At 37.4% G+C, this 144,179-nt stretch overlaps 3 protein-coding genes across 6 annotated transcripts; all 3 read right to left on the bottom strand.

Annotated features, from left to right (window-relative positions):
* Positions 1 to 15,640: 15,640 nt before the first annotated feature.
* DTWD1 (DTW domain containing 1) lies at positions 15,641 to 25,022 on the bottom strand. Its single transcript, XM_030955617.1, has 6 exons — positions 24,896 to 25,022; positions 22,488 to 22,766; positions 21,277 to 21,420; positions 20,156 to 20,429; positions 16,090 to 16,315; positions 15,641 to 15,862 (listed from the first exon to the last, which is right to left on the bottom strand). The coding sequence occupies exons 2-6, from the start codon at positions 22,758 to 22,760 to the stop codon at positions 15,775 to 15,777; spliced, it is 1,005 nt and encodes a 334-aa protein (XP_030811477.1). The 5' UTR covers positions 22,761 to 22,766; positions 24,896 to 25,022; the 3' UTR covers positions 15,641 to 15,774.
* A 10,922-nt stretch (positions 25,023 to 35,944) lies between these two features.
* Positions 35,945 to 65,254, bottom strand: FGF7 (fibroblast growth factor 7). 4 transcript variants are annotated; one of them, XM_030955223.1, is made up of 4 exons: positions 64,772 to 65,254; positions 63,674 to 63,868; positions 40,055 to 40,158; positions 35,945 to 39,664 (listed from the first exon to the last, which is right to left on the bottom strand). In XM_030955223.1, exons 1-4 carry the CDS (start codon positions 64,809 to 64,811, stop codon positions 39,470 to 39,472), a joined length of 534 nt encoding a protein of 177 aa, XP_030811083.1. In that variant the 5' UTR covers positions 64,812 to 65,254; the 3' UTR covers positions 35,945 to 39,469. The 4 variants fall into 4 exon arrangements, with proteins under 4 accessions (XP_030811083.1, XP_030811079.1, XP_030811080.1 ...); XM_030955219.1 differs by having other exon boundaries at positions 63,674 to 64,258; positions 64,772 to 65,253; XM_030955220.1 differs by having other exon boundaries at positions 63,674 to 64,243; positions 64,772 to 65,253.
* Positions 65,255 to 97,938: 32,684 nt separating this feature from the next.
* On the bottom strand, positions 97,939 to 143,151 carry GALK2 (galactokinase 2). Its single transcript, XM_030955122.1, has 10 exons — positions 143,019 to 143,151; positions 140,424 to 140,512; positions 139,169 to 139,292; positions 134,385 to 134,475; positions 131,362 to 131,508; positions 118,747 to 118,845; positions 115,906 to 116,058; positions 110,891 to 111,101; positions 103,544 to 103,745; positions 97,939 to 98,417 (listed from the first exon to the last, which is right to left on the bottom strand). Exons 1-10 carry the CDS (start codon positions 143,069 to 143,071, stop codon positions 98,210 to 98,212), a joined length of 1,377 nt encoding a protein of 458 aa, XP_030810982.1. The 5' UTR covers positions 143,072 to 143,151; the 3' UTR covers positions 97,939 to 98,209.
* Positions 143,152 to 144,179: the final 1,028 nt, after the last annotated feature.

The raw sequence follows: 144,179 nt of genomic DNA, 5'->3' as shown, positions 1-144,179 counted from the left end.
TCTTTCTCCCAATCCTTTTAAAAATCAAATAATGAGCAGATTTATTCTCGCTTGGAATAGTGGTTATCACACTACCCAGGGAGTCACACCAGGCCTTCCTTTGCCTGTCATACCAGAAATTGTATTTATTATTCCCAAGTGTATTGTCTGCTGCTTTCTTCTCTCATATGCTTCACTATGACAGAATTGAGTTCAATTTCATTAAAAGAGACTTATGGGAAATCAAAACTAGGTTAATGACTTCTCCAAAATGAATTACCAATGAGATCACAATTTTAGTTCCTGCCTGAAAACTTTTACTCCTGGCACTTATTGATTTTTTTCATATTTAATTTAAATTCATGATGCATATTCATGCACAAAAATCTACTGGCAGCCAAAGGATTGTATAATCATCATATAGGAATGCCAACATAAGCATCAACTTCATGTTTATACCCATTGTCTCTACAGTAAATATATATAATTTTGTGAGTGATGACGAAAGAAGAGAAAGTTTAACAGGATTAATGGAATAGTGAGAAGTGATGATAAATTTTGATGCAACCTCAGGTATGTCTGCCTGTATCCTTTGCTTTTCCCTCTGCATAGGACCAGCTCCTTTCTGCCTGATTAGTCCAAAAAAGAATACATCTCCCAAATAAGGGAGAGTGTTTCATCAGTTGATGAAGCTACTAGGTTAAATCTGACATCTGGGAATGGGTTTGTCATGATGATTAGCACTTCACACTTATCTGTCTGTTACTTGAGCAGATGTAAGGGATTTTTATAAGCTATCTAACTGGTTTCCAAGTCATACTTTGTCGTGAAAAAAGAGACCCTGAATCACAAATTAATATTTTCAGTGATTAAAGTTAAGAAACTTTATTTTAGCATTTCTCTAAAATACTCCCCCAAACTGCATGTAGAGACAAAGTCTGCAACCACAGAAAAGTAAGGGTTGGGAAACCTATGGAATAGATAGAGCTTACAGCAGCAGGATGGGTTCTGTTTATTGGACTATGGAAGACTATTGACACATTAAAGAGATTATGGGGTAGTTTTCAAAACACAGGACTGGGAAAAGCAGATAAATTAGATAACATAATCTAGCATGAAGTTCTGTAGCTCTCAAAGTAAAACAAAGGTAGAATTTGTTCAATAGCTAAGTAACCCAAAGCTGGGAGGGTGGTCTTGGCTAGCAAAATGAGTAATATGAGCAAGTAAAGAGCTGGATCCTGAGTGAAATATTAGTGCTACAAGCAGTGAGGAACAAGGCATGTGGGCAGAATCAGGCCCTCTTGAAAAACAGCCCTCTAGGAAATCCATTCACTTATATGGGCAAATATTTGTCATCCTTCTTCATTAGACCATGGAATCTGGTATACCTAGGGCCAGGGAAACAATTTTATAGCCTTTTTGTTTTCTGCTGTCCTTATTTGAGCATGTTCCTTTGACTGCGCTGTTTCATTCAAGAGAAAAGAGCTTTGCCTTTCCAATTCTATAATGTTCAGTCAGTTACAAAAGCAGCAGTACTCATCAAACAAATTAATTCATTTGCTCAGGTACCAATGTCTAGCTACTTTAGAGTTTATCAGGAGACCATATTTACCTTTATTTACTATTTTTAAATCCATCCCCTAATGCATTTATTTTCTATTTTTTAATCCATATCCAGATGCATGTGTTCAAAACTTATTAAAACTGAGATATTTCTTATTAGAAGTAGAACATAACTGGCATCCATCTTTACTGAATACAGAGAAAGGAAGTATTTTGGGAAGACAACAATCTGATAGTGATCAGACCTGAACTGTTTTTTACCTGCCCTTAAGGCTTCCAACATCCTAGAAAATTGTTGAGCACTTACTCTGGAAGAAATGAGGTGTTGAATTTCATTAATTCTTTAAAGTTTTTCAAGCGGTACCATCACTGGAAAAACCTAATGGTTGTCCTGGGACTTGTTAGAAGGTTACATAAGGTGTAAAATCACTGAAGCTAACTTTTTTCAGTTGTCTTACAAATGATACTTGAGAGGTGCTCTGGGAAATTTGTGTTGCTCCTTGTGTTGCATCCCTTCCAAAAGCCACAGTGATACAGTCATACAGCTGCTCTGTTTAACCCCAGATTTCCTCAGGGTACAATATCTATAAACCTGCTCCATCTCAGGATTGTTTCTATCCTTATGTGACAGTTTCCCTTCTCTCAGCTTGAAGCTTTTGGGCTTAGACTCCTGAAAAGCCCATAAATATTTCTTGCAGATACCAACACATGGTCTTTGGCCTTTGCAAATGTTCCAAGAATGTTGTTGAATGGTTATGATTTGAGCATCATGGATTTTTCTGACTATATTGTTTTGGATCATACTTTCAAATCCTTCAGTGATGTAGGTTAAAAGACAGTTTATTATTTAAAATTTTCACCATGTGCTCTTCAAATATCAAAAGGATGACTGCATGTTTACTAAATGAGGTCATGTAGGAATTTTAGAGAATTTTTATATCAAAATGTCTAAAATCAAAATGTGAGAGAATCAGAACTTCATATTTACCTTGATAAACTATAAAAATTCTACCCATGAAGAATATAGTGGCCAAAACATTTTTAAATGCACAAAGTGCAGGGCAGGGCTAATCTAGCAAAGGCATTTTTTTCATCTTTCAACTTGAACTAATGTGCTAAGGATTTTTCTATAAGGGCACAGTATTAAGAAATAAGCCTGAAAACCAGAAAGACTAAGGCAGCTGTTGAGGCATTTTAAACTAATATTAGAAAACAATACATCAGTGTTGATGATAATTGAAAACATGTACTCAAATATATGTCAATGGATCCTGGAGCTGAATTGCTGGGATGCTAATTAGTTTCATAGTTGCTCGCTGAATTAGTGTCATAAAAAATACAGAAACCAGAAAACGTTGAGAGGAGTGTGCAGAAGTCTAATAATCAAAACCGGATATTCACTCACAATAACAAACAAAGAAGAAATCTTCCATCTTTAAAGACAAAATATTTGTTCTCAGTCCTCCTGGCAATTATAAAATAGTTTAAAGTATGTCAATTCTACATAGTTGAATTTTTTTCCTTTGATTTTTTTCACCTAATGTATTTGAGCTCAATTGTGTGCTGGGCAGGAGGGATGGCAGGGCTGTCTACTCAGAACACTTCTGGATCTGGGAATACCCCAGATCCTGGTACCACTGATGTGTCAAAACTTCAGCAGCAAGCAGCAGTAGAAGCCCTGAAATCTTCAGCAGAAGTTCTGGGCATGGCTCTGGGTGGCACAATGGGCATGTGCACTTCTTGTAAGGTACATGTGCTCAATCCACAGCATCCTTGTTATTGATTAATTTACTGTTCTTTGAGAAGATAGGAAAATATATAGTATGAAGACATGATTTCCTAAAGGTGGCACTTGTATCTAAGGGGCAAGAGATCATAATTGCTGATAAAAAGTTTGTTTTGTTCAAATCAAAGATTGTTAGTTGTTCACCAATGAGAAATTGGTGTTTAAAAAAGCACTGATCTAGTTAGATGTTTTTGGAGCTTCCCATTTGTTTTCTTACATGAAACAGTTTTCTTGTTATGAATTTACCGGCTGCCTCAGTTGATCTAAATTAAAATAAATTTATGGGAAAAGAAACATTTGAAAATTTTAAGTTAGTTTTAATGCGGATTTGTTAAGGAGGATTTTGTATCCAATACTGTGGAGGCCAATAGAAATTCTCAAAAGTTGAGCCTGAAACTTGGTAAGAGAGAAGAGGGGAAGGCACAACTCTACCAGTTTGTCACTTAGATTGTGGCAGTCTTCTAAAGCATCCAGAGCTGTTTTGCCTGCCTTGATTCTCTGTAGGCAAAATGTGTTTGGAAACTCTGGCGGGTACATCCACACAACTCTCTCCCATCCATGAGAAACAGTGGCTTCAAAGGAGCTGTTCTGGCTCTGTTTCTTACAAGCTGTCATCCCAAAATGTTCTAGCAATGTATTTTTGGAAAAGACTTAAATTAGGTTAAAATTTCCTATAACTATTATATTTCTAATTCATTGTATGAAGAGGAAAACAACATAAGTAAACAGTCCTTTCTTGCTCAATGGTCTGTTTATGTTTTGAGTATGAAACACAATGTAATATTTTATTTTGGATCTAAATAATTTAATTTTGCAGGTCTTACCATTGCAAAATGAATTGAAATCTCTGACCTTCCTCAGCCTGTAGCTGCATTTCACAGTCTGGTTGGTTTGGCAGCAGCAACTCTTACATGAATTGCCAAATGTGGAATTGAATATCCACACCTTGACGTTCACCCTTCTGCCAGTGTTCTCAAGATTGTGGCATATCTGGGCACTGTATTGGGGTGTAGTTTCAGTGCTTCTTTAGTGACTTTTGTAAAATTGCTGGGTACTCTACTGTAGTCTGTCATATGAAATTTAGAATGCAGTTCACTAGAAGCCCTTTTCTGTTTTCTTCAAAATCCAGTTGGCTTCTAGGAGGAGCCAGGGCATAATATCTTAGGCCCTTTACAAGGGAAGTGGTCTTACACAATTTAGCTTAACAAATTTGGTAGGACTGGAATACGAGGAAAAAGAGGTTTGTGTTGATTAGAGATGCTGATGTTGGTCTCAAGGATTTTTTTTCTAGATTTGCTAAAAGTGTTTGTTTAACTGAGAATCTTTCTTAGGAATAAAGCTCTATGGAATCTAAGAGAATATGAACAATTTTTGGCTAGAGGAATTGTAGAAAGAGATCTTTTAGGTTCCTAACTAGCAATTATTTCCTATTGTGGAGTTATACAGCAATACAAACTTCATGTTCTCTGTAGCTGATGTCCTGTTTGATATTACAAAGTGATCATATCAAACTGCTTTTGTTTTCTCATAATTAACAAGGTTGATAGAAGGAGTCACAGACTGTGACAGGAAAAGGAGCTGGAGCACTTCCATTTCTGAGAATTCCTTCAAAAAAAATTCCCAACTCTTTGTCTTCCATCTGAAACTGGTGGATCTTTCCTTCAGCTTAACTAATCACCAAGAATACCAGTATCTGTGGTATTTTTGTTCTGTACTGTACCTTGTCTTAATTTCCAGTGTTTTAGCATTGAAAATATTTTAGTACTAAAGGCAATACAGCATTAGAGCAGCCACACTCACTTCCAGAGGTGCTGAACTCAGCACCATTTCTTCCGTGGGCACCACTAGCTGGCTTGCAATCCAGCTAGTGCAATCCAGGGGTGCAGCTTGGACCCAATGCAAACCCATTTTTGCATTGGGTCCAAGCTGCACCCCTGGATTAGTACCCACTCTTGGTGTTAATTACAGTATTCTTCTCAATTCTGGTCTCCAGCGAGCAATACTTGAACCATTTAATTGCAAATGTACGTTTTTTGCATGCACATCCAGCACTTGCTGAGTACTCTTCACAAGGGAGTCTTGCATGTCAACGGAAAAAATTGGCATAGACTCTGAGGAATCAACAAAGCACTCTGCAGAATGTTTATCTAGCCCTATAGAAATTCCTTAACAAGTCTGCAAGACCTTGTAGAATCCCGCAAACCACGCTGCAGAGATCCAAAACTTTCTAGCCAGCAGCAATGCTGTAAAATAAGCTGTGGATGTTTATCTAGTCAGATGTATATGTAATCCTAGCCATTGCTGTAACTCTGAGTTGGTTTTGGAAAGAAATAAGTAAGGGTCTTGTCCTGCAAAGTAACAAATTATTTCAGCTTCTATTATGCCTGTAAAATCTTTGAGCAAAAATTCTAAAGGCATATTTGCTTACATGACCAAACCCAATAGAGGTCATAGGTAACAATCTTCTGCTAACTGGGTGATAAAATGAACTTTTATTTGCTTTTATTTCACTTAGTAAATATTTTAGGAATGATATCATTTCTTGAAATATTAGTTCAATTTTTATTTCCCTTATGTGGTGCATGCTAGATTGCAGGGGCTGACAGCTGTAGGTGGAGCAGCTATGCCTGTTACTCAAATATCAAACAGTCACTCTGGCTGAGCCTTGTGTGCTTCTTGACACCAGTCTTGACAACTGTGGATGTCTTGATTGGCTCCTCTGGATGGAGCTATCCTGTTGTGCTTTGTGAGTGTGGTAATGAAATTCCACTAGTTTGTCCTCTTTTCTGTGTGAAAAAAGACAAAGGCATCTACTTAGGAAACTTTTACAAATAAGATGTTGCAGGAGATTGGATGACTGGACTGGCTCTGTGACAGAATTTTGCTCATATTGGTAGTATAAATAATGAAGTTATGACAACTGGATATATGTGTCTGGTGGGTTTTCTAGAATTAAAATCTGGCAAAAAAACCTCCTAAAACGCCAATGGCAGCAAAGAAATCAAAATATGTCTGGGTTGAATGATGTAGGGATATCCAGCCAGTAGAAGGATTGCAAGCAGTATATTTGTGCTAGGAGAGCTCTTCCTCATTTTTACCCTGCTTTTTAGTAGCTCCTTTACCCAGAGCTCAAGCACTTCCATGTGGCACTTCACTGAACAGTGTGAATGTGCCATCAGTTCATTTCTGGCTGCTCACACCCTGGGTCATGACTGGCACTCACATGTTGGTACAGAGACAAACCAGTGGCCTTGAGAGAGTAGATTCCTTCTGACTGAAGTGGTGATCTTATGCCATAAGAGAACTTGCACATTTTTGCACGAGTTCTAGCCCTGCTGTATGTAAACAGTTCCTAGTACACTAAATCTGGCAACTGAACTTTACAAACAACTAGAAAAAACAATAACAGCAATGTGGTTTACTTGTGAAACCAGCCATGTAAGTTAATATTTTATAAAACACTGAATGGCCTTCACTGAAAGATTTCACCCAGTAACTGGCTTTGAGGAAGTGCAAAATGTGCTGTTTCATAACATGCAAGATGGGAAATGTTATTTAAACAAAGAACATCTTTGTTTCACTAGGGAAAATGTTAAGGTAGTTTAAGGAGGAGAAGAGAAATAATTTAAAAATGTCTGAAAAACAAAGTTTTCTCCAAAGCATATCTGAAAATCTGTTTGAAATGTAATTGTTGTGCCAAGTGGGATCCCGAAGCTTAAAAAAAAAAAAAAGGCAATGTAATATTAAACTGTTGAACTATTTCTGTATCAGCTTCACAGCTTGTTAAAGTAAACTTTAATGAGCTGAAAAATAATGCAGTCTGACTTCCCAAATAAACTACATGGGAACTTACAGCAAATGAACAAATGAACTATTTATTTTGGGATTCTTTTAATGGACTTGGAACTGTTGTTTTGACCAATATACTCATTTAATATATTCTCATTTGGGCTTGATCTTTGCCAAATGTCACTTTTGGGTGGATATGGCACAGCATCTACAACAGGAAGGAAACCTGTGGAAATTGTTGGAACTTGCATTGAAGCTGGCTTAGACCAAGTTATTGAAGAGATAAAGGAGTCTGATTCCATCATTACCCTGGGTGAGAGTTCAGATATTTGCTGTTCAAATTACTCAACAGCAGGCTTTCCAAGCTACCTCACATCTTGAGTAACATTGAATATTTCACTGTTCACTTCACATTAATCACGTCAAAGTCTTGACCCGCTTCCTTTGCATCTATCCAATTCACACTTGTAATCCAAATATTAAAATTGTTAAATACCTCTTCTCTCCTTATATGCTATCTCTATCTCATCTGATGTTAGCAGTCATTCCTTTCTTGGTTTTGCCCATAAATACAGACCTTTACAATTGTTAGTCAGCTTCAGAGCATACATCTTGACAGTACTACAGTGCTCATTCTTCTGTAATGATACAGCATAAGGCAAAAGAGTTCATTAAGGCCCTAAGACCAATTTCATCAAGTTTGCACAATTTGTCATATCGTGAAATTTTGAGGTTTTGCAGTCGATGTGTATTCCACCCCCCATGTAAGTCAGTCCTGTTAGTTATGATTAGACCTTAATGAATAATGATTCACTCGATGTCTGTGAACTCTTCCGGGAGTTTTCCTCATCTTAAACAATAATGAAGGCCTTCAGTGCAGGACTGGGGATAGTGGAAATACAAAGAACTGGACACAAACCTAGATGGTTTTGGTTTTCTATCCTTTGAATAGTAGTGGTTTATAGCAAAGAAATGTGAGATGAAGTCACTGACGTTACTTTACTGGGCCTCCCTCATTGTGTTAATTCTCATCAAAAAACACTCCCAAACTTGCTTTTCCTAAAAAGGGGTAACCCAGTACTGCCAAGATTTAGGCAGGGTAATCAGCTACTCAGTCTGAGATTTCTTTAAGAATGGCAAGCTTTGGCCAACATCCATTTTCAATTGCAACGATAACAGAAAAGCTTGTGTCATGGCATTTCAGGACAGTTTAATTTCTGTAGCATAAATATACATGGAAAATATTAATGGAAATCAGGAAACATTGTGTTTTCATGCATCCCATCTACAGCACAGTATAAGCTGCTAAGTTGAAATGTGCCAGCTAATAATTCCTCTTTCATTATAAAAAATTGCAAATGCCTATGAAGGCATGTGAACAAAAGACAATGGTTCCAAATATGTAGCAGAAAATCCTTAAATATAATAGTTTTTGTAGACTGAATTGCTTGAAGCAATTGAGCAGCTGCTATGTAGCCAGCTGAAATGTTCTGCACCTCTGCTGAAGCCTGAGGGGAAGCCTGGGTCTTCTGTGCCCCAAGTCCCAGGCGTTGGAGGTGCTGTACATCCCTGCAGCTGGAATGAAGCTGACTTCTCCAGCTGACCCAAGAATACAGTTGGCTTCTTTCAGAGGCAGCTGCATGCAGCATGTAGCCAAATGAATGGGTCATCACGATGAGGGGCCTCTGAGAGGAGAGGGATATGGAAAAAAAGGAAGAGAATTGCCAAAGTGCCTCCCCCAGCAAAGCAGGCTGCTGTAGAAAGTAATGTTAAGTGCAGTTCATTTGGGATAGTCACATTAAAAAAATCCAGCAGAAAACACTCAAAGTCTTAAAAATTTTGATAAAAATAGAAATGTTTAGAAATGTTGATACACTCTTCCCCTGAAGATTAAAGAAATTATTTTTAAAAGGGTCAGGGGCTTTACTTGTAATAAAATTGTGAATTCCAAGTTGAATGCTGCATTGTTAAAAATATGCACATAAAATTTTCAATGTTTAGGGTGTTAATGATTTGTGGGTTTAATTTTCACTCACTTAATGGTCTCTTTTGGATTTTTGTTTTGGTATAAGTCCTAAGTTTGTAAGGATGGCAAATATTTCCTAAATATTCAACACTGCATAAGCAAGGAAGGCTGTAAGAGCTGTGATAGTGTCTCTGGAGATGCATATGAGCTGCAGCATTAGGAGGGAAGGAAAAGATGGCTCTATAGTACCTCTGCCTTTCACTTCCTTCTGAGGCTTAGAAGGCAGAAAAATGGCACAGCCCAACATTCTTCTCCCATTCTTCTCAGGTTGCCACGCTCTTGGGAAGCACAGCCAGCCCTGTAGTTAGAAAGGTCAAGAGGAATGGAAGCTCTAACATGGTGCTGATTTTAATACAGACTCTAGAAGACTGAACAAATGTACAGACAGCTAAGCTTGACTTTACTGGGCAAACTGTGAACAACTTTGGAAAAAAACCTAAACTTGGTAAGCACATGGGTAAGTATGTTGGGCCAAGGGAGTAGTGCTGCTTTTGCAGATATTTCACAGGCCTATTAAGAGGTCCTTGAAGGATTCAATAAGCATGAGGACAAGGGAAATCTATTTGATACTGCTGGTGCTAAAGCTCTAAATGAAACCCTATATTTTTATCAATAGTGTTACTCTAGAAATATGCCTTTCATGAGCAGCATGGCTAGAGGTTTTAGGAATTATAAAGAATTTTTAGAGCTGTGTTCTACTATCTTAAGTGGTGGCATCTTTTGAATAACTAAAATGTTAATTCCTGGTGCTCCAATGGATTCGGTGTAAATTCCACCTTCTTGCATGCAGAGCCATGGAACTGAGGAACTGATCAGAACAGATACTGGAGGTTTGGCCTGTGAGTGAGCAGTGTTGAAATACTCTATGTGGTATAACATAATGCACGTCATCTTCAGATCCCACACATGGGCTCTGTTTAGTGACCTCACCCCAGCCTTGCGTAACACTGCCTCTTAAGTCCTAGGAGTATTTATTTTTATGATATCTTGCATAGAGAATGCATGAAATTTTTTCAATAGTTTTCATTAGCACATGGAACTGCCAAGATTGGATTCTAGGTTTGAGCACCAACAGATGGATTTAATTTTTTCATTCAGATGAAACAACAAACTGTCATCATTTATTGTATGCTTGATTAATGTGCTTTGGTGTTGTCTTGATAACTTGAAGCAGTGGCTTTTCCTTTTATAATAACACATTTTGTAATATATTTCCTTTTTGTCTGAGATACAGACTTGGCTCTGGTCACTGGTGCAAATGACACAGTAAACTCAGCAGCACAGGAAGATCCCAATTCTGTTATCAGTAGCATGCCAACACTGGAACTTTGGAAAACAAAACGAGGTACTGAAAGACAGTGACAGAATTTAGTACAGAGTTAGTTATGATATATTAATTTCTTACAAGAAAAGTGCCAACATATAGAAATATAAACTAGAAATGTATTTTCTAAATCAATGCCTCAAAGATGAATATACAAAGGCACATGTTTAGCTGAAAATCACCACTGTCTATAAAGAAAGGGCAGAACTTTGCAGAGGCCTAGAAAACCAAATCCTGGCCATTGCCATCAGACCATGCATATGTTGGAACAGCTCAAGTATTGCATGTTACCTTGATTGTTTGAATCTACTGTGTTAGTTTTCATGGGCTTCATTCTTTTTTCAATGAATTCTTTTAAAATGAGCAAAATCAGCTCAGCCATGCCCACCTTAGAGAGCATTCTGCAGTCAAGAGTTTGACACTAATTTTGTTAGTTTTGCCAATTCCCTGGCAGCTTCCTCAGGCACTGGTTTCAAACCAGTTTTCTGGAAAAAGTAAGCCATATTCAGAGAAAAGAGGAAGATTTTGGTGATGTAAAGCTTCCTATGTTATATTTTTTTGCCAACACAGTCACAATAGAATAGAATGCAAGCACTTTTGTATTCTTAACCAACACAGGTATGCAGAGTAAAGCCAATACTGTCACTACACTCAGACATATGTGAGGTTAAGAAGAAGTAATGTGATCCAACTGCCTCAAATAGACTGAGGTGTGTTATGTGATGCTTCTGACAATGGAAGCTGTATCAAGTTGCTTCCTTGTCTGCTGTAAACATGAAAAAAGAAAAAGACTGTAGCATTGATTCTGCCCAAAGGAAACCTGCAAACAGAAAAACTATACTGCATGTTTCAGCAGTACTATCACTAGAAAATGCAGTTTCAGGTCAGCTGAAATTCACGCTGCATTTGGGAAACTATTTAGTCATGAAACTAAAACCTCAAAAATATTTTTTGAAAGAAATAAAACATTATGAAGTTCTTGAAATACACAATTTTTATTTAACTTTAGGAAATTAAATGAAGGCTGAGTAGCAGCTTGAACAAACTTCTTTTGCTGGAACCCCAAGTATTGTTCTTCTGTAGAAAAGACAAAAGGATTCTTTTTTAAATCTAAAGGAGTTTGATTCTCTTCAGTTCATTAGTGTCCATCTCCAAAGCAAATAATTTCAGGAATTGTACTAAAGCTTTTAGATTTCATGCCAGTTAAACTGGCTTATGGGCCCAGTTTCATAGATGGACACTTTATTCAGAGGCAGAAATTACTTTTACAAGTCAGGGAAGCTCAGTGCACAGGATCAGAGAAGGAGTAGGACTCAGTCCGGGGTATGTTGGTGGAGCACATTCTCTTCTGTTCACTCTTCTGTGGTATGTTTCTAAACATCCTATTGCAACACCAGTGGTCTGAGAAGTCAGCAGTAAAATTATGTGGCAACCGCACCAGTATTGCTAAAGTTAGACAAAAATTTCCACTTTCCATGAGGTGAAAATACAGTCTGCTGTCTGTTTTGCATTAGAGAACTAGTTCCCACCTCTTACTCTGGAACTTCAGAATTATTTGAATTTATTTCTGGCAGATAGGGGTGAAGAAAGTTTTATGTGATAAACTACTTTCTAAATTCCACAGCATCTCATCTCTCTTCTGAATCCATAAAATGGCAGCTACATGTTATCTTTCCCAACAAGCAAACAGGAAGAATCTGGTATGATCTTTCATACAAACACTTCCTTTAAATGTTGGTATTACTAAGTTTGATCAGTCACAATTAACATTCTTAATGACAGCATTAGAATTTTACTAAAGTGGCGTCCCTCAAGACAAGGAATAACAGCTTAGGAACTATGCTGGGTCCTTCAGTACCTTAGTAGGTGGCCTCATATTCTGGTATCAGTAGATCAGGAGTTTAACTGCCACATATTTTGATCTTAGTGAGAAAGCTTTCCTGTTGGAAATGTGCTGCAATCACCATTAACTTTTGGCTCCCAGAATATTCTGAGACACAAGTTAATGGTACCTGGGAGTGTATTAACTGCATTATAGAAGAATTTGGGAAATTAATAGGAAGTTTGCCTCCCTACCTTTTTCTTTTGGCACTCTTAAAGGTAGGGGTAGGTAGTATGAATTTTCAAATCACATTACATTTTGTACAAGTATGCTATAACTATCATTTATGTAGACTGATTTTTAGATACAGATACTTGTATTACTCTGCAGTTGGGCCTGAAGAACACTATGTGGAAAACCAGATGGACTCAAAAATTGCGAGAAGCAGTAGCAAAGGATTTAAATCAGGTAAGATTACAAGTGCTTTGGGAGGTTGTGCTGTAGATTCCAAGTTGGCATCTCTTTTCAATCTCAATGTATCTTTACCCCATGCACTGTCATGACCCTTTATTCAACCTCGGCTTGGATGACATTTCTGCTACCTTCCAGGAAAGGAATTGTTTTTTGCAGCAGCTCCCTCTCTTCTTCATTTTGAGAAAAGGATTAAATACTCCCTCTGACCAAGCTTACAGGCATGCTAAAGTGAAGCCACTTCATGCTCCTGGCCAAACAAAGAACAAAAATACCCACAATAAGCAAAAGCAGATGGCTTCAGTGGCAGGAAATGAATGAGCCAGACTGCAGGTAAAATGGTTCTCTGAACACATCGTGGAAGTTTGCACTGACAGGTTCTTTGTTATCTGGGGCCTCCCCACAGGAGGCCAGATGTCTCCTGTTGTGAGAGGAGATAGAGATGCTCTTCCTTTTCCTCCCCCTTTAACTTATGGCTGTTTAAGTTACTGCTAATGGAAGCAGAAGCCTGTTTTTCTCTCTTGGTCTCTGATGTTTTTGGAAACAGAAGAGATAGTGAAGGGGTATTCTGATATGAAAGAAAAGGCCCAGAACTGGCCTTTACCTCCCCCTGACCCTCAATTTAAAGAACAGGGAGGTCAGTGCTGCTAATTGCACTTGAAAGGATTAACCACTTGATTGCTTTCATTTAGTGGAACAAAATTTTTCTTTAGTCTCAAAGCTGGGGAAATGTATCAGTTGTACTAAAATGCTTTCAGTGTGAGATGGATGACTTGGTTTGGCTTCTTACACCAACATCAAAATTAAACAGAGAATGTAAATATTTTTATATATATGAGAGAAAGGGCAACTACATCTGCTGCTCAGACAGGACAGATTTGCAGCAGAAGTGACAAAAACCTCCTTCCTGCCCCCATAAAAGGTTATCAGAGGAACAGCAACAGACTGTAAAGAATTACAGATATTAGGTGTGCCTCTGTCCTTTGGTGTAACAAATGACTCTTGCATTACACTGAGGTTGCACTGGAAGAAAAATAATCTGAACCCAGTTCCTGGACACAGTATGCCAGATCTAAAATCCTTTCTGTACATTAATTTCATCTGAGAATTAAAACTGATTTTCTTTTGGAAAAGGTTCTTAATTCCCATTGTTCAAATAAAGTGAGATACACAAAACTTAAATTTGGAAACAATTTTTCACTTTATGAAACTATTTTCCAAAAGTAACGAAGAATAGCTTATACAAGCTTTTATCTGACCTCTGCTTCTTAAATAAAAAACATGTTTCAGGGAAATGTGTCTTGGAAGTAACTCCCCACCTCCCCTCAGATTTTTCTCTCTGGTTCTTGTAAAACATTAGGTCAGTGGGTTAATTTTATTTTTGTTTGTTTAAAGTGGGTGAAAGTTTCCTTCTCAAGCTATTATACTTGTGTGATTAAAAAAAAAAAGTACAACAATCTTTGTTTAAGAAATACAAGAATGGATGGAAATGTCAAAAGACTATCAAAATTCATACCAAAGGAAATAACATTAATCATTTTAAAAAGCCAAAATAACCTCTCAATAGCAATAAGAACCAAATGAGTAGGCAGTGTTGTTTCAATAGCGCTGAGACACGACTGCTGATTTTTCTCATTGATTGGCACATGAACTCAATATACAGGTAGATGTAAAAATTATCTTTCCCATTCTGACTTCAAGCCTGTGTTTCCTGTGGTGCTGTTACAGTTCATGCACATTTCATAATTTCATAACATAACCAGCATTTTGTTCTGCAAATGGGGATATGTTTTTGTTCTCCACTGAAATACATTTTTATATGTGCTTGTACAGATAAGCACACCAATATGAGGTATGATGTAAGAGAGTGTACTTGTATCTTGTGTTTGAAGCAATATTAAGATTTCACCATCTTGAAATGCAGGGTTTTTTTCACTATTAAAAATGCAGGGTTTTTTTTACAAACCAGCTATTTGAGCCTGTATGGACTGCTGTGTAAGTATAAAAACATTTTCTTGAAGTATTTTCCAAGACACTATTTCTGTGTTCACCAGGGTGTGTGAGTGCCCTCCTAGAGATAACGCTACAAGTGATAACAAAAACTTGGATGTTTTGTTTAAAAAATAATCTATTGTAATTCTTCAGTCTGTCACTTTGACAAGATATATTTTGTCTTAAGTAACACATTTCTAAGAATATTCAGAAATATTTATCCATCTTATATTGTACCTCTAATGAAACATTTTTTCTACCTTAGGAATATAACTTTTATCAATGTATGATCTCAAATACATTCATATAACTCTGCATGTACTCTTATATACTGAGCTACTCTTCATATAAAGCTCAGGTCTGTTACCTCTGCCAGCACTGGCTGTGCTGGTGTAGCTTGGCAAATCTGCATTCACACCTGACTCTGACAGCAGCACTCCAGCTATGACAAAACTCCCATCAGCACAAAGTCTTACTTAGACTGTTGTAATCTGCCCCTTCGCTGCAAAAGGAAAAACAGAGCAGATTCACAGCCTGCCTAGTTTAAGGAAGCCTTATCAGAAATATTGTGGTCAGAACTAATATTTGTGGTGCCTACAATATGCCATAGTGACATTTGTTAGGTTAGTGCTCCCCCAACTAATGATAATATATAACAGTAATAAACACTTAACTAAATTTGTTTGAAGAAGTCTAAAATTACCCAAGAAGTTGAGAATATAAGAGTACATGAATGGTAGTACAGAAATCATACATTGTATAACAGTGTTTAGAGACCACTTTTTTATTACTAGAAGAATTTTCCAGAATTAATCTTGAAAGTATATAATTCAAATTCAATTAATGTGCTCTTTCATTCTCTATTGCTGCCACTCACCCCAGCAACTAAACACCATCTGCTCATTCACTAAGTCTTTGATGCCACAAGGGCAAAATCAGTATTGCTGTGCAAACCACAAAGAAAACATCTGACAGAAGTATTAGTAACAATGGAAAGCCAGCATGCTGATTCCTTCTTACAGTTAAAGGAGATCACTCCTTACGGCAACAGAGGTCAAGTCCTCCACTCCCATCTCAGGAAATGTGCTCATCACAGTGAGCACATCAGGCCTGTAGGTTGAAGTACAGCAATATTTAGGAAAATGTAAATGTTTTCAAATAAGTAACTCTAATAAGACTGCTCATGTGAGGTTGTTCAACCTCAAGCATGCAGGAGGAGGTCTGCAGCTCATTCTGGACATAACTTAGAGTACAGTCTACTTCCAAAAAAAATCCTAGTTATGTTTGTGCAGTTTATTAGAAATAAAAGTAGTGTCATGCACCGACAGACAGCTTACTCTTTTCCTGCACAACACTTGGCATCTTTAATCAATGTATACATAAATGAAAAGAAAAAAAGCAGATTATCATATTGTCCTTTGTAGCTCTCTTTCAAAATCTCCTGATGATAGTCCACAAGGAAATAATAAATTGCTTCTATTGTGGAAAGGTATGTATCTGGTTTTCCCTTCTGATGACGCCAAAAGCAAGTTTTCCTTGTCTTCAACTCAATTTGCAGTAACCCTGTCAAGGAAAAAAGATGACCTAGATTAGACAATGTGGATTGGTGGCCGGAATGTCAAACAAGACTTTAGCACCAAGACTTTAATTTTGTTTTCTGACTTTGCTGCTAGCCTGCTCAGTGCCTGCATGAAAATAATTTCTCTTCCTGTACCTACACTTTTGATCTGTAAAACGGGGGCAATAATTTTATCTCCCTTTTTGGATCACTTTGGAATTTGATGAAGTGCTGTAATTCCTAGGTTGCAATCTTCAAATCTGCAGTTAATTACAAGTTATCCTTTCATTCAAACAGCCACACAGCCCTCAGTAAACTGCAGCGTCGCTTCACATGGCAAATCCACACCTACCAAGACTCATCAACGTTCAGAAAATTATTATTTCATCTTTTGCAAAGTTAATACTTTTCAAGTGTAAAACAGAATCCCTTAGACTGTTAGTGTTGCTGAAGTGAGGACTACTTACAAGAGCCAGGAACTTTTAATTTATGCTTGTTAAGTAACTGGAATGTCACTGAAATTACTCAGGAGTAAGTATGACAGCATCTTGTAATTAACTTTATTAGATACTAAAAGCATTCCCACTTAAGATGCAAGAAGGAATTTGGTGTCTGTATGGCACCAAAAAAAATCTTTACTTTAGTCTCTGTAACTATTCTGTTATTCAGATGAATTTTAAACAAGTATCTTAGTTTTTATGTTTCCTAAGATGCACAAACTATTCAAAACTGAAACTACCTTAATGTGTTATCACTTTGTAAACAGGATGGGCACTTGGATCATGAAGAACAGGGTACACACCTGTCAACAATATCAGAAGCAAATTGTAAAGTTATCTTTTTCTATCACAATCTGATACTGTCTCTCATGGGACAGTTTAATACAGGTAACAGTACAAAAAACAGTATGGTCTAAGGATTGCTTGGAAGTTATGGGAAGTTTCAGAAAGGTCCAAATTCAGGCTAGAGCCCAGCACTTGTAATTGTACACTTTTAGCCTACAAACTGTGTTTAATTATTTTCAGTGTAATTGCAAGAGGGATTTAGTTGTTTGCTTTGCAGTTAGTAAAGTATGGGACCCTGGATTGTAGAAGAAATCTCAATTACAGCATTTAAAAAAAAAAAAACCCAAACCTGAAGAGGAGAGTCTGTCCCTGAATTTAAATGTTATTATTGGCATTTCAGAATCAAAACCTCAAAATAGCATACACAGTCTAATTATTACCTCTACTAATCCTACACATGTGAAACTTAAAATAGCAGGAGGAAACTGCATCAAGCTTGTTGCCCTCAAGAGTCTTCATCACTTGAATTCTCAGGCCTAACCAAAATGAAAACTTCCATCAAGTCCACAGTGCTTTCACCCTAAGAGCAGTGAAGTAAATCTCAGGGATGATTCCTCCAGCATCAACTCCCATGTAGTTGTGGTTTGAACACAAACAAAAGTTCACTGAAGGCAAGACCATGGACACTACTGAGCTTACCACAAGTGCAGTATCAGTTACTTTCAAACAAAAGACTTTAGGACCCTTCATGAAAAAAAAAAACAACAAAACCAGAGGAGGTTAAGGATAAAAGTTTACTGAGCATGTTTCCTCTGTACTGGATCTGTATGCAGCCAAAGGCAATGTTTGCTTACAAATATTCACCGTTCACATGAAACCCCACAATGCTAATGAATAAGCTAACAAAATATTTGGCTGATACAAAGCAGTTCCAACTTACAGGGAAAAAAACCCAAAGCAATCAGTTTCTTTAACAATCATGATGATGTTGCCATAAGCTCCATCACTCACGTGAGACAGTCACCATTAACATTAAATTCAACTATTTGTTTTCTGATCTAGAGATCACTTTTAATGAAGTAATCAATCCTAGACATTACCAACTCTCATGTATTTGTCTTTAACTGATTTAGTTTTGTTTTCTAAAGATATATGAACACTTTTCCAAGATATAGAACTATTTTTTGTCCAAGTTCTCTCAGCTTATTTTAAGATCGATGTACTCATTTGCTTTCTCTTGCAGCACAATTTACTAGATTTACTGTCTATATAAATATAGGCTTACAAAACACAAGGCTTTTCTTTATGTTTTCTTGGCTTCATTAATGTTTTCCTTCAATATATCTTGTAACTTAATCCTAATAAGTATGGCAATTACTTTTTATTTGGAATTACGAACACTCCTTTTCGAACTTTAACATATGATGGATATTTTGCTGGATGATGACTTCATTTGCAATTGAACTGAAAAATGAAAACAGTTCTCTATTTTTCATGTATGTACAACATAAAAATGTCATCAGTTTATGCCTAAGGAAACTCTGCCCCATTCATCTTGGAAGTGAAAACTGCAATCTCTAAAAGGGGTATTAATGCAATTTATGTTCTTTATGACAAGCACTAAGGAAAGCAATACATGCACAGGCTGTGCACACTGTTACACCCAACGTGTGGATGGGTAAAATTCTCTCATACTGGAAACTGACTTGCATGACACTTATTAAACCTCACAGCAATCCTGAAAGGTACTCAGGTACCCAGGGAGCTGCAAGACAGCTGGAAAACAGCTGGAACCGAGATATTCCAGAAAGGAGAGAGTAGTACATCAAATCAGCACTCTCATGGGGAAACTGGAAACCATTCAAGAGCTCCAAAGTAACACCAATTAAGACTTTTTGACTAATATATGCATAGGCTTCCATGGAAATTTTCAGTTCCCCTGGCTGCCTGTTATTTTCCTTGAATTTGTCCTCTTAAAATAAGTTTCAAATGCCATACATTAATGTGCAACATGCAATTCCTCTAATCTTTACAGTAATACTTCAATGTAGCTGATAGAGTATGTTTTGTGTTAAACTAAATACTTATAACAGGATTTTAATTGGCCAATACAGCATACTAACTTGTGGGATTCTTTAATAAGCTGACTAGACAAGGCAACACCCATCTTCTATGCAAGAAGGTCTGTGAAATTCCTTGCAGGATCCAGTGTGAAGCAGTAGTAGTGTATATGTGTATATATATATATATATATATATATATGTATATTGCATATAAACTCGACAACCTGCCTCCCAGCTAAGTGCACTTTTTGCACTAATGAAAGTATTTTCAAACTCCTATCCATCTCAAAGGAAATGGAATGCTATTGCTAAATTGTTTTGTCTTTTGTGGTTTTAATTAGAATGCTTAAATGTAAACTTCTTGTAAAGAACCTAAGACAAAAACTTTTTGCAGAATTACCAATTTCTGCTCTCAGAGTTGGAAGGGTGTGGAGGGCAAGCAGCCATTTCTTTTTTGTCTGGAGTAGTGAGATCATGGAAATGTCCATTAACAACTTGAGGAGAAAGAGAACCCAAGGCATGACAAACCTGTGCTGAACCTCCTAAATCCCTTATTGACTTTCTTGGGGCCTCTGTGCCACAAACATGTACACAAATGGTCCCGTGGGTCTCTGGAAAGCAGGCAGCCACCTGCAAGAAAAATCTTCCTGGCTTCCTTCAGAGGCCTTTCTAACTACTGTTCTACTGTCTAACATGACAGCTCCCACTCTCTGAGACTGAGGAAATTTGCTCCAATAGAGAAGTGAGACAAATAAATGTAAATGCTTTCTTAGTACTAGTAATATCTTTTTGCAAAATAAATTATATTACATGAAAAGTAATGGAGTGTTTGGGTCAGGAAGTATTTTACAGCCCTGGAACAGGCTGCTGAATCCTTCATACACACTCAGCGATAGGGGTATATACAAGCTTACATTGTGCTCAGGTCTGTTATAAACATGTCCCTTGATCATTTCTGCAGCAATAATGTCTCAGAATCAATTTGTATTTTTTTTACCTTGAAGTCGTTCGTCAGTTATTATCTTGTTAGTTTGATTCCAGGTACTGTCAATAAATATTATTTTCTTCAGTCTAGTGCCTTCATTCCTGCTGCTTGAGATGCACTCATTTGGATTTTTTTCTTCTTCAGGTTCTATTTTTGCTTGTTTAAGAAGTGGCTCTCTGGAACAGTCATCGTCACTAGAACAGACACTTTTCTTGGTGTACTTTTGGAGATGGAAAGCAATATCTTTTACTGAAACTGAATTGGGGCCAGGAAATATAAGTGCTATCTAAATGAAGAAAACAAAGAGATCTGAGTGTCAATAAAATCTAATAGAACAACAGGAATTGTTACATTAAACAGACATTTTCTACCCTGTCTATAAACATTTAAATCAGGACAAGATGAAATAGTATCTCTTAAAAATATTCTATTGTCCAATACAGTGTTAAATCCATGTTAAAAACATGTTAATGAATTGAGATCCTTAACAGAGATTTTTAATTAATGTTACTTCCATGCCTCTACTACCAACTCTAACACTTCTGTATAAAAAGATTTTTCAGCCAAGACAATGGTGTCAGCCCTGAGGAAGTTCAAATGTCACTTGTCACTGCAGTAAATGGGGCAGGAGGGCCAAAAAAGATAGCTTACCATTTAAATGAACATATACATCCAAGTTCATAACTCACTTTTTTTGTGCTCTATGCTGTGATAGACAAGACTTGAATTTTAGTTGTTTTCCTCTGTCATAGTGAATGTTAAAAATTTTAAGGAGGTTTAAATATTGCAGCTGCTAAATATGAGCACAACATTCAACTGCTGTTTAACTTGCTTCAAGCTGAATACTTTAAATATAGGCAAAATTTCTTCCGATACACAGTAAATCCAGTTCTCCATTATGTGAGGAGATGAACATAGAAAATTTAAGCTGGTTAAATACTGCTGCAGTCTTTCTCAGCTTCGGAGAAAAGGTTACAGTCGAGAACTGTGTGTTTGCAGAGCTAATCTTTGACAGAGCACAGGATGGACTGCACTAATGGAACAGTGGTTTCCTCCCTGCAGGGCACTACCACTGCAGGAGGAAGCTGCACCTCCCCAGCACAAAGCCTGGCTATCTCTAGAGAATCTCTTACTTCGTGTCTCTTCTCTTCATACTCTGGAATGCAGGGGTATTTATAAATGGTAACATCATCAGGGGCCAGGAGCTTAGCGTGCACAGCGGTGCTTTTGCCATCTGTTTCATTTGGGTGTTTAATAATGTCAATCTTCAAAGGTAACTAGAGTAAAAGGAGAAAAAAGCAGTGTTTATCATCATATTTACAAACATCTATTAGAAACTTACAAGAACTTATTAGAAGTTCCAAGAACTTATCTATTAGAAACAAACAAGAACTTATTCAAAATTTGGAAAAATTCCTATGGGTGTGTAATTAAAATGTATGTGATGATTTTTTTAAAATAGGTTTAGAACTAAGCTAGAGTCAGAAGAAGCACCTACTACATTCAATTTATGCAAATAGCTAAGGAAGCAGTGGTGCACTTTGGAATGCTGCCAGCAGTAGTGTAGTAAAATCTCCAGAAATAGAATCAATAAGGTAAGCTGGATGTGGTCTTAATTTGAGCAATATAATGGTTCTGAATGTCAGTACTTATCTCTATTATGTATTCACCCAACTGTGAAAATTACTATTTCAATGAAAATATACCTAAGTTTACTAGGTCAAATTTCAAAAGTACTTCTGAAGTATTTTTATGATGCTTTCAAACTCCACTGTCTTCAAAATGCATTTCAGAACATAACTGATTTTGAAAAACATCTCAGTCCTCTCTTATAGTTTCCCCAAGTAACTCAGCTGAAAGGCATTACACTATTTATATTTTAACAGCAGTTACCTGAATTATAGAACCATGACATATAGAAATGTCTTTTAGGTCACATTTTATGTAAATTTCACCCTTGGTTTTGGACAAATTTTTTGTTCACAATATAACATTTTCTGGCCAGAGTTATTAGAAACTGAATAATGTGCAAGAGCACCATAAAGAAACTTTCAGCAACTAAGTGGAAACACAGTTGCATGAGAAGCTGAGTGACTCCAGCCTATATTCTCATCTAGAAGATACATAAATGTTTATGCGAGGATTGGAACATTTTCAGTGTTGGTACATGTAATTCCTCAAGTAAGAACACTAATTTTATCTAACTGTGGTTTATTCATACTTATAGCTGTGTTCAAAATGAATGTCTGTAAAGAATGAGTCAGAGTAGTCAGAAAAGACTATTCTCTGTCCACAGTAACTAAAGCCCCAAAGATATTATAAAACATTATTAAGAAATACTAACCTTCACAGTTGGAATTTCTTTGGTAGGGACAGTTTCAACAGGAACAAAGCATGTATAACAATAAAACATCCTTGAACTATTGCATCGGGGGCATTTTGATCTCCCACTCTTTTTTGCCTTTTCCAGTACCTCCTGGGATGCTAACTGTAATTGTTGAAGTGGATTATCTTGAATTGATGATGGAGTCTGCAGTAGGCTTTCCAAACACTCAGTATTTATTTTTGCTCCTTGAGCATTTTCTTCATTTAAAAGTGTAGGTGAATTTAAAGACATGGTTAGCTGAAACAGACAAAATGTTGTTAAATAAAAAGCCAATTACTATGAACTAATCTACTGGAAAATATTCTGTATTATCCCATTTAAGAATGTATTTCCTACAACAGAAAGAATAATAGAATCATCTGATTCAAGAGATTTGCATGAGATAAACTGGAAAGAACTTGAGATCTGCATCCTTAATGCACAGATGCACATTCACTATCCCACTCACTTAAGTCCTGCAGAAGTCTATTATTTCTCTGTTGTTAAGATCTGTGCCTAAATGTTTATGAAAACACTGTAACCAGTGTTCACCTGGATGAGCAATCCCATTAGTCTCCAACATGGCTACTGACAAGGAATTATATGCCTACAGGATAGAAATTTGTAAGACAAAAGTTAATTGTGCTAATTTAGATCTCTATCCTAAAATTTATTGCGTCTGGGCCAACCAAATAACCTGAATGAAATCTCTGTTGGATAGAACTTTGTGAAATAGAAGAATTTTTCCAGGAGAAGAGCTTGAGGCTGAAAAGTAACAGCTAGAAAAGGGCTTTGGTGCCCCATGTTCCAGATAGTAAGTGCTGACCCAGTCTAGACTTCCACAAGTTTGTGTTTATTTAGTAACATCGATGGAATTTTGTCAGGCTTTCTTCAGGACAGCTGTTGTCTCACCCTCTGCAACTGGCACAGAATTTTCACCACTTAGGAAGGCATGAGAAACATGACCATGTGCCCACCCCGGGGCAGACAGAATTAGGGCTGCTGTGCTGTCACAGCCCCCTCACTGCTCTCTCATCCCCAAATCAGCCCCAGCCAGGAGCCTGCACAGCCTGCAGTAGTTATAAACTGCCTTTGGCACTTTGTGCTGCGTCACATGCAATGAAAGAAGTTCTTCTCAGGATTTACTTTCAGCTAATTTAGGTTTACTTTTTCATGTCAAGGATCACACTTATGAAATCGTGTAGCAAAGTCATGTTTAACAAAAACAAACAAACAGTAAGTCCTGAAATGTAATCCAAAATGAAGCATTTAAATAAAATCAAGTGTAATATAATTGGAAAGTAACAAAACCAAAAAACTAAGCTAAGTTTCCAACACCAAATTAAAATCACTCCCAGAAAAAATTGTTATTTTCTGGTAAAATTAAATACTTATGCATGCTATGATACCTTCCCCTCTGCCTCTGCCAAGGTCTAACTTTTGAAAGGTCAGGGAAGTCCACTCAAATAAACACAAAATCTAATATGCATACTAATTTTCCTAGCGCAATTTGCTTTCAAGTTTCTCTGAGATAAAGCCAGTATAGTTTACATCTCAGAGCAACCTGTGCTATTGTCAAGTTTCCTCAAGAAGCAGAGGGCGAGAGGCCCTGGAATTGGACATGCATTCCCAGCCTGCAAACTGACTCTTTTCAGTGGAATGTCTTACACTCTGTGCCGCTCAACGGTGACACCCTGGAGCACTTTTGTTATCGATGCTGACAGGGGATACGCTGTGGCCTCAAAATAATAGCTGTGCCCAGGCTGCAGCACTATACATATAGTACAGTACACTTCAGGAAATGACAGGCTAGAATTTTAAGACCCAAATCTCATTTTTGACAGATATTTTTAAGACTAAACAACAACTCCATCTGCACCTCATCTCTAAACCCCTGGTAAATCGCTGCCGGTGGAGGGTACCCTCCACACTCCAGCCGCAACTCTAGGACAACGCCGGCCGGTGCACCTCGGGGGGCTGTGTGTACAGCTCAGGGGTGCCATAGCCCCGGCCATGCCGCTGCTCGCTGCCATCAGCCCAGCGGGGTGACCGCAGGCCGGCTCGGAGCGCAGGTTCTGCGGGCGGACAGCGCAGGGCGCTGGGCGGGCACAGCCCTGGGCCGCTGCCTCTGCCCCCGATAACAGCGCGGTTCTGCCGCTCGGTGTCTGAGCGGCCCCGTCCCGCCGCCGCAGCGGCACCGCGGCCCCCGTGGGCGCAAAGCCGCTTCCGACCGCGGGCCGCCCGAGCCCGCCCCGCGCACAGCGCGGCCCCTCGGCGCTCCCGAGCCGCGCTGCCTCCTCTCTCCTGCCGCCACCGCCGCGCCGGGGCGGGAGCTCCTCAGCCGCTCCTCGCCCGGCTCCAGCCTCCCCGCACCGCCCGCTCCTCACCCGCCGCCCGCCGCGGCTCCCGCGCGGCACTCGCAGGCCCCGGAACGAAAGTGCCGGGCTCGGCCGCCGCGGGGAGGCGGGGAACGGAAACAGCCCGGGGCTGAACACGGTTTGCGTTGCTCTGGGCGCCTCACGCCCCGCATGGGCTGTTCCGTGCTTTAGGTCACAATAAACTGGCCAGAAATCACTTCCAGCTCCCTGGGCAGGGGGGAGAATCCCGCCGTTCCCAGCTGGGCCCACACCAGGTGTTTCCTGCCCTGCGTCCCCTGCCCAGCGGTGCGCTCTCCGTGAGGCGGCACCGCCCGGGAGCCGGTGGACTGTGAGGCTCCGGCTTTGACTCCCATCAGAACTCCTGGAAAGATAGATCAGATTTTTTTTTTTTTTCACTCTGTATTTTTCCCCTCACCCAGTAGAATCCTTAGAGCATATTTATTGGCTGGAGGAATTGTGCTGCCGCATTCCTCTGCTTATTTTGCATCTCTCTCTAAAGGGAATATGGGATCTCTTCTGTGGAATTCCTTGGCCTGGTTGAGGATGCTGCTCCATTCTAGCATTTACTCAATATTCAGCCTTTAGGGTGAATTTTGACTAATCTGCAACCTTCACAGAGCTTCCAGCTTGTAAACAAATTACTGACTACTTGAGAATAGTGGCAGATTTGTCACTTTTTCTTCAGTGTGCACTTTAGAAGTGCATGAAATAATAATAGTATAATATTGTGGAGATAGTGAGATGGAAATGGAAATTCTGTCTTTGTGATTCAGTGCCTTTACATATCTTTCATGTATTTATTATGTTTCTTACCATCTAAGGATATGAAGTAGTATTTTGTGTATTAGGAATGTAAATACTGAGAATTGAGTTTGAGTGTAGGTTGTATTTCCAAGACCCTTGGGCATTGCAAAAGAGCTTTGTAGAAATGGCACAGCTTTAAGAGAAGAGCCTCTCTGCTGTTAGCTTTGTTTTTTCTTAAATCTATACCATGGAGAAAATGCCTGTGTGCTGTACAGCAATTTTCTGTGGTTGGAACCTTGCTTGAGTGATGATCCTGAATCAAGCTTTGTTTAAGAGATTTGATCAGGCCATGCCATTCCTAACATAAGAGAAAGTCCTGAACCCTGAGACAGAAGGTTCTGATGAGGATGAAAGGGGGAATAGTTGGTTCTGATTTTACCTTTCTCTCTTTTCTTACACTAGTAGGACTGCTAGGGAAATCTTTGACTATAGATGCCTTTCTGGTTTGTTGAAGAATTCAGTATAATGTGGTTACCAGTGATTTGTCACAATGACATTCTTTTTGGAAGAAGCAGGACATTCCTTTTGACCTGCCTACATTATTTGGGAGTATTAATTCACTCAAATCTTTTAAACCAGAAAATTTGCTCTTTTGAGCTTTCAACCAGAACTTTTTCCCCCACTGGAACAAAGAAACAAAAAATGCTTGAAAAGATGTGGAACATTTCATTACAAAATTAATTTTTTTAATAGTAGATATATAGGAGCAGTAACCTAAAATGGAAACACTTAAATTTAGGATAATATCAAAACAAAGTATTGAATTTTTTACATTTTTAAGTTGATTTTACTTAACCATTTTACCCTGAAATCACAGCATCACAGAATGAGCATGTGTGTTAATAGTTTCAGTGCAGTCAATAACATTTCAGTGATTTGCTTTGTTAAAGAAATAATTTGTCTTGCTGCCCTGCTATTAAAATAGAGCATATCAATGTCCTTCAGCAATACCAGAGTGCTTAAAAACACACTGATTACTCTGTTTTAATGCTTACTGAGTTATTTCAGTGAAGTGATCAATTTGGTGATCAAGTTCAAACAACTACCTTTGGTTCCAATAATTTGCTCAAATATTTAAGCTGCTAGTTTAAATTCTTTGCTAGATCAAGGATCAGTTTCCTCCTGCGCTTCCAAGGCTGTTCTCAACAGATGGAAGGCATTACTGGCCTTTCCGAGAACTTAAATTGCACATGATTTTATTTGTCTCTTTAGAAACATAATGACCCTTTTTTCTTGAGTTATCTCCTTCTCTAACTAAAAAATTATAGTCTTTTTAATTACTCTGTCTGCTGTAATGGGCCTCCCTGGTCTATTTCTGTTTTTCTGGCTCTTTGAGATGATGTAATCCTCTCTGAATGCAGAACATGAGAGAGGAGGAAAGCGCAGTCTGACTTGCAATGTTGCCAGAATTAGAGATTCTTAGATGTAAAATGCATTTATACTTGTATTGCAATTCTTTATGCATAATAAAGTTCATAGATTACTTAATTTAAGATTTACATTTCTATAATTTCCAGAAGAAGCTGTTTTTACAATGTACTGGTTGCAGAAGGAGTGGTTGAGTTGTATCTCTGTTGATGAGCTTTACTTTTTGCTGGGTAAGTTACAAAAGGATTATTCCTTTAAGTGTTTTATGTAAATATCTGTATGAACATCAGACCACACTCAGACTTGGAGAAGACAATAAACACATGTCACTGAGGCACAGAAATGTGCTCAAAAAGTCTTTTCATGCCAGTGTGGGCCTGTGTATCTAGGGGAGCATCTTACTGCCCTTAACAGAGTACCTGACAGGCATTGGCCCAAATAAGTGTTTGCAGCTTTCCCTCTGTCTGTGAGTGTGAAGTGTCAAGTTCATAATTTGAAAAAACCTAATAAATTAAAGCCCCAGGTCTGCCTGGGTTTTAGGAACATTTTTTTTAGGCCTAAACAAAGTGCAGGCAAAAGTGTAGGCAAGCTTGTTCTCCACAGATCATGGTGTTAGTAAAAGAAAGATGGGCCTAAAATGGTAACTTTTAAGCCTTCTAATCCTTCCAGTGATGCAGGGGATTGTACAGTGTGTTAAGTTTTGTGTGTTGACACATTTAGATGTAGATCCAGATATATGTAAGGTCTTGGCCTGCTTGGAGCTTTTAATCAATAAAATCATCAATCCAGACCCTACTTCTTGCTAAACCTGGCTGAATTTTTAAGACTTTGTTACTGAGATTACTACAGAGGGAGCTCTGACTGAGACACATGAAATGTGTAAAGCAAAAGAGTATTAAATATTTTTAATTCTTTTTATGGATAGGACAAGAAAAATCAAATTTTCTTTTTTTCCCCCCTTGGATACAGAAATAGAATTACACCTATCTCTGTATGTTTTTTAGGAGGTAAAAAACCCAACTTGAAAAACTACTTCAGTTTCTTTATATTTCTAAGAGTATCTTATAGTCACCTAAAGTAGCTGTTTTACACCTTTGTTCCTTATCTGAAATATATTCACGTAGTTAATAGTGTGAATTGTCTTAGCTGAAAATACTGTTTATTTCATGTGTGAAATAGAATTAATTATGAAATAAGCATTTATAAATTTTTCAGGTTCCCAAATACATTGCTGAGGAGTCAAATGGTAGAAATGTAGAGGTGAGTTTCTTTAGCTTGCATGTAAAAAAGTACACAGCATTCTGTCTTATGGGGATGGTTTGACATGGAAATAAAAAAAATACCTCTGACAGCAAACTAAGTCATTCAGTTTTTGTAGGATTACATGAATTCAGATATATAGGGTAATGGAAATTCCAAATACTGTATAAATATGATGAGTGACCACCATAAAAAGTATAAATTCTGGGGTTTTTTACTCATCTTCAATGGGAATTAATACAGCAGGTGTGACTATATGCCTTACTAATTTTGTATCAAACAAGAACTTTTTTTGGTTTAAACTTTAAATGTTTAGAGTTTTAGTCTTATGTTTACTGAAAATTGAAAAGAAAAATCAGTAACAGGCTGAGAGACTTGCAGGTATCTGGCAAATGCAAATCAGTCCCTGTGTTTTGACAGCCTAATGTTGAGATACCCAAAGAAGCTGTTTTTGTTTCTCTCAGTAAAAGCTAAACATTCCCCCTGCAAGTTTTTCCCTTCAGTACTTCTGCAAGCTGAAAGAAGTTCCTATGTGCTTGTGGACTGTGTTTCAAATTAAAATCCTTGTACTTTTTACCTTTGTCCAGTTATGATTTGCTTTGTGGTTTTAGGAGTTTTAAATCCCTGCATTCATTGTACTGAATATTTTTTTGTTGTTTTGATAGAAAATTGTTCTCGAAGTCTGTTTCTCTTAAAATAATCTATTGCAGTGCTTCAGGATTCTTTGTGGTAATGGTTTCTCCAGAAGTTTAACATATAAATTAATTTTAAGTGTTGTTATAGCTTTTATTATCAAACAAAAAATCTGCATATACCACAAGTACAAAAATGTGTTTTACTCATGCAACTCAACTGCATCAGCTCTAGGTCCAAGATTACCTTTTCATGTAACTTTAAGGAGCTGCAGTTGAGTGTATGAAGAATTAGTTTAGTTAGCAGGTTTTTATCGTGAAGCTTAAAATAAACTTCTAGATGAAATTGACTGTTTATTTTACTGTGCTTACTTTGTGTAATGGTGCTAAAATTTACAAAAGGTATGAGTTTGGAATATTTAGATTAAGAGCATAAATCAAAAGTGTGTGGGTTCTGTTACCTCAGATGATCACTATGTTCTTTATTAAGAGGAGGAAGAAAATATTCCTGTGGCAGGAGGCTGTGATTATATGCACTGGCTTTGGTTCAGTACCTCACTTAGATTCTGTCTTAATTGTTGGCTGATAAACTTAACATATGCTTCAGATAATTCATGTTTTTCAGTGCTGTTCTGAATCAGGAACTACTTCAATATACTCAGAACCGATTAAACACTTAGAAGTTATTAAAATGTTTAGAAGAAGGATGTGTTGGAGTAAGAGAGGGTAATAATTTAGGGATATGTGGTTTGGTGCTGTTCCTTTGTGTTGGCAGTGCCTCACCTGAGATAACTGTGGGTTTGACAATGTTGTGCATCACTGTTTTGCACACAGCCATATCTGAATTTATGTAGGTATCTTTGCTCTGATTTTTTTCCCCTTCGAAGCTTAACCAAGAGCACTTGTTTGACAGAATGGCAGATTTTTGGCTCATTTTCTTCCTGTTCCCAGACATGCTAAAGATACTTTTTCTCAGGTAAGAGTACCAGTAGCATTTTCAGTGATACATGGGTAGCTGCTGCATATTGGCACGTAAAAGTATTAATGTGACACATAAGCCAGTGTACCTGCATCCAGATTGGCAGCTTTTGGCTCCAGAGGACAGCTGGAAGCACTTTCATGTAAGTACCTGGGAGAGAACAACCAGAACTGGTGAGGAAAAGCTGGAAATTATCATGGGCGGTCATTAAAGGGAATTTTTTTGGCTCATATAATATGTGAATAGTAAAATGAAATTATTAAATTATGTGATTTTTAAAAGCTTTGTTTTTCTCTAACAGAAGTTCATTGCAGTTGTGACAGTTCAATATTTTCACATTAATTAAAAAATAACAATATGAAATATTTTTGTAGACTTTTTGGATGTGGTGTTATTTTGTCAGGTGTATCCTGATCCTGATTGGTTGTCACAAGTCAGTGTGTTGCTTTTTGGACAGTATTTCCTGAATCTATTAAATATTTTGATGATGACTATCAGGAGGGATTGGTAGACTTAGTTTTTCAGTGGGTATCAGGTACTGGTAGTTTTTTCCTTTCCCTGAGGCATATTTTGTCCAGAGTACCAGCTGTGCATTTCAGTGAGACTCTATTGCCTTTATTATCTGTTGCCTTATGTGTGTAATGCCATACATGTATATATGCATAGAAAATGCAGTACTGGAAATACTGATGTCAAAGCTGGCTTTTCCTGCTCAGTAATAATAAGTGTGATGATTTCTTAATACTGGTTGTAGGTGTATCAATATGAATAAATATTTTAAAACAGTACCCTGGAAAGGAATCTGAACTAACTATCCATGGCATTATTTCTCCTTAAGAAAAACAAAACTGGATCAAACATCTCAAAATGTTTTTTGAAATAGCAGCTGTTTGTAGGTGGGCTTGAAAGTATCTCTCTATAAAAAAGAGCCACTTTTTACAAATATTCTTACAGAATTCAGACTATACCTATCCTAGAAATTTCTATTGGAAGTAGTATTACATTACCATTAAAGGAAGTGGTATTATATTACCATTAAATACCTGCATGTTTTGACAGTAAAAGTTTATGATTTTTAGATTGCATATGTCATTTGATATCCATTCCAAAACTTAGATTTAGAGCAGATTTCTATCTTTAGTGCTCATTTATTTAGATTTCATGACAATGTGGATTTCATTATCTTATATGTTGAAACTGATTGACAAATGCAAAAGAAATATGTTTTTGAAGTGAATGTAAAGTACAGAAATATTTTCTCAAAACCTTTCTCTGTGTCAGTCGCTGTGCATTGGGCAGAATTCTTTTTAGTTACAGACAGAGAAAATTGTATGTAGAAAAAGATCACCCTGAAAAATTTAATTTAGAGAAGGTTTATATACATCAAAGTTATATATGCTCCAAACTCCTAAAGAGCCTTTTACTTGGAAGAGCTGGATAAGCCCACAGCGTTCTCTGTAATGTGTAACCACTATAAACAGATAATGGATGGATTTAAGTGAAATTTAGTCAGAGCAGAAAAAAATCCCAGAGCTCTGGGAGACCACTGCTATGGCACAGAGTCTGTGTCTGCATGAAACTTACAGTGTGGGAGCTGTGTAAAATTTGAGTGGAATGAAGACTGAAAACCACTGAATAAAGTAAATTAAGTATTACTGTGAGAGTAATTCACAACCTCAACAAAACATATGCAAATGTATTAAATTACCAGAACTGGAACAACCACAAAGTAAGGATATTCACCCATGTGCAAACCCAAGCAGAAGCAGAAGGGAGATAGCAAAAACTGTTCTGGTTGACTTTAAGTATATGAATGTAATTATTTTAGTTAACAGGCTTGGATCTCATGCCTAAAGTTGACAGTGGCATAAAAACTTGCACATTGGAGACAGGAAATAAAGCAATTTTAATTTCATTTGGGGATATTCATAGGGTGGTTTTCAAAATTCACATAAATATTTTTCTATTTTTTTTTTTTAATTTTAGGTCTAAAACCAAGGAAATGTGTGTGGAATAAATGGAATCTCAAAAGCCTTAAGGCTGCCACAGTAATTCATATTAGTAAAGATGCTACAGCTAAAATACAAGCTGGTGCATCTGCCAGTTCTGCAGAAGCCAGTCAGTCTTGTAAATATTTTAAACACATAAACCATGTGACCATAGACTTTGGAATTAAACTTATGGTACGCTGCAAAATCATAATTGTCAACATAGGTTGTTATTAATACTTTCAGTTTATTTTGCACAAACCCAAAATGTTAAAGGAATTCAAAATTAAATGTGAATTTTTATCAACTCTAAACATATATCCTGCCAATATATTGATAAGTCAATTTGATTAAGCTGTGAACAGTATTACAAAGCATTTAAAGGAGCTGCTGATAATCCAGCTTAGTTTGATTTGTCAGTTTTCTTACACTAATGACAGCTGCTCATTTTCCACTCCTTTGTCTGTATCTGGATCCCATTTTCAGTATGTCTTGCATTGTAGCCTCTTTTACCCTCTTATTTTTGCTGTCCCGATAGGTCAGACCTGTATTTTTATACTTTCAGTCAAGCCTTCTCTTCTGTCTTGTGGCCACTATTTTAACTTTTTTTTTTCAACCTTCTTGTGTTGCTTCTAACTTGCTCCCTTTCTGAATATTATCCAGCATTTTTTTCCTTCAGGGTAGCCAGTTTCTTCCCTTTTCCCCCTTCCTGAAATTACTGTTTTCCTTCAAGCATCTACAGCCACAATTTTATGCAACCAATGTTCTCTTAATCCCTTTTGTCAGTTTGCGCCAACCGTAACCATAACTTTTCCTATCCTTACCTCTTTCCCCCCTCATTTGTTTTGTTTTCATGGGCTTATGTGCTTTTTCTGAATTTAGATCATTCCCCATTCATCAAGATAGGAAAATCTTATTTTTGTTGTGAATAATTCAGAGGAAAATAACTGAGCAAAAACTTGTAAGTTTGCATTCCCAGTTTTCAGTGACACCACTCTGACATGTTTTCACTACAGTTAGGTTAAATGCCTAGGAAAAGATGCTGGGTTCTCTCTGTATCTGTTACCATTAAGGAGAGGAGGTTTGGAACATGCTGTACTCAGAAATCCTGAATTAATGAGGTACTACATACACATCAGAGGATGGGAAGAGTTCTGCCATGTGCCATGATTTCCACAAAGCTTTCTCCTGTAATGTGGATGTGAAAGAGCTGTGTGAGGCTATCTAAGCAAAGTGGAGTGGAGAGTTCCTCTTGAGACCTAGCTGAGGGATTTAGTGTCTACAAATAGATACGGCTTTACAGATTCTTTGTATAGATTACCTATGCACAGTTCACTTAATAAAGTGAACTATTTTACTGTCATTGTGTATTGCCTGTTAGTTTTCCTGAATAATTTTCCTTTTTTACTTTAGTGTTTCTTTATAAGTACAATTAGTGTGGTTTCTTTAAAATTGAAAGTCTGTGTTACTCTCATCAAGTTACGGTCTTGAAAGGAAATTCTTGTTTACAGAATCCTTTTTTTGTGTGTTGCTCAGTTTGCAGTAAAGTGTTTAGAAACAGAAATGTATCTGTGTTTTTGAACACAGGAACGTTTGGGTATTTTTTTAAACCCAAAATTCTAAACCCAGTGGAAACATTTGCCTGATTTTTATGAAATCTAGTGGTTCCATTCCAGTATAATCATATTTCCTTTTAGTACTTGATACTTTACTAGTATATAGAAACAAGAATATGAAAACAAGTACAAAGTGATTATTTGTGAAGCAAGGTCAACAAATCACCTCAGATGTTGATTAACACTTCTGACCTGAGGGAGCCTGTTTTAAGCACAATAATTTTGAAGTCACTGCAGCTGTTTATCTTAATTTTTTTTTGCCAAGATACAATGACTTTTTTTTCCTATGACACTAAAATAAAAGGGAGAAGCCTTACTATTTTAGCCCTTCCAGTAGTGATCTACCTTAGGCTTTCAGGGTGCTCACAGTTTTGTTTAATAATCACTTGTTCTCTTTCATGGCTACTGAGAAATAAGTTACCTGTTCAGATCCACTTTTGTGCCTGGGTTTTGGTGAAAGCAATAGGAATAAAGTGCATAGGCAAGTTAGCTGAACTATTACTGTATCTTCCACAACAATTGAGTGTCCGTGGCTTTCAGATGTTCCCTTTCCTCTCATCCCATTTTTCTGTACTGTGCAGTAATGTCAGAGTAAATCAAGAAGCTATAAACAGGCTCCCCCTGTTTGCTGGAGTGAGCAGAGACACTGATCTGCTGTGGCACAGGGGTGTCCTGGTAGCAGCAGAGGTCACTTGAATGTGACAGACAGACAGACAGCTGCAGCTCCTCTGCTGCCCTGGTGTGATTAGCCAGGTAATTACCTAAGTCAGATAATTTGTGTATGTTTGATGTTTTAGCAGTGCATACCAGACTAGAACTTGTTTGTCTTTCTTATCAAATAGGACATTGAAAGTGGCTTGCTGAAAGTTATGTAAGAAATCTGTAGCAGGGCAAGATTTCAAAGGCCAGTAGGTGAACCTTGAAAACTCAGGAGTCACTTAACTGAGGACTGAATTCTTACCCATCAAAACTGGTGCTGTCCAAGGTAATAGTGAATTGTGTTTATGTTTGGACAGCCAGTTGTAATTGTGAAGGGAATTGGCCCTGAATTCTGATTAAAATTATATGGTATAACATTATAAAGAATATTTCTAGGGGTAGTAAAGATATTACTAGATTAGCTGGAAGCAAAGGGAGGTGAATCTTCTGTTCTACTCCGTGCTGGTGACAGTACACCTGGAGTGCTGTGTTCAGTTCTGGGCTCTTAGAGCAGGAGAGACATGGGCAGAAGAGAGCCGAGGGAAGTGGCACAAAGGTGACTGAGGCTGGTGCATCTCTCCCATGAGGAGGGATGGGGAGGTGGGACTGTTTAGCCTGGGGATGGAAGGCTTAGGGACAAACTTAGCAATGTGTGTAAATTCCTGAAGTGCAAAGAGACCTGAGCCAGGCTAACTTCTGTAACACTAACCCTTATGTGACAAATTGACGCATCTTCATTCTAATTCCTCTGCTTTTCTGGTTAGCACTGAAGTAAAATAATGATTTTCATGAGAAAGTAATTTCATCTGAAGTGAATAATTTTGTTTTTCCTTCTGTATTGGGTTGATCTTTTCAAGTGCCAGGCCTCTAAATAAAAGTGTTTCCCTAATGAAACAACCAATCTTGGTGTGCTAGGATTGGCTTCCAGGAAATGGAATGGAAGAAAATCTCACCTTTTTAGGGCTGGAATGTAAGCAGTTATGGAATTTCAGTATCTGGAATGCTTAAGATTTACAAGCTAGCTTTCCTCAGACAGGTATTGTGAAGTTATTTACAGAGCTCAGGACTTAACACTTGGTAGTTTTAATACTATATTAAGCCCCCAACCCCCAAATATTTAAAATTAAATTTTGCTGTTTTATGAATTTCAGTGTGAAAAAGCTTTTTTAGAAATTTTTCTGGGGCACTATTTAGAAAGTTAGGATAAATATCATGTTAAAAACCTTGTTCAACTCTTTGAAAATTTTTCCCATCTAGTTTCTGCTTTGAGTACAGTCCTAATCTTCAAAATTATCAGCATAGAAAATTTAGCATCTTTTTTTGCTAGTAAATTCCCCTTCTCTGCTGTATTAAGTAAATGTGTGATTTAAATAACTGTAACCATTTAAAACTCATCCAGTGATGTAAACAATTAAACAATTGTACTTCCTTTTTTTTTGTTATTAAATGATTAAAAAAATATTATTTCTACGTGTGGATCTCAGCTCTGATGATGACTTTTCCTAATTTGTGGAAAGTCATCTAATCTGTCACTTCCTTTTTCTACATGATAAAAGTTACAAAATCATTATGGTATTTGAAAAATTAGTAGTAAGGAGATAGATTTCATAGGTTTATTTAATATTTAGACTGCTCAGATACTGGTCACTGAGTGCAATGAAATACTGATGTTTTTATTTCTTTATTGATTTAACGTCAACTTACATCTTGCTTCAGCTTATTAAAAGAGAATATACATATTTTCTTCAAAAAGTAATTTAAAACACAGACAAGTGTATTTTAATAGTCAATTGATCAACATTTAGTAATGTGATTATTACAGATGCTGTGCAGAGCTGTGTTTTCAGGTACCTGCAACAGAACTAAAAGTGAGACTGTATTGTACCATATAATATATTTTAAAGGTCATGGATAATGTCCAATTGTCATTTTTATTGTGTATGAAATGTATTTACACCATTTTGCATACCTTTAAAGACTCACAAGTTATAAGACAAATGTGTAAGTATTTCCCTAACAAGGAGATGTGTTTTGTGTAGTTGTTTGAAGGGATTGTTTCAAGAAAAATAACTTTCTTACGGAATCCTAGACTCATTAAAATAGGAAGAGCAGTACTGCAGGTCTCTTGTCCAATCTCCTGCTCAAATTAGGGCCCACACTGCTTGGACTGGGCTTTGTATTTTAAAACCCTCCAAGCATGGATCTGCAGCATTCTCTGAGATTCCTCAGATGAGATTTGCTCATTTGTGTCCCAGAGTGTTCCTCAGCAGTGATACAGAAGTAAAGAAGTTACAGCTGCTGTGTAATGGAGCAGTTTCTGTGAGATGAGAGTGGCTGCTGTAGGTGCTGCTTTGACCACAGGAATTGTGTTTCCCTTCTGAGCCCCAGCCTGGACAAACTGTGTAGTGTCAGTGGGAAACAGAGAAAAAAGCTCCAGTAAAGCCAATGCCTCTGAAGGGAAGGCAAAGGAATGACACTTGAGGTTGGCTTTTGTAACCCTTTTTGCTTGGGTTTTCTTGAACTTTTAGTATTATACAGCCATTTCCAGACATGCGTATCAGTTTTCTTATGTATAAACATATTTCCCTCCGACTTGGTATATTGTATGTTGGTGCTAAGATTGCTTTGGATTGTGATATAATTGATGTAAGAGGCTTTTGTGAAGATTTCTGGCATCTTTCTGAATTGCTGTTAAAATCTAATATATTCTTATTATCCTTGTCTTCTAATAGTTTGCTGCTGGAGATCATCCCTGTAAATTTTCTGATTATTATTCTCTGGTTTTAGCACAAAACTGATTTTTTTGGGGTCAATACTTGTGAATAGATTTTCTAAGATAAAGATAGATTGGCAATTGCTCAGTTGTAAGGACCTATGAGTGTGGTACTGATGAGTTGCAGCATTTGCAGTCAGGTGTCTTTCTGGGAACAGTTCCCTCAGAACACATTTCAGTTGTGACAGCTGTAAAACATAAAGCAGCCTTGGCTTACCTGAAAATGGTGGTAACATTGTGATTCATTATATAAAGCATTTAGCAGTAAGGACTAATTACAATTTGGATTCAGGATTTGTTTGTATTTCTATGTTCTTGAATTACATAATCAAAAGATTGTTTAAAAGAGCCTGTCTGCATCTGGTTTTAAGATTTTTTACATATGTATTTATATATTATGTGCATACATACATTTTAATTAAAACTTCTGTAAAGCTTTTAAGCACAAACAATCCTAATGGGGTTTTGTTATTTTCATTTTTATTTCAAAGCTTCTGCTAACCTAGTTTAGATATAGAAACTTCTGCTAGTATGTTAATGTTGATCCTAAGTGTGAGCTTTGTTTCACTGTTACATATTCACAGAAAGTAGTGCAGGGAGGTACCAGCAAAAAAGCTTACTTTATAGTACAGTCTGTTGTGTTCAGTGAACAAGTAATAAATAAAGTAGCAAAAGCACAGTGAAGGTTTACTGATAGAGCTGTACTGACACATTTTTTGCATGGATCTGTTTATATCTTCTTTGATTTTTGACTTGCAAATATCGTAATTGATTTTAAAATGGCACTATTTGTTAAACAAGATTTTTTAAAAGTAAATATTTGTCAAAGGAAATTGTTGCCATTTTCTGTGAGTACTCTTAAAATGAAAATGTTTCATGTAGGAAGAAATGGTTGACTCTAGACACTTGTTCTTCAATCATAACATTGAAACATTTAAGACCATTTTTAATTAACATGACTCTATCCCAGTCACGTCACTAGCTTTAGCTAGTTTTTGGTGAACTTTATCTAAGTGCAATTATCACAACCCAAGAAAAAATGTAGGGAAACTGAATTAAATTATATGAGGCATAAGTCAAGTAGGGCTTAGTTGAGCACTTTCATAGCTGGAAAATTAGGATGTCCTTTCTTCATCAGGTCCCAGGGATTTTAGCTGTGGTTTCATACTAGTCATGCAGGCTTGCACGTATTTCTGTATCTGTGAGTGGAGGTTCTACATCTTTGGATTACTTACAGTGCCTGCTGGAACTGTAACCTTCTTTTACCTGGCATAACTCTGAGCATGCCAGTAATTCAATTATCAAGAGTATGTGGCATAGATTTTTAACATTTTTGCATTGTTTCTTTTGAGATGTCCATTGTGTGATTTGCTGCAGGCTGTCATTTTTGTCTGCCATCCAATGTATGTTGGCAGGAAGGTTGTGTACTAGGCTTTGTGTCTGGTCACAGAAAAAAATTCATGCATCTCAGCCAGACCATTTTGTTATTCCTTTAGAATTAAAGGCATATGAAACAGATGCAGCTTAATAAGTATCTTTTTTTATAAATAACATTTAAATAACTTAAAACAATAAAGTTCAAATACAGCTTAAAATAAAGTTTAATGCTGTAACAACAGAAAAAGCATGTATAAGAATGGAAAAACAATATTGAAAGCTGTATGCCCTAACAGGAATTATACAAAAGATAGGATATGTTACATAAAAAACCTTAATATGTCTGAATTTTTGCTTCATTGTTATATAAAATGTTAATTTGTGAAAAGTGAGATGAAGTACATTATTTATTCCTATTTTTATTTTACATACACTATTTGAAACATCTTTTAGAGCAGCATTAGGTATTTGTTTCATTAATAGATAGGAACATTTTGTGTTAGAGTAAACTTAATTTGTCCAAACTAACTCTCTTATCTGAATACAACAATAAACATTTACAAGACTATATTTTTTTTGATCATATAGTTTATGTATAGGATATGAGTTTCTTGGGGGAAGTATTTAAAATACTGCTCAGCCTCCACATTTTCTATTGACTTGATAATCTGACAACTCATTCCAGCAGCCTTAAAGTCTGACATATTTTACACAACATTATCATCTGCTTATTATTATTATAGCAGCCATATTTAAGAAGCAGATAGTTTTTTAAATAAAATATTATCAGATAATCAAGTAATGACTTATTCTTCAGGGTAAATTAATTTAAGAAACTACCCAGTTACAATGACTAAGATAATGATTGTACAACTCTTTAGAATTTTTTACAACTTTTAGTTAGTAAATCTGGTTTTGTGTATATTTTCAAATCTTTCTCATGTAGTCTCTTAAAAATAAACATAAATGCTCAAGTCCAGCTTGTTCAGTTTCTCAGTAGTATTCCAGCATCTCTTGGTATCTTGTCGAACAGTCTTCTTAAAATTAATCTTCCTGCTGGAACTAGTTCTTTATAGATCATTTGTGATTAGGATATTGCCAGAGGAAGGAAGTGGGATGCTCTGTGTTCTTTCTTTGTTTTTTTACCTTTCATTGGAACCCCTTTGTGGTTTAGTGTAACAAACATCTCTTTCCCTTTGTGTGTCCATTTTGCAGAAGCATATGTGTTGTAATGGTTTTCTTCAATTAGTTCAATGAAGTTGCAGTCCTCGTTGCAGACTTTCTGTTGAGAGTAAATAATAAAATATGGTAAGGCAAGAACAAAAGTGTCTTTTTAAATACTTAGATTAGGGAAGAGGGGAGAAGAATAAGCATTAGACCTGGCATATTAGGAATATTTTAATAAATTAATTTGGCCTCTGAAATCTGAGTATTGAATAGTCTAGCTTTGTATATTCCCCCTTAGTATTACACATTTTGAAGAAGTATATAAGACCTAATCATTGCATTTATTAAATGAACATAAAAGTCTAATATGGGATGCATGGGATAAGTCCAGAATACATTTTACTTAATGAGGAATCTGTTTTATTAAAAAAACATACAAATGTTACATCTCAAAATACCTCTAAGATTGTAGGGATGTACACATGAGAGAAGTTTGCATCCATACCTTTCCATAGAGTCGCCCTGACTTGTTCATTGCCAGAAAGTATTCACTTTCCACTCCTTTGATTGCCACTATTCCAACTGCCACCGTGCGGATTTCTAGAATACCTGCAAAGGTACACAGCAAGGGCTGTAAAATGCTTGGTTGTTCTCCAGTTAACTCAGAAGGTTTCCTAGAACTAAAATTCTGTAGTATTTTTCCATGTTTATTGAATTTATTCTTGGAAAACAGGAAACTTAAGTGCATTCTTTTGAGGAAAGGGCTAGACTTTAAAAATTCCCTGTGTGACCATGTCTGCATAGAGACACTTTAAAATTGTATGGTGGTAATTTTAAAGTATATACTGAAGTTGTGAAGACAATATAAGTAATTCCTCTATTTTCAGAGAATCAGTGTAGCTTAGAGTTTATCAGGCTCAGGGTTTCATTTGGAATATGTAGTTAGCCATCAAGGTTCACAGAATTTGTGTAAATCCTTTATTTTGAAGTTTTGTGTAGCAGTATCATCCCCTTGAAAGAGTGTAAACCTTAGAACTTGCGAGTGATAGAAAACAGACCACAGTGTCTGAAATAAGATAAAGTATTTGCTTGACCTTTGTGTGCTTTTATGACTGATCGGAGCTGTAAAAATACGTGTATTTGAAAATCATTAAAGGCTGCCCTGAGAGCCTATTCAAAACCAGAAAGCATTTAGTGTTGTTTTCTATAACCTGATTTATTTTCATCTCACTGATACATATCAGCGATACTTTTCTGTAATCACTATGATACATTTAAGTTACCTGCAACATAAAAAAATAATCTTTTGTTAATATTAAAAAAAAAGTGAAGGCGGGGGATTTTGCAAGTTATTAAGGAACACCAGGTTGTTTTCAAGCTTAGATGTTATTAATGTTTTCTTAAGCAGTAATTTAGAGTTATATATCTGAGTTTGAGCTATTTATTTCAATATTGAGTCACTGACAGAATTCTGCCATAGCAACTGCACTGTGACTCCACCAAAATGGGGTCTTTCAAAGGGAGCCAACTTGAGGCAAATTGCAAGAGCTAAGCATGGGGGAGACAAGTGAGGGAGGTGGGAGAGAGGCATGTGTTAGATTATCACCTGAATATCCTCTTTAACAAAGCATTTCCTTTTTTTCCCTTTCAAGTTGGCATTGACTTTTCACAGCCACACGGTAATAGTTTTTTGTTAGTTAGGTTTTTAAGAAAGGCATTAAAAATCTGTGATATTTCTCCTTCCCTATACATTTTTATCTCCTCTTGTTCTCTGCTTTCCTTCATGTTGTTTTGCTTTTCTCCTTGATGTTACTGATGTATCAGTTGTAGAACATATGGGTATATTTTTCATCCTTTTTTCTTTAGCAGATCAGTTCCCTCTTCTCATGATGTGTGCACTGCTGGGCATTCAGCTCAGTGTTTATACTTCTGTACTCCCCTATAATGCTAAGCCAGCTTTTTTTAAGTAAAGCTTTTAGAATTCTTTGACAAGTTCCACTCTTCGGCAGGCCTAGCAATAGTTCTAACAAAGGGTAATTTGTAATCGAAACTTACAAAAATTATATTAACTATCATTTAAATTTCACTTTAGAAAAACCACACTGAGGCTAAAAAACAGATGAACATCTGCATTTAGCCTAACAAAGAACGCAACAGTGGAAGGGATCTGTGGGTCATCAAGTCCAGTGCTTTGCTAGCCTGGGAATTGCATCAGATAATTCTCTTTTCATAAACTTTGCCAATACTAAATTGGAGTTGTTATTTCTTTGCCCCCAGTGTTTCTGCCGAGGGCTGTTCCAGAGTTTGATTTATTTTAATGACTAGAGACTTCATAGTAATTTGCAATCTGCATTTCTTCAGTGACAGCTTATATCCATTTGTTCGTTTGCCTCTGCTGGCCATTAACTTAAGGGGAGTTTTTAAAAAAAGTCTATGTTTGAGTTTTCCATTTATACAGAATTAAAAAAAAATAAAATATTTAAAATTACTTTTTAAAACAAATAATGCTAATAGGAATTGAGATTTCCTTGAGTAAGCTGATGTTGGCTGAAGTTACAGTAGAAAAAAATCTTACTACTTTAAAAAAGGAAATGCCAAAAGATTTTCTCCAAAGCAATATTATTATTGTTACAATTTCTACATTATTCTTTTAGTTTTTTCTTTTTGCCTGAAGTAGATTGTGACTAACTTGTTGGAGTTACTTTATTTTGGTTTGGGGTACTTGTTTTTCTGCTTTATTCAGAGTTGAGACATCAATGACTTTCCTTGTCTTAAATGAGAAGGTTTATTTTTATGTGCTTCCTTTAGAAGTAAAGGTGTTTAATCCTTTCAATATCTATTTGTGAAAAGAAAAAAGTCAACTAGTTAGGATGGGAAAGAGAAAATTCTTATCCATAGATTATTTCATTGAAATACTCTTTTCATACTCTAGTAACCAAATTACTTTAAAGGCATGCTTAAATTAATAAGATATTGATCAGGAGAAATTCAGAAGGCCAAGCTTCAACAAGGTCTTAAATATCTCTGATTTCAAAATTAAAATGTAAACTATGTTCTTCAGTTGCTTTATCTAAAGCATCCCCAGAGATGTTTGGAAGAGATTTAAGAGAAGACTTAATATACCACAAAGTAACTGGGAAAGAAATCAGATTAAAGCCAGGAAAAGAAAAAAAAAAAAAAAAACAACCTAGAGATGGGCATCCAAAATTGAAAACAACTGTACTTCCTATAAAATCAGCATGAAATTCCAAACAATTTTATATGGTTGTATGGTCAGTGTATCAAATGTAGCTTAAAATTCCTGTAGTGAATGAAGTTTCCTACAGAGCTGGAATTCCTCTGGTGTATGTAAAAGACACTCAGCAGAGATGGGCTATAGTTTGTCTTCAGAAAAGATGCCTATGGATGGTGGCAGCAGCCTTTGGAAACACTTGCTAGAAATTAAATAACACACAGTTGATATACAGTAGAAAAATAAAAGAAAATAAAAATAAACAAAACAAGCCTTTAGACTGACACAACAGTTTCAGTGGGTGAAATATGTCTCAGGTTTTGGAGAAAATTTATGTCATTAATGAGGTGAGTTTCCTGGCATTCTGGTCTAGGATGACAGTTCCTCAATACTTAGAAGCAGACACTTTTGTGTGTAGACTTATTCCATAACCGTAGCCTGAATGGCAGGACAGTACCTCAGGCTGGAAATTGATGCAGAAAAATGGCATTTAGTTATATGATTGCTATAACATTGAGCATTGTCACATGAGATGATTCTTTCCTGGCAAGTAGTATTTGATAATTTTGTTTTTATCTCCTGATATTGTGTGTTTTCTGATTCAATTAATATTTTCAAATCAGCATTTTCCTTTTATTTGTTAGACTCCTTTTTGCTTTTACCACACACTTATGTTGTATTTGTTAAAACAAATCTTAGCTTTTATTGCTACATGATCTGTTTGCAGACTATATTAAAGTAATTTCCATCAGTATGCATGGATAGTTGAATAGGCAGGTTTTTTTGTGTTTGCCCATAATATCCTTGGATAAAAGTATCTTATCTATAACAAAGTAGCCTTGTGATTTAGCAAAATCAGGGCATTTCCCTTTACTCATTTATGAGCTAAGAGCAATTGCAGCTCTGGCTCCTGAGAGCTGCAAGGAATCCAGTAAATGCTGCTCATGCCTGAAGATCCCACGGGCAGGTAAAACCTCTCAGGAGCTTTTGGAAGAGGAGGGGCAGCAGAACCACAGAGGGAGATCTCTTTTCATGTTCTTGGGAACTGCCCCAGTATGCCAGGATTGTTCAGGAAGGTTCTGGGAAGCACACTTTGAGTTCAGTCCCCCATCAGCTATCTCTGTTTCCAGACATTTCATATGTTGCAGGTATCCCCTCAATGTCTGTCACATGAGGTTTCTGGTCACTGCTCCTCAGTTTGCCCGAGTCAGTGTCTCTAGACATTCATTCAAAGAGACACTTTGGCATCCATTACATTTTTCAGAAGGCTGACAGCAATTTCATGCCAGTACTTTCCTGTTCTGCCAGGTACATGTGTTGTGGAAGCACATATGATATGTACAGCACTTTATTTCTTGTGGCTCTCTGTGCAGTGAGGTTGAAAAAAAGCAGTCTCTTGCTGATTTTTAGGGGTAGGGAGGCTGGCACTGACAGTTCAGCACTTGTGAGGAATGTGTTTGTGAAACATTCTTTCCTCAGCAGAATTGTCTTTAAAAATAAAGTATGTGAAATCTTAAATAGGGACAGAGGGGCAGAAAGGACTTGGATGGAAAATGAGTCAAAACAAAATGTAACTTCTAAATTTCACTAACTTGTGTTTCTCATTAATTGAATTTGGAGCGCGTATTTATGAATTCAAATGACCTTTGCAAATGATTCAAGGCCAAGGAAAATTATCTCATCTTTGCTTAGAAGGCACTGTTTAATGATAAGTAATGTAATTTGCTCTTTTGTTCTGGCACTTCATAAGTTAATTTTTGTGCCTGTTAAAGCCAGAAAATGTGGTTCAATGATGGTCAATCTTGGAAGACTTTCATGATGTTATTGGTACATGTGTGCATTTGGTAAGCCAGCACAGTAAATAGCTGGTGTATTACACTTAAATGTTTTTCCAGAAGAATCTTATCAGTGAAGTGAATACTTTTATTGGATAGTTTGGAAAGTAATTTGTTTCAGGAAATATTTTTCTCTCTTTTTTTTTTTTAATGTAGTGCTTCTATTGTAAAGTATTTGTGCAACTTAAGTTATTTGGAGTCTTAATATTTTTAAATGGATGCATCGTGAAGTTCATTTCTAGGTAAAACAATTTGTGTGCTCTTTCTGTCTCAAATATAAAAACTAAGAGTTAAAAAATACTGCAAATAAAGGTCTTGATTTAAGATATTTTGTAATATGACTTAATTTATACCTTTCCTTATTATTAAATTAAAATTGATAGAAAGTAGAATTTGCATTTGTATTGAGTACTTTCTTAGCAAGAGGATGAAGGAGTTTCCTAGATGATACCTCACAGAACTCCTGTTCATAAGCTTTTAAAGTAGAAATAAAGGTAAAGATATATGTTAAAATATGTTAGAATATGTTACAAAGCAGGAGGTTTCTCCACACCAGGAATTTTCTGTCTGTGGATGTGATTTTATTGAACAATTAATTAACAGAAAACAAATTGGTACAAACATTCACTATCACTTTATTCTGTCTTCTCCTTGTGATACTCAGAATTTTGATTTATGTCATAAACACATATATGTTGTTATTTACAGCATAGAAGGCTAAAAAGATCTTCAGGGGCTTTTTGCTGTATCCATGCGTGCATTTGCTGTGCATGTGTAGAGTCTCTGAAGCACTTTAAATATGAATATGGCTGTAAAAATGATCTGAACATTTTAAAATAATGGATCTGTCAAGGATTTTCAGGAGAACAGTTGAAGCTACTGCTTCAGTGAGATGCCAGACATCTGGATATCATGGAGGAATACTCAAAACTCCTGGGTTTGTCCTGTGTGTAATTTCCAAGCAGGAGAAATTGTAGTTGTCCAAGGAAACATGATTAACGATAGAGAGGTATTCCTTGGGGATTTGCTGCAGCTCAGAGTTCAGCATCCTCGAGCAGCAGGATTTGCTGACAAGATTTAGTTGTGTAGAAAGTTTGATTAAGCATAAGTAGCTGATGTTTAATTACCCCTTCGCGTTTCATTGGGCACAAAAAGGAGGCGTACTGTATTAAAATCAACTAAGTGCTAAACAGAAGTCCATTAAAGTATTTTTTGTACTCCATTAGATTATAATTTTAAATTTTCTTTATTTGATATTACCTTATCCATAAATGTCTCCACTGTTTTCCAGTCAGACAAACTAATTGATACATGCATTGCTAGATGCAACAACTTTGTGATAAACCATTGTCCTGGTAATACTCAATAGCTGACAGATAAGTTAGTTATGAAATATGAGCCATGTCAAGGTTTATTAAAGAAACTGCTAACTTGATAACTCTGTGAAAACAGTGTAAAAAAGGCAAGATAAGAACCAAAAATAAGAGGGAAGATACAACAGGGAACTAAAATGATTGTTTTGAAATGCTGTTATTTTACTTCCAAGATCTGTTCTTTGCATGTGTACTTGGACTTGTGGGTGTTTACCTTTATTGCAGAAAGGGAAGGGGTAAGCCAAGTTCCACTCTTAAGTCTGCATTGTTCAAAGTATTTATATTTACACAGTTTCTTATGCATCATCAGATGTATAATCTGCCCTTCCAACCATGGATGGCTGATACTGTAGTGTAAAGTGAAGAGTGAGGTTTGAACAATGTTTGGAAATACACCTTCCTTTTTACTTTAAACTTTACAGATTTGTTCTGCAGTGGGAAATATTAAAAGCCATAATACCTATTTTTAGTCATTTTTCAAAGAACAATGAATAATAAATATAATAATGAATAAATGTAATGCAGTGCTCATCAGTTTACAACTGTCTGTAAAGTCTACCTCCCCTAGTTACTGTAGCGAGAATTTCATTGACCCTATTGCAATTAATAATTGCTAAAGGGAAATACCTTAAAATTTTCAAGTGTTTTTCCTTATTGTACAACCTGTTTTGCCTCAGTTTTGTATTAACTCTCGGTTAATTTTGCTGAGTTAGGAGATAGTTTTATAAATCAAAAGCTTCATTCTTCATGGAAAATGGTGGCATAGTAAGTAGTTGGTGTAGAATGTTCTGACTCTAAATTGATGCCTTCTGTGCATGTCTCTGTTGACCATTAGCTATTCAGACCACTCTATTTCCAATATTTCTATTGATTTGATCTTTAGAACCAAAGGGTGTGACATTTTTTACTAAAACAGATTGCAAAGTTACGGAGTTTTTCAATTTAGAGGTGTGACTTTTGAATAGCAGTACATGGTAACAACTGGCTAACATGCTGCCCCAGGCAGTCCTTCTCTTGGGAATGTGTCATTAAACTTATTAGAAGTCTTTACTTTGCTGATCTCCACTGCTTTATATAAATATTTTCTTGATCAACCTCTTAGACAGCATGTAGTCATTTCTCATTTTTGCAGGAAACTACATTTCCCTCCAATAAAAATTGCCCTGAAGCTAAACATATGGTTATAATGAAGAATAATATTATTTTTTAGAATTAATACTGTCATGTAAAATTCAAGTCTTAATCCTCAGTCTGAAAAACTGATCTCTTATTACAGCATTAATAATTTACTGATATGAAAAATGGAAAAAAAGAGTGGAATGACTGTTTACAAAATGTAATTGTTTCCAAACAGTAATAAAATTAATGATTTAATACTTTAGAGTTGAACTTGTACAACAAATGCTTTCCCTACAGCTCAGATGAAGGCTATTTCTAGTATTTAAATATTTTGTGCCAATTTTACTAGAATAAATGATGTTTTCAAGCTCTGCAGACTTTCAGAATGTAGACTCAAAATACCAAATGTAAATGTAAAATGTTGCTTGTTAACCTTTTCAAAGCAAAATAAGATATATCCAACTAAAGGGAGAAAACTTCCCAGACTCAGTTTCAGGGTCTACAGCTATTTTGATTATCTGAACTTGGAAAATTCCACATAAGACCACAGCCTCCTGTTTTTCAAATTCTTTCATAATGCAGAAGTCTTTAAATAGATTACTTCGTCTTTTAAAATTTTTTCGTTACTATGCTATTTTGTGTTTTCATCTGGTAATGAGCTGTGTTTGCTCCTTTCCTGAGTTAGTGATCACAGTTGACATAAAATTATTCATGTCATTTCTATAAAAACTACTTCTTCTGTTTTTCTAAGAAAAAAAGGAGTGCATGTTAACGTGCCTTTTCCATGTACAAGTATTTCATTCTCTGAATTGTGTCTGAGGAACATTAAATCCAGGTACATTTCCTGTGTATCACCTGGATGAATTGGCTGCAGGCAGTTGCAAAATCAGCTTAAATATAATGTGGCAAGGGGTGCTGGATTTATTCCGCTAAACGGGGCAAAAATAAATCCAGCATAAAATCTGCTCTTTTTATATGAAACTTTCCCTGAGCTCAAGGCCTTGCTGTTTTGTTCTGTGTATTGTCTCCAGCTGTTCCTGTGGCAGTTTTTCTGGTTCCTGAAACAGACTTGACAAGAGGAAGAGCAGAGCCATATTCTGGGGACAAACTGAATCTAAGAACTGCCTTCCTGTGTTCTTTGAGGATAACTTAAAATTATACATCGTTGAGACAAATCACTAAAAGCAAATATTAAATTCCTGTAGATTGATCATAATGACATTCTGCAATGTGTTATCAGTTAAAATATATAGTTCAACACTTTTTAACAGTGAAAATGGTCCCAGAAATAGCTAATAACCAAAATTATTTAAAATAAGTAAAATTCAGAAAGTTGTTGCAGAATAAAGGAGGTGGCTGCAGTATTCTAGTGCTTGAAGATATCCTGAGGGGCCTATGGTATAGAAGCAAAGAGTTTTAAATGGTTTGAAATTTTAGACAGTTTAATTTTGTTTCACGTAGTTAAGAGCTCCTTTCAGTCATAAACACTGCAATCCTCTTGAGAGACATCTTTTCCCACTCTCAATAGTTATGTAAAATGTAGGGCAAGCATTACCCAACTGCATAGATTTTAGTTCCATTTCCAGACTAGATCTGCTGTTTTGTGCAGGAAGAGCTGAAGTTTGATATCTAAATATATCAATTACAGTGTCTAGAAGAACACGGGCAGGCACTACGTAATTCCTTCCAAGGTACAAAATGCAAGAAGCTGCTAAGAAAATTGTACTAACCCCTTGCTGCCTCGCAGAGTGGGAATTGATAGAAACCAGCTGGCTCCCTCCTGCCTTCAAAACACTACTGGACGTATATTTATATGTATGGCTGCTCAAGTTGTTCTGGTTTGCTGCTGACAAATAATTTAGATTTAGTTGAACTTTCAAAATCTGTATAAGACCAGATACTAAATTATAAACTAATAGAAGGAGAAAATTAAAATCCCCTTAAAAATCAAAACCAATCGAATAATCTAATTCAATTCTGATAAATAAATTTGAATTTTATAGCAGATGTTTCTCCTGTCTTGCTTAGTACATGGATCAAAACTTGTGCCAGTTATCCTACCATTGCAGGTTTTTCAAATAGCTTAGTCATTCCCTGTCTTAATTTTGCCTAAAGTAATTAATTTCCTTCCTTCAGGTAAACGCCCTGTTTTTACCAGTCTAAAATTTAAACCTGACTGGAAGCCTGACTTTAGGGAAATCAGTAGAATATTTGCCATTACACACAGGCAGCACTTTGAAACCTCTCTGTTTACATGACCAGATATTTGTAAATGTATAATTGTTATCCACTTTTTATCCTTAGTTTTAATCTCACTGTACCAAAACTGAGAAAAACAACAGCATCAGCACCAGCAGAGAAAATTGTTCCTCTGCTACAGGACCAGTTGCTATTACCAGAGCAAATAGACTGTAGGAGCTGCAGCCAAGCTTCTATTTTATTCTGTATTTATTTATGTGACTTTTTAATCTGCCTTTTAAAATTCAGCTCAATTGACCAGGTGGAAAATCTGGACTTCTTTTCAGTTTTGACTGCAAATGCCAGAATGCAGAGTAACCATCTTGAATCTGGTGATAAAAGTATCCATGCTCACTCTTACTTTTGTGCATGTGTGTAATATCAGGAAGTCAGTGAGAAAACTATTTCAACTAGAATAATATAAACATTTTCTATTTTCTAGAGTCCACAATCTTTCTGTGCTTTTCTTTATTTGCATTAAATAGGAGTAGTGGCCTCATTTTTCAGTGACAGTTAATTGTCTACCCTGAAAGTACAAATCAGAGCTCTAGTACTCATATTCCAGTGTGTTGTGACAGAATAATATGGTGTTTTGTTATGACAAGAAGTTATCAGTCATAGCTAATGTAAAAAAGTAATGGAATAAGTAATAAGTACTGAACAATTAAATGAGCATAGGATTGGCCAAATTATGTGATATTTCTTTAAATGTTTTAATTAACTTTAACACATTTTAGTATATTGTTGGTTGTACATAATCCAGTTTCCCATTGCTTTTGTTCTAATTTTTATATTCCCAAGTGTGAATCAGCACAGTTATATTTATTTTAGTTAAATTATCAGCTTGTATTAGCTAAAGATGTATAGAGGGAACATAAAAAAAGGCAACTGTGAAGTTAGAAAGCTGCCTTGTTGTCTTACCCAGTGTTCCTCTGCATTATCACCAAGAACTCCACATGAAGTATTCTCTCAATTCACCAGAGCATGTAAAAAATGATAGAAACCACTTCATTTTCTTTGCCTCTGCCTTTACATTTACCTTTACCTTTCCTTTTAACTAAGGAAAGTTTCTTGTGGCCCTGAGCAGCCTGAGGAAGGATGGGAGCTCTCCTGTGCCTGTAAACTGCGCTACTTCATTTTCTGGGCTCCCAAAGTACCCAGGTACTGCTGTATCACTATACAGTGACTGTTTGTAATAAAGATAGCTGTGACCAGTCTGTTAAAGGATTTAATAACTTAAAGTCAGATTCATTCTGGCATCCATATTGTTATATTGGTGGAATTCCAAATTTCCATCTCTGATGATAATCTCTTTGATAGACAACAGTGCTGTGCATTGGCATAAGTGTAAAGACATACTTTTCTCTTGACCTTGAAACAAATGGCAGATTTCATACCATTCAAGCATTAGAGAACAGTTTCAGTCAGGAGCCTTTGAGAAAGTTCCACTTTTCAATTTTTTCTGCTACAGTTTGTTCTTATATGTAGTGGTGTCATGGAAGTTTGATGAGCTTCACAGAAGTACTACATAAGCAACCTGTAGCAGAATATGTGGACACTTTTAAAATCTGGGAAACAGCTGGTCTGTGATTTGTAGATATTTGAAAATATACATTTCAGTAATGGGCTTGAACAAGGACCTTGTTCAAGAAGGGAAGAATGAAATGTTCATTTTAAAGAAGCAAAGTAAAATGCGATTTCTTCCATAGGTTTAATAAATTAGATGACTCAGGTAATTGCTGGTGGGGTTTTAATATAGGAATCTAGACTGGGTAGCAGATGCTGCATGTGCAAAGAATGGGCTTGCAACTCTTACATTTTTATTTTGTTGTGGATTTGCGTTAAGTTTGCATAATTTTGTGATTGGCAGACTCAGTTTGACAGCCTTTTTTGAGTCTGCATTGTATTTATGATAATTTCTACTCCTTATGGTACTGTTCTCTCCTAATGTTTGCAACATAAAAGAATAGTGATTCCATAACATTGAACTTAGAAGGAAGTTTTTGAACTGCGTTGAAGAGTGTACAGTTAAAAGAGCACAGGGCTTGGCTGTGCCCGTAGTGGTATGTTCTAAAATATATAAAGAAAACCTGTTCTTAGTAAAGGATTTGCTATGCTTTTTGCTCTCACTGAAACAATTATGGTTATTCTAAGCACTTAAAGTGGTGAAAAAACCTTTTCTTTCTTTGCATAAAATATCTGTGACTTCAGCTGTATTGCAGCAAAGAGCTGGGGAAACACTACCCAAGTTTACTGAGATCATGGTTTTTTTTAACCACACAAAATGAAACAAGGTAATTTTGCTCTTCTTAAATTCGTCTTTTTGCGCCACCTTAATTCCCCCGTGAGTATCAACATATTCTTGATTCATATGTAAATGCAAATGTTCTATGGTGGGAAAAAAAATCTCACAAAATGAGATATACTTCTACTATTGAATATATATTTACTATAAATAATGCTGTCAGTTTTTAGTCAGTGTAGAAATGTGAATCTCTAATTTTAATATAGGTCAGAAAAACACAGAATAAACTTCCAGTTATATCTTTCATATGTAAATATAAATTTGCACATATATTTGAAAAGTGACAGCTAACTATTTTTTGAGTATCCTAAATTGGTATATTCTGATGTACTGCGCTTTTCAGACCATATCTTAAGTAGAATAAATAGTGATAGCAGTGTTACTCCTACATTGATATTGGTAAGATAGAGAAATCATTCTGACTTGAAAGTCAGGAAGAGATTAATAGTGGAACAGGAATTTAATTTCCATTTATGCCCAGTATTTATTACTAATGTTATGAAACGGTATCTTAAAGTAAAAGCACATGGATTTGGAGAAGCAATAGTTATTATTTTCCATATTTTAAAATAAACTCCTCAGCTATGGATAGCCATCAGTAATAAAACTTTTACTGATTTCAGTAGAGCCAGACTTGTACAAATGGCATGTATTTGTCTCTTTCCTAATATGGGTCTTTCAACTCTTGAGCAAACTTTTCCTAATGAATCACAGGGTTAGATAGCTTTTCCACTAGTCAGTAACTTAACTCCTCCACAGCTGTGCAATATTATTTACTTTCAGCAGCAGCTATTTAGACCATCAGTGATAGTTTTCCATAGTTCATCCCTAAGTCAGTATGAATAGAAAAGCCATATTCTGACTTTTTTTTTGAAAGAGCTAATGCTGTACTTCTTGGCAATTACTTTCTCATGTTGATTACATCTCTGTGTTGAGAATTTATTTCAATCAAATACCATGCACACAGAGAGGGAATTGTTTTTTTCACATAGAAATCAAAATTAATGAAACAAATATGGCACAGTCTGACAGGGCTCAAATCTGACTTTTTTGTACAATACCACCTGTGATGTAGATTGCAGCACATGTGATTACAAGAGATGATGTATGCAGAATTCTTTAGGAATCCACTGACAGAGGCTAGTTTGGGGTGCAGTTGCCAGATAGCTCTTAAGAGGAAAACAAAGAAAGGAATCATCCTGCTGTGATGGGTCTGGTGTTGGAGAGTAAACTCGGGAAACGAGCACTGTGACAAACAATCCTCCTTGCTAAGCTCAGTTCAGCTGAAAACACCCAGAACTGCATTGTTGAAGTATGAACAAGACAATATAATAAATTGTGATCCAAAATCCTCAATATTTATAGTGCTGTATACAGACAGAAATAGTCTTCATTTTCCTAAATCACCTTAAAAGAGGTGACTGACTGGAATCTGGGTAGTCTGTTGGGGAAATAGTTGATACAAAAGTAATATTCTATTTTCTCATACATGAATAAGGATACCCTAAACAAAATTATGTCATGGACAGAAAACAGTGAATAGCAATGTGAAGAGGAAGAAAGGGAAGAAAGATTTTCATAAGGGCAGTCATGACTTTAATTGAGCCCTAGCAGGAGAAAAATATCTTTATCTTTTGTATACAAGATTATCACTTACAAGTGATTAGGACAAAGTCAGAAAACATGGGTTCTGTTATTTTTGTCTCACACAGTTGAATATGAGTGGCAACTTGCACATTTTTGTAGATACCACCTAAAGTGATGTAGAAATGTAAGCACCATATGGGGTGGGGTTTAGGCTTAAGTATTGCCCTTTTTTAAGGTAGCTTGAAGTGTCCCTTGGGTAGTTGTCAGCCCTTTCAGAGAACTGTCTCTGGGTTGTCTACAGATCCTATGTGAAAAGGACAGCGTACAGATACCTACTTGTGTTTATGGAATATTTTGTTATCTAAGAAGAAAATGTCTTGTTTTGACAAACATAGAAGTGTATTCTATTTCAAATGTTGAATGGTTCTGAATCATTCTCCAATAATTTCTTACTATAATTATGATAAATATGTCTTTTATCATTAGATCATTTTCTGCTTAGATGATATAGCCATTGTTGCCCATTTGTTTCTCTTAAATAATCTCCCTGGATCAGAGTTAGGCTGTTCATCACTGAACTAAATTAGTGGGGTTTGCCTTGCATGTTATAAATAATTTGAAATTTCTCCTTTTGGTCTAATGGTAGTTTTATGGTTTTGGTATAGACTGGTTTTGCTTCCAGTGTTCCTTCTGGATGAAAGTGCCATTTCAGAAGTTTTCATCAGAATGTGTCCTAGAAGAATATGACTAAATTAGAGGAATTCAAATTCAAAACACTGTATTACTTAGCTAAAAAATCAAAAGAGCATGATTTCTGCGAAATATGTGGTAATAGTTTCCTAGAAAGATGTGGTAATTTCTTTTTCTTTAGTTTTGTTGCATGATAGTTCTCTTCAGTAATATAGACTGAATTTCCCAAGTCACATAAGGGTGCAATCAGAAATGGAAGCATGCTAAGTAATTTTAGTTTGATATTTGGTAAAGGAGGCTGAGTGCCAGTTTGCTAATATAAACATTCTGATTGAAGTTGGTGTATAATCATCTAAAAGCTTGGTTTTATTAATAGCTGTGTTATTTTCATTGCTCAATTTAGAAGGCATTTAAAGGGACAAGTATAAGTGGCCTAGGACTCTTGCCATTTACTCTATAATTTGAGCAGACTCTCCTAAGGCTACTCTCAATGTAACATTTGATTTCCTTTGAACTAATAAATATCTACTACAAAGTCCAACAGAAATTCACCCAAATATGTGGCTGTTGGACTGGTAGTAAGGTAGAAGAACATGCCAGACTGTCTTTCACAGTCTCAAAAAAGGAGCTTTTCTGGTTGCTGAAGCAGATGCTCAGAGAAAATGCTCAGCCCTGTGAAACAGTGTCAGTACTGATGGGGTGGCAGGATGCAAAACAGAGCAAGAGACTCAAGGTACCTGTGTACCTGATTACATACTAATGAGAGGAAGGAGTGCAGAGCCAGGCCCTTGTGGCTGGCCAGCAGTCAGGAGAGGACTCCTTACAGGGAAGAGGCTCTCCATCCATTTCCTGCTGGGGTTTTCACCACAGTTCTTATCTCATCCCTTACCTGGTTTGGTAGGTGGTATTTTGTTTCCTGAGTAGATGAATTGTCTTTTTGGAATCATCATTTGGGCATAAATTAGTTTATTTGTTTTATACAGGTTTGCAGTCATTTAGAGTGCTCTAAAGAACTTGCTTGCCCTGGGAATTATGTACCTTTTTATTTGGTTTTGGTTTTCAATCTTTGTTGGAAATACTGAGTGGAATCTCCATGCTCAGTAAAAGACATAAGAAGTTTGAAGACTGGAGCTTATTTAAATGGGAAGAAGGGCTTTTTTTCACTAGTTAGGTTGAAAATACTTGTATACAATTTTGCTTTTGATTAGTAGCAATGTTTGTAGGCAGAGTGCTGTGTGAGTTCTGTCACATTTGCAGTTCAGATGTGGTCAGAGATGTACATGGCAGAGAATTCTTTTTGTGCTGTGTTCTAGTGTGATATTGCTAAGATAGTGCTGAACTAATGCAGGCACTCCTGCTGTGTGTGGAATTCAGTTGGGATGAATCTCACTGGACACAGGTATTCGTCCCTGTCCTTATGTAAAGGTACTATTACAATTTTTTGCTGTAGCATTGGGAAGAGACATGGCTGTGATGACTTCAGGACTTTTCAGGTGCAGTTTTCCCACAAGCAAACATCAAGGGCTGCTGCTGAGGGAGATCTTGTACTGGCCTTTCCCACAGCATAAATCTCCCTTGTTGTAAGGCAGCTCTATCAAGCAAGTTCCATTATTTGAATCACTCTGTGCTGGATTTACATAGCTAGTTCCCTAAATCCTTGTAAAGTGTCACCAATAAGCACTCAAAAACTGCTTGGATTTCTGTGTATCATCTTGCACATTATGCACAGTCCCCAAGCTGCCTGGGCTATTCCAAAGGAAATAAATTAGCTTGGTGGAGTTAAAGTTGCTTTTGAAAGCTGCTGAAAGTTGCAGTTTCCTATTGTGTTGGTACTGAATGCACTCTCCAGGATTCAGTTATCCTTTCTGGTTTACTTCAGAATTTCTGTCAGGGAGTACAGTTCTTGTTTTCACAAGGACCTACACAAACACTGGATGGAATCACTGCACTGTTTGCTTCCCTAGACTAGCTCAGCATTCTCTCCCAAATCCATCTGCTTAGTGACTAGCTAGAGAGCCTGAACATTGCCACCCTTAGAGTTCATGTAGACCACTCAATGGGGAAGTCTATCATCACCATATAATGTGAATGTGTTGTACAAGAAGCCAGCAAGCTCTTGCAGTGAGCATTTCCACACACCTGGCATGTAAAATTCCACGTTTGCACTGCATTCCAGCTGTGCACACAAACAGCTACTTAACAATGGCACCAGTTCACCTGAGCAGCTCAGGCACTGCAGCACAGATTCACATACAACCTTTTCCAAATTTGATATTGATTGTGGTTATTTTTCCTCTAATATTTTTTCAGCTCTAGATAATATGTATGTTCATCTAAAAGAATTTCTGTGTTTTAACAGTCATAAAGTTATCTCTTTTTTCTTTTTTTTTTTCTGTAAACATTTACTTCTGATTGAAATATCAAACCCCATGTAGCATTTAAAGATCGTAATAAAACATATAAAATTAGCAAGGTTATTAAGGAAAATATGCTTATTTTTTGGGGGCTGTTTTTTCTGCTTTGAAATACAATACCTTCTCGTTAGACAAATATTAAAAATGCAGGGTATCAAAATAGCCAAGGACGAGTCTGATCACCTTCTTTTTATAGTCTATAGCACCTCCCAGTGTCTGCTGACGCATTTAAAAGGAAGCAAGTCAGCTTACCAAAAATGGAAGTGCTAATGCTAAGAAACACCTTAAAAAGAAAAATACCCCAGGTTATGGAGGTATTCAAAACATGTCATTATTGAAGAGATGGACTTGAGTGGTGTGTGTTGATCCTTGTTGAAGTCACTGTGTTTATTAATGCCATAGAATGGTCATGTTTGCTGTTTTCATTTATAGTTTTGAGTTGATCCATCCATTCTGCCTGGGCTTAATTTTGAAAAACTGGATGCAGAAGGAAGATTTCAGTGTTTTGAATGGAGTATCTAGACCCTTTAATAATTTCATCCTGGTTTTGTTCTTTGTTTTAAAAGCTAAATAATAGTCAAAAGAGCCTATTGATTGCATTGGTATTTTTATTGCTTCTTTGGTGTCTTTTCATGAAGTTGTGGGCCACATCTTGAATATCCACTTCTAACTTTTCAACGCCAATTGTTACAAAGAATTTTTTCCATTTGAATAAATGATGTCATGTGTTATGAAAGTTTTAAAGTGTGACAATTCAGTGCTATGATTGTTAACCTCTATTATGTTACTCTCATAAAAATTTTCACTATTAACATTTTATTAATAATGTTTCTAAATTGCATACACCAGAAGGCTAACTTGATCTTTCTTTCATATCCAGATTTAAAAATAATGTCAAAGGTCAAACAAGACAATTGAAATACTGTTGCCAAATATAGACAGTCAATTATGCAACAAAAGCAGTATGCCACCCATGAAGAGTAACAGCCTACATTTGCCTAAACTTTGTTTTGATGAGAAATGTGTTCCAAAATATACTGCTAGTTGATAGAACTTGTAATGTGGAACAGTGTAATCATATGGTTTAGGATGTCTTGGTCTTCCTAAGCTTTAAGGAAGATGGGGAGGAAAGCCAACTCTGCTGTGTATTCCAGGATCCTAGAAATCTGAAACAATCACTTTCAGATACTCAAACAATACAGAAAGTGGGACGCTGTGAAGGGGAATATCTGGATTTGGGCTTTGTTTTGCAAGACTGACTGTATAAGGAATTAAATTTTATACCAAATTCTATTTGCTTGTAGGGAAATTGCTTCTTAAAGATTCATCTGAGCTCTGTGTTCTTCTGTCTGGCTACTGACTTCAGGACTTCTAGTTAATTTTCAGTTAATCAATTAATGTTCTATTATCAAATTATTTAATGTTTATAATATTAACACACAGTTCTTTTGTGGTTTGAAAGTTTTTTGCTAATACTTTTTAAAGCTCTTTGCAAAGAGGTGAATAATTCTTTTTCATTGAGGCACAGAGAGTTTGAAGAGTTTTCCCAAAGTCTGTAAGCAAATTGCTTAGAAGTTTGGATTAGCCTCAAGTCTCTTGAGTCTCAGGTCAGGGCCACTTCAGCACATTTTCTTCAAGATGGAGCAATAACATGTTTAATGATACAACACTGAATTTTTTGAAGATTCAGAAATTGTAAACAATGTGGGGGGGAAAGTGGTGGGGGAAAAGGAGCTGCAATTTATCTTTATATGTACCCTGTGACTGCTTCTGTAGTTGGCTGCTAAATTTGATTGATAGTTCTATAAAAGTGTTCTATTTCTCATTTCTGATAAATTTCAGTATTGAGAGATACAGAGAAACTGCCAAGTCACAGCTGAACTATGAGGGTGTATCAAGGTCAAAGGAATCTGTAAGGGCAGTGTGTACAGAGTCAGATTTTTTCACTGCTCAGACTGATGGTAGCTGAGTTTTGAAGCTCCCCCAGGCAGGCATAGCCCTGTTGGTGTATGTTAACTTGTGGAGCTGCTGCCTGGGCCTGAGGCCAGAGGTTTGAGTTTTCCCCCGCAGAGCTTATGCAATCATTTTTTGTTCATGAGAGTGAGAAGAAAGTGAGTGTAAACTGCTACCGTCTGGCTTTACACATATTTTTCAGCTGGCAAATGCCTAAGAATAGACAAGGTGATGAAGATTCAGGAGGTAAATTCAGAAGTTGTAAACAGTTTTAATTGTGTTCTGTGGCACCTCTCTTATACTATGCCAGTTGAGCAGTGATCTGGATGTTGATAGGTGAGACTGAAGAATCTTGCTGTAATCATTCAGGGCTTCACACCCTGCTTTCTTCTCACCTCCCCCAAGGCTTCACTCACAAAAAAACTCAATAGAAGCTGTAAGACAGGTATAACTCAGCTGCTTCTGTTATCTGCATCTTTGCTAAAACCCATCTTCATCAGCAGTTGAGGGTGAAAACCTGGGATTTGTGATAAGGCATAGACTGAGGGGTAGGCATAGATCTCTCTACTGGCTGATACTTGGGGGTACCCCCAGTGCCAGACGAAGAACTGGGGAGGCAGCAGGGGAATCTGGTATATTAGGTTTGATAAGTTACTATGGGAGAGGAAGTCATCCTTGGTGCTGTGGGTTAGGTTTTGAGAGGATATGTATCTATTTCCATTTGAATTAAATCTTTCTGTTATAATTGGAAAGATTAGCAGAGTACTAATGTGAAGCAAAACCACTTCCATGTTAGTGAAGGTTTGTGTTTTCCTGGCACCAAAGTGTTGGTTGAACCACAACTTCTTGAAAAACCAAGAATGCAGTTGCAGAGACAGACTTTGTTTGTCTGGAACACACATAACCCTTAACTTCATCTAGTCCATCGATACCTGTCTTGAAATACCTGATTTTCATGAGCTGAATCTTCTTGGCTCATCTATGTAATATGTATTTAAGCAACAGCAATAAAATTTATACAGTAACACAGCATACTTATATTTGTTTTATGCTAAGAAGCTTATATAAAATGCTAGTAATTCTGATTTCTAAGCAAGTTAGACTATTTAACCACTAAGATATGTATAAAGTGTATTTTGTCATCAGTTAGGGTTTACATTTGAGTGAAACTGAGTTGAAGTTCGTTTAATATTGCCGAAAACTTTGACTTGTTGGATTCTGGTCAAAATAGAAGTAGTTTTCCAAGATAAAATTGTAATCAAGATTTCAGCCATTTTATGTCAAGATCTCACTAGACTACTTTCTCTACTTTTTCTTTGGTTGGTTTTACCCACTGAAAAAGAAGAGGAAATAGGCACTTTCTGTGTTTAGAGCACACATGGAATATGATAGGATCAGACATGTTAGGATTCAGGTTCCGGGAAGGCTTTCCCAGTAACTAAGAGACCCTTTGAAGTCTTTAAAATGAGATTCCAAAGGCAACAGAGCATGGAAAGTCCTAAAGCATCATCCAGTCATAGTTAAAAATCCTCTTGGATAGAGTCAAAACAAACTCTGATTTTTGCTGCCTTTTTCTGAACAAAATTAACTAAATCTGGCAAAATTCTGAAATGCAAACTGAAATGAAGGCAGGAGTAAACAGTGATAAGGAATGATTAATTTTTCTATCAAAGATTAAGAGTTAGCAAATCACCTTGTTATCTCCAAGATTTGTTCAGTCAATCTCACGTTTTACAATCATGAATTTAAAAAGTGCTTTTGGTGTGCACACTGAGATTCTTTTCCTTGAACAAGGTGCAGAATTTATTTTTTGTTAAAAAGGTTCAGGCTTTGGCAAGGTATAGTAAGATTTTGTAAAAGAGAAATTTTTTTATGAACAATGACAGATTTTTCTGGGTGACCTAACCTCTTGGCTGCTGCCTAATTCTTGCTGTAGTTTTTCAGTGGGTGATTCTCAGCTCTCCCTCTGCCATTTAGTTTTCAGATTGAAAGCAAAGCTGTCAGGTGCAAATTGATTTCCCCTACTTAGTGGAGATCACTGTCCTCTGATTTGATTAGTTCACTCTTGAGTTATCACCTTTATGTCCACCAGAAGGCTCTACTGCTTTCTGAAATGTGCACAGAACCATGTTCTTTGGGTACCTAACAAGGTCAGCACTGTTGTAAACAGGATTTGGCAATTTGCTTGCACTGAGGCATCACACATGTATTTCTGTAACTAAGCAATTAAATTCTAATGTTTTTAAGAAATCAAAATTTGATAAATACAGATTATTTACAATTAGTGAGTGAAGATTTGGTTCAGTATTTAGTTCTGATGTGAAATTTGAATCCACACACATTTAATACAGTGGCTGTTAACTGAAAACCTTAGAAATTTTAACACTTTCACTATTTATGCTGTTACTTTCATAGTATGTGTATTTATTTATATATATTTATTCTGTAATTAGAGAAGTTTGAAATACAAAGACCTTATTTCCTCACCATCTTGGTGTTCTTAGAGTCCCAACTGGTAAGAGAACCTCTATGAATTTTGGCACTTGCCAAAGTTGCAATGAAGTTATCCTTCCACAGACATTTCTCAGTGTGAAGATTGTTCTTCACAATAGTCATGCTTCACATCTCATGGGCTGAAAAGGAGTAGCTCACTTGATCTACAGAACTGTCAGGACAGCTTCCTTCATGAAGCTAAGTTATGATAGGTAAAAATATTATTTTGTTCTTATTTTATTTTAGTAACACAAATTAGCAAATTCAAAAGGGACAAGATTTCCTTTTATTTATTATGTAAATGGAATATTGGGATAAAATGAGAAGAAACCTCTTGGAGCAACACTTTTCATGTCCACTGATTAGTTTGACTGCAGCAGTTCTGACATTCCATCCTAAGTTTCTTAGGATTTCTTAGTTTGATTTACCTTTTACTAACTTTCAGAAATCATGGAAGAAGAATGTTTGAACACACAGAAAAACATCCTTTTCATCTGTATAGTTTTAAAATTACACTTTTCAGAGACCCTGGATAAAAATAGCCTGTTTAAACTTCTAATGTTAATTTTTTTTCCTTAGGGAAGGAAAAACCACTAGTATGCCTTAGAGAAGGTGTCCTAGTCTAGGTGGGCATTATTTTTTCTGGTTTTTTTTGTTTGTTTGTTTTGCTTTTTGCCCCCTTATATAATATAATTTTCCTTATGATTATTGATTTTAGTAGAGAGGCATAGGCACATCTTCAGAAAGGCTGTTTACATCTTTTGTTGAACAAAAGGTATGACAAAAAGTGTTCCCATAATATTGCTATAGTACTAATTTGTGTAGTTTCTCACAAAATCCAGATTATCAGTGTTCACATTTTTCTAGTCCTCTTTGTCTATATTTGCCTATCTACTTTTGCAACAAAAGCATTTGGGTATTATTCCTTAAGATACAATAGTTAAATTAGAGTATTAAAGTTAAGAGGGTGGGAACTTCCTACATACTTCTGCCAATTTAAAGATAGTTCATCACAGTGCACATCAGTTACTAGATAATCGTTACAATTTCATTTGGTTTTTCTCATCATACTGATTGCATTTGCTAGAAAACGGATTGGGGGTTTTTTCCACTGCAATGTAAACATAAGGGTTTAGTGAGTCAAGTTTGCCTTTCTATAATTTGTAGTAGTTAGTTACCATCACTAAATTATCATTAAGTGTTCAGGAAACTGCAAGAGACTACATCATTGGCACAAGAAGATGTGGTGTTCTCTAATGGGCTCCCCACAGAATGTTTAAAGGTGTCAATAATGTGCTTAAGCAGAATGGAATCCTTCAGAGAGCTGAGAACCTCTGCTTGAATTTGAAATAATGCTAAATTGCTAACAAAGTTTTACTTAAGCATCATGGAACTAAAAAAGCAACTCTGTATAATAAATTACTTAGCTCTAGATGCTGTCATAATGTGTTTGTAAATAATAACAGAAAAAAATTTGGTGCTGTGAATATTCACTTATCTTCATTAATTCAGAAGAATCAGATTCAACAATCGGTAACATTTTTTCCAGTGATTTTTTTAATGGGAACAACATTTCAGTTCAAACCCAGTCCTATGGATCTCTATTGTAGCAATGCCCTCCTGAAACTCCAAGGGAGTCTTCTTGAACATGGACCAAATAATTAGTTGGCTGCTGGCCATGTGTTGTCTTTCAGAGGAATATGGTTATTCACTATGTAATAGTGTAGGAAGAAAGGAGACATATGGAAACAAATTTTAAAAGAAACAGTAACATTAGTCAATGCAGTTTTAGCCACACAAGTTGCCAAGCACTTAATGTAGTCATGAAGCAGAGGAATAAATGCTGAAGCCCACTAGCCAGGCGCGTAGCACGCCAAAGTGCTGCTCTGCTAGAACACAGGCACTCAGCTTCAGCTGGAGCCTGAGACACACTAACAGTTCTTGAAGTTTGATTTATGGATTTCTTCTGCTGCTGCTATTATGAAAAGCACACTATTATATACAACAAATTAAATAATTTTTGAGCAGCATTCTTGGGAATATATTTGTCCTTTTATTTGTCTCTAAACACTAGACCAGCATGTCCCTGGCCCCTTTTCGTTATAATTTTGTTTTGGAATGTGTGGTATAATCCTATGTATTTTCCCATTGCATCCTAATAAAGTAATGCCTTTTCAAGTAGATGTCATGCTTCTCTAAATAAACAATACATTTGTAACAACACAAAAGACAAAGATACATGTTAGTACAACAATTAATTTTCCTGATCAGAATTTGTACTTGGTAGAGCTTTATAAAATATTGTATGTCCATTCTCTCTAGATGAGTCATAGTTTTGGAAGAAAGGGGGGAGAATATTATTTCAGCATTATGATCATTGTAATAATGAACTGCAGAAACTATAATAGATTTTGTTCCTGGCTTGGCAAACTATCTAAAAGATTTTGCAAGAGAGTTTACATAATTCTTTCCATTGAACTTTCTAGTATTTCTGTGTTTTAATTGTTAACTTGAACACACCAAACTTTTAGGTAGTTTGTGCTCTATATAAATGTGGTTTAATGTTTCAGGAGTATTTTATGAGGAGAGTTGGTGGCTATACATTTTCGTACATACAACCTTAGTTCACTTGTTAAAATAGGCTCTCTGTTTGCTAATAGTTCCCAGCTGTAACTAATACATTAACAGATCTACAATGCAGTATTTAAAATGACGCATTTCAAAATCAATAGCAAATGTCCTGCTGTACGATTAATTGGAAAACTTGTTTTGCACAATGGTCAGTACACGATACAGAACTCTTTAGGAATTATGGTAAATCAAGGAATAGGAAACAATAATGTGTAAATTTCTAAAAACTTAGGAAAAGCAAAAATAGTACTTACTGTAGTTGTTGTTTGCTTCTCTTGTTCCTTTCACTTTACCTCGTTTATCAATCCTCATATACCACTGAGTTCGACAGAAAAGTCTTCTCACTCTTACATCCCCCCCTTCCATATAATCATAGCTTCTGGTATGTCGCTCAGGGCTGGAACAGTTCACATTTGTAGCCATTTGCTCTGGAGTCATGTCATTGCAAGCTAAAGATATAGTGCCCATTAGAAAGATAATGTAAAAGTATGATCTGTAGAGCAAAATTGGCAGGATCCATGTCAGTATCCATTTGTGCATTATAGTGCAGTGTTCTGGGTGTTCATGAACAACATAATGAAAATTAAATCTCAAGTAGACTGTTGCTCTTAGGTCACCGACCTGCCTTCTGTCTTTACGAGTTACAGATTCATTTAAGTGAGATTGCTCCCTCTTCTAGAATTCTGATCGTTATTCCTTAATAGTTAATGGCGAAATAGAAGAGCTTCTTAAATATCTCTTCAGTCAGAATATCCTTTAAAGACACAAGTTATAAAAACCTTTGTTGTTGTGACCTTCTTTACTACTTGAATTTGCTGCTTGCACTGAAAGTAAAAGATCTGTGAGAAAAGGTGCATGTGTAAGTCTTTATGCTCAATTGTTACAAACGTGCAAGGATACATTATGCTAATGAAAATTACTACATAGAAATACGTGACATGCTGAGCTCATTTTTAAAAACATACTAATGCATATACGATAGATATCTCTCATACAACTTTTTACATAACCAGACATTTACACTGATTGTAAACACAGTTCTCTCTTCAGTTTTAAGTCCTTCCAAAAATCTCCTATTGATTCATTTCAACTCTCATGCATAATAAAATTCTCCTGATTACTTCATACCTATATATTTACTATTAGCACAACCTATCATACAACTTTTCTCTAGTTCACGTTTCAAAACAGATATCATGGCTTTAGCCCTGTGTTTTTATTCCTACCATTTACAGATTATTAGTAGAAATAGTTTTCTTAATTATTTTCTTAGCATCTAGCATATAGAACTAAAAACAAGTTATTAGCTGTTAGAAACTGTTGAATAATCTTGTAAAGGACAGAAAACTTACTTGTTCCTGTTGATAAGAGCTGGATACCCAAATACTCCATTTCTGTTGTCTCCTTTTTGCAACATGAGACACTCTACTGTAGCTACAAACTTTCTCAGCTCAGAAAGACTCCACCAGAATTATAATTGTTTCCATAAATCAACAGGCTGGAGAGATGGTGTGTATGTGCTTATGCGTGCGCGTGCATGTGTGTGTTGAGCCTGTTCAGTCCTTTTCGATAAATACCTTTGCTGACCTCACTTGGAAGCAATTAGAATTTAACCAGTCAGCTGTCAGTTGAATGCACGAACAAAAGTAAAAGGAGACTTGCATTGTATCGTGTCCAATGGTCATCAGAGGGAGCTATGTACATAGTTTATGGTTGAAATCTCCAAGGATCTTCTTTCTGAAAATGTATATTTTGTGCTGCGTGGATAGAATTGCTTCACATGCTAGTTAGTGTTTCTGTGCTCTGGTTTAGGTCAGTATTCTTCTGTCCTTAAAAAAATTCCTCCTCCTCTCTTTTGTACTCACATGCTTATCTCAGCGTGCTTTCAAATCTCTTCTGCAGTTTGGTGGATTCATAGTCTGCTCAGTGCCTTTCTGAAGGATATATGAAACACGGGTCTGTTACATACCGTGGAGAAGGGTGTGCTGTAACCCTTAGAAATCAGGAGGTATATTTTTATACCATGGATTTGAAAAGAGAGACCACTGCACTGAGGTTTTATTTCATCAGTCAGTCACTAGGTGAAAATGAGAAAGTATATTTGGATGTTTCAAAGTCTGACATTCAAACGCAACCTTTATCAGCTTGAAGGAAAAATTGCTACTATGAAACAGCCTTTTTTAGCTTTTGTAGTCAGTTCTGGAAACTCGCAAAGGGAGGATGAAAACTGGCAGCAACGTGAGAAAACCCCTAATACTGCACACCGAGCAACAGGCTTAAAATCTAGATAATTAAAATAATGAGTGGATACACCTGGTTTTCTGCTTTCGTGTACCTGTTTCCCTCTCTGACACCAGCCTGCCCAAGTTCCATTTCACCCCTAAATCCTGTTGAGTTTCTGGTGAGTATATTTGTAAAATATACTGATGCAAAGTTTTCAGTAGCCCTTTATCCTTTTAACTGCCCCCCTGTTGATGTGAGCCCACCTCAGTCCCTTTAGTAAGTAATATCAACAAGGAAAGTTTGGAATGAATCCAGTTATTAAGAATAGTTTACTCATGTTTAATAGTTTCTGCCTAATAATGTAATACAGTTTATCATTCCATGCTCTTATCCCATCCCCACTCCCTTCCTCCTTCTTAATTAAAAATCAAGTGAACTGTAGAGGCAGTTAAAAATCCCAGGGAGTACGTATGTGCCACCTTGTGGTGAGGGGGACATAAATAAACCGGGTGTTTCACTGGACTATTCCAAAATTAACAAAAAGGTGCACCAGGCAAACTTGTAGTACTCAGCCTTTCCTATACACAGAGAGAATGAGTAATTTCCTTCCTTAACATCAACAGCCTCCTTGTCAGCACTCACATGGGTCAGTCCCATTTGTCAATTGCTCTGCATTCTTTTTTAACCATTTTCACACATAGTCCAAATTTGATAGATTTTTCTTGTCATTATCTCTATTTCAGCATACTGGGCTGTTTTCTGTGTTCTGTAGCTCATTCTCCTATTTTAGCAAGAGACTCAGTATATGCACCTTTCTGATATGAAAGATGTGCTGCTGGGGGCTTTCAAAGGCTGCATACCTGCAGCTGATACACAAACAAGTGGCTGTCATTAGTTCACTCTTGTAAACTGTGATCACAGCTATCTCCAGTTTGACTTCTGTCTTGTCAACCCATGCCACCATTCTGACAAGGAGTGGGGACTGAAGTGACTAATCTCATTTGTGGCTTTTGCAGTACATTTGCTGGATTTATTTTATTTATTTTTTTGCATGTTCTCTGACCCATTCCACAGTCTGAATTCAGAATGATAGCAATGAAAAAAATTTGTGGTATTCAAAAGGCTTATCTCTTGTGTATTATAAAGAAAGCAATCAAGGATAAAAGGTAATCTGTGTTTTACTCAGCAAAATAGGATGCAAGTAGAAATGCTTTTGTAAATATTCTGTGTCTTTTATGTTCAATAACAACCTGCACTTTCAGATCTGTACTGATTTTAATTTTTCTTTTTCCTTGCCTGCTTACTGTTTCTGACAGTTAGTACCAGGAGAAAAAATACATACCTGAGGTTTTGGTTCCAGAAAGCTGGAGCTATTCGTGGTCCAGGCATAGGCATGTATTTCTCTTGGCTCTGAAAAAATAAATCACTTGCTCTAAGTGAGTTTTCTTAAGTGGCGCTTCACTTCAGATCTCTGGAAACTTTTGTAGTTAAGAATAAATTAAAAGTGGCTTAGATAAGGCACTAGCTCTAATTTTAGTTGGTGAACAATGCAGTTACTCTTTAATTATTGCTGCTAACAAGGATATCCTTGTATTTTGTAATTATAGAATAATATCTTTCCACTGTGCTTTAGCTGCAGTTTTCTTAATTACACACTTTTATGTCTTGCTATACAAGTCCAATTCTGTATCTTTTAATGGAAGGATGCCTTCTTGCTGTGCATGTGTACATCAGGCTTCTCTGCATGTGTTGCCAAGCCTCTGAATGGCCCAACATGCATCTGATAAATCAAGCATAACTAATATATCTCTCAAATTGAATTGGTTTAGGTTTAGAGAAGATTTATCTTAATTGACATTTGGTTCTCTATCTGTTTAACAAAGTGCATGCCCAGGTCTTTTTATTACAATCCCAAGCAAATCTTTAATAATATATAAAAATTTTCCACCTAAAACGCTTGTGATTTTCTGTTTCTTTGGTGATGTGTTCAGGTTTCAGGATCACAGGAAATGTGGAAATGTGCAACATGCACACGCTGTAAGCCATCCTTTAATACTTAATGCATGCATTGGTGCTTCCTTCTTCCTGTTAATAAGAGTTTTCCACAGCATTGTTACAGTGCACATACTGAAAAGGGAAGTTGAAATGGATTGCATGCACTTTGCTTCTGATTGTAAAGATTGTGCATTCGTCTCCAGTTAAAATAGAACTCAATAAAGGTTATTTCCTTTTTCCTTACATAGGAAATTACTTTTTGTCCTTTCAGATGAAAACATGACCACAAGAACCCAAGGTTTCTTCATCTCCAGGCTGACCTGCTGCAAATTTACTGCCCAACTGTGGCATTGGGTCATGAATGTGATTAAAAAACCTGCATTTTGTCCAGTTTGCCTTTAGGGCAACACATCACTGCTAAGAAACTTATAATTCTCTTCCTCCTTGTTTCCTGATCCGTTTCAAATTTGCTTTAGAACATCTTCCAGAATTTCCAGAGTTTAAGACAGTAGGAAGATAAAAATCTTTGGATCTAACTTTAAACCCCAGATCTTGGGTTTTAATGCCTTGCAGCAATAGCTAAACTGGGATTGGAAGGTCCCAGGGAAAAATTACCATAGAAGTGAAGGTGCTAAATATTCTTGTGGTTAAATCCTTATCCACAGCTTCCAGACCCCAGAAATCAGCATCAGATCAAGGCTGACTGTTACTACATGCAAAAGATACAGGGAAAGTGCTGCAGTTGGAGCAAATCTTTGGTGAGCGTTGTGGTATCTGAGAAACACAGCAACATGTGTGGAAAATAAACTCATATAACGAGGCAGTAAAAACAAAAGAAACAGGGGATATTGCACTTCAGTTTGGATTTATCTTTTCAGGTTGTAAGGCTGAGATTAAAAACTGTAACTATGAATCCTTTGTCTCCCTGACTATAAGAATGTCGTTTTGGTAACTGGCATGGGTTATTAAAATCATATTGAAAAGACAACAGCTATTTTTTCCTAGCAATTTTCAAAACAGATCTCTTCAACATCATTGCTTTTTTTGTTTCCTCCTATTCATCCAGATCATATTGAGCTGATTTGAATTTACAGGAAGAATTGAATGGGATGCGGCAGATACTTGGAAAAAAACCCTGCTCAAACTATCAAATAGTTTGACTACTGCTTACCTAATTCTTTTTCTTTTAATTAGTTACAGCAAATGTGTTTTGTATAGCTTACTTTAGGGAAGACAAAGGCTGGGAATACCTTAGCTCAGTCAGTAGTCAACTTAAAGGTAAATCCATCCAGACTCTTTTCACTTGGACAATGGAGTGTCATGTTACTGACTTTTGAAGGAGATAGAATAAAACCAGAATGCAACAACAGCCAGATGAGTCCTTCTTTTCTGAATGGAATGGTTATGTTAGATCTTCTTGTTATTCATAGCTCAATAACCCTCATCCTGAGGAGATTCTACTTGTGAAGACATCAGGACACTCAGGCAATGTTTATCCTAACCTCAGATCTTGATGCAGAATTGTAACAGTACATTTTTGGTGGATATATAAAAAATAGAGAACTGGTATGAGAAAATACTGAGGAGACCCATTTGGTTCATCTTATTATTGCTAGGTATGATGTTCAGGGGTCGCTCTTCTCTCGAGTGATCCATAAATTTCTAGTCAAATTTTTTTTACCAAAATACTTAACCATTCAGTGATTTCTTCTACCTGACTTTAAATATATTCTTTTTGCAAAATAAATAACGTGTAGCATCTTTTTATATACACAGATGGTTGGATAAGAACCAGCTTTAAGACCTGGATTTGTGGAATCTGTGTGCTTAGAGTCACCTCCTGCAGCTGTCTCCAATTAAATAGGTGTGATACATCCAATATCTACTGCCTCTGTTGCATAGTGTAGGTGTCAAAATGCTCCTGGGATTGATTTCTAAAAACCTGGGCTCACATATATACACACCATACACTGAAACATTCCTAATGCTGTAAAATAAAATACTCAAAAGGCACAAATTCTAGCTATCTATTTCATGCATTCATCAGGGGGGAAAATCTTGAAGAGAACAATAATGATAAAGCTTAGTCTGTATCATGGTATATACACACTCAACCAAACCAGTGTTTATCAAGTAAGCTCTTGGCATCTCTGTATAATTCAGTGAGTCCAGGATTTCACCCAAGGTTTAATGTAAATTCCTTCTTTATGGTTCCCTATTATTTACAAGTGTTGAGATTTAACTTGACATTTTTTCAGTGGCTTTCTCTGCATGATGCAATAAAGCAGGTTGGTACAATCGATGCAACAAGTACAAAATAACAAAAGGTGGGACTGTGTATGGCAGAAATGCTACTGGATTACTACTGTGTATTTATTATTTTATGTTGGGAAACAGCTGGAGTGAGACCTTTCCTAACTTTCAGCTAATTATACGGGCTATTGGTACATGTGTTCTAAAAGCAAAATAACCTACAGGGAATCTGCTCTATTCCCCTGTAAAGCTGTGGTCCTTGTAAAGTTCAAAACTCACCAGCTGACTCAGAGTGAGAGCAATTCTCTGTAATGATTGCTTTATTTATTACTCATCTTTCAGAGACAGGGACACCACTTAGTCCCAAACATGTAAGGTTTTCCAGCTGTTTGCCATTTGAGTGGTAGATAAGCATTTGCTAAACTGAGGGAATCTAATAAAAGGTTGTCATTCCTAGGGAATCTGTGTTAGGAATTGGCTTACAGAGTGAACTCCACCACATTCCCTCACTTTTTCCATTCCCTCACTTACTGGTAATAAAGTCCATGATATCTTGCTAATTCCTATGTAAATTCAGGCCAGAATAGTCATTTCATAATCTGGTAAGGGTGTGAAAGAAGGATGTGAAGTGGTTGGGTCTGAGTGCAGTTCAGCATATCAAGTGCAGGGTTAGAATGAGCATGTCAGCATCATTCCTGAGGCATCTGGTGTAGGCATGGACTGGTGAGCCGGTTTTTCTAATTATAAAAGGAAGAAAAGAAAGTGTCAAAATACCTTTGTATTCAAAGGGCAAATTGAGGCTATGTCAAAACTGCATTTTCTTTCAGAGCTCCCTCAAGAGAGTTAGGCAAGAAGGGACACTATTAATTTCAAATTGGCTGCAATTTAAAGATGCCTAGACTGAGGGTTACCAGATAGTGCTGTTTATTTATGTGCAATATGAACCATCCTGCTCCTCTGTACGGATGGTTCTGTAGATTGCAGAAGTGATTCCTTCTTCTGGGAACAGCTGTGCTTGCAAGAGTTGAAATGGCTGCCAGTGCAGCTGTTGCTCTGTTAGATGATTATTTACCTGGCTTGTGGCATCAGCAAGGATTGAATTTTGTCAGGGACTGACGAGGGTCAGACATTGAAACAGATTGTTTATCAGATTTGATGTTGTTCTGATCTGCCTCCCAACTCCTGCCTTATTTTGCTTGTCATAATTATCACATTGCTAAAATAATTTCTACTCTTTTAACAGTAATGCCAGTTGCTAGTTTTTCATACCTTTGACAAAGACTGTCCATTGCAACTAACGTATTCTCCACAAACCTAAATAATACTGTTCTGTGAAGCTGGAGTGTCGAACATTTGGGAGGTGATAGAAAGAGCAGGGTAAAGAGCTGTGACTGAAGAATCTGTGTATTCCTTCCTCATCTATAAAAGAGGAGGGAAAACTTGATTCTCTGATAGGAATTTGTCTAGTGTAGTGGTAAATTCCCTTCATCAGCCTTTTAGGATATTGGGTTGAGTGCAGCATCTGGCTAGTTTGTGTACCTCTTGCCTCTCACATGCTTGACAGCAAGTTATTGCAACAGAGGCCTTTTCTGGAGTAGAAAACTTGTATTGACATGGCTTTGTGAATGCTTTTCTCACACGGACTCTGTGTATTGGCTCCAGTGCTGAAGTCACTGTGCTAAACTCCACCATGCTGAGGTACAAAGTGTGGTAGTCCCTTGACATTACAATCAACTGAACAAGTTTTTGTGGGTTTTTAATCCAGTTGATTGAAAGCTCCAGAATAAGAAGATTAAAATATTAAAGGGAAGTTACTGAAAAGCTATTTAAAAAAAAATTTTGACAAGCAGTTTTTTGCTAGTCAACCACATTTCAATAAAATCCCTCTCTGAAGATCATGCCATTGTTTGTTTGTTTGTTTCATAGCATTGTTAGACATGAACAATAAGTTGGCAGTGCCTGGTATGAATTCTTGGTCTCTAAAAAGTCTCTGATGGATGGTTTATCAAATTGAACATGTGTTCTATAATCTTGAATTACACATTCAGTTTTTTTCTTCAAGTAAGTGTGCTGTGCCCTTCCTCATTATTCCTAATGGTGACTAACCCTTTTTATATCTTTTATTGATGAGAAACCTGTGGAGGAAAAGACAGCTCTCTCAAAGTGTCCTGAAATTTAGGGGCTTGTTACAATTCTGACTCTTCTGTGAGGATTGTGAGGTTCTATCAATAATCCCCAATACCAACATGATTTTGATAGCCATTACTTCAAAAGCAAAAAGAGGTATAGGAGTCTCACATTATACAGATGTGGAAAAAAATGTGCTAATGCAAAGAAGGATCAGCTGTGTACACATGAGTTTATGTAAGGATTCATGAAAAATGTTAATTCTGGTGTTTCCAAAATTCTGTGTTTGACTTTATGATCTTCATTTTCTTCTGATATTGGAATAATTGATAGTTGTAATTGCTGATTTACACAGTTGGCACCAGCATCTCAAATGTAGCAGGAGATGTCTCAGAAAAGGAAACTTTTTTCCAATACCAGTCTTTCAGCATTCACTAGTGCTACTTCTCAGGAAGATTATTGTGTGAGTACACAAACTGTACACTTCTGCATGAAGGCAGTGATGGGTTTCCTGAAGTATCCCAAAGGGCTGTTAATGTACGGGCAGGTGCTGGCATGTGGAAGAGAATGGAGAACCAGCCATGGCAAGAGGAAAATGAGGAGCATTAAAAATTGTGGAAGAGAAGAAATAATGGACAAAAATTGATGAACTCTGAGGAAGAGGGAGAGAGATACAAGACAGAACGGAGGAAAGTAAGGAGGTCCTAATGTATGCAGTATGTCAGAAGAAATGGGAACTAGGAAATAGGGGAACCTTGGAAGTCACTTCAAGAAGATACAGAAAGAGATCAAGGAATTTCTCATACAAATTCTCTCTTCTTCTATGTGTTGCTTTTTCAAAATATATCTAAGAGAAATAACATAATTTGGCAAATCAAATATGTATTAGGCTGTAGTGCATGAAATCTTTCATTTCAAAGTTTGTATTTTGGCTTTGGTAACCTGCAGTGAAGTGGAATGATTGCTGTACTGCATGGTGATGAAGCTTTATTCACCCAGAATATAAGATGTTGATAGCTTAAAGAGATAAGTTATTTCTAAATTATCCCTTCTACCTTTTCATTGTATGCTATTTCAAGTTTGAGAGGCTTGATTGTGTGGCTTGTGCTTTTCCCATTGTGACACTCAGCTGCAGCAAAATGACCTGGCACTACTGGGACAGTGCTCATTAGAGTTGGTGCTGAACAGGGCTAACCCAGTCTCTCTTCCAGTTCTTTTGAAAATAGGGTAAATGTGTGAGAGAGAATTTTTTAAAATCTATTTTTGAAATTATTATTTTATCTACCCAATGAAGAAATCCCTTCTTCTCCATGCTTGCCAAAGGAAACTGCCACCCTCTCTTCACTGGTCTCTGGTTCCTGGCCTAAATGTAAAAGTTCAAGGGAAAAAATATGGCTTCATTAGGGCCACACTATCTGCAGTAGAATCTGTGATGTTGAGGAGTGGTCCTTTATTTTCTTTTGTGGTTTGGGATGCCTGCTCCTTTGTGACTCGAAATTTTGTTCTTTTCTATTCCGTGTAAAGAAACAGATGGTCTACTCTGCAAAACAGTGCCATTAAGTCATACTTAATCTTCAAGATTGCAGATACTGGCCTGCATTTAGCAGAAAAAGAGCTCCCATCAGGATTGGCACAAAGATTTCCATTTAGTGCCTCTCTGGAGTTGAAGATTGATATGTAGGTTCCAAAAAATTTATCTTACTTACAGTCCAGTAAACCAAAGTGATATTCCTGTAAAATGCTGAGGTCTAAATATAAATTAGTCTTTTTCCTGTGATCTTTATTTCTTGTGGATTTATGAGCAAAACTGAAAATAGAGATTTTTCTTTGTTTTAGTGTTGGCCAGTACACCTAGTTTTAAGATAAATGGTGCATTGGAGTATAATCAAAATAGGTGTCTAAAGAACTAGATTGCTTCATGTTTCTTAGGGATTTTTTTTTTTTTTTTGTGAAAGAGGAGATTTCTGGGTTTGAGTGTTTTTCAGTTCCTACCCCACCCTTCTAAAAGATACTTACATTCTCCCTCTTCAGTTTCGAGAAACACCCCCAGGGCATCCTTTTTATTTGAATTGATTTTCTGGTTGTTTATCTTTTTCAATCTGGTCATGAAAAGCACATCTGGTTCTTATTTTAATCAGTATTCCAGTGGGAGCAACATCATATTATAGAAGGCTAACAATGCTAAAATAATAATCCGTAATGATGCAACTTCTGGTAATTTAAAACTGTTTTATCCACTGTTTGTAGAAGTGTGTTAATGATGTTGGCCAACTGATCTCTTTGTAGATTAAACTCACCCCGGGTCCTCATGACAGAGAGTATCTGACATCCACGTAGGTGAACCCTTCGAACTGTCAGCAATTCCTGAAGTGTCTGAGCATTTCAGTACTTATAGAAAGTGCAGAACTGACAGCTGTGCAAACTGAAGCAATCACTTGACAAAGAGGTTGGGTAAAACAGCCCCAGTGCTGGTTTAGATGTCTTTACTTCTGCCTTTTATTTGACATAGTTCTGCCTCTAGAGGTGACAGAGTTGGAGGTCTTGCTCTTGTTTTTCTTCACTTTGTTAGTTGATTCAATACTCAGCATACATGGTAAGACTGCCAGAAAGCGGCAGTGGTTGTTTTATTACAAAGCTGTGTGCTAGCAGATAAACTGAGATGGGTTGCCAAACCGCCTTCAAGTGGTAGGACTTGTTTTCTGTATTTCCTGTCTTGGTTTAAGCCAGCAACAAAGAGTAAACACTTCTACTGTTTTTCTAACTAATGCATATTTAGCAATTATGTAAAAGTGAAACTTTGTGTCTCTGCAATTTCCACAGGAATGGTCCAGCAAAGCAGCTACCCCCAGTACTTTTGCTGACAAGGTGTTGAAATGTGGACTTCTCAGTCACATTCATAATGGCATTGCCACTTTAAAGTGTATCATTCTGAAGCCATCTCCAGACTAGAATTCCACAAGATAGCAGAATAAACTGGAGAGGCTGTCCTTCAAAAATAGCGTTGAGAGGTGGGGCAAACCTACTCCTATTTGTTGGGAAAAAAATCCTCTGTTATCAGAGCTATCTAAAAATTTCATTCAGCCTTCCAAATATTTATTGGAACTGTCTCATTGATATACACCTGCTTCTATCTTGGGTCTTCAGCAAAGTTTCTCAATGAAGAAGGTTATAGCATATCTTAAATTGGTATGATCAAGTAAGGAGTGGCATTCTTGACAGGATGATAGAGTTATACATTAATTATTTTAGAGACTAAATTTACACGTGGTAGTTGATATTTGTGACCTTCTTTCTCCTCTAACCTGGTGTTAGGAAGAGCTAAAGCCCAAAATGAAAAGAAATATTAAAATTTTGCAAAATCAGTTTTTATATAGGAATGGTTATGTTTTAGAGAATAATAACTGCAGTCACTGTTAGTGGAATCCTCCTTAAGGTCTGTGTTCTTGGTAAGAGAGTATGGAGAAGGTGTACAGGTGAAACTCAGCAGCAGGTTTCTCTAGTTCTCTAAGAAACTCTGCTCTTAATTTATCAATTTACTTTCCTATCTTAAGACAACTGGTTAGTATCTTAACATTTCCATGGTTTTATTCTATGGAATAAAACAAGCCATTTTCCTCACAGTTCTAAGACAATAAATTATATAAAACATCAGAGCAAAGCAAACCAATTTTCAGAGGAGCTAAATTTTTGAAACTCTGTGTCTGAACTTCTCTGAATGATCTGTGCTCAAGGTCAGAATATCAGGTCAGGGATATCCAATGACTGCACACCAAAGCAAGGAGCCGCAATATCTCTCATCACTGAAGTTTTTGGTTTGCATTTTTAAATAAACCAGGAACAAGTGCAGGGTATATATAGTAGCACAGCCTTATGCTGGCAGAGGGAATCTCTTCGCATAATTTTATTCCAGCATCGTGAAATATGGAGTTGTTAAACTGGTGAAATGTTGTATTTTCAGCTACCCATTTACAAGAGAGAATCTCCAGAAGATTATCAAGCCATATTCCTTGCTCTCATTTGAAGTTATGCTACATTCCTGGTTGCTTTTGTGAACTGGATTTCATTATTTGTTTTACTTTTTTCCTGTTCTGATACTATGTAATTCCAGTATTTAATCTGTATTTTAAAAACCATTCTCATCTTTAGAATGTTTCATTTTGAAAGGACTTTCTTGAATCAAAAAATGTTTTTGTTTCTGCAGAAGGAGGGGGTGGAGAATCACTGTACTGTCCCTTTGGCACATTTAGATTTCCCTAGTAGCCAATTTCAAGCTGTGGATACTGAAACAAGTTTCCAGTCTGCGTTGCTCTTCAAGTTGTAGATGGTGTGCATTGTTTCTGATGTTGAAATTGTATCCTGAATGCAAACCAAATTGGTCTTTCCAGATCCTTTCCAGGTTTAATTTCTTGTGGTCTTCTTTAAGTACCTCCTCTAGTATGTTTCTCATATGTATCACAATTTAAGTTCTATATAAATACTTTCAGGATACTTGAGGAATAACTGTAAATAATGAAAGGGAAATAAAGCTTCCTATATGTAGATATATGATTTCTGATATTTAGTGGTTTTCTTCAGAAAAAAGTTTCCTGACTGCATAGCAAGACGCATATGCAAGCAGCAGGAGTTCTGAAGAAATGACAGAGAAGGTTCTTGTAACTTGATATCATAGCTGGGGAAAGTGAGGTACAGGGAGGAGATGTATGTTTTCCATGGCTATGAAGTGATGTAGCCATAGATCTTTGAGTTAAGTGCCTCACTGCAGGAGGTTTTAGAATGAGATCAACTGCTTGGGCTGTATCTCAAGTGTGCATTTTGCTTTCTGGTTTTTCCCCCTTGTCATCATATTTTTCCTTTTCTTGGTACTATTTATAGAAGAAGATATCTGTCCAATTTTCTATGTACACATACTTAGGAACAGCATATAAATTGTTCAATAAAACACATTTCTAGAATGGGATAAAGGCTCAGAAAGTTATGAAGTCAGGAACTTCTGCAACTTTTAAGAACTACTTTTATGTCCCACCTCACCCCCATATATTGGTCAGCTGGTTGCAGCTCAAGCATGTAGTTTTTCACAATTGTCTTCTTGACTTCATTGTCATAGCAGATGTTCTTTTTGCCAATTTTTTTCAGAGTACTTCCCCTCCTTTTCTCCCCCATGAAAATAATTAACTCCCCCTATTTTGAAAGATGCTACCCGTCTTGTTTACAGAAGCCAGTTCAATTTTTTTCTTTGGCTCAAGAAGTGTTTGGTTTCCTAAAATTGTTTTTTTCTGTGTGCATGGTGCCAGTTTGGAGTTTTGCTGAATAAATGAGTAACTAAGTTGTATGATAAGTAGAAAACATACTAAAAGAAGTATTTGGTGTGTACTCACTTTCTCCAAGTAGATACCATGAAATATAAATTTAGGGTCAGTTTATAAAGCAAAATTTCTCATTTTCTTAAAGGGCAATCTATTCATAAATCAGTGGCATAATACAGCCTTTTCTGTTTTGTTGATTTTCTTTCACTTTCTCACTACAAGTAAGAAGATAGTGGATCACATAGTTCCTCTATTCTGAAACAGAAAACCCACCTGACTTCAATGATTTTCCTTAAGAGCTGATGATGTGATAAAGTCACTCTATTTAACATCCAATATTATAAGATAAGAATATTAAGAGCAGCTTTATTGTACAAAATGAAAGCAGATAAATTATCTCTGCTTTATCAAAGCTTTACACGTTCTAGAAACAGATGCCTTTTTAAACCAATACAAAATTCCTAGATATTAACTTTTCAAACAATAACAGCTGTTAGAAATCAATCCCTTTTGATTAACTACTCTTGGAATACACCAGCTTTGTTTTAAAATTAAACACTATCACAGAATGACTTTCTAAAATCACTCTGTTGTTTTCATACTTAGTCCAAGGAAATTCATGGTAATTCAGAATTCATTGTATATTTAGCCCATATTTCATAATAAGGGAAATCTTTTGTAACCTAAGTTAAAATGTTACTTTTGCATTTCCTCACCATTTAAAGGCTGTGTAATGCAGCTTTCCTATTTAATTTTTTATGGCTGTTTTACTCTATTCACAAGAGTGACAAGGGAATTAGGACTGGTATGGATTCAGCCAATTGTATTCCTTGATAGATTATTTTTTCTGGTATCTTCTTGAAGAAATGAGTCAGTTTAGGAGTTTAACTTGGACTTTCTTTTTAATTACTATTTTTTATTGCAAATAGATAAATGTGTAAATTAAATATTTGGAGATAAAGTTTCAAGTTGTAGGAGAGTGCCTGGTGTCCCAGGGCTGGACTCTGTCCTGATGCTCTGCCACATGCCAGTGTACACTTGCGATTCCCTCTGCACCTGTTCCAGCTTTCTGCTATTCTGAGAATACATTTGTGTGTGTGTGTGGCAAGGAAGCTGCTTTTTAAATGGAGATGGATTTCTGGTGCCTCTGGGCAACAGTAACCAGTGTATTCAGAGACTGGAATAGCATCATGCTTTCCCAGTCATGATTCATTTTAAAAGAAAAAAGTTAATGATCCTTCCCTCCCTCCGTCCTTCCTTCCCTCCCTCCTTCCTTCCCTCTGATGTTACTGCAATCTTGGACTAAAAGGTTTTGGGAATTTGGATGTTCTAGTCTATAAATTGGTGGTACAGTTTAGTGAGCAGTACTAGAGATAAGGAGCAAAGCTGAAATGATATTCTATCCACAACCCTCATGCAAGACAGTGATTTTTTATTAACCAAAACCCACTTCCTGCATTTCAGGTGATCAAAAGCAAGATACAGATTTACATAAAAAAAGAGAGGATCTGTGTGTTATTGTCCATCTTGGGGAGTACTGCAGTTCTAACTTTCCCCTCCACTTGGAAGCAGCAATGGCTGCATGACTGCGCTAATGAAGTTGCTAATTGTCACTGCCAGAGATACTATCGTTTGCAGGGATGTAAATCTTTGCTGATTAACTTTATTACAGTGCTTTTCTTTTACTTTGGCACTGAAGACAAGTACAATCCATATTTTAGTTGACACTTCATACTAGATTCAAGAACAGGAGCCAGTAATATACATACAGAAGTACATGCTATCTTTGCTCAGATATTGAGTCTGTATCCAGAAAATAATTGTGTGTGAACTAAAGTGTCAGACCCTCAAAATAATATAATCAAGTATGATTAAATTTGTGTTCAGCTTGGATGCTTCCTAAGAGAGCATATCTGTAATAAACTCTTCTTCTGGCAGTGATCTTTTAAAAGGACTCAGATTGCTGTATTAGCGGCAATAATTATTAATGAAGGATTAAAAACTATAAATTATCTTCTGGCATTCAAACAGATAGGGAGAAAAAAAGCAGACTTCCCATTACTGTGCAAGAAATACAGAAGTGTGGAAAATCTGGTATTTTATGTTGGCACTTTCAGGAAAGAAACATTAAGTAGTTTTAGGTATTTGCTCTAAGAAAAGTAGATCTCAGAAAGATTTGCGTACCAGCTACTGCACCAGTTCTTTTCTGCTTCCATCTTCAAAAATCGGGGAATGTATTAAAGTGTTGCCAGATTCTCATCACCTGATAGTTGTTCATTCAAAATTACTGTAATAATTAGAAACAGAATTTTAGCTCCTTCCTTTTTCTAAGCCTCAAATAGCCTCAGAGAATAGAAGGGCCTTGGAGTGTTTCATAATTTAATGAAAAAATGGAAGCAAGCTGAATTCCTAAAGCCTCTTGGAAGTTGCTCTTTCACTCAAAAGTCTCTTGAAATCTGAGTGGCAGTAATGGGGAACAGAATTTCTGTACCTGTTTTTTGAGGTGTGGTTTTTTTATGTATGCATATTTGAATGACCAAGATATCACTCCCCACTTTCCAAGACTCCCATATAAAAACTTTTGCCACAGTATTAAAAATTCATCAGCTTTCTCTTGCCAGTACTGTTCCTGCTGTTAGTCAGAGGGTTACATGCAGTATTTAATCAGAAAGAAATAGGCAATACACATATCTTCTAATCCTTTTATTTTTCTTTCATGCAAAAATGTGCAAAGCACTTTATATAGATTACTTCATGGCCAATAAGAGAGCAAATTTATTTTCTAAATTCTTTATTTGGACTTAGCCCATTTCTGTACCCTAAAATTGCTGCTCTGTATGGTTAAAATATTTTGTTAGTACCTCCCAAGCTGAAAACAAAGAGAGACTTTTTTTTCCTGCCAGCATGCAAGTGCTGCTTGGAGAGGTTCTGGAAGCATTCATCCACCGTGTAATCTCTGACAGTGCACACAGTGCTGGTGGAATTTCCTAGATAGGCATGCGACGCTCATTTGCCTCATCTCATCAAAGGAGCAGGGGAACTTGACCCATCAAAATTGTCATACTTTTTTGACTAGGTAATTATAAATAAAGCCTCACTTTCAGTTGTTAATAATTCCTCATTTCTTACTTTCATTTGTGGTTATTTCATGGCATGCTGCAATAACTAATGACAGCCTAGGTACTCTGGTTTTTAAATCAAAAACATTTTTAAGAGTTAAATGCTTTCATTTAAGTTGGAAAAATCCCAGCAGAGTAAAAGCTTATATAGTACAATTTGTGCATGATACTAGAGCAGACTGAGAGTTCATTCTAAGTTTCTGCATGCTAAGCATCTACTGAAATCAATGACAGCTGCACATGAAGAGATATTGCAGAACCCATCCACAGCTTAATGATAAATAAATAGCAAGTATGAGATAATCTGACTCAACTTCCTTTTAATTAGAAAATTTTGCTTCAGAACTTTGGGTGAAATTGTACCTAGACTTCCATATGACTTTCTAAGGTATGAATTTACTTCTGGATATGTCCTGCACAGCAGGATCAGGTACTGATCTCGAGCAGTTTGCTCATGTGGCTTTTCCTCTACACCTTCAGTTTATAAGTCTGTTTTTGAAATCAGCTCTTTGTACATATGAGATATTTTCAACAAATTCCTCTGAAAATTTATTATAGCAAAAGTGATACTGTTTCCAGCTGTTTCTATCCAGAACTGATATTAAATACTGGAAGATAACACAACCAGATCACTTTCTCTATCAGACTTTGACACTAGGTCATGGAAATTAATAATATTCAAAATGTATCTCAGATTGAAGCTGCAAAGGCCAGTCAGAGATATCAACCGGCAGCAGATGTTAAAGCCACGCTCTGATCCAATTATTACCTTGCACTGCAAAGGAGGCAAAATCTTCAGGAGGGCAGTCACAAGGTCTGGTCTGTCTGGGTGGCCTGCGTGTCTTCTCTGCAGCTGATCCAGACCGAACATCACTCAAGACGCTTTCAGGTCATTCAGATAGGAGCACATTTCATTCCTTCCCACCACACATTAGGATATTGGTGAGATAAGATGTGGGTAAGATGTCAACAAAGACACTGTCTGAGTTAATAGCGTCAGATTTGTTTCAAGTTTTTAGTCTTACTGCCATATTTTGTTAGGTCATATAGCTGTAGATCAAGTTTCCGTACTATTTCCCAGCTGTGTGTGGGAGATAACCCTAAGGGTGATATATAAGTAAAAATGTTGAAAGCACAAGAGCTCCCAGTTGCTTGTTCACTGAAAGCAGCCAATTCAAAGTTATTGCTGATAACCTCTAGTTATTGCTGATATTTCTGGTGGGATGAAAATACCAGCAGCCACTAATATGTGTCTGCTTAGACATTTGATCATGAAATAAGGAGTATGTTTTGCTCATATGCAGTAGATAATTTGCAGTACTCTCTGAAAACTTCAGACTTAAAGAACCCTGTTCCTGAAAGCACTCTGGAATTGAGGGCAGTGCAGTAGCTGTGCCACTGAGATGAAGCATACCTAAAGCAGCCTGGTCTGAAAGATTTCCCATACTTGCTGGCAGGCAGAATTTCTTTTTTCAAGGATCAAGGTGATCACTGAACTCCAGGTGGTTTTTTTACTTATTATGTGCTGTACAGTAAAATTGGGCTTCTAAGAAACAAAGTAATTGAGGGGAGAATAAATCATTCTGTGGATAGCAACAATATTGGGTCTGTGGAGGCAGAAGTCTGGGCAGCAGTGGTAGCAGCAGGAAGACATTAAACTGCAGTAGCTGGCTTGCACAAAACGCTCTAATGGTATTGGGTTATTGTGGATTGAATGCACCTGAATGCCAGGCAACACACTGACCTGTCTGGAATGGATGATTTTTGTCTGGCTAAAAGATGTAAAATCATCTGTCAGAAAAGTGTCATCTAACATCAAAATGTTTGATAAAAGTTTTGTTTATAGTATAAGAACTCAGAAATATTGACTCCACAAAATGGAAATTATTCTCTATTAGTTTGGGAGTATTAAATGAGCAAAATCAGGAAAAGGAATGTGTAATGAGAGAACAGCAAGCTTTTGTTTGTAAGACATCTTAATATACAAAAGTCTTCAGCTGTCTATAGCAGTATCTTATATGTTACAAGAAGTCCTCTGATTATTCCCTAATTTTCAAACAGGCAAGACTACCAGAATATCAGATTAAATTAAAATAAAAGAAAAATGGCTCTTTATGCAGTATTATTAGGCACCAAAGGACACTGTAGATTGTAAGAATCTGTAGATACTAAATTTTAAAAAGTTCCAAGGATTACTGAAGTAGTTTGAAGAGACTTGTACAGAGCTGTCAAATCACTACCTCTGATTCCTGAGCCACAAAATGCTTGTGGCCATGAGAGATTTCTGTGGAAATATCACTGTGTGCTTGCCATGTTCTTAGTCTTCCTTAGGCATCCGCTGTTGGTCAGAGCTGGAAATTGGATGTTGTGCTCTGTGTACCTTTGGTTTGACCGAGTACAGCTATTCTTGTATTCTTCTGTTGTAACAGGAAACAATCCAGATATCTTTTATTTTTTGTTCCACTGAGTGAAGTCAGATTTTAAGTAGAGTAAAGCAGATGCAGCATTAAGATGTCTGGTGACATTTAGTCATACAAACTCTCAATTTGTTAATTTTTATTTTTAATGTCTTCTCATCTGCTGATAAGCAGACTTACTAATCTATAGATTCTACATTTTAATAAGAAGGAACTGATAGCAAATTTTATTGATTTTTAAATTATCTAGTTCTACTCTTACTTAGAGCCTGCATGATTTGGCTCTGTAGGCTTGTTTAGAAAGCCATCTTTCTCTCTTTTTTTTTCTCTTAACGGTTTGAGAATATTCAGAGGAACTGAGTGGTATCTGATGGTTGACCAAGTTGTCTTTTGCATTAGAACTGTGTTAGAATTATATGTTGCTTATGTTGCAAAATATTCCTCCTATCATTGATCTCTTCTTGAACATCAAATTTTGAATGCCCAGCCCCTGTTTGATGCTTTGTGATTTACTTATCTTGCACTTATTCTTTTCAGTTCTGAACATCTTTTCCTTTAATATTCTTATTAAATAGTTCTTACTTCTTTTAAGAAATCAATGTTTCTCCAAGACTCATAGGAGCTGCATTGTAAATAATTTCAAATAGGAGAAACAGGTGATACGATGTGTTGCAGCATATGATGAAGTTGAGATGGCATCGATGTACAGAGTGTCGTCATACAGTTTCAGAAAGCTTCACGCCATACAGAGGAACACCTTACCACATCAGAAGGCTTCAAGCATCAGTTGTCCTTGTTCTTTAGCCACACCTTTCATCCCACCCATGTTCATGCACTGGCCCTGTGTGCCCTCTGTTCCCTGTGTGGTTGGTCAGTGCCCCTGGGCACTCCATGGCTCATTGCTGTCAGTGCTGTCACCTGCTGCTCACAGCTGTGCCCACTGGGGATGAGACTGGGCCAGCACCACTCCCAGTCACCACAAACTGGGGACCTACAGCAATGTTTGCATCACATAGAATTTTGTGTCCCTTACACAGTGAGAAAAGGTAAGTTACCCTTACATAGGGAGGATAAGCTCTTCAGCTTTTTTTGATGACAAAATAAAAAATTGTGAATCTTAATGTAGTAAAACAGGCTCTTATCTATAGAACCTTTAACACTTGTTTAATTCTATTTATGTAAATTATTTAATTAGCCCATCAATACTACTGTTTTCAAATTAATTATTTTTCTGTTGGGAAAGTAAGGAGTTAAAAAAGGTGCATCTCCAAGCCTAGTCTAACAGTGGACTATGGGCAGTTGTGATGCAGAAAACCAGATTACAATTTCATTTACACAGCTGTCATGCTAAAGAAGCCATTTGGTTTGGGATGCCAAAAGAGTGCAGATACTTCCTGTGAAAGAGTAGTTTAAAATTTCTAAAGCTGTTTTTACAGACTTTTTTTTTCTTTGTAAAAAAAGATCTTGTGAGAAGTAGTGGCTGCTTTGGTTCTCTTGAGTCTGTTCCATAATAGGCTGTGTGGATGAGGTGTCTGCGTGAGGCAGTTGTTGCAGCTCACTTGAAAGCTGACCTGATTTAATTTTTTACTTTCTTTTCAGAATGGCTTTTGTCATCCTAAAGAGAACTTTGTAACCTTTTCACTAAGCAAACCAAATTTTTCTTCTCCTTTCATTCCACTTCTTTTTCCTTGTTAGGAACTGAGTCCTGTTGAAAAGATGGCACTAATTCCTTACCAGTAAGGGAGAAATCGGATAAAATGAAAGCCTGTGAGGCTTTTCTCTGTAGGATGACAAGTTGTAAAAATACAACTGTATGCTGAAAAGTGACTGTAGAGATGGCATCTTGGGAGTGAGTGGGGGAAGGTTATGTTTATTATCTGTTAATGACTTCCAGACCAAGTTTGCTCAGTTTGTGAGTATAAAAAAAACTCACCCTTTTTTAACTGCCTTCTCTACAGACTCAATTTGGGATTTAAAAATCATGCTGTGCTAATTCTAATCCAAGTATTGCTGTCAGTAATAAAAAGGTTTTTCAGGGTATATTGTCCCTTTAGTTAAACTGTCCATCACTGTACTGTAAGTGAATGTTAACGCTGTTGATGAGAAGCCTATCAAAATCAGGATTTGTCGTGTCCTGATTAGTCTTAATTAAGTCTTATTAGCCCTTTTAAACTCGTCTATTGTATTGGTTTCCGGACTTTTCTACTGTGGAGGAATGTCACAAGAAGAGGAATAAACCTCAGAGCTATTATTTTTGCATTGCACATAAGGATTGTTGGGTGAGGTCATAGCAGTTATAAATTAAGTCCCATTGACATGCTGGCCATCTTGATAAGTTTAAATTTCTCAAGGATTTGAGTATCTAGTGCTCATATATAACACAAATGAGAAATTCATGGGAAGAGTCAGTATTTTAATTAAGTCAAATGATGTAATTGGAAAAATGTCAGCTTTCAGACATGTAGGTCCTTCTTTAAATCCAATTGGAATCATAATAATCATAATTGGAATCATGTTATCAGGTAAAGAGCCAGCAATCTGGAAAATGTGGTGCATTTAAGTGTGGTCTCTGAGGGTGCTTTGAGGGCAGCACCACTGAGCTTGGTGGTTATAGTAAAGGAAAAAAGGGATATCAGTGGTGATCTTGCACTACTTCCTCTCTGTGACAGATATTCAGGGGTCCAAATTGTATGCCAATCTTGTCAACAAAGACCTTGTTACTGACTTGTCAGGCTGCAGGGCTCAGCTATGCTCTGAGATGTGACTTTTCCACTGCTTTTCTCACTAGAGTGGCAAACTGGGCTGGATTCTGCCTCTCTCTCTCTTAGCCTGGTACCCTGGGATTCTTTCAGGATCAAGGGAGGAGGAGAAAGTGTTCATCTTCTTTGTCTTACTTTTCTCATTTTGTTCCTGTCAGATCATCTGGCACTCTTTGGTGACAGTAGCTTTTCTTTAGCCTCATGTTGTTGGTTACTGATCCTGTTCCATTCTGTCCACTTGCTTCTTTCTAGGGACAGCACTGCTGCACAGCAGGAGAGCACTACAGGGATTTGAGATCACTCCTGGTTTTAAGAGGCAGTAAAACTTCTGTCCTCAGTACCCTGTCAAAGGGACTTCTCATTGTTTCTGGTACCAGGGTGTTTCCTCCTGAGCTGAGCCCTGCACCTTTGACTTCTCTTTTTGTTCCTCCTGTTGAACAGCCTTTCAGGCCCTTGTCTGCCTGCCTGCTGCTGCACCTTCCCATGGAACTGTGTGCTTTGTGCGTGTCACTTCTGCATGCAGTGGGAGATTTTCGTGGAGCACACAGATTCCAGATAGTGTGTCTCCAAACCCCAAATTGTAAGGTTAGATTATAATTCAGTTTAAATCAGGACATTGCTTTATCCCTTTTCTTTCCTAAACTCTCATTTTGGAGCTACAGAGTTTCTATGCTTATGAGTTTCAAAAAGTCCTGGGCTGGATCAGGAAATTCAGGCCTTTTCTAAGATCTTTTTAAGAATTCAAGTTAACTGATTTGGAAGCCTTGGTACCTCCTTCCCCCTCTTGCTAATTTTCAGCAATCTGGAACATTGTTCTCACACGTATTCTTCTTGTGAGTATATAAATTGTTTTGAAGCCCTATGGGATAATTGTCATTGCTGGAAAACTTTTATTGAATGGTGTTTGTCTGCCAGCATCAGAACTTGAGGAGGTTATTTCATCTTGGCTTTCATTTCAGTTCTATTTTAGCAGTTCTTTGTCTTCAACTCCATCATCTTCTCTGTGCACTGAGCTGCTGTGTTCAAAGACATTTTTTGAAATAAAATTCTTCATTTTGTGGTTCTTTTTCAATGATGTTATTTCTCATTTTAGGAGCTTTTGTATTTCTTTAAGGCAAATGAGACATGTTAGTGGTTATTTGTAATTCTTTTTTGTTCAGTGGATTTCCTGTTATGCAAAAATGTAAAGCTTTTCTCGCTGTTCTTCCAAACTTTTGTTTTCCTGTCTTGATAGTTTTGTACATCTGTGTCTGCTTTATAACCTGTGGCTAAGATGTATTTGCCTATTTAAGATCTGGCTTTGTCTTTGTGGATGTCTGACAACTTACTGTAAAACTGCGAGTTAGAACTCCTGCTTGCTTTTTTCAAGACCTTCAAGAAGTGAACAACTTTGCTTTTCTTTAACACTTTTTCTGAATGGACACGAGGGTACTGAAAATCTACGTAAAATTATCAGCATGTTGTTCTTGCATACCATAGTTGCAGTGATAATTTTATTCCTTTGTTACTGTAAAAAGAATCCCAGGGGAAGCTTTAAAGCATAAGGCTTGCACTGCACAAAGTGCCACGTTTGTTTGTGGAGCACAGGACGCATCACAGTCACAGAATAGTTTGGGTTGGAAGCAACCAAAGGTCATCCAGTTCCAACCATCCATCCAGGGACACTTCCCACTTGCTCAAAGCCCCATCCAGCCTGGCCTTGAACGCTTCTGGGATGGGGCATCCACCACCTCTCTGGGCAGCCTGTGCCAGTGCCTCACTACCCTCACAGAACAGAATTTATTCCTGTTATCTAATCTAAACCTGCCCGCCCTCAGTTTCAAGCCATTACCCCTTGTCCTGTCACTTTGTTTCTTTTAAAAAGGTTCTTCTCCAGCTCTCCTAGAGCCGCTTAGGATAGTGAAAGGCTTTGCACACACCTCTGCTTTACAGTTATTTTCCCTTCATGGGCAGGTGGGGTGGGGACAGACAGACAGAAGGACATCCACCTTGTGAGACTGGATAAATACTCCTCTTTACCACCACAGAAATCCAGGATTATTAATGCCAGTCTGTCCAGACACAGTCTTTAAAAAACATCTGAGACAGATCTAAGTATCTGTATTTTATTGCTAGTGTTTTAGTAGATCACATAACCTTCTTAGCACGATTTTTCATTAACCAATTGATTATCTGTGGAGAAATCTCTTTGGATAGCCTTTTGTCTGGGAAGAAAAAGTGTGGAAAATGTACTAAGGAGAAATTTTGTCTATTAACAGTTCACCGGAAGGCTGATGTGCATCCTAAAGTACAAAGAAAATATTGTGTATGATTTTTATGTTTTTGTTAGAAGAAGATTCAATTTGCAAAAATCTATCTAAAGATAGGAAATATATGGCAGATGAAGAAATAAGTGAATGTTGTGAACATATAAATACTGTGCCAAAGGAATCCAAAGCCAAAACAGAGGTTTGCCTTACATACTTCTGATATTAGAAGGATCATACCATGGGTAACATGCTAACAAAATCCATGATTCTGTCAATATTTATAAACTATAAATTATATAGTTATAAAAACTTAACAGAATACAGAGGATTATGGGGGAAAACCAACAATGCATGTAACTGAAGAAAAACTCAGCGACAAAGTGTTTCTTTACTCTACTGATCTGGCAGTTGCAGTAATATTAGGTGTGATATATTTAAAAAACTAGGCAGAGAAGGCAGAGGCGAACATCGTCTTAAAGTTTGTTGTGTAGGTTAAATCATCAGAGGCTTTGAAGAGTGCTGCATTTATGTTGGAGTTTTCCTTTTATAACTCGTATTTGTGCTGGGTTTTTTTTAATATGTTTTACATGGGGTTTTTTCCTGTTCTCCTTTCTGACATATTTTAATGCTTTCAGTGTTCACAAAATGAAAATGCTTTTGCCAGAAATAATAATCACTTAGAATAAGGTGAGGGCATGATTGTAGTAAACTGCAGCTTAGAATGTGATACACTAGTTCAATTCTTGGTAAAACTTTATCACAAGCCTTGATTCTTCTTAAATAGCTGTACACAAAAGTCAGCATTAATTTTTAAAATAACTCAGGCTTGCAGGTGTTTATGTTCCATGCCTATTGTCGTCTGCAGTTTTTCTGCTTGAAGTGGAGAATGGTCTCCTGTAGCATATTGGATCATTGCCATCAATCTTTGCCAGAAATTCTGACCCCTTCATATAGTGGTACCACCATTAAGTAGTACAGTACTTCATTCTGGTAAAAAACAAAAATCTTAGTTAAAAAAAATCTCAGTATAAATATTTTGTAATATGACTGTAGAATTTCTTAGTCCCTTCTGTAGTCTTCTCAGTTTGATACTACCCTTTATTGAGATCTCTCCCATTTTTACAGCCCTCTTGTATGGCTCAGAGTTGAACGCACCTCTGTGCTCCTCAGAGTTCAGTGGCCCAAGGTCCTTTATCTCTTACTTTCTCCATGCCCACAATACTGATAATGCTGTGTCATACCACTGCACTTGAAGGGTCATTGTCTTCTAGTTTACAAACAGATATCCTTTCGGACTCCCCAGCCAACCTGTATTGTGTTTAAAAACCTTTCTTCAGAAGTTTTTGCCAAGGTGGTTTAAACCAGCTGGGGCAGGGAGGAGAAGAATGCATTACTCAAGTCTCACCCATTTATTTTGTTTCCTTTTTCTGCTATGATCCACAATAGCTGGGACAGTTTTCTCTTTTCTAGACTGAGACAGACCACAGTAATGCAGACAATCTCAGCAAGTGGTTTGCCTAAAAGACAGAAACTTAAAAATACAGAAAAAAGGTTTGATTGTTCCTCATCTTGTTATCCTTTAACCTAACATATGATTTAAAATGACATATGATTTAAAATGTCTGAAGTGAGACTGCACTTCAGCTTGGTTACTTTATTTCTGTTAGATTTTGGGGAATAAGGCTGAATGAGAAACATAAATCAAACCTCTCAGAATGTAATGAAACTCTTCTCATATCTGGATTCTAGCTTTATATATGGACTTGGTTCTATTATGGCCCTGAATTTTGCTCTTTGGATCCAAATATCTATAAATCTTGAGGAAGCTTAGAGTCTTTTCTGAATTTGGACGTATTTCTATCTGGCATGCATCCTTGTGAATGTAGAAAGGACATATCTGTTGTGTGGTACAGATATTCAGAACCCTTTTTTCTTTTTATCTTAAAACAAAGAGGTTTCACAAGCAAAGATTTGCTAATTAATTAAATTCTTTCCCTAACACACATAGAACTTCTTTAATTACAATGTTTTTGGAGGATTTAATGAAGACTTGCTTGAGTTTCTCTGAAACCTTTTCTCAAGGGATTGTTAGCATTTCAGTTTTCTGTATATTGAAGAATTTGCACTCAAGACATTAGAGGAAAACCAGTTTGCCCCTGCTTTTCAGCATATTCAGCATAGGGATGCCTCAGCTCGCTTGTAAAACCTCAGCAGCTTCTGTTACAACAGGCCAGTCCTTATTCAGTGAATTCAGAGGTCAGTTTGTGTTATGGTACTTTAACTGCACTGACTTCAACACATTTCGCAACATCATATAGAAGAGTGGAAAACTTTTTTTTTCTCAACTTTCAGTGTGGCATTTTTATATTTGTCATTGTTTTTATGAACTTCACAAGGACAAATTGTAAAACTTGTTATTAGGCTGACTAATGGGATAAAAAGAAAATTTTAGACTTCTTGTGAAACTGATTATGTTTTTCTCAGCAGATTTTAGGTGACTATTCACATTATGAGCACAATTCTGTCTAAAAATAAGTTCTGTCCACTTTTTTATGGGTTTATTGAGAACAGAAATTTCCACACCATTCTCCCTTTAATGTGACCACAATGGGCAGTCATAATTTGTCCATTTATAAAAAAGAATAAAGTAGCAAATTGGCCACCATAAACTGTTAGTATATCCAGTTTTGCTGACATGTTTATTGTAGTTTGCAATATGCATGATGTTGATTTTCAAAAATGTTCCATTTTCTTTTTTGAGAGTATTAATTATAAATTCATGAATCACAAAAATCAAGACTGTAATACAACTCAGGAGTTGGAAACACTACATAGCACTCATCTATGTCATCCTCAAAAAATGGGAATGTTGAAATTTTTCATAGTTTGAATAAAAGCCTAAAACTTTCTATTCATTGTACAGCTGAAGCTGAGCAGGTCAGATAGTTTTTTATGCATTCATGTAATGAGCAAAAGGCAGCTAATGAACATGTCAGAAAATGTTTAGAGAAGACCTAGAAAGGGACAAATATGTGAATTTCAGTGCCCCACCTGAAACCTTATATAGCATAGAATCTCATAAACAAAACATGTAACTTTGCCTAAAGTCTGAAAGTATTTTTAATGTTTTGTTTTCATGGTATGTTTCAAAGGAAATGAACTTGACTCCAAAAAACACATCTAGGAATTAAACATGGCCCCTAATGAACAGACAAAGGAATGAAAAAAGCAGAAGACTTTGCAGCCTTAAAAGTAGAGTTCAAAATATCATCCCTCTTACAAAATATTTCCTGAAAATAGGCTTGTGGAGCACAAAAGACAATTCTGGAAATGCGAGAACTATGAAAGCAAGTCTAGTAGTCGGCACTTTCAAAAATAAATAAAACCATCAGGCAACAACTGTATGCTAATTGCATTTAAGAAATAAAAGACCACCTACATAGAAATAAAATAAATCTCATTAGTGGAGCTAAAGCAGATAGTTGAGATTCAAACTCTGCTAACCAAAACCTTTAGGCTCACCAGAAAGAGCTTGTGAAGTCACTGCCATTTTCCTTGGGATGGGGAGGGCCCTACAAGGCCCTCTGTGCCCCTCTCTCAGCTCTAGAGGCTGGTGTGCATTTCCTGTCATGGCTGTGCCCTCGCTCCCAGAGCAGCCAAGCTGGTTGTTCTTGCTGGATGAGCACAGCTGAGGCAGGGAGAAAGGGCACCCAGAGGAGTTGTGTGCAAGGGGCTGATAGCTGAGGGTGGTACTAAGAAATCCCACAAATCTTGACAGTGTTGTTCTGTCCAAAAAATTTTATTTATTTAACCATTTAGTTTGTTTTATGAAAAATCAGCTTTAGGAAGGCATACCACTGCAATCTTAAAATCCAGAAAGTTAAACATTTTATGACTTTTAGGCAGGACAATAAATTTTGAAGGTTTTCAGTAACAATAGCAAAAGGCCTGTAGGTCCAGCTCCTGAAGCAGCTCCCAGAAACCATCCTATTCCCTCTAGAGGAAGTATTGAAAATCATTCGCAGCCAGTGACCCCTCTCTCCCCGCTGGCCATCATCAGGTTATAGATCTTCAGAAACAAAAGCTGCCCAGGCCTTCACTCACTCTCTCAAATGGCCTTCTGAAAATAAATGAAAAAAACCAAAATAATTTTTTAAATCAAGGCTATTCAAAGCTCCTCATCTGTTTTGCTGCTGACATAGTGAGATTGGCTGTGGAAAGATTGCAGAGGAATTTGACTGGATATATTTGTAGGGCCAAGGTCTGGCCATAACCAACTTGAAAAAAAGCCCAATAGGTATTTTTTCCTTGACCTTTAACCTTTTGTCCCCAAATTTTTTCATTCACAGATAGTATTTGGCTCTGACTAAGTTCATGATTCAGCTGTGGAGCTTCAACTTAATCCGACAGAAGTTCTGTAAATCCTTGCTAGATGTTTTTGGTTCTGATTTTAGCTTCTGGTTTCGGTTAGACTTTTTAATTCAGCTATGAAAGTTAGAGCTTTATGTTCCTAAATAAAATTAGGTTCAGCCCTTCATAAAAAACTTCTTATTCTTGGAACTGCTATAGATGTTTAAAAGGGTTGCTCTGATTTTTAAATTTTTTCCCCTCAAGTGCAGGGTCTTGTCTGAATTCTCTTCTAGATAGAAGCCTGAGAAGGAAGGAGACGGGAAAGAATGTTCCCAGGGAGAAAATCAGTAGAAAGTGCTTCAGCATTTAATCAGAACAATTTCAATCTGTTGATAATTGATCAGTAGAACACAATTAAAGAATCCTGCTCAATGTCAAAACTGCTCAGCCAACAGAAATAAATGCATGTATTTGTCACATGAGGGACAGATAAGAAACCAAAAAATGTAGAACAACGTGAATAAAACCTTCCACCATATGGAATTTGGCAAAAAATAAGGTATTTAATGATATTCCTGAGGAATTGCTGTAAGAGCTTCATACAAACCTGCTTCAATATCCCTTGAAAAATTAATTTGTATTTTAAAAAAGAACCCCACATATCTGGCTTGATCATTGGCTGATAAAATATATTTTTATTCCCACCCCAAATCACACACAGCTTGGCTGGAAAGAAGACAGCTGCTTGGGCACTAGTTGTGTTTCAGTCTGAAGTACATCTAATCTTTATTGATTTATTTGATTCTCATGTGCCAAGTGCAAAAAGTTGTACTTTAGTGGGAAGATTTTTTTTTCCTTTTAAGATTAATGTGTAATTTTGGCCAACAAAAAAAAAAAGGTTTAGAAGATGATAGCAGTTCTCAAAATGCATTAGACTTAAAATACAATAAGTATACCCAGTGCTTTTGTATGAATCCTCCTCAGTTTGTTGCTTCTACAGGAAGCGCTGCTTTTCGAAATCAATCTCAAGCATTTTAATGATCAATTAATTCTGAAAGCTCCTTAATGTCTTCTCATCTGAAGCTTAAACATGTTTTCCTTGTCTACAGTTTTTCCATTGCTAGGTCTGACACCTGCGATGAATTTGATCTGAGTGCCTTAAATTACTTGAGAGATTTGGGCATGTTAGCTCTATGTGCAAACCCTCACTATTTGTTATTGTATTGCTTGAACTGTTTGCAGGGAGTATGGGCTGGGTAAATCCACATTATGCTGAAATCAGTGACCAAACCTGCCGAGGCTTCAGGAGCTCCAGAGAACCTTCACCCACAGGTTTCACTGGTCAGACAATCGTAGGTGACCAGAGGAAACCACATGCTCAAGAAGCAGCGGTTGCCAGTGCAGCAGCTCCTGCTGTCCAAGGCAGGGCAGCGCTGCAGTCTGGGGCACGGGGAGCTGGCTTGGCACTGCCCACCCTGGGCACAGTGACAGCTGTCATGGGAGGCTGTGGTCTGTCGTGTCTCAGAGAATCACAATTACTTGTGACACAAGTCCAAAAGCACAGGGCAGAGTACGAGACATAAGATCCATACCAGAATTAATCTCTTGTCTCTATTTTATGAGATATTGAATCTCAGAAGAGCATTTGATGAAAGAACTGGCTGAACTGCAGAGCTGAGGGAGGACAGATGTGTCGGCAGCATTGCTTGGCAGTGCTTCCTCTGCCAGTTCTCTGTGCACTGGGAAAATCTGTCAAACAGGGCTGTATCACAGTGAGCAATTTGCAGTTAATTTTACATTCCCTACTGTAGTCCTTTCTGCACTGTGAACTAACCTCTCTTATCAATTCGTAGCCTTCAATCTCAATTTAATGTGCTGCAGGATTCACAGCACAGGTTTCATTACATTGTCTTAGCAGTCCAGTGTTCATGCTACTGGTACTTTTTAGTATAAGTTCTTTTATTGAGGTAGTTTTTTGTTGATGAACCTTATAATGACAAGAATCAGGGAGCACTACTTCAGTCCTGCCCAGAACAGCTATAATTTGCAAGGTATTGTTTTTTAGAACAGGATACTGTTGTGAACATTGTGTATCTTTAACTAGATCTAGTTGGGATTTAGCACACAAATAAGCTTTGTAGTTAGCTGAAAATACAAATCTTTCACTTGACTGAAGCTGTAGTGCAGCAGTTGCTCCAACATATCAAGATGTTATTAAAGAGACACATGGACTTGGAGAGGAATTTCAGAAGGATTATACTGACTGAGTACTCAGCAGTTGCTAAAATAAAAGTTGGCATTCAGATCATATTAACTAGAAACCAATATTCCCGAAAATGTTATGTAAGTAATTATTATATATTGGGTTGCCATATGTCTGTGTGTGTGCTGTGTCCAAGACAGCAAACATCAAATGCACGGTCCTGATCCCCTCCTGTCGAGGGAATGGTAAAATTGCTCTCATGCTATTTCAGAGGATGAGCATGTTCCTGTGTAAGACACAGTCAGCAAGTGCAGTGATGAAGACATACATGTCAGTGGGATTACCCTAATACAGGGTATTAATATGGCACCAGGCAATGATGCTGCACCCAGATGTCTAACAGTGTCTCCATTCCAGATCCTTTTTGGAAATGTTTAGAGCCCATTTACTGCACACTAAGATTAAACTCCCGATTGAATGAATTACAGTCAGGCCTTGGATAAAATTACACTCCATGGATAATCATAGCTTGTGCTAACCTTTATTGAGTGCAGGGGGTAACATAGTGGCAAAGGATGAGGAAACGCCTGAGGCACTTAAGGACTGAGGCAAAGAAGGCATTAATAGTAAGAGCAGTTGTTCTCTGGGTACCAAACCCCCTGAGCTGGAGGAGAGGACAGGGATCAGAATGAAGCACCTGTAATCCAAGGGGAGATTGTCAGTGACTTCACTGCCGCTTGACTTCAACACTCACAAGTGTCTGGGGCTGGATGGATCCACCCAAGCGAACCAAGAGACCTGGTGAAAGGGCTCAATGAGCCATTCCATCATTGATTAGCAGTTCCACCAGAGGAGGTTTAGATTGGATATTTGGAAAAAGTTCTTCATGGCAAGGATTGTCAAGCGCTGAAACAGCCTGCCCAGGGCAGTGGTGGTGATCCCTGGAGGGATTTAAAAGATGTGTTGATGTGGCACTTGGGGACACGGTTTGTGGTGTACTTGTCAGTGCTGGCTCAATGGTTGGACTTGATGGTCTTAGAGGTCTTCTCCAACCTAAACAATTCTATGATCTGATTTACCAATCAGTGTTACTCTAGCTATAGAAGAGATTTTTAAAAGGTAGTCAGGAAAAGCCACTAAAAATACAGACCTGGAAAGTCTTGCTTAGGCAATATGCTTATGAGCTACTGTTCTAGACTTAGACATTTTCACCAAAATCTTCTTGCTTTATTGTTAGAGATACTTCTAATATCTTTGCCCCTTGTCATTGTCATGCTCTGATCATTGGGGAGTTTTACCATTATGTAGAAACATGCCTTTAAAGATTTAAAAAGCAAGCAAAACAAAACCCCAAACACATTTTTTGGTTTGTTTAAAAAGAAACATTTACTTTCTGTATATAGTCAGTAAATAAAAATGCCTGAGTGCCCTTTTTATATGAATTGAATTCTGTAGGGTTTTCCATGGAAATTAGGTCTAAATTTTACTGGGAAAGAGATTCATCAGAAGTTTAGAACTTTTGGTTTTATTCTTTTATACTGTCTTCCTTTTATATCTGGTTTCCTTTTCTTTGTTTATGAGAATATAATTTATAAGATTCGTTGTCAGAAAAATTTTGAAATGTACTGCAGCCTTTGTGTTGTGGGGAAGATCCTGTGACTTTGTGTGTCATGCTCAACTTAAAAAAGAAGAAGAAAAAAACCCCATAATATATTTTTATTCTGCTCATATGCTGATTACTGTTTCCATTAACCCAGCTGAACTAAAGTTCTATGCAAATATCTTACTGAAAGGACTGGTATTTACTCCATTCTACTCCATTTTTATGACAGGATAATAAATAGGAACTCACTGAAGTTAAGCTCAGGATTGTATTTTGTTAGGCAGTTGATAACAAAGGAATAGCAATATTTTCTTTAAAATATCAGTGCTTATCTTACATATTGTTGAAGATACTTATCTGATTTTTTTATAGGACCCTCTTTTGGGGGTCCTATAACTACAGGTTTATTTGACTGCACAGTATATCTACTGCATTACAAATGGGCTACAAGGTATTACATTTCCAAGATGGCAATAGGGAATGTTTAAGATTAGCCCATTTTATAATTCTGCCAATTGTTCAGAACTGTTTCCCCTCTCCCTTGCTTTCCTATTCTCACATACATCCTTGTAACTGTCTTGCCTCCAAATCGTCTTTTCATCTCCCCACCTTGTGTCGAGAGCCCATCCTTTTCCTCTTGAGTATTTGATTTACTTGACCCAAGCACTCTGTTCCACTTTTCCTGGTTTTCAGAAATAAGAGCTCTTCTCTGTCTGCTATGACATTCCCCTCTGAGGTTCCTGAAAAGATCTGGTAGTTTGCATTGGCTGTTGTTCATCTGCTGTGCTCAGATTTGGCAGAGTCTTCTCACAGAATGAGGAGCTTCTGAGAATTTGGGTTTGGCCTGAATTAGCATGGGTAATGTAAAGAAAATCTGAGAGATCTCTAATTTGATGCAGACTTCTGGACATTAACTTGTGCTTAGCATCACAAAAACGTGCCCAGGGCCAACTCTTGCTGTGTGTTTTATGGCTGCAAGGGCTGTGACACAACCAAATCTCCTCTTTGGTTTTCTTTGGAGAGAGCAGAGAAGTGGAAGTTTGTGTAAGAGAGAGGCCACAGGAGCCTGACTTTCCCCTTGGGAGCAGGGTTAGGACATCTTTGGGGGATCCTGATGTACAGTGCCCTTTCTGCAATCACAACTATTTCTCCTGCTGAGGAGGCAGGTTATGAACTGTGGGTCTGTACTGCCAGAGCAGTTATAGGAGATGGCAGGAGCAGACAGTGCTAGCAAGGTCACGATTTGTCAGTAATGTCAATGACATTTTCCCTTGGTCCTACCTAGAACTTATTTTGCTTAGTACAACTCAGTAAATTCTCTCATTAATTATTCCTTCTACATTTTAATTGTTCTTTTACATGGTCAGTAGATCATATTTAGTCCTTTGTAAAATTTTTGCATAAAATGAAAATGTTCTATGATGTAGATGCACAGCTGGGACTCAAGCATGAGAGTTTGCTGTTTGGATAACTCAAAATCCATTTCCTTCATTATTTGCTCATTCACTTAAGTTGTCACATCCTATTCAAGAATAGTATTCATTTTTGTTGAAACCTTCATACCTTCACAAAGATACTAAGAAATACCACTAGGAGAAAAGTCCTACTCAACATAATGTATTCCTAATGCTTTACTTGGCTTCCTCCAATATTATCATTAATTACAACAGTAATTATCCTACTTGTGGAGAAGAGACAACTTCGAATGTTTAGCAAGGTCCTTCCAATTTTTTGAATGCTTCAGTTTAATCTTCCTTATTTACAGAACACTCCAAACAAAACAATGTCCAGGACGTGAAGAGGAAAAGCACTGAACAGCCCTGCAAACACTGCAAGGTACCCTCCCTCCACTGAGGCAGCTCATTGCACACCTCATCTCTTTCTAATACAGTAATGGGAAAAGAAGAGACAGACACTCTAACAAATCATCATCTTTATTTCAATTTCAGTTTTCCCTGTCAATAGGTTTTAGTAAATCAATATTTATACTGAAAGATATATTTAATATAGGGGAAAAAAGACTTTTATAATCAAAGAGTTTTCTTTTAATTGCTTCTTCAGAAATAGATTTTGATAATAGCAACTGCTCATTACAATACAAACCAGAAAAAAGCATCCATGTACTGTGGCATGGGAAGTACTGCCAGTTCCACATGCTCTACATAGTTTCTTTAAAATTTTTACGTTCTTTAGGCTTCAACAAAAACCAAAGCTCCTCTTCCAGGTTTGGTAGCAAACAGACTGTTATTCTCCACTGCTAACCTTTGGCCATCCGTTTGGTAATAAGCTTTTTTTACATTTTTTAAGAAAGTGTTCAGCTTGTCAGTAGGCACCATTGACACAGTGCAGCCACCCCATCCAGCTCCAGTCAGACGTGACCCAATGGCCCCAAATTGCCTAAAAGAAAATAACAGGGGAAAGAATCATGTAAAATAAACCAAAAAGAGGTACTTTGTCATATATTAAATTTTTATAGAAAACTCAGATGTGTTTTGAGTATTCCCATGTCATCAGACTTTTCTGATGTTCACTTCCTTGTATGTAACACTACAGCAATTTGCAGTTACCCTTTTGGACCAAAGAAAAGTGCTGATGCCTTAAACTGCAATATAGTAATTTCTGTCAGCTCCAAAAGTCCCCCTGTTTTCTAAAGCTTCAGCATCAGCTGTTTTTAGGATCACAGCACAGCTGAGATGAAGAAAGCAGGAGAAGAAAGGAATTGTGTTAGCAACATTCATAAGACCTCAGAAGTGAAAACAGAAATACATGACAAAAATAACAAAAGAGGGTTCATAAACTAATTGCACAGGATGTAGGCATGCAAGCCATTTTCTAATGTGGCTAAGACAAATAGCTCTATTCTTCCAGGACAGATCTAAACCATGCTGAAGATTCACAGGCTTCTGCATGACTGCTGAGCATGCCAGTCAAGAAAAGGAGAGTTCGGAGACTCTCGAAAAGGCCTAGAGTCACTGCACTCTGTATAAATAAACTCACATAAACTTGTGTTTATGCTGAATGGACATAGTTGAGTATCTCTCTTTAGAGGAACCTCAAGAACTTAAGACTGACAGCAGTAGAGGTAAAGTATGAATGTAGTCCCAAAAGAAAAAAATGCTCTTAATGAGGAGTGTGAACAGGAAGAACAATGACAAATAAATGACATGCAAAATATAAACCATTCCCAGCCTCAAGACACTGGCCTGCTAGAAATGTCCTAGAGCAAATCCCATGTCGTTACACTGCAAGAGTCAGATGCCATCTCATTAGAATTTAGAATTGTTTTTAATAGTTTGCTTACCTGTGTTCCTGATCTTTACTTGGAAAAAGCAGGAAAAGACCATGTAATGAGTTACTCTGGGGCTTTTCTAACCTAATAAGAGCAGAACCAGTCAGATTTAGAAAACTCATCTGAAATCTTATTCTTGTGGGAGATCTAATCTGATTTACAAACAAATACTTTTGATGTGTTTCCAATAGCCATGCATAGAGAGATTCACCAGCCCTAGAATATGTTAGAGGGAGAGACAATATCATGTGAATAGCATTAGAAAATGACAGCTCATTTGGAGTGGGCTGTTGTAATTCTTCATGTGTGCATTTTATGTTAAATGAATCTGGTGTAGTGCTGGGTTAGTAGAGGTTTAGGTCATATTTCAAGCAAGTACTTGCATATGTGTTTGATTCTAAACACACATCTCTTCTAGAACAGAAACACTTTCTTCAGTGTGTCTGTGTGGTGCCACCCTTCATATTGACTCGATTTTATGTTCATTCTGCATTTCCTGTTGGTGTTTTACTTTACTTATTGTTATTCCTGTAAGCCACTCATTCTCTGATGCAATTTTGGTAGTTTCTAGTCCATGGAGCAACCTCCTAAAATGAGCAGGATCCAATCCAGTACCAGTTGCAATCAGTAAGGATATTCCCATTGACTTTATAAGGCCCAATCCACTTTTCAGAGTCTGTTAAATCAATTGTCTGTACTCATTTTGTCTGTTACCTCAGACAGAACTTCGTATTTCAGAGGGTGTCTGGCTTTTATTTTGGTAGGCAACCGAAATCCTTTCAGAATTGTTCTGAACCTTTTATTGATTTCATAATTCTCTGTGGTCATGCTCATGCCTCATTTTTACTGAGTCATTTTCAAATACTTAGTAGAAATAAAGCATAAAGTAGACAGAAAATATGCCTGTTGCAGAGCTGAAGTCACTGTGTTTCAAAATTGTGTGGCTTAACAGTGTCAAATGTGGTGATAGCAGCCACCTGGGACTGCTGAGGAACCTGATGGGCAGTGCTGCACCATCTGAAAACCAGGTACCTGAAAACCTGGTACTACATGGATCCAGGAGGGAGCACCTAATTATATGTCTGCAGGAGATGTGGTGTCTGGGAGTTCCTAGATCAAACACAAGGAAGTTCTCTTTGGAACAGGTCTGAAACTGTCTCATTAAAGTTTTAATCAGTTCAGTACTAAGCTGGACCCTTCTGGTAAAGTGGGATTCCTGGCCAGACACTCCTCTTGTGCACTGGGATGTTTTTGGAGAGGAGTCTGAGCAGACAATGCTGTGGATGGGGAGCTGCCCCACGCAGTGGGAGCTGTGGGTTCCATGTGGGAAAGGCCCCGTGTGTGGCTGGGCTGTGCTGCAGCACGGGGCCAGGGAAGGCAGCGAGCCGGATCACGGGGCTGGAGCACTCAGCTCCCAGTCCCAGGTTCTGGTCTTTGCTTCTGGAAATGTTTGTGTATCTTGTTCCAGTCTTCACTGGACACAAAGAGAATTAGCTTATGGGGGTGTAAATGAGTAAAAATATGAGTACTGCAGCAAAGAAAGAAAAATAGAAGAATAAAAGAATAAAAGGAGGGAGTAAAAATGGAAATCCCATATGGAAACATTAGGCAAGACATGGTAGTAGTCCATTTTAAAAATAACTATGCTTTTAAGAGGTAAAAAAACCCCAGAGCAATATTGCTAATTTGAAATACTTAAAATTATGATGTAGCTTTTCAGAAGGCATGGAGTTAACATGGTAAGATTTAAATATATAAATGGAGAGGATTGTGCTTATTCTGCTTTGTAATTTAGTTTGCATTTGGATACCATCTTTAATTGTTTCTGGCTTTGTTGAAATTTCAAATTATGCCATGACTGCAGGCTCTGCTGCTTTAAGAAAATCATCAGTGGAAATGGTAAGAGTTGTGATAAAATGCAGAATTGTGTTGGCTATCATAATGTACCTGGATGTAATGTACAATCTGTATCTTTTAAAAGTGGTCAGAGAGGATTCATCTGTCTGTCATGTAAGAGGCATGGCTGGGAACAAAAAAATTATCAGGATTTAGAGCACCAAAAGATGGAGAATAAGAAAATGAAAGTAAGTTATGTGCAACAGTAAGGACTGAGAGATTTTCAAGAGTACCTAACTTACTCAGGAACTCACATCAGATTTTTTGTCCCTTAACTGTTTAGTAATCTGCTGTGTTACCTGCTTTAGAAGACTAACAGGTAAACCAGCTACTAAGAGCATGAGGAGGGTTAGAGAAAGCACAAGTCTTGAATCTTTGCAGAATGAAAAAAACAACTGACCAACTCGTGGTTACAGTTTTCAGCACTACAAACCACAGCAAGTATGGATCCCTTTCTTTCTTGGCAAAGGTTATACAGTAAAACATAAAGATCTAGGCAAAAGAGAAAACATCTGGATATGCAGATTATTCTTCACAGTTTAAACCTTGTAAGGAGAGAGCAGCAGTACACTCAGGCAATTCTGTGGAATGTATTTTTGGAAAAGCTTTTGAAAGTTACAGGGCGGCTGTATATCATCGTGAGTAAAGAATGTAATTTATGTAGTTCCTGACCATTTCTATAATCACATCAGCCAAGTCTTCCTGGAGTGACTAGTGATTTTATGTTCTTTAGGTTTTTTAATGTACAACTTAAGAAAAGTTAAGACTTTTTTTTCCAAAAATTAGATGGTGGCTTAAGCTGCATTCATCCAGAAGAGCTATACACTTTTAGAAATCTAATTACTGAATCAGAAAAAGATTTAATACTAAACTTCTAGAGAAGAAAGATGCATTTCTTAGGAAATATTCTTGGTGGGACAAGACTGCAAAGAATAATGAACAAACAATTTACTTTTTTCTGTGCAAAGAATACAATAAAAAAAACCTAGATGAAATAATTTTAATATATAAATTTGAAATCATTCCATGTGAATGACTGTGGTACTTAGCTCTGCCATCATATACTGTGGGCTCTTCTGCTGGTAAATCAGAAATCTGATGTAACATGGGCACACACATCACTTTTTCCTTTACTATTTATATTTTGCTCCCTGGAACTGAAATGCTGCTATGAATTTTAATTTAATTTAGAAAAAATTCCAACTGCTGCTTTCCTTTTGGTGCTGTGGCTGTGCCCCTGCCTGAGCTGGCTGGAGCTGTGTCACCATGGAAGCACAGAGCTCAGCACAAATGGGGGACACAATTTCCATTCCTGTGCTGAGCTTCCTGCTGTCAGAGGCTGTCACTGCCATGCTCGCTGCTTTACTGGGACATGGCACAGGTAACTCTGTGTTTACTGAAATGTAGCACAGGTACCTCTGTGTTTGCTGGAACATGGCACAGGTAACTCTGTGTTTGCTGGAACATGGCACAGGTAACTCTGTGTATAATGGAATGATGCACAGAGAGAAGCAGTGTCAACCCCTGTAACAGCACACTTATTTCTTAAACAGTGAAATGCTGTCCAACCTATCTGATACCCTGGACAACTTATTTTTTAATTGAAAAAATGTAAATGGCATTTCACTACGTTTCATTATAATTCCAAGACAACCTAAGATTGTAGAACAGCTCATTTATGCCCTGGAACTCCTGTGGCAGCAGTACTGAAATGATTAAGAAACATGAGAAAGGTAGATTTAGATTAGCTATTGGAAAGAAATTCTTTCATATGAGAGTTGTGAGGCACTGGAATAGGTTGCCCAGAGAAACTGTGGATGCCCCATCCCTGGAAGTCTTCAAGGCCAGTTTGAATGGGGCTCTAAGCAGCCTGGTCTGGTGCAAGGTGTCCCTGCCCATGGCAGGGGAGCTGGAACACGATGATCTTTAAGGTCCCTTCTGACCCAAATCATTCTATGGCGCTATAATTCTAAGAAACAGAGAAAAAGTAGCAGTTCAGATAGAACAAGTAAGATGATGTTTTAAGAAAACTACTTATGACTTCTTTGGCAACTTAAAAAAGAGTAGCCAACAGTCTAACGTAACACTTGTGACGATGAGTCAGTCCAAAAGCAAAATCTGTAATAAAGCCATAAACCGTAGCTTTCATCTGAAAGCATTACACAGATGTCAGCAGGGAAACAATTGACCGTGTAATGTCCCTGCAGGAGATTAATTTTGTAAGAAGAGACAAGAATACTTTCATTTTAAGATTGCAATAGCCAAGGATGTGCTGTTTTCTCCTCAATTCAACCGTATTCTCCACAGGCGATTACTCTTCCTTGTGGTCAGAACTTACAGGCAGATGTCGACCAGGCGGTCCAGTTCAGGACAGCTGCACTCATACATCTCCCTGCAGCTGATATGGCTCTGCTTCATTAATTCTCCCAGCAGCTGGAGTGCATTGGCAGGTGCTTCACTGCAAATCTTCTGGAATTCCAGCACTCTGGCAGCCTCACTGTACACGTGCTTTGCACGCTGGTATAACTTAAAGGTGGAAACTACACAAAAAGAAAATTGCATTATTATTTACTACAAAAGCAACATACAAAAACATAACAGAATTGTGGTTTTTTAGCAATTTATCCTTTATATAAGAACTCTCTAGGCTGAAAATCTTCTGCAAAAGTTCTCCTACATCTTCTTTAAAAGCCCTAATAAGACATAAAATTTAGAGGTTTTCAAAATGCAATGTACACATCTTTTTTCATTTTGACAGCTTCATGCACATGCTCTGGTTATTTCCTGTGCCACTGAACAGGCTCAGTCTCTCCTCTTACTTTGCAGAGGCAAGGCAGAAGCTTAAGGGTTGGCAGTGACAGCATTAGGGCATTAATCTAAAGCTTTCAGCTTTTCAAATAGCAGCAGAACAGAGGCAGAATAGCAGCAGAACACCTGGAGGGTCCCCAGTGCCCTGTAAGCAGCTGTCAGCCAGCACCTGCTGGCCCAGGGCCTTGTGTGTGGCTGCTCCAGGCCAAATCTGCAGCAACTGTGGAACTGTGCAGATGGACCTTTACTTGGAAAAAAACAACCACCAAACCACAAAAAACACCACCCAATTTTTTCTTTCTTTTTTTTTTCTTTTCTCAACAATGCAGGCTCACTGTGACTGTAATTAATACTGGACTAAAGGTACCGTGAAGAGAACAGGGGTTCTCACTTTGGTTTTCAGGGTTCATTTTTGGTACAGGTTACTTGCCAAAGTGTTAGTGCCGCCTGTGTGGATGTGAAGAGATGCCAAGCCCAGACAGGTTAGTACTGACCTACTAAGATCAAAGACTAGTGCAAGGATTTTGGATAAATTTTTTCTATTCTGCCATGAAAAAGCAGTTCTGCTGGAAGGGTCAGGGGGGTGTCCAAACCTGTGTGGCCATCAGCGTAGAGACCTCCACCAAGCCTGAATAATGGGGCACAAAAAGGAAGGAGATGGCTGTGGTTAAAGATACCACAAGCCACCCATATTTACAGGAAGGTTTGGTTTGCAACTAATATTTGAGAATTGATCTGCTGTTCCCAAGCTCGTGCTGTAGTCCATTGTTTTCCTCTCCCAATATAGTTCTGTTTGCTTTAATACCATGGCTACTATTTAGGAAGTATTGTTCACCAGAAGCATGCATGACATAATTTAATTTATGACTAAATTGGTTTGTGTGAGCTGTTTGGGTGGTAAATATTAATGGACTTCAACCTCTATATGGAGCACCTACTGCACTGTTTCCTTATTTTAGCACAGCAAAGCCTTGCTAGAGCACTTCAGAACATCCTTCATCTTCTTTTTTTCTGCATGTAAATTCTCCTTTAGAGTGAAGTTTCTCTCTCAATTCAACTCCAGGTCTCTCTTGCTTTCTAAAATGGCTGATAAAACCCTCAAATAGAGGTAAAAGGAGAAGCAAGACCAGCCCTGTATTTAAAATAGAACTTGTTGTCTGACCCAGTCCCACAGAGTTCCTACTTGGCTGTTCTGCGGAGACTGCCAAGTTCTGGAACCACTTCTGACACTTTCAGTAATCTAGATTTGCAGATACATGTAGAAATCTTCCTTGAAAGACTGGAAATAAAATTAGGTCCAGCATGAAGTCTCTCGTGTTGAACACTCCAGGCAGCAATCCTTACAAGCTAAAACTTCATCAGCACCTCTATAATGCCTTTTTTTTTCCTCCAGAGTATTTCACAACTGTAAATGCTGAAAATAGTGCTGAGACAGAACTAGTCTAAAATGAGACAGAAACATTTAACATAGCAATGTTCTGCTACTGCTGATATTGCTTCTGCTCCTATTTATTTTGTAATTCAATACAGCCTACTACTGAGAAACCCTGTGCTGTTTGTCTTGTGAACAGGCCTTCTGAAAGCATTTCAAACTAGGACAGAAATGAGAAAATTGAGTGCCCCCCAGAACCACGGACTTGAGAGTATCACACAGGAAGAGCATATTTTAGTTTCTGATTTTGTTGCTGCTGGAGTTAGTTGCACTGTGTTTTGCAAAGTGGTGCCTCTATTTTGAATGCTGAAGAAAGGCAGCTTGGCCTATTTTTAAGGATGGTTTCTCTTTAAATATTCTTTTCTTATGAGGCATTGTTTTAGAGCAAGGAGATTTCTAAATGTGCATTCGTTTAGGGAATATCTAAAGTTGCGTGAGAGATTGCCATAGCTCACACTCTCTTGTAAATCACCATCGAACAGTAGTAACCCAAAGAATGAACTGAAAACATGTCTGGTTTCAATTGTCAGGCCACAGACTTGCCAAAGGCTGTGATTGATTCGGAGACCACCCTTTGGTAGAGCAGTGCTCTACTGGCCAGATTACCTTAAAACCTCTGGGGTTGTGTTGTGCTCGTCATGTCAGGAATTGGCAACCACAATGGGCTCTTGGCTCTGGCTGTGAGCCAGGGGACCTGAGCTGTGTCATGGGCAGTGCTGGCTCTGTGAGAGCCTCTAGGTGGAGGGGGGAATTTGCTACCTTGACACAGCTTCCTCTGGGTCCTTCCAGGCAGCAGAGAGTGGCTGTGTGTTATTTGCAGACTCCTTTGAGGACGTTTACCAAATGAGTGCCAGTTAAAGGCTGGGATCCTGGCATTAGCTGTTGGTCTGTTATAGGCAGCATTTTATTTCCAAAAAATTATGTTTGTGTTTAAAAATTTTTGTTATAGCTTGCTTTTCTTCTCAGGCAGTTTTCTTTTCAGGCAAAATTATCTTCAGGATAGCAAACAGCTCAGTACTCTCTAAGCCTTATTCTAAAATAATGACATGATTCACACATTTTCAGCTTTCAACACCAAATGCCTCTGATAATACAGAAACCTTCTTCTGTCTCTTCTGTTTGGATGGGTGGTCCAAACAAACCCTCTCTACCTAACTGAAGATAGAGTACAGATGATATTTCTAAAAGTCACATCTATATTGGAATCCGTTTGCTACATCTGAGCTTGTATATTGGCTCCGCTGATTTCCTAAGCCATACTCACTCATTTCCTAAGCCAGTCACAGTTAAAAGAAACAAAACCAGAGGACCCACACCTGATTAGTTTATATCTGAGCCAAGGCTGGAGTGTTCTGAAAGAGGAAAAACTGAAGCCCTCAAAGAAACCCTTTTAGGATTGCACAGAACTGGGTTATATGGTCTCACCTTCTGTGGTGCTCAAAGGAGAGCACAAAAAGCAGAGTTATAGGGAACAAATGTCAGATTCTTAAAAGTATGTGGATCCTTAAGGCTACTATAATGTATGCAATTAAATAATTAATTAGACAAAAATGTAAATATATTTTCCTAATCCACTCAACTATAATAAAGGCCTGGTTTCTCCCACTTCAACTTCCAAGTTCTCTGAGCTTTGCTCCTGCAGAGGATTTCTGTCAGGTCACCCATGAACAGGTAAATTCAATTAACTTAAAAACCACCAAATGCCCTTGAAAGAATGGTGCCATTTTCCAGGGCGCTAATAGATAGCACTGCAGCAAGAGCCTTCCAGGCTGCTGTGACCCAGCAGACTAGTGTTAATGAAAGCTTGTCCAAAATTCATATAAAATCCCTTAACAGACAAAAATCTGGGCTATTAGACCCAAATAATTGTGGGTTAACTAAATATAACAGAAATGTTTACTGTGGATTTTCAACTGTATGGTCATATTTTTAATTTTAGCAATTGTGAAAACCTGTCCAGTCCATTTAAAAGAATTTTTTTTCTGTGTAAGTAAATATTGTGGCTTCTCAGCAACTCATATTATTTGTTACAACTTCAACTTCAGCAGATTCCTTTCTTTAGAGGCTTCCTGTACAATTCTATCTGACCTTTAGCTAAAGACCAACCTCTCCAGGCTATATATTTTTTTCTAGTTGCTTTGGCAGCTTCTAAAGATACATTTCACTGGAGATTAATGAGCTACACATGGCTGATGGGACTGTCAGAAATTTACAACCGGAAAAACTCACGGACACACAGTTGTGTAGGGGACAGCTTCTAGCACCATTACTCACATGGAATTGTACCCTTCTCTGTTAGGCATCCTGCTGATTGAACATGATGAGGGTGAAGGTTTCTGGCTCACAATGTATATAATAAAATGCTGCCAGATGGCTTTAATTTGAGCCAGATTGTGAACCCCCTACTTGAAGTGGGGAACAGTTACTCTACTGGGACTGCTCAAGTAACTGTTTGCAATCCAGCTTTCTGAAAATAAACCAGGGGACAAGTCATCGCTGGATTCGGTGACACATTTAGCAGACACCTGTTTTGAGATTATGATAACTACTGGTTTAAAGTGATTTTTCCTCCAGAGGAATGATGGCTTTACAGGCTTTTGCAATTAACCTGGACTATTCAGTGCCTGTGCCTAACCTGTGGCACACCCCAAAAGCCACCATCCTTCAGGTATGGGATCTGCCTGGAGCAGCCACATCTCTGTTTCTGCGGTATGTCCCAAAATTTCTCCATGACATGGATCAGGGCAAGGCTGAACTAGGCACCTGGACCCTTAAACTGGCAAGTGCTCTGAAGCCTGTCAGTTTGGAGGTGTCATGCAGGACATCTGTTGCACAGAGAGCTTTTTGTACCCCAGAGCTGCCTGACAGAGCACTCGAGACCCCCTCACCTACACCCATCAATGCAGGGAGTGTGAAAACTTCCTGCACTCAGGTCACCATCAACACCCATGAATGGCTGTTCAAGCACCAGTGGAATTTGCAGCACAGATTTAGAATTCTCTTTCTAGGGGACAAACAGGAGTTAAACAGTCAAATCCACACAGCAAATGGATGCCTACTCCTCCCATGGCGTTTTCATTCTCTGGTTTAAATGTCAGAATTAGATTAATTTTTTTTTTTAATATGAAGAGGAAAAATGGGTTTTAAAAATACCTCATTTAAGAAGAAAAAACATTTCATGGTTAAAGGAATACAGTGTTTTACAGGAGAATATCCTTTTGTGGCGAAGCTTATAAATACTTAATGTCCCACAATCACCACACACTATGTGTTCTGTGAAGCAGTCGAGTCCAAGCCAAAATTATGGCACAGTGCACCTTAGAAAGTAATAAATATTATTTTTCTAGAGATGTTCAGAAGCCACAAGTGCAATCCATGTGTAAACATTTGCAAGGGAGCTTTAAACTCGGGATTTTGAGTTGACCAAGGAACAACTGCAAGAAGTTTAGAGAGGCTTTACACACCATCTGTACTTCTCCAAACATGGGGAACGAATGGGCTGTACAGCAGGGAGCTGCAGAAATCCTTGAGTACTTGCTGTAAAAGGGATGCAGAGTGGCTGTGGGCTTCCAGACCTGGCCTGGGACTTGACCAAAGCCAGTCCATAGAATGTTCCTTTGAGATGTGGAGTTTTTATCTGGTCACCCTTACATACTGATAAAACTTTATGTAAGTATATAGCACTGTCACTGGAGGAGTAGAGGAGGGGAAACTGGACTTAAGGCTAAATTAGTATGTACAGAGCACTTTTAGATCCTTAAACATGAGACATAATGCCAATACAAAACAGTATTTGTAACGATCCCTGGGCATGAAAAGATCTCCTAAATGTTATGGTTTGTTCTTCATGTTGAGCAAAGAAATTCAATGACACTCTGAAATCATCTGAAGAGGTTACTTATTTAACAGTCTGTTTTCTCTCTCACATGAAGAAGCCAGTAATTGTCATTAAAATAGAGTGGGAAAGTAGAGGGGAAGTAAGAAAAATGTTTTCTTCAAACAGCCTCTGGTGTTCCAAAGCCAACATAATGTGTAATCTGTATAGTGTGTAACAAACCCAGCAGATTTAGATTCTTTCTAGGTCTGTCTTGTTTCTTCTGCATGTTTTACAGAAATCTGTTATTTAATTTTATATTGTACATGCAAAAAGGCTTTCAGCATAATCCTTTTTAATTGGTCTTATCAAATGAAATCACAGTCATGCAAGTTTAAGAGATTCTGATCAGCAAACATCTGCAAATGGTATTCAGGGCTACAGTATAAAATTTCCTTTGACTTTCTTCTATGGCTTTTATGTCTAAATTTTTCATCTAGACTTTTTTTTTAAAAAAAAATCAAGATAATGTGTATAAGCAACTCAGTTTTGCAGAACTGTAGAATTTTGTTTTATAACCAGGTATAAGGAGTATAAACATCTGTAAGTTAATAGTCTTGCATTGCTTCATGAAGGGGAGAGTGCAAGGACTGTGTAAGATTTACAACCTTGCAGTTTCCCAGGAAAATGCTGCAGAGTGCAGGTACATGGTTCATATATTCCTCATGTACAGACAGGACAAAATTATCAAAACTCTTTCTATGGAGATAAAGAGCTGGCTTAAGATATCTTATTCCATCCTGGTATCTTCTGGCAGTGGAATTAGACAATAAGATAGTCTCATACTGTCTGATACCACTGGGGTGCAAAACAGGTTGAAGATTCAGGACCTGGTCCTTGCTTAATATATAAAATTTACAATCACTCCAGATGAACAGATTATTTAAGTAAGTGTCAGTATAGATAGGTATGTTACAGGTCTATATAAATTCAATGTACACATTCCTGAAAGCAGTCTTGGAAAGGACTGATAAGGATGTACTTTGTAAGGAAGATTCTGATCTCAACTGGAAACCTGTTATGAAAGTGAACAAATTATTTCATAAATTCTCTATTATTTGGTATTATTAGCAACCCTACTATATGAATCCAGGATTCATTTCATGTGTGACAATGCTCATGACTGCCTGGTATAATCCTAAGCAATAATACACAGGAAACACTTTAGATAGCAAATTGCTCATCTCCACCAAGATCTTCCTAGAAGAAAAAGAAATAGTAATAGTGACAGAAACTTTCTCAGGAAAGACTGAGACTTGCTGCCCAGTGACTGTTTTAGGAAGTGATCATGTATTTATCAGTTAAGAACAGAAGCACAAGCCCATCTCTGCTGGTCTTGAACACCAGTTAAGCGATCTGCTATTTTCATCATTTTAGAAACAGTTGCTCTATTTTAAGTTAAAAGTTAGAATGAAAATATCAATTGATGATGGTATCAATTCTTTCACTTTCCAACCAAGATTCCAGCCAAGGATTCTGGCAAGACTTCCACTTGAACTACTTATTAATGCATAAAACTTTTATATAATACAAACATTGTACAGTAAACCCACCATTTCATATATGCTCACCATCTTGCATGTTTTGACTAAGGATCTGAGAGTGGAGCTCCTCCAGGCTAATTCCCAGGCATTTACAAATTTCCTCTGCGCTGTAAGGCTCAGGATGTAATACCTCCTCGACAATGGTCAGCATTTCCTCTAGGCTAACTCCTAGCTTGGTTTGCACATCATGGAGTCTCAATATTTTTCTCCACTCCAAGCCTTTTGACTTTGAGAGAAGCTAAAATTAAAAAAAAAAAAAGAAAACAGAAAATATTGTGCTTTCCTGTTTAAAACTTTTAGTTGTCTGTACATATCTTTAAGGCCCATTTTCTCTTTTCACTTCTTAATTGAGAACCATCAGAACCTACTTTCTATCAGTAAAGAGCAGACAATACTTATATTTATTATTAAAGGTCAGTGAATGACAGGTATTCTTCCCTCAAATCAGATACTGTCTGTAAAAGCCCTACTGGCATTATTTGTGTAAAATCCAATCAGTGATTTATCCTCTTCCATGGACTTTGTTACTTCAAACACTTACTAACCTTTTACAATCCCATCTGGACAACTGTTTATACAAGTGCTATGATGCTGTAACACTAGAAGTGCTTAAAAAGTTTATTTCCATACTATTAGTATTTGCTCTAACATTTCAGTTTGACATTTCCAATACACTCCTGGAATTTTTTGATGAACATTTGAGGTTGTCTGACAACCTTTTCTCATAATAGCTTTAAAAATACAAAAGTGGTCATAAGATTTGTGGGGAGAATAACCATAACCTTTCTCAATCTCTGGAGTTTTAAGTAAAATTTAAGTACTTTCTTTAACATCCAATTTAAAGGAACTTCTGAGCCTTTACAGGAATGGTACAATGCTGGTCTGAATCTGTTCCATTCCTACATGGTTGCTGTGATTAATTATTAGTTATAGATGGATCTGCTTTCCCCACTCCTGGCAATGATACCATGCTTTGTGTATCTTTGTGATGTTTTGGCAGTTGACAGTTGTTACTACAACACACCAGAATCCTGAAAGACAAATGTCCAACAGGCTTTTCTCTGGAAGGCTGAAGTATGTGTTGATACTCCAATGTGTCTAATGAAAATGGTAAAGCAGCTTTCCTCATAAGATGAAATATTTTGATGTTATGAATTATAGAAGAATAGTCAGTGGTCATTGACCTAGAAGATGTAATTTCAACAGATTACAAAGTAAAACAAAGATTAGCAGGTACACAGCAATGTCCTTTTACTGTGTTCACAGGAACATGGTGTATGTCCAGTTCTGCACCATTTAAATGGAGTTTAAAACTTCCAAATCAAGATGTATGTCTGGAAAGAGTTTAAAACAGTATAGAAAGACCAGGGAATTAAATCCTTTTTCTATACAAATCAGCATTCAAATCTTTTATGAACAAGGCCAAGATTTCATCCAATGTGTTTTATTCTTTTCAATAAGCACCGGTTCAGAATGAGAGTGGTTTGAAATCATTGTCTTGATACATACCTGAAAAGTATTTGCTTGGTTTTATGCAAAGTTACAGCATGAAATTTAAGCAGATCTGCTGCCCAGCTATCTGGTGTAGATTCTTGCTCTCCCCCAACAGTGCTTTTTTTGCAGGGACTCTTTCAGTTTTGCTTTATTGCAGTATCTAAAAATTAACTACTTTTGGTGCCATCTAGTGACTTGCTGAGATTTATGTGAGGCTCAGCAGAGCAAAAAACCGAAATCCTAATCATATAACTTTGTTGCCATTTAAAACACAATTTTAAATGTTCAGTGGTAGAGAAAGAAGCAGAACTGTTTAGTGCCTAATGCAGAAATCAGCGTGAGACAATTTTTCCTGCAAAAGACTGGTTAAGTCACTTCTGGCCTCCTTTTTAAAGGCTCTGAATACCTAGAACTCTACAGCATTTATGTAATTTGTATATTAGCTTACTTACTTATGAGTTAGAGTAAAAATTACTGCTTCCTTTTAGTTAAATATGTTGTATGCTGGTGCATACACATCTTCTTCAAGGTGCTAAATGAATGGAAATGTTTTTCCTCATGCTTTAATCCCAATATTCAGCATCCCCGGACTTTATTATGAGAAGTTAAACAGAATTTTAAAATAATAATATTCTATAAAGCAAGAAAATTTTTTCTACTTTCTTTTTTGATAAATAATCCCCTGCAGAAATATGCATTGTCACATCTGTTCCCATTTCTTCAAGGGAGATGCTGTATTGCAGGCAAGCCAACTACACTGGGGTTTTATAGGTCAAATGTTCCAAATGGAAACTGACCCTGTTGGGCCAGTGGGCACAGCTTTGCTGGAAAGGTCTATCCTGCTTATAGCAAAGGTTTGATTCTAATAGCACTGGGAAAAATATTATGGGGAAACAGAAATGATTTTTGAAAATAGCCTAGCTGCAGCAGCTTGAATTGTAATGGACATGGAACAGAAATTGGAAAAAAATCTCATCTCTTTAATGTACAAAAACTAATCCCAGTACTTCTCCCACATTTGGATATTTTCTTGATGATCTCTGACTAGATTGATTAAAGATATGGACATCAAGCCACTCTTAACTGCCAGGATGTAGGATCTTTGGGCTTTTTTGTTCTTTATTGTTCAACATAGGCACACTGGAAAAGTGTGAGTAACTGAGAGGAAAACATACTTGGTAAATGATGGGACAAATATAAATACAAGAAAGTCTGACTAAGAGTAAGTCCAGGAATACTTTTATAGCAGCATCACTTCCTTACACATAGCATTTCTATAATGCCATCTGTGCCCTGTGCCCAGGAGCTGATGGTGGCTGTGCAGCTGCAGCCACTGCTGGCCCCACACCAGGCTGAGGGTGAAGCAGGGGGAGTGGCATCCCCAGCCCTGCTCTCACCATTCGGGGGGAGCTCAGAGCAGTGAGGACAGGAAACGTCTTTAAACTGGAAACTCACTGTGACAGAGTGCAGGAGAGCACTCAGAGGCTGCTACAAGAACGGAGGAAGGGGAAGAGAAAGGCAAAACAATGATTCTCTAGAGGGAAGGGAAGGAAACAGAATCTAAGAAAGATAATTTACCAGGATGATCAAGAACTCGCTGTAGGACAGACTGATAGCAAAATATTCTACACTAATCCTAGCAGGGATATGTTGTGTTGGCATCTTTACCTATGCAGTAAAGCAGTATGAAATTCTAGAATTACCTAAGGCAGAAAAGGGGAATAAAAGCCTATCCTAAGGCACTTAGAATGAGAATTTCTTTTAAAGCATCATTGCAAGGCCCAGCATGTTAGTTCATAGTTCCATTAGCTTAATGGTGCTTAAAAGACTTCCCTGTTTCAACTTCCATACGTGCCCTCCTTCACCCCACTGTGACCTCTTCCTAAAGACAGTCTTTTCCTGGCTCAATGTATTTTTATAGTGTGTGCAGCTTTCCATCTGGGTAGCATATGTTTAAAAACAGACAGGTGTATGTTGTTAGTCTCCTTACAATTGAGCATCTGCTAAAAGTACATTTTTAGAGATTGCATCATAGCTAACAGGAATATAAAAGAAAAGATGTTTCCTTACTACCTCTTCAGTATACTGTACAGGACTAATAATTTAAAGCAATTTAGAAAACTGTGATTCAATTCACAAAGTCTGGTATATGGAACAATAACTTCAAAAGCTCTCACAGCTTAATGCACTCATTGTACAGTGCCTTTTAGAATAGATTATCTGTGAAGGCTCTCTGTTCCTTATGTAAAAAAAAAAGAATTTACTAAAGAAGTTCCTCTTAAAAAACATATATTTTGTCCATTAGCAATCCCAAATTAGAGATTTATCAGTTATAACAGAACTAACAAATAGACAGGTCCTTATCTTCATTTTCTTAATGGCTTAAAAATCTTATTAACTTCAGTGACAACAGCTTTAACTGTGGTCATTGGTGCTATTTGTTTTACCATGTCTTAGATACAATGGAAATGCAACTATTCCTTTGATACTTGAGTTTAAAGCCCATTTAAAAAGTCATCTGAAGTCTAGCTTCCCTCCTCAAAAAAATCTCAGCACATTATTTTTTAATACATTTTGTCAATGTCTGATCAGATCTTCAAGTATTTTTTAGCACTAACTAAAACTTGTAAAAAATTATTTTTAATGGAATCATGATACCAACCAACAAATGTTCAAAATACTTTTGAATATTGATCAGATGTTAGTCTAATGTTCTGTGGCAAGGAATTCCACACTGCATTTTTCAAAGCTTTCTTCTAGACTTTGTGACCCACATTCTGTTCTTTCCCAGAGCACCCTATGTTGGGTACAATTGCAGTGAATCTTTATGCTTACTCCTCATTTACTCTTATCAAAGAAAAATGTACTGTCTTCCCATAAAGAACTCAAATCAAACCCTACATCTACATGCTCCTAAACATACAAAATCCAGAATTAAAGCAGAACTTAGATCTCCCCTGTTCAATTTCCATACACTTTAGAGATAATTTCAAGCTGTGTAAACTGGCAGTACACCCTAAATGTTGGGGTTTCATTCAAGCCTGTTTTTGAACTTTATGCTGAGATACATGCTGCTATTCAGCATTTCTAATATTACTTCCAGGCCTTCAACTACTAGCTTGGATGCTCTCTAAATCCTAGAAAATACACATCTACTGCCATATATACATATAAACATGTGACCATACTGGTTGCTTTCCATTATTTGTAATTATTCAGCTTATTCAGCTTTAATTAGAAACAGTCTATCTTATTAACTGGGAATATTTTTTTCTGAAAAATAGACTTATTTCCTCCACTGAAATATAATAAAAATAAATTTAATAGAACTAAATCACATAATCTTCTATATAAGGACACAGTCCTTGCACTTCCATTAAGGTCAGCAGGAGTTCTGTTCCTGCATATGGAAGTGTCTGGTTCTGGAAAGAAAAATTATACTAAGAGTAGCACCTAGCCAGGTGTTAAAGACACAGCTGGTCAGAAGTGGAAAAAAGCACATATTTAGATGAAGGTTTCATTAGAGTTTGACATAAGCCATGCGTTACCTTTGTAGCCAGCCGACACTCCATTACCCTAATATTGTAATGAGAAGTTGCTGCTTTATTCATTTCAACACAACTGTTGGCAATAACAAACGTTGCTCCGCTTGGAAGTCTAACATCAGTTGCCCTCAGTGGACTGAACTCTATCAACTTGGCCTATTGAAAGAAAAATGAATGGTTAGTTTTAATTTACTACTAGCTAACAGTGCACTTAGTTCAATAAATCAAATGCAAATTTGCATGTTTTTTCTCTTGAAAATCCAGGCACAGTTAAGGAAAGAAAACTGACATGAAACAGCAAGAAAAGAGATTTAACCTCATTGGTCAAGTTACACATACACTTCAAACCCTTCCCTGTAGCTGGATTTTAAAATGTTTCCATTAAGTCTTTGGGTTTTTTCAGCATTTTACAGAACCCCACCCAACCTATTTTTCTTGCCTGTTTAAGACAACAGTTTCACTTTGATCTGCAGAGAAGTACCAGGCCTGGCTAAAGCTAATGTGCATGCCACTAGAAGCAAGGGGCTTTGCATTCCCTGCCCCTTCATCACTGTCCATCTCCCCCTCAGTCTTCTCATTTTGCACTACAGCAAGATTAGTACACTGAGGTACAGTATGGGACCAACATTTTCAGACTGATCTGAGGCAGTGATCTTGCTACATACAGACAATCAAACCAAGAAACTAAATAAAACTAAGTGTAAGAATGTAGTTACTGTTTCATCCTTTCTGACATAAGAGACTGCCTTGCCTCACACATGCTTACACAAGCTGTGTAAGATGTTGCCAACATTTGTGACCTTTTCATGGAATAAGTTAGGCATCCATTAATTAAATAATTCAGGATGTAATGTAATCAAGAGATTAAATTCACATCTGGTTTTTCACTGGGGTAAGTTGTAAATCATGTGCCCTGTTTTGGCTTCTTAGAATAGACTGTAACTGTGCAAGCGGGGACATCTTACTGGTTTTGGCATTGTTCACCCCCAGAGAGTCCCTTGAGCAGCTAGAGTGCTAAATAAACAATGACAAATCTGCTTGTACATTATGTACAGCATATGTGTTACTCCTTGCCATTGAGATTCTGGACCCCATCACAGAATTCCTATCAAGACAGACAGACTTGCTTACATTCAAATATACCCTTTAAGATCTGCTGCATTAGACCAGAATGTACCACTAAGCTGGTCTAGTGTCCTGATTTTGACAGTATAAAAATAGAACATATACAAAGCAATCTTTTCTAGGAGTATGTTTTTCCAGATTCCCATAAGCAAAGATTACAATGGTTATACTTACACTGGAAGAAACATCTATTAAATTAGATAGCTACATACAGTTTAACACTCTCTTAGTGTATCCACAAAGGTCTTTTTTGAATCCTTTTAAAACTTCTGTCTTCCACAATGTATGGTGTTTCTCAATTTAACAATGAATGTTTTGGAAAAAACCCCAAACTTCCCTGTTTGTTTTTTACAAGCTGCTTGCTAATGTCATTGTGTTTCTGTTAGTTCTTCAGTTATGAAAAACATTGAATCCTCCATTTACCTTCTCTTTACTTGTTTAGGGAATCTGCAAACTTCAAAGTATCACCCTCAAAGCTTCTTCTTTTCCAAGTCAAAAAGTTTTAAATTGTTCAGTCAATGCTCATTTATTAAATAATAGCTTTGATAAACCTCAGTGTCCTTTACTGTACTTTTTTTTTTTAAGATGGGAGGCTAAAGCTGCATTCAGCTGCAAGTACACTGAAGCAAGGATATTTTTCTGGTTTGTTCACAATTCTTTTCTCATCTGTGCTAACATTGTCTTTTTGGTCGCCACTGCTATTATCAGAAAAGCTTCCACTTACATAATCATGTCTGTGTATGGCAGGAAAATCTGCTGCTTCCTTCTTTCATTATTCATGTCACTGTGTTTTTACTACTAACAGTAAAAACATGAAGGAAAGGTGTAGAGTAGGTACAGTGATGTGAAATTGAAAATACATGTGTCTCATGATGGCATTAAATGTTTGGTGTAATTCTAGGAAATAGGGTTTTTTCTGTGTAAGCCCATCCAAGACATGTCATTAGGAACAAAAGCTGTAGAGATATAATGCCGCAATCATAAGGAAAGTAAAGGTTGTTATGAAACACTACATTAATTCCAATCAAAGTACTTTGACAGGTCTGAGGTTTTAACAGTTGCAGTCCTGTGCACCTTCTGGGACAGCAGATGAACCTCACTGTAAATTCCACTGCCAGCACTTACGCATAACTTGGCAGGTCCTGTTTATCACAGCTAGTTCACCTTCTGTCACCACGTTTAAGACTGCTAAATGCCTTCTACATCAAAATCCAGCCACAGAATTGTCTGGAATTAGCAAAACTGGTGAAAAAAAAATCTCCATTGTCTTTGTAACTGAACCTGGCAAAACTTCCTAGAACTATTTGGTTATAAGAAGTTTCAAGAAAGCATTTTTGTAATAATTATCCCATTTGCACTGAATACAAGGCATGCCGACCATTCAGATTTCATTATATGGGAAACATTCTAAGTTCAGCATGAATTAGCCAAAGAGTGGAACCCAGTGCTCTTCTAGAGTACATCTTTCCCCCACATCTTTTCCTTCCTCCTTGCCATTTCTGATTTTCCTCATCATATCCATTCAAACTTGTCATACTTGATTGTACCCAAGTTTGTAAGTTTAATTCCTGATTCATTTGTATTCCAGCAGTGCTTATACTGCTTATTAGGGTATTCCAGTTCCTAGTCTTGTCTTTCTTCTAGATACTAAGGAAGGTATGCTTTTGCTTACATAAATTAATACTACATTGTTAGTTTAGATTACAAAGGTACACATACAGTTCCTTCTTCTGCCAGAAAGGAAATTGACTGGTCCATTCCTCCACCTTCTGTGCCAATGTAACGTTCGCTCTTTGTGCAAATTTCTGCAAGTTCCACCTGGAAAAATATTAACATGTGAACCTTCAGCCACAGTTAAGGATGATACTTTTATTCTGTTTACATATTAATTAGTGAGAAAACAAAGGAAACAATGTCAGAGTTCTGAAACTATTATGTCTTACAAGTCAAATAACATAAGCTGCTATCAACCAGGATGCCACATGGCCTCTTTTACCTTTTGTTCTGAAGCTACAAAGCACCAACTACTCAGCCTCCAGAGAACCCACCACAACCAAATGCTTTTCAGAGTATCCTTTAGACACTTAACTCTTGTAGCTGTCCTCCTCGCACCTTCCTTGTGCACTTCAAATCCTTCCATCCCAATAGCCAATGATTTGTTGATTTAATGAGACGAATCCATCTACATGTGAATCTCAGCTTAGCAAAAAATTGCAAGTTATTATTCCACATTGCTTTAATGTACTGATTCCATAATCAGAAATTACTCCAAAACTGTTTCTCACTGCAGATATTCAAGTCAGTGATGCTTGTTTTGTCTCCTTGAGATACTGTACTCTGCTTATCTGAACTGATTCGTAACTATATGTGATGTGCATTCCTTTGTGACATTTTGGGCATATCTTTGTGCATTCTAATACCTGCAGGTCAGAGGATACTATGGGAGGGTGGAATATCAATGTCGTAACTGTCAAAAATAATAATTAACAGTAAAGTTTTCAGCTGTCAGGCTAAGTCAAAACAAAACACAAGAGACACTTTGGAAAATGGTCAAAGAACAGAGTAGTCAAAAAGAAATGGATTAAGAGGAAAGTATTTGTGCCCACCTATTATGACCCCTACCAGTTTGTTTTTCTAAGCACAAGGTAACCACAAGGAAGATGGGAAAAGAACTTTAGAAAAGCTACGGGCTGTTTTCCAGTGGCAAAGTCAGATTCAGATTCCACAGTAAGGATGCAGCATTACAGGACTGAAAAAAGCCAAGCAGCAAGACAGGGACACTAGCCAGCACACAGCTGTAAAAGGCAGCAGATAGAGGCAGTAAATCACGATGCTCAGAGAGGTATGTGCAGGGTGCCTGCCTGCTTGCTTGCTCAAGTCCTCTAATGGCCCCACTGACACAGCTGTAAAATTGGTGCTTAGATGAATGTAATCAGGCTGAACTGTTTGGAAATGCACTAACAACCAATTTATTCAGCTCACAGTGCAGTTATGGCCAATAAGCCTTAGGCTGATAAGCAGAAGTTATCAAAAAAACATTAACAAAGTTACTCTAAAACTATGCAGAGTGGATCTCTTTGACTCAAACATGGTAAACGACAAGAAAAAGACCATTAATGAGAGAACATTGAAAGTACAATCAGTAAAAATACTCTCCTTTTTCTCCTTTTTGGCATTGCCTTTCCTTTGTGTATTTTAAAGATGAACTGAAACAACGTTTCTTTTATTTTTCTTGAGAAACCGTAGAAACTTTGAAACTATAGAAACTATAGTAACATTGTGGCGCTCTTTCTTTTTAACAAAACCCATTTCCCCGGTTAATGAAACTTCATTTTCCTCCCTGTCCCATGTTCACTCAAGTCCCATTTCCAGCCCGAACCTCAGATCTCTTCATCCCATCAATGAAAGTTTAACATTTAGTTACCGTATCTCCCTGCTCCACTATAAGCTGAAAATAATTCTGAATGAAATGCTAATGAAGGCAATGATGCTTTTTCCCATTTAATGCTAAAATACTCAGCAACAGCTCCACAGAAAATAACAAACCTCCACACACAGCAGCCTCCAGATGCTCACTCCTTTCTACATATGAAGGTGTGCCTATTTAAAACTGTTGCTCTGACGTGGGAATACCTGCATGTTTCAGTCCGTTCTGCTGAACCTGCCTTTTGTCTCTCTGAGAACACAGCAATACCACATCCTTAATTTTTATTGCCACTGGCAGGAGCTTTCACATTGGAGCTTATGAGTATTACTCACTGTGTGAGAAATACACACTGGCAGATGGGCCATGTGCACTCAAGTAGGAGCTGTGGCTGTGCAAACCTGGCCTGAAGTACAGCTCCTGAGGTACTCCCAACATAAATTCTGCTCTTGGGTACAGCTGCCTGAGCTATTACTTCATCTGCAGCTGCCAGATAAAGCTTGGCAAAGTCAGAAATGAGGCATTTCACTCTTCACTTAGTCTGGCTGCATCTCTATCTCCACATACACATCAGCTACCACTTGATTGCCTAAATTGTTTAGACTTTATGAGCCTAGGCTTATTAAATGAGTATCAGGAGAAGTCTTGCAGAGGAGGAATGTTAACAATTAGGACAGTGCCACTCCCCTGTCCCTTTACAAGGTCTGGTGAACTGTGCCTGGTTGAGCAGCAGGCCTCGCTGGGTTCTGGCTCTCAGCTGTCCAGCTGCGTATGCCGGGCAGGCAGTGCTGCTCCAGCTTGAGCAACTTCTGTTTTGAAACTTAGCAAGGATTGGCAGGACCACCAAGTAGTAACTGGCAAGGGTTGCAAAGAACCCTCCCCACAAGACAGCCCAAGGCATCCCTGAAATATTATTTGGTTTCTAATTTAAACGGGCCCTTGCTGACACAGGCTGGCTTTAATACTAGGATGAGAAGCATGTGAATGGAGAGGAAATTGTCATCTGTATAGAGAGCAGTTTCTACTTACTATTGAGACAAATGGGCAAATGTTTGCCTTTTGCTAAAATGAGTGAAAGGGCAAAGTTTCATTGGAAACTAATGTGAAGACTAAACTGGAGAGCCTTGTGTACATATTTGATACTTGGGAAAGGATGGTCATATGACTGAAACAGTGAACTGAATTTCAGGAGGTCTGGGCTCAATTTCTAGATCCACATTAAGTTTCTTGTGAGTCAGGGAAAGTCTTTAATTCATCACGGCTCCATTTCCTCAGTAAAATGAGGAGTATCTTCCCCCTCTTTCTAATTAGTAATTGCTACTTGGGATTCTTACATGATAATGCTATAAATATGTGTGACTTCATTACTAGAAAGTGAAAAAATACCCATTTTACTACACAAGTTCTTAGAGTTTAGGCTTCCATGGAAAATATCTCTAAGGAAACAAGTCTGTGAGGACCATGTAATAAAAGGAAACAGCTTTTGCCCATCTCAGAGCAATGCCTTGTCTCCATTCAACTTGCAACACCCAGAAGCTCTTTAGGGCAGGGACTGTTTGGATCATCTGCTATTATTACATTTTCAGTGTATGTCTGTAAAAATACAGAGCTTCTTGGATCCCAGATTTCACTGCCTAACTTGGCAACATCTCAAATAACTGTGAACAATACCTGGGCATGGAACTTCTTCTGGATGCACTGCAGTTTCTGCAGAGAAGTGACTCGGAGCATTCTCACAGTCACATTTAGGGGAACTGCACCACAGCATTACCTGTCAGGCTGGTAGGTTAGAGGGGGCCTGACACTCCTTGGCAGACTTCCAGATACAATTGTTATGTGTATAAAATAAACAATGTTAGTCTATTGAGTTCTGCAGAAGTCCTAGAACAGGTTTTCTCACTGAACTCAGGCAGATATTTGTTCCTTATGAGGCACCATGAGAAATACAGAGAACAAATAAACCCCATCTGTACACAGACTCCACTTGCATCCCACACATTCTGGTTCATATGACAGACTACTTTGAGCCAGCCACAAAACATAGCTTGTTCTATGCACTCAAGGTTCATTAGCATGCTTTTCCATCCCTAAAGCAATATTTCAAAAATACTAGTAAATCACAATTTAAATCTTCATAGAATTTTACATAGTTTACTTTAAAAGCATTCCTATAAGGCTGCTGTTATCTTCAACTTAGAGACAGCACAGATACTTACATGATTTGTTCAAAGTCATGTGAATCAGTCACAAAGATGAAATGAGAATTCAAAAACCTCCCTATTTCCAGCATTGGGGCTTATTCTGTAAGGAATATAGTCTCATGGAAACAGTTGCAGGGTAGATGTAAAATCTTATTCATATGATGGTAAGGAGAAGTGGAACAGAGAGGTACTAAAATCATAGTTTAAATGCATCTGAATAGTAACATTATGACTCTGCAAAAAAACTACTTAGATAAATTAAAAATTTCCTTAGCTCACCTATTGTGAGGTCTACATATGTTACTGCCCTCTGAATTTCTGTATTATTGTTTCAGGAATTGCTCCAACAGGACTAACTAGACCAGGTAAACTATATCATGCAGACAGTAAGCCCTAAGCTATCATCTACACTATTAAACAAGCAAAGTGATATATTTAATACAGTAATTCAAAAAGCTCAAACATCAGGAGATGTTTCCTTTGATCTGACCCCCCTGCAAAAACCCCCAAAGAACCCAACAACCTAGCCAAGAAGGGAAGTGCACACAATCACAGAATATCCTGATGTGGAAGGAACCCCCTAAGGATCTTTGAGTCCCTCTCCTGCGCTGTCCAGGACAAGCCCCAGAAGCCCAGCATGAGCATGTGCCCCTAAGTAAGTAAGGGCTTGTCAGCTGGATAAAATTCATTAAATTACGTGAGTCAGAATAAAAATATAGAATATATGAAAATAAAGGCAGCCTCTGTGGATCAAACCAATACCACTTCTAGTCCTGTATCTTGTAATTGAATGTGGGCTCTTAGTATGGACCAATTTCCCCCGGACTTTATATTTTGATCAGGAGTTCCCTAAACTGACTGTCAGTTCTGCACCCTTAGTTACCAACAGCAGATTTTTATATGTGAATTTGTCCAGACTCCCTTTTAACTCATGCATAACTTCAACATGTAGATCATCCAGGAACAAGGACTTCTACACCTTGTCAGGTGAAGAACTGCCTCCTTTTGTTAATTATTAATGTGTACCTGATTAGCTTTATTTCATACCTGCTGGCTCTAAACACTTGAGGGAGCGACAAACAATGATTCCCACCCACTCAACCAATTAAATTCATCATTTGATGGATCTCTGACCCTTCCTCATTTAAGTGATTTTTTCCAGAGTCCTAACATGGTTTTATGGTGGTCATTCTGCACCTTTAATTGTTCCATGTGGCTTTTTCCTAAATTATTTTCAGTTTAACTATCTTGGTTGGTAAGAAAGGAGAAAGGCAGACTTATGGCTCTTCCTAGACACCTTAGGGAAAATGTCACTGTATCATTTGCAATTTTAATGTGATTAATGAGCCACATAAAATGTGTGTTAATTAGTGTTAACATAAGCACATTGTAATGCAACCTCAAGCAGTTCAGCACTACTATTCCACCCCTTTCCCTGAGGTTGGAGTACCAGTCATCAGGAGGATTACGTGACCACATCTGTGCAAAGTCCCTTTGTTTAAACCTGGCAGTGACAAAGCTGAAGCCAACTGTTCCCTTCTGCTGACTGTAGGGAGGTGGGTGAGTGGGGCAGCTGGGATGGAGACTGAAAATACCTGCAGTTATTCTAGCAGTACCCAGAGCTGCTTCCCACTCTGGCTCTGTTCAGCCTCTGAGCACAGGGGAGGGATGAGCGTAAGGTGGCAGCAGCAGTAGCTGGCAGGTGAGTAAAACCTTGAAGTCTCCCTGGTGATCTGTCAAGAAACACTAAATATTGCAGCTTTTGAATGCCAGACCAAATATCATCCACGCAAACACTACTTTTGTAGCTGTTGGCAAGTACACATGCCAGGTTGGCTGTGCTTCCATGGGAGATGTTTAGAATCAATGAGTTTCATGATATATTAACATTGGGGTTTTTGCTGTTTGTCGAACAAAAAAAGATACAGAACAATAAATTTGAATATCCATAATTAAAACAATATAAAGCCACATCACTAGGAAAAGAATCTCAGTATATACAATTCACTAACAAACAATTAAGCTTTTAGAAAATTATGTAAATTAATTACTTAAGGAAGCTGCTCTCATGTTTTAGACAATGTTAGTTGGAGCACTAGGAAATATCTAAAATTAACAGTTTTCAAAAAGTATTTTTTAGGTTGTTTGAGAAGCTTAATTCTAAAGTCTGTCCAGAATGTATCCTACTGCAGAAGGTAACACCCTAGCAGGCAGCTGCCCCCGCTGTGCAGACCTAAGCTAGCTTTTGATCTAAGACTCTACTAACTACCCCTGCTTTTTGTTTGAACAATTTAAGGTTCTCCCTGATAAGGAGCAAGTCAGTCTTGGGTTACGAAGAAAGAAATTACTACCACTTAAATCTGGTTTATCTTTGAGTCACAAGATTTCCTATCCAGCATGCAGAAAGTCTAATCTGAGAAATCATATCACTGGAGATACAATTTAATCTGACAAAGAAAGGTTGTGATTTTTTATTATTAGTTGCCTTATGTGTAGTTACTCTAGATGGAGAGATTTCTTCTAATAAGAACTCATCAGTAGCTCTGCATCATGTTACCTTGTTTGGAATTTTTAATGGAAAAAATGAGTTTTCAGTAAAATGATACTTTTCACTAATATGTGCTTTTCTCTACTTATATTTCAAAATGAAACACCTCAAATTCAGGTTTAGATTTACAGATGAGTCTTTTTGGTCTTTCAGGTCAAAGAACTGATAAATTATAACCCACCCCATACAGCTCACTTGATTCTCTGTTGCCTCATCATTTATTTTACTTTCTATTGGTTTGATGTTAGTGATAATGAGCATGAAGACCTAAATGTAGAAAGGTATTTAGATATCCTAGGAATAATGAAAGTGAACAGATGATAATTTAATTACTAATAAAAAATTCCTAAAAAATAGAAACCTAAAGAATTATCAGAATGAGGACAGATAAGGGAGTTTCACCTTTAGTATTCCTCTTGCTTACATAGAGGCCAAGGGCCAACTGCTCTGATTTTGACTAATGCAATAATGGGTCTGGACAGTGTGTAAACTGTGACAGAATTTGTCCCTATATAACTGTCACTGTTAATATGTTCCAAATCGGTGATCAATCCCTTTCAATCTCCCACAGCCCTTCAAAGAAGTAAAGTTGTGTAAGAGTAAACCCCTTAAAAGAATAAGATAATTAGTGAGTAGGAGACAGGCAAATATTTGTTAGTAAAACAGAATTAGTGTTGCTTAGTATTTTTTTGGAACAGCTCACCCTACATTACACAGAAACTTGATATACACAAATCCAGAACGACAGCAGCCAAAATAAAGCAATCTTCTCCATAAAATGATAGTATTAAATTACATCTGCCTCAGTGGTTTAATGTAGTTCATTTTGGCGCAAGTTAAATGTGCTAGATTTTCTATGCACTAAAGTGCAGTACTAATGGTAACTAATCTTTAAAATAAAAAAAAGGCATTTTTCTTCTTGTTTAAAATTTTATTGTTTGTGAATGGAAGGTCCATGAAGAAAATACATTTGTTAATATAAGTTATTTTTAGCACTGTCATTTTCAGTGCTCCAGAATTCTCTTCATCATGCAAATTTAAGTAACTGGAGTATTTAAATATCAATTCAGTCAAAAGTGCTGTGCATGTATTTACTCCCTCTATGGAAATAGATTAATGGTCCCGCAATGAACATTCCTTAACATTTCAGCAAGTTAATCTGGAAAGTCAGACTCAGTCTGCTGCTTTCCTTTACAAAAATAATGTTGGTAATTTAATGGCAAATGTAGTGTAGATTTTCTATTAAATTCTACAGAGTTTGCTTCACAATACGCAAAACTGAAAATGAAGAAGAAACATTTATAAAGATGAGTGTTTTACAGTAAGAAGGAAACATTCTCCATCATGTAACACATTTCAACTCTAGTTAAACTGTCATTTTTTTCCAATCTGTGCACATTTTATATATATGTATACAGGTATAAAAATAATTTCTGAAATATAAGGCACTGTGTTTCATTTAGAAAGGTATAAAATGATGCTCAAATTTTTAATTTATTTTTACCACCAGGAATGCCTTTATTTTTGGTATCTCATCTTGACTAGGAAAAGGTTGCTGAAAGTTACCATCTGCTTCCAGTTTGCACATAAAATTCCAATTAGCTGAACTTCATATATGTTTTGCAAGGTAATTATGCTTACTTTTTTCCAGAATGGGAATATATTTGTCAGATAGTATCTGGATGTCCTCATAAGCACAGCAATCTTAGCTTGACTTTGTCTGCCCCCTAACATGCTCAAATAGCAGGTTATCAATTAGGTTGATGAGAGATTATGGTCTTTGATTACCACTGCTCTAAAGTACTCTGTTTCCCCATGATTACAAACATAGTCAAGCTTAACAAGAATCCTGTTTTTCAATTCCACAGAGAGAAAGGAACTTCAGCATTTCTCTGTATTAAGAGTACTTTAAAATACAGTATCTATGTGCCATTTTTTTGTAAATAATTTGGTTTCTCACATAATAATCCTGAGCATGCATCTATCAAAGATTTTTGATAGATCAAGAAAATAAATTATAAAAATAAATATTTTAAAAATAAAATAAAAGAAATTATAATCCAATCCTAAGGAGTAATATCAGCACAAGTTACTCATTTCAAAGTCACACTACCAGTGGATACTCACAGGTTTTCTTGCCAGACAGCTATGGATTAGGAGTGGTAAAGGGCTCAACTCAAGCACTTTCATTATTATACAGAGGCTTCAGAAACCAAGTAGAAAGGATTCCAGATGGCCTTCCTATTCTCCCACTGAAACCAGTGACAGTAGCAGGTATAGTAACTGTTGAAATACTGTTTAAAAATGTTTAAAACCCACACTCAAATTCATCTGAGCTGTAGTTTGGGAAAAGTGAAACCAATGGACACTGTGCCATTACAGGTTAAAGTCCTTTTTTTTCTCTGTCTGACTTAGCTTTTTCTCAGTCTAGATAAAGCAAATATGAGTCCCCTTCCTATACTCAACATTTCACATTAAATTAGATAAACCCTATTCAGTTTTGATCTCTTCTTCCCAATAAGTATGTGCACAGATACCCAGCCTTGATGTAACAGAAAAAATATTAAGGTGGCTGAACAGAACTTACTTTCACAAGATCTAACATTTGACAACGACATTATTATCACATCTTTGAAGTAAATCTAGTTACTCAGTCCTAAGTGATTTTCTGTACTCATTAATTCCTACCACAAAACACAAAGCTGGGACAGTTTAGAGCATTATTATGTTTCCTTTACAAAAAGTATCATGTCCTGATGAAAAGTTATACAAAAGATTGATTTTGTAACAGTGAAATAAAAATCACTTTAAAATCAAGAACTACTACTTCTGAGCATTGCTGCTGTTTGAATGATGCCAACACAGCCTTAGAGTGGTATCCTGTTTGGAGGAGAAAAATGGATTCTTTTTAAAGATTACATTTTCCATCTTGTTATTTGAATGCTATTGCACTGCTGCAACTGGTTAGCACTGCACATCTGGCTGAATTGTCTTGAACTGGTATTTTCCCTAACTATTGTGTATGTGCATGATGTTTTTTTTTTAAAAAATATTGTATGCACAGTGAAACAATGCCCTGTTTCAGACTGCTACACACAATTAGTGAGAGCATGTTTTTTTCTGATTTTGTTTTCAATGTCAAAGAAGTGCTATTTTTAAAGTTAGCCACCATGAAATTCTAGCCATGCTTTTACAATGTTTTTTAATTTTGTGGGGTTTTGGCTCTTAATCTCATAGGTCTGAACCTCACACTGGAAGTGTTATCTCATAAAAGCTCTAAACTTCAACGACTTTTACTCTACAGCAACTATTTTAAACTTACATTTATCAGGAAAAAGTCCATGTAACTAAAATATTCTCATAAAAATAGTTTCACAGAAACAAAACAGATAAATGTTCCATTCAGTAAAAGGTCATTTTTTCATAACTTTGGCTGCAGAAGCCCTACGATTCAGCCAAATTTGATTCCAAAGCCAAAAGTTTCCTGTCTTCCTGCTACAAACCATCATATTAAGATTTTGCAAAGTCCATCAGACTAGTGAGGGGCAAAAAGTCAATATTTTCTCATAAAATTACCATCATAACCAAATATTGTCACTTATAAATACCACAATTTACAAGTTTCACAACTATAAAACATTTGGGAAAAAAAAGATGGATGGGAGGGGTAAAGTGATATTTCTTATTTAAAATAAACAAACACTTAAATATCCAGAGCCTTAAAAATGCACAGTCCTGATTAGCTTTCTAGTAGAAAGGATCTGGAAAGCCCCTACTTGTGCTCCGCAAAGAATTTCCCTGCCATGGGGGAGCTCCCTGCTGACACAGAGCCAGCAGGACTGGATCCTGCACAGATCCCATCTGACACCAGCACAGGATGCATTAGGAGCTGGCAAGAAGTGGCCAGAGCACATTTTATTCTTCTGAGGACTCACATGCCTAAATTGCTCTAATTTATACTCTGACTGGCCCTGCCTTTTACCAGGCAGTTCTGCTAGGCTAAGCATAAATCCAGTGCAACAGAGACTCTGGATTTAGCTACATATAAGTCTCTAATGGTAAATCATAAATTAGCAAAAAACACTGAATGAGTTTTTACTGTCCTGTAAGATTTGGGGAAACTTAAAGCCTGGACAAAAGCAATCAGTCTTCAGAGCTGTCACCCTCTCTCCTAAGCATGACAACCAGGTGCCTTGGTTTATGCAAGCATACAAAACCTTAGATATGTTCTTAACTGCTCCTATGGTGGCTATTGAGAAGTCTCATCTGTACATTAATTGCTCATTTTTCATCGTAAGTGCAAAATATCTGGCTGCAGGCAGCCGGGTTTCCTGACAAAAATGTGCAATTGTGTCTCCTGTGTTTGTCCAACTGTATTTCAGACACAAGCTTAACTTTCAGCACATTTTTCAACTGGCAAGAAGAGGATTGAACAGGATACATGAGGGGAAGAAAAGACACTCGGTGGAGTCTCTGTCTTCCTTCTGTTCTTCCATAATTTTCAATGAAAGTGACAGAAGGAGTTTTGCACCTTTCTTTACAACAAGTCTGGCATAAAGCCGGCTGGTACTCCCAAGCCATGTGTAGGTTCAGCTCAAGATACACACTGTATCATTTGTTCTCTGAAGAACACTAGGCAGAATAATGAAATGGAATAATGAAAACCTGGCTTCTGGTTTTCCAGATACAGATTTTTACTACCTAGTAAAATGTGGGCTTTCTGACCTCTGTCAGTTTTATGCTTGTGCAGATACCCAATTTCTGAACATGTGCACTCCAGTGATTTTGATCAGTTGTTCCCAAGCTTCACTCTTGAGGTGACCACCATCAGAGACAGTGCTGACCTGTGGTAGCACCATCTATGCAAAACCAGAGGCTTCTTGTCAGGCCAGGTACATATTCAGTCACCTCCAACCCTTTAATTACAGTCTCCCTCATCCAAGAAGGATCCCTAATTCTGTGTTTTCATCTACCACTGCTCTCACCTCCCAAACCAGAGCCTCTCTTGCAGTGTTCAATCCCTTACTGACCTTTGATCAGACACCAACACCAGTTAGGGTGACAGTAACTGTAGCCACATCCTCCTACCTAAAAGGCTTCCCTGCCTCTTCAACCCTGCTCCCTTCTGCCTGAGCCCTGCCTGACGCTCCTGAAGGCAGCCCTGGGAGCTGGGCAATGTGGGATTGTGCACTCACTGCTGAGAGCATTCCTGCAACTGCAGCCTCATAGAGAATCTCAACAGATCAGCAAAAACCTTCTGTGTGGATCTGTTCACCTCATGGCTCAGAGAAGTGCTTGTTACAAGCAGAGTTAACAGCTGCCATCATCATGTGCCACTTTCAGTTGGCTTTGCACCACAATTTGGGAATGTCTGTCTTAGACAATAGGCACAAATATGTGTAACAGTCACATTTAGATCTGTTCTTTTCTCTTCCTGACAATGTTCTAATTTAAGATCCTAGTTTCACTTAACTAGACATTTTTAATGGAAAGAACTTCATTCCCATATGGCACCTTCAAGGACCATGACTCCTCCAGAAATCTGTATTACGCAAGCCAAACAGTGCTAACAGTTGTACTGCTAACAGGTCACATACTTGGGGTTTGTTTTTAGACTAATGTTTGTTTAAAAGTGAGGAATACATTTTGGATTGTAAATATGTGTTCCAAAAAAACTGTGAAGAGAATAAGGAGAGTCAGATGGAAGAATTTTACCTCTACTTTGTGCTGATTACATAATTTATCAAGAAATTGTTCCACAGGCCTCCAACAGATGCTCTGTTGTTAAAGCCATGAAAAGTCATTCAGGGAGAGAGTAAAGGCCTCGGGGGTGTGGTCCACATGCTTCAGCACATATATCCTCAGCCCTGGCCTGCAGATAGCACATCTGGTCCAGGCATGGACCTGATGGTTGGCCAAAATACAGGCTTACAATAATGCTCCTTTTTTCAGCTTTAATGTAAGCCTGTTTTCTTGCCAAATTCAAATCCTGCCAAAATTTGGCCAAAGATGTTTGCTCGATTGTGCAATATCTGAAGTTTATATCCAACAACTCTTTGCAAAAACAATTGTATCGTGTTTTTAATGTTTACAGGCATTAACAATATTTAATTTTAAGTAGAATTTTACTGCTGACACTCTCGTGTTTTACAGTAAATTACCTTAGAGAGGGTTTTTCCATTAGCTCTGAGTGTCACGAGTCCTGCACAGCACACCAAAGCACTGGAGCTAGAGAGACCAGAACTTGGAGGGATGGTTCCATCTAGCAGACAATTCATTCCAGTTGGGTTATTGAGACCAAAATGTTCCTAACAATGAAAAAATAAACAATCTCAGTTTCAAGTACAGACAGGCTCAGGCTTGCAATTATCTGATACTTAGAAAGAGAATCCTTCTGCTGAGTTGCTGGAAGCAAGGACCTGCTTCTGGTATCTCCAAAATAAAGCAAAAGCAAAATTTTCATTCTATTCCTTAAGACAAAGCCAAAGGTGGGGCTTCAGCCAAAGGTATGTCTGCAATGGCTGTACACAAACGTATAACTACCCCAAGCAGAACTCAGGATGGGCTGCACGCCCAGGAATTCACCAAGCTTCGTGGGTGGGTTTTGCAGCAACTGGCTCTGCTTTGAGCTGCTGTGGTGACAATGCAAAGTTACCACTCCTTTTATACCCTACTTTTGTCCTTTTCTCAACAGCTCTTCATTTAGGCACCACAAAGAGCTCAAGGTCCACTTTATGCTTCACTTCCAAGGCTGGCACGTGGTATTAGGGAGCCACATGACACTGAGGGGGAACCAGTAGCCATGCAGTGTTTTTAAAGCAGATACTTGTGTCCTGAAGCACCCACAGGACGGACACTGGGAAAACCACAATGGTACTTAAGGAGCTCTGTGCTTTAGGGTCACAAAGGCACACCTACCAGTGGGGATGTTCTCTGGCATGCTGTTTTTTGAATGAAGTTTAAAATATTCTAACATTCATGATAGATAATACAAATAATACATTTAATGCAGAAGTCATAAATCCTCATGTACATACTCTTTTAAATATTCTTTAGTTGCTTTTTCTTTTTATTTATAATCACTTTTATATAAATTTCTCTCTGCTATTAGTTTGAAACAAACATGCAGTACTTATTAAAAAATCATTGACTGTATATGGGGGGTATATGAATAGCTAACTTCTGATGCAATTTATATGTCAATAAACTGTTGCAGTGCCAATAATCAGAAAAAATAACAGTACTTTCATGAAGAAATGTCCACCTTGAAATGATTTCTGCTACTTCTCCTGAAACAACTTCAACCATAAATACCAATGGTAGAGATCAGCAAACACAAAGAGCCTTCTTTAAAGTCTTCTACCATCACTTCAAATTATATTTTGAATTTCCTGTTTTACAAATAAAGGAAATTCATATCTAGCATACTATTGCTGCCCATGCCCCTTCATGAAGAACACTAGACAGGCTTGTTCATAAACAGAAAATGCTCGAGTAACCAGAAACTGATCCACAGTTTCTGGATCGTCTTGAATGTGAATCAGGCTTGCAGACTTATCACGCGATGTTTAAATAGAAAACGTACTTCAGTTTCAAAAATGAAAATGGACTTTGCCAAGTTCTGCAACAGTTCTGTCCCAAAAGGATAGCATGTTCAACTTAATATAAACAGATTATCCCACTGGACCCTCTGAGTACTTGTATTTCAGACTTTCTTAAGTCTGTAACATTTATGCTTATTTTCTGCCAGTACCAGAGTCTGCAAACCTGCTTTGCAAATTAACCTCCAAGTATGAAAGCTTGTCCTTAGGAAACAGATCTCAGTAGCAGACTGCAAAATAAATAAAGTCAATTGGTCATGCAAGCCTTAATATAAGAAAGGATATATTGTAAAGAAACCTAATCTATATCTCTGCATTCAGTGCAGTTTAAATGCCTATATTACTGAGCAATACAAAATTGAAAATACTCATGTTACTGCACACATAAGTAATTTATTTGGGTCTATGCATAGGAGCAGGGGGCGGTTTAGGACCTGTGAATTGTAATAAAGTGATTTGTGGCACTGATTGTTCTGAATATTGTATTTTGGAGTGGCAGGTCTGAGGTGGGCTTTTCAGCACTTTGCAGTCCTCATCTGTTGGATCATCCTGTGGGGTGACCTAGATGGCCTATCCTAAGGCAAATTTCATGTGCTTTAAAAAGCACATTTACCCATAATTTGGGCTGGCTGTGGCAACCTGTTCCTGACCTGACATCACTGTTTATCCCATCTGCCCTTCCAAAATATCATTAGATTGACATCGAGCAGAGAAGACACCTTTTTTTTCCCCTCCAAGGGCCATGAATTCTGTGAATTCTGTGCCTCACCTGCAAAGAGCAGGTGAGATTTGCAGGAGCCTTGATGGTGAATAAAGGCTGCCCCCAGGGCAGCACTGAGGGGCAGCACCTGCTTTCATGAGAGCTGGGTCTTCAGGCCAGGCTGGAGAGGGGAGATAAACCTTGAGTGGGCAGACAGGAAAACGTCTGGGATGTAGTGCTCCTGCCTTTTCTGTAAGTGTGCCCCCTCCTGTGCACAGCTGCACTTCTAACTCGGGACATTCTGAAAAATCCCATTCAAATTCCAAACCCTGCAAACCAGGATGAGTAATGGTTCTTAATGGATTATTTCTTCTGTATGTTGTTTACTTGGCTTTTGCATTTTCTTTTGCCTATTGCATGAGTCAGCTTCACTCAGCTGTTGTGCATAAATTACAGGTTTTCAGCTTTAATGAAGTCCATTGTTTTTAAATGCTTCCATGGAAAGAAAAGGGTTAAGATATTATCTTCATGTTCTGAAAAACAAACCTCCAAACCTTTTTCAAAGCAGATTTTAATTAAAGAATTCCAGTGAAAAGCATTCCTTTTGACTTCAAAATACAGAAATGTCATCCTGATAATGTTTGATCACGACTTTTGGAAGCAATTATTTGCTATTGTAATTTGTTTTATAGAGATAAAAATAGTGCTTTGCCAATATTTTAAAGCAAACCCAGTCATATCTCCTCTCAAGTTTTAACATAAAATATTTAACTTTATGTTAAAAAAAACTGTAGAATGCAGGGAAACATTTTGAGGGTAAATAGGTATTCTTGTTGTATTTTACTTCTACATTAATTTCATAAATTAAATGGATCTGGCTTACCTGAATACCCTTCAGTCCACACAGGAAGTAGTTATGCCACTGAGGTTTGGTTTTGTTAATCTGAATGTTATTAACACTAGTACTGAAATCCCTGCAAAAACAGAAAAACCTTAAGGCTTTAATTTGTATTAAATTTAGTTTGAAATAACATAGCTTGTTACTGCCACCTGCTGATGGACAAAACTGGTTTGATGGTTTTCAGTGCAATGTTTTCAGGCTTGGTTTCTTGTTTGATCTTTTTACATATCTTCTTTATTAACCATTTCTATATGGTTATTTTAGATGAAAGCATAAGAATTCTTGAGTAAATATTAAGAATATATTAAATAAATCCAGAAATTAAGCTGCCTTTGACATCCTTAATTAAGGCAGGATGCCTTCTGTCATGTATGTGTATGCTATCATGATTTCTTAGAAGTGGAAATTCAAATAATCATATCTGTCAAACCATGACTAGAGAATAAACTTCAGGCTCTCTGGTAATTCCTGCTCAGGATTTCATCTTCATTACCTTTGCTCTGAATGGCACTTCACTAAAACAAGCCTAATGCTCCAGATTTATATTATGTATGTTACAAGACAAAAATATTTAGTTTAAATATATTTAGTTTAAATATTTTATCTGTTTCCTCCCAGATAATTCCTACTCCACCTTTCTTTCAAAGTAATAAAAATACTGAGCTTGAATGTTCCTAAAGAACAGCCAGGTGCTGTCAAAATGGGCATGGGTTACACACAGAGGCCTCAGGGAGGTGCAAGTTTTTTGGCAGTCTGTACCCTTGAACACCCAGGAATTTCATCTGCTTTGTGTTGTGACAGCAGGTGCCCAGCACAGAAACAGCAAAGGCACTGAGAACAGCAAGAAATCAAATTAAAAATATTTAAAATTTCCAGACTAATATGTGCTCTACAAAGCAAGGTCTGCTCAAAAGTATGAACAGAGGCAGCTGAATTCCTGGAAATATTTAACAAGAATAAAACCAGTTTCAAGAAATAATACTTCAGGGGACAGTTTGCAACTCCTAAAAGGATGGAATTTTTCCTTCTTACACTGGTCCTAGTAAACTACATAGATTATTAATTTCCTGGGTTTCTTTTTGTCCAAAAGGACATCACTGATTAACACCTGTAATGGATACCAGTGAAAAGATATTTTTATCAGTTAATTATTCTGTTTCCCATGGAGAAAAAGTTATACAAATCTAAAGCATCTTTAGATATTCAAGTTCAGCCTTAACTGCAGTGCAAACCCATCAGGTTGGTGTACAGTTTAATGTCTAAGCTGCTATCTTAATGCCACAAACAGGATTTTATTAGCAGTGCAGCAGCAAACATTGCACAAAGCTAGAGTAAGAAATTACTAGGTTTTGCTGAGGAACACAAAAGATATGAAAGGGAGTATTGAGATTAGAGTACTAGGAACATTTGAGAATGGCTGTAAATTCTCCCAGTTTGAGATTCGTGTGTATTTAGAATGATCTCCAAGAGAATAAAATTTGCTTATGGTTTTTGAATAAAATAAACCCCCCACAAGGTATTTGTAAAATAGAACATCCTTGTCATAAGTAATGAAGATTTTAAAATTGTGTGTTTGTTTATGCTTGCTTCCTACAATAATCCTAAATTATTGTTGTAAAAAACAAGGCTGGTAGAAGGCAATGGATGAAAGTGATTAAGAGAAAAGAAATCTTAAGTCTTCTTTGCCTCAAAGAATTCTAAAATATTTTATCTTCATAATTCATTTTACCCTCTCAGACTGAGTAAAATTTCAATGAACAAGAAGACATATATTATGATTATATATTTGCTGGTTCTCAAGATAAATTAAAATAATTACTTCTTAAAATGCATTTTGTTATTTTTTGTAATCTTCTCACATAGAAAATGGAAGAAAAATATGGCTTTGATTTTGGCAGGTTTTATATGGACATAATTTACACAAACACAGAATGTGGGACTGTCAAAATCCCCAGGATCCTTAAGTCCATTTTTTGTTATGACATTCAGTTTTTTATAAAAAACAGTTCCTATATATCCAAGCTTTATCTTAAATCAGTAGATCTTCAGGCTTGCCTTTGAACCTCTTACTGAAAATTAGGCAGTTTAATATAAGAACTTTATAACAAAAGAAAATATTGGGGAAAACATACCCATGAAATAAAAATACTCTGATATTGTCTGTTCCAGCCTTTCTGTTTTAAAGAATGCTTGGGGGAAAAATGCCAGTTCTCCATAACCAGACATAAAAACTTCAATTTTTCTGTATAATTAGAAGAGATAGGATTTTTAAGTAGGGTTTCTGAGGTGGTTTTTACTGCTTGAAAAGTAATAATCCTTATTTTTGGGAGATCAATTTGGCATTTTCTCACAGAACCTTATTGTCTTGTCAGTCTGTTAGTTTATCTGTTTGAGTCTTCTGTACAAATACCCAGATTTAAAAACAAACAAAACTTTCAGGTTTTGTCGTGAGGTGGAAACTGATTGGTAATTACCATCCTCTGGTACTTCTGAAGGCACTTTGAGAAGTATAATGTCAGATATTCTCTCTACACATACTTCTCAATTACAAAGATGTTTTATGAAGGGAAAGTATCAGGAACTTCAAAAGAATGTAAGTTTTGAATACCTTTTTAGTCCAAATAACATAAAAGGCATCAGATCAGTTGAGGTAATTTATGATAAAAAACAAGCAGGTGGTTTTTCTAGCAACCTGTTCTCTGTTCTAATTCTACTAAAAGTTAACATGAACTGTCAGGGTGGAAGAGTGCTACAGAACTGTTCCACAGTTTACGAGTTCACAAAATAAGAATGAAATAGGAAATAGTAATTCTACAGAGGATTCTGGTTAGTCCTTGGTCACCAAAGGCCTATAGATACACATTCACCACAGGCATAAATCCACCAGTGTAACAGGCTGGGAAAAAAAGACATACTGTCATCAGTTTTGTTATGTGGTGTAACATTCAAAGTGTTGAAAAATATTTCTTTGTTATGAAATTATGGACATGTTTTAGCTTTGTTTTTAAGCAACAGTGTCTCAACAAAACCAAGATGCTTAATGCTGTGTTCTGAAATCTTTTCTTGGTTTATGGTTTAAAGCATATGATTTTAAACTGAAACCAGGGCAGATGTAAAAATACAGTGACAGTGTGTGCAATTTAAATTCAAAGGCTGTAATTCTACATTTTGTGGAACTGTCCTGAGAAGGCCATTTCAATAGCAATATAATGCAACAAAGCTTCAAGACCGAGTGAAAATGTTTACCTTTTCATTACTGCTTTATTTTGTGTTCACTATAACAACTTGTCCTAATCAAAACTATTGTAATTCTGAAGCTATTGTCTCTTGCAGAATGGTTTTGCAACAAAGCTTAAGCCCTGGTGGGAGGTTGCTGTTGAAGACAGGGAAAGGTCCCATGCACACCTTCCATTTCCCTTCCCTGTTCACCACTGCTTGTTCCCACTGTTTACCCCAAGTCAGCTTTAGTGCTGAGTGCATGGCAATTCACTAAAATGACAGAAAATTATCCAAGCAAAAAATGGGGAATAGTGCACTTTACCTTAAGATCAAACAAGTACTCTACACCTGCTAAAAGGCAGAGGCTGAGTTGATCTTAGAAGGAGCTACAGGGGGACTAGAGGTAAGAGAAGCCAAGCCATTGCTTTTTGGCAGTGGCAAACTCTTAATTCAGCCCAGCTATAAGGTGAAAACATATTCCACAAAGTGAAAAATCTCTGAGTATTTATACTTAGCATGGAAGTACAAATTCCTTTGAACTGTCTTGGTCACAGGCAGTAGTTCAGAATGTGTTTATAACAAACTGAGTTTTAAGCAAGAATATGTGCTCAAGTATTTCCCACTTTTGACAGTGTGTTCCTGTCCCTGTGCTGCCACACACTGTGCTTTCAGGAACTAATTTACCAATTAAACCAATGGCTCAATAAAAATGGCTTAAACTAAGCTTTTGCTGATTCTCATTTTTGCAAAATGCCCACAAAAGCTTATGTGGGTGAGTGACCTGATCTGAACTGCCATGCAACTACACAGATATCAATCTGTTACAAAGAGGCAGAAAAACGTGCCTGAAGTTGAAAAGAGTGGCAGGATTATTTCCCTATGTTCAGCACTTGTGAGACCATAGCTGGAATATTGCATCCAGTTTTGGGGTTTCCCAATACATGAAAGACATTGGCAGGGAGTTCAGCAGAAGGCCAACAAGATTATTTACAAGGGATCTTCAAAGGTCCTTTCCAACCTAAATTGCCCTATAATTCTGTGAACAACAGCTGTGGAGGAAGTGGAAGTGAGGGAATACAGGTTTTTTGAGCCAGGATTGTTGCTAAAGCTGTTGTGGTGTGAAAACACAGGCCCAGGTTCTCCAGAGCAGGGGAGTGTTACCTTACTTTTGCAGTAATTGATTACAAAACATTTCACTCCTTCTCCAGGGGATGTGGGGCTGCTGCCAGTTATGGGGATTATATCGAGAAAGATGAGATAAAAGAAGGGAGGACAGAATTGCAGAATTTTAGAGGGATTGAAAAATCAGAGGTCTTGCAGAGTAATATGAAGAAAGAGGTGGGACACAGCAGCTGCAGAGCTATTGCTCTGAATTAATGGACATGGCATGGAGTCAGTCTGTGGGATTCCATCTGCTGATATAAATTGTTTTACACAATCAGACTCTGTATTGCAATGGAAGTCTGTCAGATCTCTGAAAAGGTAAACTGTATTGCAATGCATGAAGAGGTTAATTAAAATAATGAATAAACAAAGTAATTACATACAAGTACGAAGAATTGGTATTTGCCAGTTGCACAACTTGAGTTTGTGCAGGTTCTACTGCAATCAGGATATCTTGTTCTATAGCCATGGGGAGCACAGCATAACCACAGTAGTCTATGTGTTCTCCTAGCAAAGAAACAAAGAAAATACTTTGTAATAATTCTTTCTAGAATAGCAGTAACACAATTTCTACAGGGCTTCATTGTTGTTTACTGGATGAGACAATTTCTTGCTGTAGTTTCAACTCTTATTACCTAAAGTTTGGGGTACATTTCTTCCATTTCTTATTACTTCACAAAAAGTTTTTCTTTCTTTAGTGATTTTTATCCATTGCACCTGTTTGTAAATGTTCGCATTTTAATGCTGGCTTACAAAAATTCTAAAAAACCGCTACCATGTAGATTACTGTCCAAGAATGACAACTGTCATGTACATACAATTTCCGGAGCTTTTTCCAAGAAGATAACTACTATATTTAAATAATCATTAATACAGTTGCATACAACACATAACGTAACAATCAAATAGAAAATGTATGTAGTAAACAACCTCTCCCTTGGAAATAATTCCCACTTACCATATGCTGTCCATTTAGTCTATATGAGATGTTCACACAACACTGAGATAAAAATTAACTAATGTTAATAAACTAATTGACTTTTACAGCTCTGTTTCTCAGGATCCTTTTATTACGTCTTCAAATACGTAGGATTATTTTATGAACATTTGCAAGAAACTCAGCTCCAGGGAGAACACAATCCTAACATGGACAGAGAATCTAAAAGATAAGGCTGCTACAGAAATAAAAATAAGTCCTAAACACAAAATAATTGTGACTCTCCAGTCTGCCAGTGAATCACACCCACTATTTTAAGTTCTGTGGACACATCTCTATGGAAGAGTAAACAAGAGATGATGGTAGAATCATTTCATGCTTTACCATGTATATTGTTGTGGGGCTGGTTATATTTGGTAACTTTAATTAATTAAAAACAAAAAAGCTGGCAAGTTACTCCAATTTTCAAAACCATCACTATTGTCTATAATTGTTTTTCTCCAAAACTGATATCCATGTAGAGTTGTTTATAATAAGATACAGTAAAAACTACTAAATTATATATGGTTTTCCATTTATCACAAGAAATTTCTCTGAAAAAATAAAATTAAGACCAGCATTTTCATTCTGTGTTTTAAAATACAAGATTTCCATGATGACGGATGAAGTAAAACAACATAAGGTTAATTTTTCTCTTTTACCTATTAAGTTGACTCGTCCTGGTGCACGAGCATAAAACTTGGGAGCTGATCCAAACTTTGATATAAACATCTCCTTCAGTTTCTGCAATCTGAAAGGCAGGTTAGAAACATTTAGAAGGACTATATTTGCATAAAAGACAGGAAGCTTCAATGCTTCTTGAAGCAAATTCAGTTCAGCTTCCTGAAGTATGTGGAGTTTTCTCTGCTACACCAGGAGTGACATTAAGCTGGTTATTTCTGCTCTTCACATAACATTGAAGACTTGTCGACGGTTGGTCACAAGATTTTCGGGGTGAAGGAAGAGACGAGATGGGCTCCATGATCAGAAGGCTTGATTTATTATGTTATGATATATACATCTATTATACTATACTAAAAAGAAAAGGAGAGTTTCCAGAAGCTGCTAGCTACCTAAGAATAAAAAGTAAAGAATGATCAACAAACCTTGCTCTCTCGGACTGTGTCCGAGAGAGCTCAGTTCTGGATTGGCCATTATTTCCAAACACTCAATCTGGGCCAATCCAGAACTGACCTGTTGCATTCCACAGAAGCAGATAACCTATTGTTTATGTCTGGTTGCTGAACTTCTCAGCTTCGGCAGGAAAATCCTAAGAGAGGATTTTTCATAAAAGAAATGTCTGTGACAAAGACTCTACTTAGATTTTGATTTTTATCGATTTTCATATTTGGCACACCCCATCTTTGTATAAAAGCATACACAGAGAACTAAAATTCCAAACGTCAGATTATCACCTTGACTTATGACAGTATTTACTCCACAGGATTCCAGCAAAAGTACTTCAGGTTTTCCATTTAGAGGTGCCTGATGTGCTACTGAAAGTTCAAAGCAAATAAACTTTGTCATATTGCTTTACTTCCTGCAACTGTAAAGGTACCAACCTTCTGCCTGATGTTTGCAAAGTTGGAATACTTTAGTGTGTCATGCAGAACAGTAGGAAAACGAGGGCTGAGAACAGATGAAGCCATTTATTTAGTGAAGCATAGGAAACTTGATAGTAATTCATTTTCAAACTACCTTAAAGCAAAATTTTAGTCTACTGACAAAAATCTAGTAACAGGAACCTTGATAAGGTTTCTACATTTAATCTAAATCTAGAACTGGAAGCGTTGTTAATGCAATGTAGAAGAAGACAGCAATGAGAAACAGATGTTCGATAATTCCACAATTACTTTGTTTCTACATCTTTATAAAGTCCGTGTTACTGTTCAGCTACATGTATGGAAATGTTTCATAAGATTTTTATAAATGGAAAGCTAAAAAATATTATTTGTTGTGATATTTTTTAACAGATCTTTCAGTACCTATCTTTGTGCCCAGTTACAAAGCTGTATTAGTCTATGATTTCCCCTTCTGATAATCTCCCCTGGTATTGACTGGATATGGCTCATCGAATTAGCAAAAGCAATTTCTGCCATTTAATTGTTCAATCCCTTTTCTAGATCACATTAATAATATTATAGTCCACGGGGGAATCTGTTGGCAGAATTCTAGGTGTTAACTTTATTCCTTTTTGTGTCAGTATTTAGAATGCTGCTTTGTTTCACAGATATTTTTATAGTAGTGTTGGTACCAAGAGACAACAAACAAAGCAGTCATGAGGGCATGTTTATCTAAGTGCTGACTGATCTCTTTTTTTAATGTGGGTTTTACAAGCAGGCGTGATGAAAGGCTATTTACAGGCTTTGGCCTTGATGTTGCAAGACACACACTGCATTTCAAGCACCTCCATCAAGAAGAAAATTGCCAGAAGCCTTAAAGCAAAGGCACTCCTCACAACTTCACACTTCCAAGTCTGGAAATGCTGGACTTGTCGTTTCCGTGAGATTTACGGTGCAATCGTATGCAAGTAAGCGGCGTTTTAAGAAGTGTCCTTTGTGCAGCGCTAAGGCAAGCAGAAAGGTTCGTGTGTGTGCGTGTTCATTGCACACACCGAGCAAGCAAAAGGTTCGTGTGTGTGCGTGTGCATTGCACATACCGAGCAAGTGGAAAGGTTCGTGTGTGTGCGTGTGCATTGCACATACCGAGCAAGCGGAAAGGTTCGTGTGTGTGCGTGTGCATTGCACACACCAAGCGCAGCTCCACGGGCAAGGAGCGAGCGCTGGCAGGTGCCGCAGCCATTCCCAGGACAGGCCAGGCTAGCGCTGCTCCAGGGCCTTTTCCAGCAAAAAGGACGAGAGAATAATCAGCATTCCCCAAAAACTCTGGGAGGAAAATGATGTAGGCGAAATGATGAATGACTAAATGAATGCATGAACGAATGAATGAATGAACGATTCCTCCTGCTGCCCCAGCGCCACCCTGCGAGGGGCGTCAGGGCGGGCCGGGACGCTGTGGGTGGGAGAAGGGGCCGGAGCCCGGCGCGCCCCGGGCAGCGGGAGCTTCCCGAGCAGTCTTTGGTCGTGTCACGGAAAAACCTACGGAGTGTGGACGCGACGAGTCCACACCTACTCGCACCTCAGCCTGGAGCATGAGGACGGGCTTTCCCACCCATCCTCCCACCTCCTGCGGCCGCCCGCAGACCGCCCACCCGCCCCGGGATAAGCGGCGGCGGGGTCGGGGAGCGACCCACCCACCTGGGCTGCTCCACCAGCTGCACCGGGAGGGCGCTGGGGCTGTCCCCCGCCATGGCGGCTGCACCGCGGGCCCGGCTGAGGCGGCTCCGGCGGGGCCGCGGTCACGGGGCAGGCGAACGCCGCGTCCTTCCGGGCGGCAGCGCCGGCGGCCCGGCCCCGTCCCGCCCCGCCGGCCCTGCTCGGCCCTGGGCAGCCCGCGGCCCGCTCGGCCTGGAGCCGCTCCGCGCTCGGCCCCGCGCCCGCCGCAGCCCCGGTGGGACAGGGAAGATGCTGCGATGTGCGAAAAAATGTTTGGGGTTTTCCGGTATTCCTACCGGTGCTCCTGCAAAATGCATATGCAATGAAAATAATGGACAGTCGCATCCCTCACGGTGTGGAGGAGTGGGTGTCTCTGTCCCCGTGTTTTTCGTGTAGTTCCTCCAGCTCCCCTCCCAACAGGCGGCCTCGTGGCTCCTGTCACCCCCAGATTAATGGCTACAGATACTTGCAAGGAACTGAGCATTTCAAAAGTGTTCGCAGGCTCACTCACTCAGTGTTTTGGTGTATATCTTTGTCCATTTTGGTATCTATCTTATTGTTCCTCATCCCATTCAGGGAGCTTTAAGTGCTCAGACTGAAGGAAGCACAGTAACAAATCTCATTGTGGGTTTACTGAGGTAAAATATTTATTTTTCCCTTAGTACAGTTGCAGAATACAAACACAGCTTTTAAAAGACTTGTCAGTAGCTGTAGGGGGAAAAAAACAAACAAAAACCCCACTGTCAGAAACTGTAACAGTATAAAATGATCAACAACAGGAAAACCTTGAGACCTAGTAAATATTGCAGATACATCTGGGTGTCTGTGAGAACCCCAGGCCTTGTGGAGATAGGGAGGCAGAGCTAGTCACTTGGGGCTTTTGCCTCACTCAGTTGAAGGCAGCAACAGAAATTAGCATGTAAAAATCTTTATAAAACCATTGCTTTACAAGGCCTGGGGATTTAAAGGGTTCAGGCCTTTAAAACTGCTGCTCTGATATTATTTGTTTATGGTGAACACAGCCCAGGTAAACGGTTCAGGCAGCATTGAGTAAAGCAAAATGAAGCTGAGCAGTGGTGCCAGTCACAGCAACAGGCCGAGGTTTCACAGAATGGGTCAGGGTGGAAGGGACCTCCGTGGGTC

This window comes from Camarhynchus parvulus, chromosome 10, assembly GCF_901933205.1.
Source record: "Camarhynchus parvulus chromosome 10, STF_HiC, whole genome shotgun sequence".
In the NCBI taxonomy this organism is placed as follows: domain Eukaryota; kingdom Metazoa; phylum Chordata; class Aves; order Passeriformes; family Thraupidae; genus Camarhynchus; species Camarhynchus parvulus.
The sequence above is the reverse complement of the archived record's forward strand: the minus strand, read 5'-3'. Positions and strand labels throughout refer to the sequence as shown.

Coding starts and splice junctions, on each gene's coding strand:
- FGF7 (XM_030955219.1), bottom strand. CDS start 63,959: ATGCACAAATGGATACTGACATGGATCCTGCCAATTTTGCTCTACAGA. Junction 40,159..63,673: donor AGAAGCAAACAACAACTACA/GTAAGTACTATT, acceptor GTACCTTTGCAG/GTATTCTAGAAATCCGCACG. Junction 39,665..40,054: donor CAGGGCGACTCTATGGAAAG/GTATGGATGCAA, acceptor TACTCTCAACAG/AAAGTCTGCAACGAGGACTG.
- DTWD1 (XM_030955617.1), bottom strand. CDS start 22,760: ATGTCTTTAAATTCACCTACACTTTTAAATGAAGAAAATGCTCAAGGA. Junction 16,316..20,155: donor AACTGACGAACGACTTCAAG/GTAAAAAAAATA, acceptor TTTCCTTGACAG/GGTTACTGCAAATTGAGTTG. Junction 15,863..16,089: donor AAGTGTTGTGCAGGAAAAGA/GTAAGCTGTCTG, acceptor TTCAACCTACAG/GCCTGATGTGCTCACTGTGA.
- GALK2 (XM_030955122.1), bottom strand. CDS start 143,071: ATGGCGGGGGACAGCCCCAGCGCCCTCCCGGTGCAGCTGGTGGAGCAG. Junction 118,846..131,361: donor ATGGAAAAACCCTCTCTAAG/GTAATTTACTGT, acceptor ATATTTTTCCAG/GTGGAACTTGCAGAAATTTG. Junction 103,746..110,890: donor TAGTCAAAACATGCAAGATG/GTGAGCATATAT, acceptor CTTTTTGTGTAG/TTTCCACCTTTAAGTTATAC.